The 144,179-nt window shown below is 45.3% G+C and overlaps 1 pseudogene; it reads left to right on the top strand.

Moving 5' to 3' along the window:
• The first annotated feature begins 63,123 nt into the window (after window positions 1-63,123).
• Window positions 63,124-132,236, top strand: LOC140204659 (uncharacterized; annotated as a pseudogene).
• Window positions 132,237-144,179: the final 11,943 nt, after the last annotated feature.

Genomic DNA, 144,179 nt, shown 5'->3' with positions numbered 1-144,179 from the left:
AGGAAAATTAAAGTGGATAAATCCCCGGGACCTGACAGGGTGTTCCCTCGGACCTTGAAGGAGACTAGTGTTGAAATTGCGGGGGCCCTGGCAGAAATATTTAAAATGTCGCTGCCTATAGGTGTGGTGCCAGAGGATTGGAGAGTGGCTCATGTTGTTCCGTTGTTTCAAAAAGGAGCGAAAAGTAATGCGGGAAATTATAGGCCAGTAAGTGAGGCGAGGCTAGAGTCTGCAGACTGGAGACTTGAGGCGAGGCTGGAGTCTGGAGGCTGGAGGCGAGGCTGGAGACTGGAAACTTGAGGCGAGGCTGGAGGCTGGGGACTTGAGGCGAGGCCGGAGGCTGGAGACTAGGCGAGGCTGCAGGATGGAGACTTGAGGCGAGGCTGGAGTCTGGAGGCTGGAGGCGAGGCTGGAGACTGGAGACTTGAGGCGAGGATGGAGACTTGAGACTTTAGGCGAGGCTGGAGGTTGGAGACTTGAAGGGAGGCTGCAGACTGGACGCTTGAGGCGAGGCCGGAGGCTGGAGACTTGAGGCAAGACTGGAGGCTGGAGATTTGAGGCGAGGCCGGAGGCTGGAGATTTGAGGCGAGGCTGCAGGATGGAGACTTGAGACGAGGCGAGGCTGGAGGCTGCAGACTGGACGCTTGAGGCGAGGCCGGAGGCTGGAGACTTGAGGCAAGGCTGGAGGCAGGAGACTTGAGGCGAGGCTGGAGGCAGGAGACTTGAGGCGAGGCTGGAGACTGGAGACTTGAGGTGAGTCTGGAGGCTGAAGGCTTCACACTTGAAACTTGAGACTTCAGGCGAGTCTGGAGACTGGAGGCTTGAGACATGAGACTTGACGCGAAGCTGGTGTCTGGAGACTTGAGGCGAGGCTGGAGGCAGGAGGCTGGAGACTTGAGACTTGAGACCTGAAGCAAGGCTGGAGGCTGAGAGGCGAGAGGCTAGAGGCTAGAGGCTGGAGGCTGGAGGCGAGAGGCTGGAGGCTGGAGGCTGGAGACTTGAGACTTGAGACCTGAGACCAGACACCTGAGACCTGAGGCCTGAGACGTGAGGCGAGGCTGGAGGCTGGAGACCTGAGGAGGCGAGGCTGGAGGCTGGAAACCTGAGACCTGAGGCTTGAGGTGAGGTTGGAGGGTGGAGACTTGAGACTTGAGGAGAGGCCAGAGGCTGGACGCTGGAGGCTTGAGGCGAGGCTGGACACTGGAGGCTTGAGGCGAGGCTGGAGGCTGGAGACTTGAAGGGAGGCTGGAGACTTGAGACTTGAGGCGAGGCTGGAGGCTGGAGACTTGAGGCGACGCTGGGAGACTGGAGACTTGAGGCGAGGGGGGAGGCTGGAGACTTGAGGCGAGACTGGAGGCTGGAGATGAGGCGAGGCTGCAAGATGGAAACTTGAGACTTGAGGCGAGACTGGAGGCTGGAGACTTGAAGGGAGGCTGGGGACTGGAGGCTGGAGGCGAGACCGGAGGCTGGAGACTTGAGGCAAGGCTGGAGGCTGGATACTTGAGACTTGAGGCGAGTCTGGAGGCTGAAGGCTTCAGACTTGAGACTTGAGGCGAGGCTGGAGGCTGGAGACTTGAGACTTGAGGCGTGGCTGGAGGCTGGAGACGTGAGACGAGGCGAAGCTGGAGACTGGAGGCTTGAGACTTGAGACTTGACGCGAAGCTGGAGGCTGGAGAGTTGAGGCGAGGCTGGAGGCTGGTGGCTGGAGACTTAAGTGGAGGCTGGAGGCTGAAGATTTGAGACCTGAGGCGATGCTGGAGACTTGAGACTTGAGACATGAGGCGAGGCTGCAGGCAGGAGGCTGGAGACTTGAGACTTGAGACCAGAGACCTGAGACCTGAGACCTGAGGCGAGGCTGGAGGCTGGAGATCTGAGACTTGAGACTTGAGGCGAGGCTGGAGGGTGGAGACTTGAGACTTGAGGCGAGGCTGGAGGCTGGACGCTGGAGGCTTGAGGCGAGGCTGGAGGCTGGAGGCTGGAGGCGAGGCTGGAAACTTGAGACTTGAGGCGAGGCTGGAAACTTGAGGTGAGTCTGGAGGCTGGAGCCTGGAGACTTGAGGCGGGGCTGGAGGCTGGAGACAAGGTGAGGCTGGAGGCTGGCGACTTGAGGCGAGGCTGGAGGCTGGAGACTGAAGAATTGAGGCGAGGCTAGAGGCTGCAGACTGGAGACGAGGCGAGGTTGGAGGCTGGAGACTGGAGACATGAGGCGAGGCTGGAGACTTGAGGCGAGGCTGGAGGCTGGAGACTTGAGACAAGAGGCGAGGCTGGAGTCAGGAGGCTGGAGGCTGGAGACTTGAGACTTGAGACCAGAGACTTGAGACCTCAGACCTGAGGCGAGGCTGGAGGCTGAGAGGCTGGAGGGTGGAGACTGGAGGCTGGAGTCTTGAGACTTGAGACTTGAGACCTGAGACCTGAGACCTGAGACTTGAGACCTGAGACCTGAGGCGAGGCTGGAGGCTTGAGACCTGAGGCGAGGCTGGATGCTGAACGCTGGAGGTTTGAGGCGAGGCTGGAGGCTGGAGGGGAGGCTGGAGACTTGAGACTTGAGGCGAGGCTGGAGGCTGGCGACTTGAAGCGAGGCTGGTCTGCAGACTTGAGGCGAGGCTGGAGGCTGGAGACTGGAGAATTGAGGCGAGGCTAGAGGCTGCAGACTGGAGACTTGAGGCGAGGTTGGAGGCTGGAGACTGGAGACTTGAGGCGAGGCTGGAGGCTGGAGGCAAGGCTGGAGACTGGAGACTTGAGACTTGAGACCAGAGACCTGAGACCTGAGGAGAGGCTGGAGGCTGAGAGGCTGGAAGCTGGAGGCTAGAGGCTGGAGGCTGGAGACTTGAGACTAGAGACCTGAGACTTGAGACCTGAGACCTGAGACCTGAGACTTGAGACCTGAGACCTGAGACCTGAGGTGAGGCTGGAGGCTAGAGACCTGAGATCTGAGACTTAAGGCGAGGCTGGAGGCTGGAGACCTGAGACCTGAGACTTGAGGCAAGGTTGGAGGCTGGACGCTGGAGGCTTGAGGCGAGGCTGGACGCTGGATGCTGGAGGCTTGAGTCGAGGCTGGAGGCTGGAGGCGACGTTGGGAGACTGGAGACTTGAGGCGAGGGGGGAGGTTGGAGACTTGAGGCGAGGCTGGAGGCTGGAGACTTGATGGGAGGCTGGAGACTGGAGGCTTGGGGCGAGGCCGGAGGCTGGAGACTTGAGGCAAGGCTGGTGGCTGGAGACTTGAGGCGAGGCTGGAGGCTGGAGACGAGGCCGGAGGCTGGAGACTTGAGGCAAGGCTGGAGGCTGGAGTCTTGAGGCGAGGCTGGAGGCTGGAGATGAGGCGAGGCTGCAGGATGGAGACTTGAGACTTGAGGCGAGGCTGGAGGCTGGAGACTTGAAGGGAGGCTGGAGGCTGCAGACTTGAGGCGAGGCTGGAGGCTGGAGACTTGAGGCGACGCTGGGAGACTGGAAACTTGAGGCGAGGGGGGAGGCTGGAGACTTGAGGCGAGACTGGAGGCTGGAGACTTGAGGCGAGACTGGAGGCTGGAGACTTGAGGGGAGGCTGGAGACTGGAGGCTTGAGGCGAGGCCGGAGGCCGGAGACTTGAGGCGAGTCTGGAGGCTGGAGATGAGGCGAGGCTGCAAGATGGAAACTTGAGACTTGAGGCGAGACTGGAGGCTGGAGACTTGAAGGGAGGCTGGGGACTGGAGGCTGGAGGCGAGACCGGAGGCTGGAGACTTGAGGCAAGGCTGGAGGCTGGATACTTGAGACTTGAGGCGAGTCTGGAGGCTGAAGGCTTCAGACTTGAGACTTGAGGCGAGGCTGGAGGCTGGAGACTTGAGACTTGAGGCGTGGCTGGAGGCTGGAGACGTGAGACGAGGCGAAGCTGGAGACTGGAGGCTTGAGACTTGAGACTTGACGCGAAGCTGGAGGCTGGAGAGTTGAGGCGAGGCTGGAGGCTGGTGGCTGGAGACTTAAGTCGAGGCTGGAGGCTGAAGATTTGAGACGAGACGATGCTGGAGACTTGAGACTTGAGACATGAGGCGAGGCTGCAGGCAGGAGGCTGGAGGCTGGAGACTTGAGACTTGACGCGAAGCTGGAGGCTGGAGAGTTGAGGCGAGGCTGGAGGCTGGTGGCTGGAGACTTAAGTCGAGGCTGGAGGCTGAAGATTTGAGACGAGGCGATGCTGGAGACTTGAGACTTGAGACATGAGGCGAGGCTGCAGGCAGGAGGCTGGAGGCTGGAGACTTGAGACTTGAGACCAGAGACCTGAGACCTGAGGCAAGGCTGGAGGCTGGAGACCTGAGACTTGAGGCGAGGCTGGAGGCTGGAGGCGAGGCTGGAAACTTGAGACTTGAGGCGAGGCTGGAAACTTGAGGTGAGTCTGGAGGCTGGAGCCTGGAGACTTGAGGCGAGGCTGGAGGCTGGAGACAAGGTGAGGCTGGAGGCTGGCGACTTGAGGCGAGGCTGGAGGCTGGAGACTGAAGAATTGAGGCGAGGCTAGAGGCTGCAGACTGGAGACGAGGCGAGGTTGGAGGCTGGAGACTGGAGACATGAGGCGAGGCTGGAGACTTGAGGCGAGGCTGGAGGCTGGAGACTTGAGACAAGAGGCGAGGCTGGAGTCAGGAGGCTGGAGGCTGGAGACTTGAGACTTGAGACCAGAGACTTGAGACCTCAGACCTGAGGCGAGGCTGGAGGCTGAGAGGCTGGAGGGTGGAGACTGGAGGCTGGAGTCTTGAGACTTGAGACTTGAGACCTGAGACCTGAGACCTGAGACTTGAGACCTGAGACCTGAGGCGAGGCTGGAGGCTTGAGACCTGAGATCTGAGGCGAGGCTGGATGCTGAACGCTGGAGGCTTGAGGCGAGGCTGGAGGCTGGAGGGGAGGCTGGAGACTTGAGATTTGAGGCGAGGCTGGAGGCTGGCGACTTGAAGCGAGGCTGGTCTGCAGACTTGAGGCGAGGCTGGAGGCTGCAGACTGGAGACTTGAGGCGAGGCCGGAGGCTGGAGACTTGAGGCAAGGCTGGAGGCAGGAGACTTGAGGCGAGGCTGGAGGCAAGAGACTTGAGGCGAGGCTGGAGACTTGAGACTTGAGGTGAGTCTGGAGGCTGAAGGCTTCACACTTGAAACTTGAGACTTGAGGCGAGTCTGGAGACTGGAGGCTTGAGACATGAGACTTGACGCGAAGCTGGTGTCTGGAGACTTGAGGCGAGGCTGGAGACTTGAGACTTGAGACATGAGGCGAAGCTGAAGGCAGGAGGCTGGAGGCTGGAGACTTGAGACTTGAGACCAGAGACCTGAGACCTGAGACCTGAAGCAAGGCTGGAGGCTGAGAGGCGAGAGGCTAGAGGCTGGAGGCGAGAGGCTGGAGGCTGGAGGCTGGAGACTTGAGACTTGAGACCTGAGACCAGACACCTGAGACCTGAGGCCTGAGACGTGAGGCGAGGCTGGAGGCTGGAGACCTGAGGAGGCGAGGCTGGAGGCTGGAGACCTGAGACCTGAGGCTTGAGGTGAGGCTGGAGGGTGGAGACTTGAGACTTGAGGAGAGGCCAGAGGCTGGACGCTGGAGGCTTGAGGCGAGGCTGGACGCTGGAGGCTTGAGGCGAGGCTGGAGGCTGGGGGCTGGAGGCGAGGCTGGAGACTTGAGACTTGAGGCGAGGCTGGAGTCTGGAGACTTGAGGCGACGCTGGGAGACTGGAGACTTGAGGCGAGGGGGGAGGCTGGAGACGAGGCGAGACTGGAGGCTGGAGACTTGAGGGAAGGCTGGAGACTGGAGGCTTGAGGCGAGGGGGGAGGCTGGAGACTTGAGGCGACGCTGGGAGACTGGAGACTTGAGGCGAGGGGGGAGGCTGGAGACTTGAGGCGAGACTGGAGGCTGGAGACTTGAGGGGAGGCTGGAGACTGGAGGCTTGAGGCGAGGCCGGAGGCCGGAGACTTGAGGCGAGTCTGGAGGCTGGAGATGAGGCGAGGCTGCAAGATGGAAACTTGAGACTTGAGGCGAGACTGGAGGCTGGAGACTTGAAGGGAGGCTGGGGACTGGAGGCTGGAGGCGAGACCAGAGGCTGGAGACTTGAGGCAAGGCTGGAGGCTGGATACTTGAGACTTGAGGCGAGTCTGGAGGCTGAAGGCTTCAGACTTGAGACTTGAGGCGAGACTGGAGGCTGGAGACTTGAAGGGAGGCTGGGGACTGGAGGCTGGAGGCGAGACCGGAGGCTGGAGACTTGAGGCAAGGCTGGAGGCTGGATACTTGAGACTTGAGGCGAGTCTGGAGGCTGAAGGCTTCAGACTTGAGACTTGAGGCGAGGCTGGAGGCTGGAGACTTGAGACTTGAGGCGTGGCTGGAGGCTGGAGACGTGAGACGAGGCGAAGCTGGAGACTGGAGGCTTGAGACTTGAGACTTGACGCGAAGCTGGAGGCTGGAGAGTTGAGGCGAGGCTGGAGGCTGGTGGCTGGAGACTTAAGTCGAGGCTGGAGGCTGAAGATTTGAGACTTGAGGCGATGCTGGAGACTTGAGACTTGAGACATGAGGCGAGGCTGCAGGCAGGAGGCTGGAGGCTGGAGACTTGAGACTTGAGACCAGAGACCTGAGACCTGAGACCTGAGGCGAGGCTGGAGGCTGGAGATCTGAGACTTGAGACTTGAGGCGAGGCTGGAGGGTGGAGACTTGAGACTTGAGGCGAGGCTGGACGCTGGAGGCTTGAGGCGAGGCTGGAGGCTGGAGGCTGGAGGCGAGGCTGGAAACTTGAGACTTGAGGCGAGGCTGGAAACTTGAGGTGAGTCTGGAGGCTGGAGCCTGGAGACTTGAGGCGAGGCTGGAGGCTGGAGACAAGGTGAGGCTGGAGGCTGGCGACTTGAGGCGAGGCTGGAGGCTGGAGACTGAAGAATTGAGGCGAGGCTAGAGGCTGCAGACTGGAGACGAGGCGAGGTTGGAGGCTGGAGACTGGAGACATGAGGCGAGGCTGGAGACTTGAGGCGAGGCTGGAGGCTGGAGACTTGAGACAAGAGGCGAGGCTGGAGTCAGGAGGCTGGAGGCTGGAGACTTGAGACTTGAGACCAGAGACTTGAGACCTCAGACCTGAGGCGAGGCTGGAGGCTGAGAGGCTGGAGGGTGGAGACTGGAGGCTGGAGTCTTGAGACTTGAGACTTGAGACCTGAGACCTGAGACCTGAGACCTGAGACTTGAGACCTGAGACCTGAGGCGAGGCTGGAGGCTTGAGACCTGAGATCTGAGGCGAGGCTGGATGCTGAACGTTGGAGGCTTGAGGCGAGGCTGGAGGCTGGAGGGGAGGCTGGAGACTTGAGACTTGAGGCGAGGCTGGAGGCTGGCGACTTGAAGCGAGGCTGGTCTGCAGACTTGAGGCGAGGCTGGAGGCTGGAGACTGGAGAATTGAGGCGAGGCTAGAGGCTGCAGACTGGAGACTTGAGGCGAGGCCGGAGGCTGGAGACTTGAGGCAAGGCTGGAGGCAGGAGACTTGAGGCGAGGCTGGAGGCAGGAGACTTGAGGCGAGGCTGCAGACTTGAGACTTGAGGTGAGTCTGGAGGCTGAAGGCTTCACACTTGAAACTTGAGACTTGAGGCGAGTCTGGAGACTGGAGGCTTGAGACATGAGACTTGACGCGAAGCTGGTGTCTGGAGACTTGAGGCGAGGCTGGAGACTTGAGACTTGAGACATGAGGCGAAGCTGAAGGCAGGAGGCTGGAGGCTGGAGACTTGAGACCAGAGACCTGAGACCTGAAGCAAGGCTGGAGGCTGAGAGGCGAGAGGCTAGAGGCTGGAGGCGAGAGGCTGGAGGCTGGAGACTTGAGACTTGAGACCTGAGACCAGACACCTGAGACCTGAGGCCTGAGACGTGAGGCGAGGCTGGAGGCTGGAGACCTGAGGAGGAGTCAAGGTGAGGCTGGAGGCTGGAGACTTGAGACGAGTCGAGGCTGGAGGCTGGAGGCTCGAGGCGAGGCTGGGGGCTGGCGGTGGGGCAATTGAGCCGAGGCTGGGGGCTGGCGGCGGGTGACTTGAGCCGAGGCTGGGTGCTGGTGGTGGGTGACTTGAGCCGAGGCTGGGGGCTAGCGGTGGGATACTTGAGGCGAGGCTGGGGGCTGGCAGTGGGGGACTTGAGGTGAGGCTGGGGACTGGCGGCGTGGGACTTGAGGCAAGGCTGGGGCATGGTGGCTGGAGACTTGAGGCGAGGCTGGAGACTGGAGACTGGAGGTAAGGCTGGAGACTTGAGACTTGAGGTGAGGCTAGAGACTTGAGACTTGAGGTGAGGCTGGAGGCTGGAGGCTGGAGACTTGAGGCGAGGCTGGAGGCTTGAGACTTGAGACTGGAGGAGAGGTTGGAGACTTCAGACTTGAGGCGAGGATAGAGGCTGGAGACTTGAGACTCGAGGCGAGGCTGGAGGTTTGAGACTTGAGACTTGAGGTGAGGCTGGAGGCTTGAGACTTGAGGTGAGGCTGGAGACTTGAGACTTGAGACGAGGATAGCGGCTGGAGACTTGAGACTTAAGAATTGAGGTGAGGCTGGAGGCTGGAGATTTGAGACTTGAGACTTCAGGCGAGGATGGAGGCTGGAGACTTGAGACTCAAGGCGAGGCTGGAGGTTTGAGACTTGAGACTCAAGGTGAGGCTGGAGGCTTGAGACTTGAGACGAGGTGAGGCTGGAGACTTGAGACTTGAGGTAAGGATGGAGGCTGGAGGCTTGAGACTCAGGGCGAAGCTGGAGGCTGGAGTCTGGAGACTCGAGACTCGATTCGAGGCTGTAGGCTTTAGACTCGAGACTCGAGGCTCGAGGCAAGGCTGGAGGCTGGAGTCTTGAGGCGAGGCTGGAGTCTTGAGACTGGAGGCTCAAGGCGAGGCTGGGGGCTGACAGCGGGGGACTCGAGGAAAGGCTGGGGGCTGGCGGCAGGGGACTCGAGGCGAGGCTGGGGGCTGGTGGCGGGGAACTCGAGGCGAGGCTGGGGACTGGCAGCGGGGCTGGGGGCTGGTGGCGGGGGGCTCGAGGCAAGGCTGGGAGCTGGCAGTGGGTGACTCGAGGCAAGGCGGGGCTGGCGGCAGGAGGCTTCAGGCGAGGCGGGGCTTGGCAGGCTCCTCCTGAGCAGGGCGCGGATCACCTGGGCAGGGCGCGGTACTCCTGGGCAGGGTGCGGATCACCACCCAACAGAGGCAAGGGACAGGAAGGGACTGAACCAACCCCAGGTAACGGCAAGACGGCCTGGCTTACCTAGGTGGAGGCAAGGGACAGGAAGGGACAGAACCAACCCCAGGTAATGGCAAGACGGCCTGTCTTACCTGGGCGGAGGCAAGGGACAGGAAAGGAGCTAGGTATAGGGTGGCTCCAGGACCAGACAGCAAGACAAGGCAAGGCTACTGGCAAAGCAAGGCAAGACGAGAACTTCAGGTGAGGCGAGAGTTACTGGCAACACAAGGCAGGGCTTCAGGCAAAGCAATGCGAGATAGAACTTCAGGCGAGGCGAGAGTTACCGGCAAGGCAAGGCAGGGCTTCAGGCTAGGAAACAGAAGGCAGAGGACGGGATCCAAGGAGTAAGGACAAGAACAATCCAGTAACCACGCCCTGGTCTCTGGAGGTATTTATGCAGCCAGCCCCAATTAGCATCAGCTGCCTCAATTAGTGCTCAAAAAGGACAGAAACAGGGTAGAAAGGAAAACCTGGAGCAAGGGTCAATGGACCAGACCGTGAACCGGAATATGGACTTCACAGACTGGACTATGACAAAGAGCTGCTGTTAACCCGGTCAGCTCTTTCATGAGTACTCACCTTTCTAGCATCCGGAACATCTGGATGCCTCAGAAAGGTGGTGCCCATTATTAAGGACCCCCTTCACCCAAGTCATGCTCTCTTCTCATTGCTACCATCAGGAAGGAGGTACAGAAGCCTGAACGATTGAGGGACAGCTTTATCCCTTCTGCAGCCTGATTTCTGAGTGGTCATTGAACCCATGAACACTACCTTTTCAGTCTGTCCTGGGCCCTGCCGCAGTGATAGGCGCTGGGCACATAACCTGCTGTCCAGCCCAAGGCCAGTCTCGACCTTTCCCAAACAGCACGGCACTTCAATCGAACCAAACTTGCTCCTGGTTTGGATGGATGGGTTCCAATATTCTTCCACACCGACTTCTCTCCTATTCATTCACTCCAAGTCCACCTCCATTCTGAATATGCCTCGACCTTCCTCTGAACGCCTCTCCTCAAACACACCATGCTCTGACTTTGCATCGCATCTGCCTGCCCCGACCCTCGAGTCAGCCTTACCTTGTCTCTTCATTGCATGCAGTGACAGTTCACCACTATTTACCACAGAAAAGTGTTGTTGTAGAGTTAGGTAACTGGGAGAAACGTACATAATTGTCAACCACCAATATTCAGTTGGAGTTTCGCTGTAAGAGGCTGGCCTGACAAGATGATGTTGTGACTTAAGGATTTTTAGCGTGCTTTTGTCATGTAAGTTTTGGAGTTCAGTAAAATGTGTTATGGGTTTAGTTCAACATAAAATGCCTTATGCCTTTTAATTTGTATAAGCCTGCATTGGTGACCTCGATCCTCTAGGATTATTCTGGAGTTATTGAACATGTCAGCCAACATAGTCACTTTGAAACTGCTAGAGTTTTGGGAGCAAAATGCTATCACATGGTTCATACCAGCTGAGGCCCAGTTCGCTCTGCAAGAAATCCCTGTGGATGACACCACCAAATTCTACCACATGGTAGCGTCACTTGGCAATTTCACGGTAGTGAGTCTGCTTGAACACCTGCCTGAACATGATAAATATAGCTGTCTGAAAGTTCACCTTTTACAGTCCTTTTGGACTATTGGCGTTTGAGCATACCAAACAGTTGCTCTCCATACAAGATCTCGGCGATGGTAAGCCTTCGGAGCTAATGGACCACATACTGCCTCTCCTGGGAAATCACCTTTTTTATTTTTAAAGAACTCTTCATGCAGCAAATGCCTGATCCACTTCACATATCTCTCGTAAATGCACCTGTGAATGACAATAGGGACCTTGAGTGACACGGGTGCTCAAGTGAGTGTGCTCTCAGCATTGCCTCTTTATGAGAAGGCAAAGAGCGGTGAAACCTCACTGGATGCAGCTAACGGTAGCAAGATCCAGACTTGTGGGACATGACAGGCGATGCTCTGCTTCAGTAGGTGACGTAACACATGGGACTTGGTCCTGCCTAGAGTGGCTAGACCTGCTCAGTGCAGATTTCCTGTGTGCCCAAGGGCTATTAGTCGATCTTAAGAACTGCCGGCTTGTTGATGTCAAGGATTTTGGGTCGTTACCCTGCACCCCCAGCAAGGTGCCCACAACGACTCTGTCAAACACATGCCCCACCACATGTGAGTGCACTCGACTGCTGAGTGAATTCCCAAACCTCACCAAGCCCATATTTTCGACTACATTTGGAAGACATGGGGTCGAAGATCACATTCCCACACCTGGCCCGCCAGTCCATGCCCGCACAAGTAGACTGGACCCAGAAAAGCTGGCAACCGCAAAGGCTATTTGCCAACGTGGAAAGACTCGGAATTGTATGCTGGTCGAATAGCCTCTGAACTTCACCCTATGGTTGCTAAGTCTGATTGTGGTTGCCACCTGTATGGTGATTACCAACGCCTTAACAAGGTCACCACCCCCGATCGTTACCCGGTCCCACACATTCAAGACTTTCCAGCACGTTTAGACGGAAAATTAATCTTTTTCCAAAGTCAATTTAGTTAGTGCTCAGAGGACATTCCCAAAAACAACTGTGATAACCACTTTTTGAGTTTCTACACATGCCATTTGGACTGAAAAATGCAGCACAATTTCGAACTGCTGATGGACTCCATATTAAGAGATTTATGTTTTCTCTGTTTACCTGGAGGACATATTTGTCACCAGTGCATCCAAATCCAAACACAAATCTCATCTCAGCACACCTTGAGCACTTAGGCCTACATGGGTTGATTATTAACCCTGCTAAATTCCACTTTGGGTTATCAACCATTGACTCTCTCGGCCATCACATCTCTGTAGAAAGTACGAAACCTCTCCCATTAAAAGTAGCTACTATTATGGATTTTCCACCGTCCCGCATTGCTAAAATACTACAGGAGTTGTTAGGCATGGTGAATTTCTATCATTGCCTCATTCCGTGAGCTGCTGAAATTATGCTCCCCCTGTATAGTGCACTTATAGACAATACCCCTAGTCAAGTGCTTAACTGGTCAGCGGACATGACCAGGGCTTTTGATGATACCAAATGAGTCCTTTCCTACGTGACCCTACTGGCACATCTGCTCCCCAATGTATCCATGGCTACTACAACTGATGCCTCAGATTGTGCTGTGCACGAACAGCTGGTCAGAAGCGTGTGGCAGCCACTCGCCTTCTTCAGTCAGCAGCTCCGTCCCTCTGAAAGGAATTATAGCACATTTGACTGTGAGATTCTTGGTCTCCATCTGGCTGCCTGCTGTTTTCGTTTTGTTTGAGGGTCACCGTTTCACAGCGTTCATTGACCACAAACCTTTCATGCACATGATGGCCAAAGTATCAGACTCTTGGTCTGCAAGGTAGCAATGTCACCTGGCCTATATATAAGCTGGCAATGGTGGTGGAGGCGGATACGATAGGGTCTTTTAAGAGACTTAGGGACTTAAGGATAGGTACATGGAGCTTAGTAAAATAGAGGGCTATGGGTGACCCTAGTAATTTCTAAGGTAGGGACCTGTTCGGCACAACTTTGTGGGCCGAAGGGCCTGTATTGTGCTGTAGGTTTTCTATGTTTCTATGTTTCTACATCAAGGGGAAAAATAATGCGGTGGCTGATTGCCTGTCACGCTCAGCCGTTGAGGCCAATTAATGCGGTAGCTGATTGCCTGTCATGGCCAGCCGTTGAGGCCATACACATCGGGGTTAACCATGCCAGCACAGCAGCCGACCAAGTTACTGACTCAGAGGTCCAGCCTTACCAAACAGCGGTCACAGGCCTGTGACTGGCTGACATTAAATCTTGGAAAGCTGCGGTTTCTCTCCCCTGCAACATCACAAGCGATTGCCCTTGCCCCATCATGCCAGCAAACTGGAGACAGACTGTTTTCGTCTCCATACATGGCCTCTTGCAACTGGGTCAGAAGTCCTCACAGAAACTGGTTGGACTCAGATTTGTTTGGTACAGTCTCAGAAAGAACGTGCGTGATTGAACTGCAGCCTGTGTGGAGTGCCAGTGGGCAAAAAGTAACCGTCATGTTCAGATGCCATTGGTAACTTTTATACATCCAGCACAGATCTCCTGCTCCTCTATATCTTTTTCCTTGATAAATACTGAAGCAAAGTACTCAATAAGTAGCTCACTCACATTCTCTGCATCCAAGCAAATGTTCTCCCCCCCCATTATCCTTGAGTGGCCCACCCTCTTCCCGGTTATCCTCTTTCTCTTGCTATGTGTATAGATTGCCTTGGGATTCACCTTAATCCTACTTGCCAAAGACTTTTTATGGCCTTCCTGGCTTTCCTAATTCCCTTCTTTAGTTCTTTTCTGGCTTCTTTATACTCCTCATGTGCTTCCTTTGATCTGAACTTCCAAAGCTTGATATACTTTTCCTCTTTCTTGACTAAATTCACCACCTCTCTGGGCATCCAAGGATCTCTTATCTGTCCATGCTCATCCTTCCTTTTAACAGGAACATACTTTTCCTATGCAAACACGAGGAATTCTGCAGATGCTGGAAATTCAAGCAACACTCATCAAAGTTGCTGGTGAACGCAGCAGGCCAGGCAGCATCTTTAGGAAGAGATACAGTCAACATTTCAGGCCGAGACCCTTCATCAGGACTAACTGAAGAAAGAGCTAGTAAGAGATTTAAAAGTGGGAGGGGGAGGGGGAGATCCAAAATGATAGGAGAAAACAGGAGGGGGAAGGATGGAGCCAAGCACTGGACAGGTAATTGGCAAAAGGGGTATGAGAGGATCATGGGACAGGAGGCCCAGGGAGAAGAAAAAGGGGGAGGTGGGGGAAAGTCCAGAGGATGGGCAAGGGGTATAGTCAGAGGGACAGAGGGAGAAAAAGGAGAGAGAGAGAGTGTGTATATAAATAACGGATGGGGTCCAAGTTCGAGTCCCGACTCCGTGTCCAGGTCCCCGTCACGGCTCCATGTCCGAGTCCGAGTCCGAGTCCCAGCTCCATGTCCGAGTCCGAGTCCAGGCTCCGTGTCCAGGTCCAAGTCCCGCTTCCGTGTCCGAGTCTGAGTCCAGGCTCCGTGTCTGGGTCCGAGTCCAGACTCCGTGTCCAGGTCCAAGTCCCGGTTCCGTGTCCAAGTCCAAGTCCAGGCTCCATGTCCAAGTCCAGGCTTCATGTCCAAGTCCAGGCTCCTCTGGTTTGTTGTTTAATGTTTACATCCGTGTAAGCATCTAATCCTCGCTCTCTGGCTTTCCTTGCAACTATTAATAAACACACTTCTGTTAATGCTACCTACGTGTCAGTGTCCTTGCACTTGGATCCGCTCTCCAATGCTTGTGCAACAGCAAGGGCCATACCTATCTTTATCTATAGCTATCCTGAAAGTTAAGGAGTGGTGGTCATTGCTTCCATAATAAGCATGTGCACCGGAATAACATAACACCCATAATAAAATATGCACACTTCAAACTATCAGATTCATCAAACCTGTTATTTCAATTTTGCCTTTCAATAATATACCTTCTGGTCTGATCCTTCCCTAACAGAAGTACCAGTATTGTCTTGGCAATCCAAGGCTGCATAAACAGCCAATAAGATCGCATCTACTGTAGACTTATCGTGGCAATAGGCAAATTGCAGTGGATCCAGTTCCTTGCTGAGACAGGAGTTGATTCTAGCCATAACCAACATCTCAGAGCATTTCATTACCGGTGATATAAGTGTTACTGGACAATAGTCATTAAGGCAGCTTATCCTGCTCTTCTTGGGCACTAGTGAGGTGAGACTTGATATTGGACCACTGAAAAATGATGCTGGTGAGCTACTAATGGGGGACAAAGAAATGGCAGATGAACTTAATGGGTACTTTGCATCTGTCTTCACTGTGGAAGACACTAGCAGTGTGCCAGAGGTCTGTAAGTGTCAGGTAGCAGGAGTGAGTGCCATTGCTATTACAAAGGAAAAAGTGCCTGTTAAAAATCAAAGGTCTTAAGATGGATAAGTCACCTGGACCAGATGGACTACATCCCAGAGTCCTGAGAGACATTACTGAAGAGATAACGGATGCATTAGTCTTGCTCTTTAAGAATCACTTGATTCTGGCATGGTCTCAGAGGACTGGAAGATTGCAAATTTCACTCCACCCTTTAAGAAGGGAGGAAGGCAAAAGAAAAGAAATTATAAACCAGTTGGCCTAACCTCAGTGATTGGAAAAGTGTCTGTTGGATAAGGTTTTGGGTACTTTGAGACTAATGATAAAATAAGTCAAAATTAGCATGGTTTCTGTGAAGGGCAATCTTGCCTGACAACTCTGTTAGGGTTCTTTGAGGAAGTAACCAGCAAGGTAGACAAAGGGGAGGTAGTGGATGTCATTTACTTGGATATTCAGAAGGCATTTGATAAGGTGTTACACATGAGGCTGCTTAAAAAGGCAAAATACTATGGCATTACAGGCAAGATACAAAGATATCTGTTTAGAACCAGGGATGAGGAGGAATCTCTCATCTCTGAGATGGATGGAGGAATAGATGACAGGTAGGAGGCAGTGAGCGGGATTAAAAGGAGTCTTTTCTGCTTGGTTGCCAGTGACTCATGGTGTTCCTAAGAGGTCAGTATTGGGACTGCTACTTTTTACATTTTTGTCATTGATTTAGATAATGGAATTGATGGCTTTGTGGCAAAGTTTGTGGATGATACGAAGATAGATGGAGGGGTAGGTAGTGCTGAGGAAGCAATGCAATTGTAGCAGAACTTAGACAGATTGGAAGAATGGGTAAAAAGGTGGCAGATGGAATACAGTGTTGGAAAATCTATGATAATGAATTTTGGTAAAAAGGAACAATAGTGCAGATTATTGTTCAAATGGGGAGAAGTTTCTAACATCCGAGGTGCAGAGGGACTTAGAAGTCCTCGAGCAAGACTCCCAGAAGGTTAACTTGCAGGTCAAGTCTATGATAAAGAAGGCAAATGCAATGTTGGCATTTATTGCAAGGGATCAGAATATAAAAGTAAGGAAATAATGCTGAGCCTTTATAAGACACTAGTCAGGTTGCACTTGGAGTATTGTCAACAGTTTTGGACACCATGTCTCAAAAAGGATGTGTTTTCATTGCAGAGAGTCCAGAGGAGGTTGACAAGGATGATTCTGGGAATGAAGGGGTTAACATATGAGGAGTGTTTGGTAGTTTGGGCCTGTATTCACTGGAATTTGGAAGAATGCGTGGGGATCTCATTAAAACCTACCAAATGCTGAAAGGTCTAGATATGGTGGATGTGGAGAGGATGTTTCCTGTGTTGGAGATATCCAGAACTAGAGGGTATAGCCTCAAAATTGAGGGTTGACCTTTTAGAACAGAGGGAAGGAGGAATTTTTTTTTTTTTTTTTTGGCTAGAGAGTAGTGAATCTGTGGAATGCTCTGCCATAGATAGCGGTGGAGGCTGTCTGTAGGTATAGTTAAGGCAGAGGTTGTTCATTTCCTGATCCATCAGGGCATCAAAGGATATGGCGAGAAGGCAGGTGTATGGGGTTGAGTGGGATCTGGGATCATCCATGATAGAATGGTGGAGCAGACTTGATGGACTGAACAGCCTAATTCTACTCCTATATCTTTTGAAGCAGGTCAGAACCTCCTACTGTAGTAATAAGAGATTGAAAATGTCTTTGAATGCCCCCTCTGCCCCCCCATATAGGTTTTCAGAACCCTACTAGGTACTGCATTGGAACCTGTCATGTTGTAAGGGTTCACCCACTTGGAAGACAGTCTACTGTCAGCTTCTGTGGGTTTTTCTGGGTATTGAGGCAGACATGAGTGATACTTTTATCATTTTCTCCAGAAATCCATTGGGTGTGTTTGGAAGCTCAGATGGAGGGAGTGGGAATGCATGGATCTGTCACACTGCCAAGCTCCAGCTATCTAAATCCAAGAACTGGAGGCTTGGAACAAAAATATATTTGTGAGTTAATCTCGGATGAGGAGTCTACCTTCCAGTGAATGAAAATATCAACTAATGTTGCATGGGGGAGAAAAAAACCAAAACCTTCCATCAGATTTAGTTCTCGAGGAAAATCACCTTTGTTTTATCACTTTCTCTAGACCTTTCTCCCAGTAAGAACATGTTTTGTATAATTCTCTCTGGGTACATATTGATATCAAGCACCTTTCTCCTGGGTAATAGGTGATCTGTAGCTTTCACATCACAAAAGTGCCACACTGCAAACGAAAATTCTTCTGCCCTCTCCCTCATATTCATTAGCATTATCATTGATGAGTTCACCACCATCAATCACCTCGTGGGTGGGGGGGGGGGTGGTCATATAATTAGAAAGTCTCCAGGATCAGCCACGTAATATCATGTGCTCTTTGTAGCGCTGTGGGACATGACCAGAATTTGAAATAACACAAGTGGAGAGAGACAAACTGAGGCACGTTACAGATTGAAGACGAGCAGGAGCTTACAATTTTACAGGTTAGAAATGACAAAGAATTTGTGTGTAGGAATCTCAAACATAGTTCAGTTCTAAAGTCTTTATACAGATATTTAAGGAGTGACCTGCTATTTCCTTTGTAACATCAATATATCTGTTGTCGTTCCTAGGAGATGAAGAAATATCTCAGTGAAATCCACTGTTCTGTCTGCGGGAAGCGATTCATTCTGTCATCCAAGCTGATGATACGATAGAAAATTCATGGCAGTGAAAGGCCATTCACTTGATCCATCTGTTTTTTGCTCTGTATGTAGGAAGAGATTCAGTTGACCCGCAGAGACACCAGTGAGTTGACAAGGAAAGGGACTGTTCAACAGAGATTCCAGAGATTTACTCGGTAATCTGATCTGCTGACATGAGTGAGTTCTCACTGTGGAGAGGCTGTTCATCTGTTCAGACTGGAAAGTGATTCACTGTCATCCCATCTACAGACACACCAGTGAGTACACATGAGAGATGCCATTCACCTGCACAGACTGTGGGAAGAGATTCAATCAATCATCTGACTGATTGGGATACCAGTCAATTCAAATTTAGTAGATGCTGTTCACCTGCCCAGAATGTGGGAAGGGATTACTCAGTCATCCCAACTGAAGGTACATCAGTGAGTTCACGCTGGGGGGAGGCCGTTCACCTGCTCAGACTGTGGGAAGGGGTTCAATCAATCATCTAACCTATTGGCACACTGGTCAGTTCACACTGTGGAAAGGCCATTCATCTGCTCAGACTGTGGGAAGGGATTCATTCGATCATCTCAATTGAAGGTACATCAGCGAGTTCACACTGGGGAGAGGCCATTTACCTGCTCAGATTGTGGGAAGGGATTCTCTATATCATCTGACCTATTGGCTCACCAGTCAGTTCACATTGGGGAGAAAACGTTTATCTGCTCAGACTGTGGGCAGGCATTCTCACAGTCATCCAGCCTACTGAGACACCAGTGAGTTCACACTGGGGAGAGGCTGTTCACTGTTCAGACTGTAAGAAGGGTTTCACTCAGTTATCAAACCTACTAGCATATCTGCTAGTTCACACTGGGGAAAACCACTCATGTGCTCAGAATGTGGGAAGGGATTCACTCAGTCATCTCAAATGAAGGTACATCAACAAGTTCACCTTGGGGGGAGACCATTCACCTGCTCACATTGTGGGAAGGGGTTCCGTCATTCACCTCACCTGAAGGAACATCAGCAAGTTCACACTGGAGAGAGACCATTCACCTGCTCAATCTGCGGAAAGGGATTCATTCAATCATCTTATCTGAAGCAATATCTGCGAGTTCACTCTGAAGAGAAGCTGTTCACCTGCTCTGAATGTGGGAAGCCATTCAGTCACTCATCTCACCTGAAGGAACACCAGTGAGTTCACACCAGGGAGAGGCCATTCACCTGTTCTGAATGTGGGAAGAGATTGACTCGATCTTCTCACCTGAAGCAGCATCTGCAAATTCACACTGGGGAGAGGTCGTCACCTACTCCGAACATGGGAAGGGATTTAATCAATCATCCAATCTGCAGAAGCACCTCAGAGTTCACATTGGGGGAAGAGTTTAAATAAGCTGCATGCTATATATTTAACCATCACAGTTAATAAATCCAGAGGCAAGTTCACAAGTGACTGTTGGTGTCAAACTCTGTAATTATTGCTGTTGTTCATCACACCCAGTTCTGCACCCTAAGCTTGGGAAGAGTTTCTTCTGATGTTCACATTCAGTGGGACTGTAGTTTAATATTCTGGATCTGTGACAAATCAGTTCTATTCTAAACTCTGTCTCAGATACTTAGTGAATCTACAACACACCCAGGTACATTAGGGAGTCAATTCAGCTCAGCTGGTCCCTGCCAGTGGTTTTGTTCCATGACAGTCCTTTTAAGTCCTTCCCTGCTGTTCAAATCCCGCTCTCCCTGTGGTGACGGGTTTCAAACAGTTACCACTTAGCGGGTGAAGAGATTTCCCTTGAATTTCCTGCATGACTTTGGGCAGACTGAAGAAGGCGGCAAGCTGAGTGTCTGACATGTTTTTGGTTCCCCAAATCTCTGAGCCGAAGAGGAATGACATTGTTATTTAACCACCTTATTCCCTGCCCGTTTCAACGTTATGGGTCATTTTCACTTCCAAAGGGCAGTGTCCCACACCGCGGGGCTGTTAGAACAGCACTGTACTCTAAAGTCTGGAAGCAGCATGGAGAACCATAAGTTGGATGTTCAATAGAGCAGGGTGAGAAGCCAGAGACTGAGGCTCAGCACAGGGCGGAGTTTTGTTTTCTGCACAAAGGTGGCGGTAAGAGTAGGGAAACAGAGCTGAGGGGTGCGGTGCATAGCCACGAATGACAGAGTAGCAATGTTTGGAAGCTAATAGTGAAAACAGGTTTACTTTTACTGTTCACATGCACACTCACAATGCCTGTTGACTTGGAAGCTTGCTGCATTACACTGGCAACTGAGTTCTCATAAAAATATTGACTGGATTGGTATCTTTTGGCAGGGGGATGACGATGCTTGTAAATGCTTTCCACGGCACTGTTCTTACCCATAAATCTCAGAGATTAAGAATATGCAATCATTGTGAATTGAGTGCACATGTGCTAACAGTCTAAAGTTGTGCCGATAGGAGAAAAATCTCCAGAAATGGGTGCATTGGACCTCCAGGTACAGCTGAGATCTTGCTATCTAAAGATATGTATTTGGGACATGGACAAAAATTATATTTCCAAAGTTTGTTCGCATTGTGAAGGGACCCTGAATTATCCCTATGAAATGTGCTTGATGACCCCTATTAACTGTGCTTTTGAAAAGAGAGAGAGAGAGTTATTTAACATCGATAGCTTGTTTGTAAAAGAGAGAGAGAGATGAAAACTAACGGTTGGACTGTCACTTTAAGGCACTGGAAGTAACTTTGGATTTCTACTGAGTTGGAGTTGGAGACAGCACCGAGCAGCTTCTAAGTTGCTATGGTGACCGAGGGCGGTGTTATTTAAAGGACACTCGATGTTATGATTTTCGACAGGTCGTTGATACTTCAAGGACTTTTTGCCTGCTTGCATTTCTTCACAGAGAGAGGAAGGAGGAGTTATTTGAGTGACAGTTGATGCTCAGTACGGGAAGATAGAATAGGAGGTCAGGTGGTAGACCTCAGACACATGTTTGGACACTGAACGAGCATTGTTGTGCCTGCAGGAAAAGTGGGTTTTGGAGGATCAATCAGGCGGATCGATCCATCACTCTTGCAGTGGAAAGGTAAAAGGGTTGACTGGTGGGGAATTGTCCATGTGTCCACCCTCGCCTGGGGGATAGCTCCACCACAGAAAACCGGTCCCCTTTGTTAAAGTCACAGTCAGTGACTTTTGAAGGATTTCGAAAGACAACGAGAAGATCGATGGCGTCAACTCACCTGAAGACTCAAGTCTCTCCCTCTCTCTCTCTCCATCACTATTCAACTCAATACCACGAACTGAACTGAACTGAACTTTACTCATCATCGTAAGACTGTATCTTTTTACCCCTAGACTTAAAGAAGCTTGGTTTTTCATACATATATTTCCACACTTACTGATATACTTATTTATATATATAATCATTGCTAACTTGTTTGATTCATCTACAATTATATTACTGTATTGCATAGTTACTAATAAATATTATTGGTTTGTAGCAATACTGGACTCCAAAATGTTTTCCATCTCTGCTGGTTCTTTATTCCCGTCACGGGGTTCGTGACATAAATTGGGGCCTGCGTTCACCATATGAACAAATTGGACGGGAAGCTGGTTTGAATTGATTGGGGAAATTCCCTTTTGATTTGATGGTGTCGAAAAACAGCAGAAATGGATATTAGAGACTTTCTGAAATCACCAGACCCAGTGACTTTGAAGTTAACTAAAAAGGATGATGTGTGGGACATTGCTAAAGAATTGAGAATTGAAGTAGATAAGGGAACATTTGATGGGGAGGCGTTAGTCATAGTCATAGTCATAGTCATAGTCATACTTGATTGATCCCGGGGGAAATTGGTTTTCATTACAGTTGCACCATAAATAATTAAATTGTAATAAAACCATAAATAATTAAATAGTAACATGTAAATTATGCTAGGAAATAAGGCCAGGACCAGCCTATTGGCTCAGGGCGTCTGACCCTCCAAGGGAGAAGTTGTAAAGTTTGATGGCCACAGGCAGGAATGACTTCCTATGACGCTTTGTGTTGCATCTCGGTGGGATGAGTCTCTGGCTGAATGTACTCCTTTGCCCAACCAGTACATTATAGAAACATAGAAACATAGAAAATAGGTGCAGGAGTAGGCCATTCGGCCTTTCGAGCCTGCACCGCCATTTATTATGATCATGGCTGATCATCCAACTCAGAACCCCGCCCCAGCCTTCCCTCCATACCCCCTGATCCCCATAGCCACAAGGGCCATATCTAACTCCCTCTTAAATATAGCCAATGAACTGGCCTCAACTGTTTCCTGTGGCAGAGAATTCCACAGATTCACCACTCTCTGTGTGAAGAAGTTTTTCCTAATCTCGGTCCTAAAAGGCTTCCCCTTTATCCTCAAACTGTGACCCCTTGTTCTGGACTTCCCCAACATCGGGAACAATCTTCCTGCATCTAGCCTGTCCAATCCCTTTAGAATTTTATACATTTCAATCAGATCCCCCCTCAATCTTCTAAATTCCAACGAGTACAAGCCCAGTTCATCCAGTCTTTCTTCATATGAAAGTCCTGCCATCCCAGGAATCAATCTGGTGAACCTTCTTTGTACTCCCTCTATGGCAAGGATGTCTTTCCTCAGACTAGGGGACCAAAACTGCACACAATACTCCAGGTGTGGTCTCACCAAGGCCTTGTACAACTGCAGTAGTACCTCCCTGCTCCTGTACTCGAATCCTCTCGCTATAAATGCCAGCATACCATTCGCCTTTTTCACCGCCTGCTGTACCTGCATGCCCACTTTCAATGATTGGTGTATAATGACACCCAGGTCTCGTTGCACCTCCCCTTTTCCTAATCGGCCACCATTCAGATAATAATCTGTTTTCCAATTTTTGCCACCAAAGTGGATAACTTCACATTTATCCACATTAAATTGTATCTGCCATGAATTTGCCCACTCACCCAACCTATCCAAGTCACTCTGCATCCTCTTAGCATCCTCCTCACAGCTAACACTGCCACCCAGCTTCATGTCATCCGCAAACTTGGAGATGCTGCATTTAATTCCCTCATCCAAGTCATTAATATATATTGTAAACAACTGGGGTCCCAGCACTGAGCCTTGCGGTACCCCACTAGTCACCGCCTGCCATTCTGAAAAGGCCCGTTTATTCCCACTCTTTGCTTCCTGTCTGCTAACCAATTCTCCATCCACATCAATACCTTACCCCCAATACCGTGTGCTTTAAGTTTGCACACTAATCTCCTGTGTGGGACCTTGTCAAAAGCCTTTTGAAAATCCAAATATACCACATCCACTGGTTCTCCCCTATCCACTCTACTAGTTACATCCTCAAAAAATTCTATGAGATTCGTCAGACATGATTTTCCTTTCACAAATCCACAATTACATAGTGGATGGGAGACATTGTCCAAGATTTAGAGTTGTAGAGTTGTTTGTTGGAAGGAAACCTTCTGAGGATGAGGTTCAGTTGAAATTGCAATTGAAATTAAAACAGCTCAAGGCTGTTGAATCGGAAAAGAGGAGGGTCCATGAGGCTAGAAAGGCAGCAAAACAGAGACAAGAGGCAGAAAGACAGAGACAGCTCGAGGGAGAAATGGCAACGTGAAGATCACGTGGCAGAAAGACAGAGACAGTTTAAAAGGGAGAGGTTGCAGCAAAGAGGTTTAGTGTCGGACCCTGATGATTTTTGTATCTCGGAAGAGATTGTTTTGTGTGATGAATTTAAAAGTTGTGTTCCTGATAATGTAAGGGCATACCCAGATGCAGAGGACGTGGCTACCCTGTAGGGGTTTGATAAGAAAGCAGATGAAGAAGTTTTAACCCGAGGTTGAGTTTACTCCAGAAAAGAGTTTGCCAGTGAATAGCTGGGAGGTTCGGGGTGACCATGAATTTGAAACTGGGACAAGTGATGACAGCCCAGAAGAGGCAACTGCCTGGATTGAATGTGTTCAGGTTGTGGAAGTACCTGTGAGTTCACAGGATTTTGAATCTTATGTTGAGGCTCAGTTGAAGTCTGAGGTGCCTGGCTTGGTTGGAAAGGAATGCAGTTTTTGTGTGTCAAAACCTGTGTGTCCGACAGAGTGATCAGCAGCACTGGGGCTCCACAGGGGACTTTCTCTTCACCATTTACACCTCGGACTTCAACTACTGCACAGAATCTTGTCATCTTCAGAAGTTTTCTGATGACTCTGCCATAGTTGGATGCATCAGCAAGGGAGATGAGGCTGAGTACAGGGTTACGGTAGGAAACTTTGTCACATGGTGTGAGCAGAATTATCTGCAGCTTAATGTGAAAAAGACTAAGGAGCTGGTGGTAGACCTGAGGAGAACTAAGGTACCAGTGACCCCTGTTTCCATCCAGGGGATCAGTGTGGACATGGTGGAGGATTACAAATACCTGAGGATACGAATTGACAATAATCTGGACTGGTTAAAGAACACTGAGGCTGTCTACAAGAAGGGTCAGAGCCATCTCTATTTCCTGAGGAGACTGAGGTCCTTTAACATCTGCTGGACGATGCTGAGGATGTTCTACGAGTCTGTGGTGGCCAGTGCAATCATGTTTGCTGTTGTGTGCTGGGGCAGCAGGCTGAGGGTAGCAGACACCAACAGAATCAACAAACTCATTCGTAAGGCCAGTGATGTTGTGGGGATGGAACTGGACACTCCGACGGTGGTATCTGAAAAGAGGATGCTGTCCAAGTTGCGTGCCATCTTGGATAATGTCTCCCATCCACTACATAATGTACTGGTTGGGCACAGGAGTACTTTCAACCAGAGACTCATTCCACCGAGATTCAACATAGAGCATCATAGGAAGTCATTCCTTCCTGTGGCCATCAAACTTTACAACTCCTCTCTTGGAGGGTCAGACACCCTGAGCCAATAGGCTGGTCCTGGACTTATTTCCTGGCATAATTTACATATTACTATTTAATTATTTATGTTTTTTTAACTATTTAATTATTTATGGTGCAACTGTAATGAAAACCAATTTCCCCGGGGTCAATAAACTATAACTATGACTATGACTATGATCTTGGTTCAGTGAATAAGGGGTTAACCTTGGTAAACATAGAAACATAGAAAATAGGTGCAGGACTAGGCCATTCGGCCTTTCGAGCCTGCACCGCCATTTATTATGATCATGGCTGATCATCCAACTCAGAACCCTGCACCAGCCTTCCCTCCATACCCCCTGATCCCCGTAGCCACAAGGGCCATATCTAACTCCCTCTTAAATATAGCCAATGAACATGCCTCAACTGTTTCCTGTGGCAGAGAGTTCCACAGATTCACCACTCTCTGTGTGAAGAAGTTTTTCCTAATCTCGGTCCTAAAAGGCTTCCCCTTTATCCTCAAACTGTGACCCCTCATTCTGGTCTTCCTGAACATCGGGAGCAATCTTCCTGCATCTAGCCCGTCCAATCCCTTTAGGATTTTATACGTTTCAATCAGATCCCCCCTCAATCTTCTAAATTCCAACGAGTACAAGCCCAGTTCATCCAGTCTTTCTTCATATGAAAGTCCTGCCATCCCAGGAATCAATCTGGTGAACCTTCTCTGTACTCCCTCTATGGCAAGGATGTCTTTCCTCAGATTAGGGGACCAAAACTGCACACAATACTCCAGGTGTGGTCTCACCAAGGCCTTGTACAACTGCAGTAGTACCTCCCTGCTCCTGTACTCGAATCCTCTCGCTATAAATGCCAGCATACCATTTGCCTTTTTCACCGCCTGCTGTACCTGCATGCCCACTTTCAATGACTGGTGTATAATGACACCCAGGTCTCGTTGCACCTCCCCTTTTCCTAACCGGCCACCATTCAGATAATAATCTGTTGCATCTGCCATGAATTTGCCCACTCACCCAACCTATCCAAGTCACCCTGCATCCTCTTAGCATCCTCCTCACAGCTAACACTGCCGCCCAGCTTCGTGTCATCCGCAAACTTGGAGATGCTGCATTTAATTCCCTCATCCAAGTCATTAATATATATTGTAAACAACTGGGGTCCCAGCACTGAGCCTTGCGGTACCCCACTAGTCACTGCCTGCCATTCTGAAAAGGTCCCGTTTATTCCCACTCTTTGCTTCCTGTCTGCTAACCAATTCTCTATCCACATCAATACCTTACCCCCAATACCGTGTGCTTTAAGTTCGCACACTAATCTCCTGTGTGGGACCTTGTCAAAAGCCTTTTGAAAATCCAAATATACCACATCCACTCGTTCTCCCCTATCCACTCTACTAGTTACATCCTCAAAAAATTCTATGAGATTCGTCAGACATGATTTTCCTTTCACAAATCCATGCTGACTTTGTCCGATGATTTCACCGCTTTCCAAATGTGCTGTTATCACATCTTTGATAACTGACTCCAGCAGTTTCCCCACCACTGACGTTAGGCTAACCGGTCTATAATTCCCCGGTTTCTCTCTCCCTCCTTTTTTAAAAAGTGGGGTTACATTAGCCACCCTCCAATCCTCAGGAACTAGTCCAGAATCTAACGAGTTTTGAAAAATTATCACTAATGCATCCACTATTTCTTGGGCTACTTCCTTAAGCACTCTGGGATGCAGACCATCTGGCCCTGGGGATTTATCTGCCTTCAATCCCTTCAATTTACCTAACACCACTTCCCTACTAACATGTATTTCGCTCAGTTCCTCCATCTCACTGGACCCTCTGTCCCCTACTATTTCTGGAAGATTATTTATGTCCTCCTTAGTGAAGACAGAGCCAAAGTAATTATTCAATTGGTCTGCCATGTCCTTGCTCCCCATAATCAATTCACCTGTTTCTGTCTGTAGGGGACCTACATTTGTCTTTACCAGTCTTTTCCTTTTTACATATCTATAAAAGCTTTTACAGTCCGTTTTTATGTTCCCTGCCAGTTTTCTCTCATAATCTTTTTTCCCCTTCCTAATTAAGCCCTTTGTCCTCCTCTGCTGAACTCTGAATTTCTCCCAGTCCTCAGGTGAGCCACTTTTTCTGGCTAATTTGTATGCTCCTTCTTTGGAATTGATACTATCCCTAATTTCTCTTGTCAGCCACAGGTGCACTACCTTCCATGATTTATTCTTTTGCCAAACTGGGATGAACAATTGTTGTAGTTCATCCATGCAATCCTTAAATGCTTGCCATTGCATATCCACCGTCAATCCTTTAAGTGTCATTTGCCAGTCTATCTTAGCTAATTCACTTCTCATACCTTCAAAGTTACCCCTCTTTAAGTTCAGAACCTTTGTTTCTGAGTTAACTATGTCACTCTCCATCTTAATGAAGAATTCCAACATATTATGGTCACTCTTACCCAAGGGGCCTCTCACGACAAGATTGCTAATTAACCCTTCCTCATTGCTCAAAACCCAGTCTAGAATAGCCTGCTCTCTAGTTGGTTCCTCGACATGTTGGTTCAAAAAACCATCCCGCATACATTCCAAGAAATCCTCTTCCTCAGCACCCTTACCAATTTGGTTCACCCAATCTACATGTAGATTGAAGTCACCCATTATAACTGCTGTTCCTTTATTGCACGCATTTCTAATTTCCTGTTTAATACCATCTCCGACCTCACTACTACTGTTAAGTGGCCTGTACACAAATCCCACCAGCGTTTTCTGCCCCTTAGTGTTATGCAGCTCTACCCATATCGATTCCATATCTTCCCGGCTTATGTCCTTCTTTTCTATTGTGTTAATCTCATCTTTAACCAGCAACGCCACCCCACCTCCTTTTCTTTCATGTCTATCCCACCTGAATATTGAATATCCCTGAACGTTGAGCTCCCATCCTTGGTCACCCTGGAGCCATGTCTCTGTGATCCCAACTATATCATAATCATTAATATCAATCTGCACTTTCAATTCATCCACCTTGTTACGAATGCTCCTTGCATTGACACACAAAGCCTTCAGACGCTCTTTTACAACTCCCTTAGCCCTTATACAATTATGTTGAAAAGTGGCCCTTTTTGATGCTTGCCCTGGATTTGTCGGCCTGCCACTTTTACTTTTCTCCTTACTACTTTTTGCTTCTACCCTCACTTTACACCCCTCTGTCTCTCTGCACTGGTTCCCATCCCCCTGTTGTGAACTAATCTCCTCTCGCCTAGCCTCTTTAATTTGATTCCCACCCCCCAACCATTCTAGTTTAAAGTCACCTCAGTAGCCCTCTCTAATCTCCCCGCCAGGATATTGGTCCCCCTAGGATTCAAGTGTAACCCGTCCTTTTTGTACAGGTCACGCCTGCACCAAAAGAGGTCCCAATGATCCAAAAACTTGAATCCCTGCCTCCTGCTCCAATCCCTCAGCCACACATTTATCCTCCACCTCATCGCATTCCTACTCTCACTGTCGCGTGGCACAGGCAGTAATCCCGAGATTACTACCTTTGCAGTCCTTTTTCTCAACTCCCTTCCTAGCTCCCTATATTCTCCTTTCAGGACCTCTTCCCTTTTCCTACCTATGTCATTGGTACCTATATGCACCACAACCTCTGGCTCCTCACCCTCCCACTTCAGGATATCTTGAACACGATCAGAAATATCCTGTACCCTGGCACCAGGGAGGCAAACTCCCATCCGGGTCTCTAACTGCATCCACAGAATCACCTATCTGACCCCCTTACTATCGAGTCCCCTATCACAACTGCCCTCCTCTTCCTTTCCCTACCCTTCTGAGCTACAGGGCCAGACTCTGTGCCGGAGGCACGGCCACTGTCGCTTCCCCCGGGTAAGCTGTCCCCCCCAACAGCACTCAAACAGGAGTACCTATTGTTAAGGGGCACAGCCACCGGGGTACTCTCTATTACCTGACTCTTCCCCTTCCCCCTCCTAACCGTGACCCACTTGTCTGCCTCCCGTGGCCCCGGTGTAACCTGCCTGTAACTCCTCTCTGTCAACTCCTCACTCTCCCTGACCAGACGAAGGTCATCGAGCTGCAGCTCCAGTTCCGTAACGCGGTCCCTTAGGAGCTGCATCTCGATGCACTTGGCGCAGATGTAGACGTCCGGGAGGCTTGGAGACTCCAGGGCCTCCCACATCCAACACCGAGAACAACAAACTGCCCTCACACTCATACTGCCCCTCTCCTCAAATAACAACAGAAAATGAATGCCAAACCTTCCTCGCCTCGCCCATTTCTGCCTAAGCCCGTTGAGCCGAAGCCCTTAAGCCTTCACTCTGCTCCCGGCTCACTCCGCATCCCGCAAACTACGCTGCCTGCTGTATGAGGCTCTGTTCCTTTTAAATCTGCTGCGCTGCACCAGTGGAATGTGAGGATTCTCAGTCACTTGTATTAGACTGTGTTTTAAAAGTTGGTCATGAGGTGGAAATTGTTGGTCAGTGTTGCTGGAAATAATGGAAAAAGTGCCGTTCCTGGACTTTTGGATAAAGTGCTGGAAAAAGTTAGATTGGTTGTGCGACCTTTGACCCTGCTTGCAGGACAAAGGCCTGCTGAGAAAGTATGTGCTACTCTGTTGAATTTTGTTTGGACATTTGAAAGCAAGCACCTGCAAGGTCATGCTGTTATTCAGGGTGATGCTTTGGAAGCAAGTTGTAGTGAAGGTCAGAGAAAGTCGATAAAGAGATTGTTTGGTCTCTTCCATAATGTATACATAATTCTCATCAGCCTGGTGATGGTACTGAGTTTTGTAAACAATGGAGGAATGTTGACACCTCTCCAAGATAAGAGTGTTTCAGCAATTCAGCTGATAAACAAAGCTGCTGTTGAGGCCTATGATGGCAAAACCAGAGGTTTAAATTATGATGATGTGTCACAGACTTTTCTACCTTCCAGGTTTCAGCAGGACTTAGAGGGTAGTAAGGCTGAGGAGAGCAAGGAGGAAAGGAAAGGTCTGTCTTTATTGAGGAAGGAATTTACAGAGGAACAGAAGCCAGATTCAGAAATGGTGGCTTTAAAGGAGATGGCTCTCACAGGAGAAGAGGTTCAGAGAGAGTCAGTGGGACATTACCTTAAAGATGGGATGTTGATGAGGAAATGGAGATCAGCCACGGTGCCTGCAAGTTATGTGGTGGTTCTGAAAGTTTACAGGGCTGAAATTTTAAACATGGCTTACAGTTTGTCTTTAGGTGGACATCATGGAGTGAGAGAGGCAGTGAATAGGATTGTGAAGGAATTTTACTGGCCTAGTTTAAGGAAGGATGTAGTGAATTGTGTGGGCCCATTGTGAAAGACTGCAACGGGTTATCAGAATGTGTTAGCAATTGTGTGTGCTGTGTCTAGGTTCCCTGAAGCAGTGTCCTTTGAAAACATTGAGGCCAAGACTGTGGTAACAGCATTCAGTAAGTTTTACACACTGGTAGGTCTGCCCAAAGAAATTCAGTCTGACCAGGGTAGTAACTTTACTTCGAGAACATTCCAGGGGATAGTTAGAGAATTGGAATCTAAGCACATGATGTCATCTACATATCACACAGAGTCCAAGGGAGCCTTGGAACAGTTCAACTCAACTCTTAAGACCATGATTAAAGCATATGATGTGAGAAATGGGAAAAATTGGGATGAGGGGGTTCCCCACCTCTTGTTTCTTGTTGGAGATTCAATTCAGAAGGCAGAGAAGGGTAGTTTGTTGGAACCTGTGTTCAGTTACAGGCCAAAAGGACCTTTGACCCTACTTAGAGAACTATGATCTGATTTAGAAAATTTTGTCAGTGTATTTAAGTATGTTTTAAAATTCTGGAAGGGATTCAGTAAGCTTTGTGTCCTTGCAAAGGAAAGTTTACAAAATGGTTGAATCAAAATAAGACACTTGTTTGCTAGGATTGCAGCTGGGAGAATTGTTATGGAACAAAATGAAGTCGTGGAATCTGATAATGGAGTGGAAAAACATGTTTACCCACTGAATCTAATCTCACCAAAATGTCAGAATTCCATTGTTTTGGAAAATATTACTGATAAGGTCCATAGGTTGGATCCTAAACCACAAAAACAAGTGAAAAGACTAACTGGCATTTTGAAATGGTGAGCAGGTGCAGTGCATCACATTATTATAAATTCAGCCCAGCCTATGAAACAGAGTGAACTTTGAGGAAAGTAAAATGGTTGAAGAAGGAATTAGAAACAAGAAAGAACAAGGAAAGAGAGTGAATGGCTGTATTGATAGAGTGGGGAAAGCTAAATACCTTATTAAGATTGACTTGTTAAAAGGATACTGAGGTGTTCCTTTAACAGAGAGGGTTAGGGAGATGTTAGCATTTGTGACACCATCTAGACTGCATGAATACAATGTTTTATACTTCCGGATGAAAAATACTCTAGAAGCATTTCAAAGAATAATCAATTCTATGATTGGAGAGTTAGAAAGCACAGGAGTTCATATCAATGATTTAGTGGTCTGGAATGACATGTGGGAAGAGCATATTGCAGCTGTAGAGAAACTGTCTGACAGACTTTCCAAGGTCAATCTTACTGTGAACCTCGCTAAGAGTGAATTTGACCATGCCACAGTTACATATCTGGGTTATGTGGTGAGCCAGGGCCAACTGGCTCCTGAAAAAGCCAAGATTCAAGCTATTGCTGAAGTTCCTGTTCTGACCGACAAGAAAGCTTTGAGAAGGGTTTTAGGAATGGTTGGGTATTATCATAAGTTATGTAAGAACTTTACTGACATCGCTCTCCTCCTAACAGAACTCCTAGGGAAGAGTGAAAAATCTGTATGGAATGACCTTTGCCAGGAGGCATTTGAACATCTGAAAACCATCCTGTGTTATCATCCTGTGCTCAAGGCACCTGATTTTTCCAAGCCATTTTCTATAGCCACAGACGCCAGTGACAAAGCTGCTGGAGCAGTACTGTTACAGGAAGGAGTGAATGACATTGAATATCCAGTAGCTTATTTCTCAAAGAACTTTCATGTACACCAGAAAAATTATTCAACTGTTGAAAAGGAATTACTAGCACCCATTCTGGCCTTACAACATTTTGAGGTCTATGTTAAAAAAAAAGAGACCTCAAAATCTTTCTGTTGCTCAGAGACCACTTGTGGTTTGCATAGATTATAATCCATTGGTGCTTCTAACTAAGATGAAGGATAAGAATAGAAGGTTGTTAAATTGGAGTCTGATATTGCAGGAATGTGCCTTAAAAATCAGACATGTGAAAGGTACTGACAATATTATAGCTGATTAGTTAACTAGATATTAAGTTGGAAATTGTACACATTTTTGCTCTGTCATCTGATTGTTTTACCTGTATTGTTTCAAACTCTGTAATTTACATTTAGGCAAAAAAATTTTTTTCATCAATTTTTTTTTCTCTGAGGAAGGGGAGTGTGTCGGGACCCTGAATTACCGCTATGACCCCTATTATCTGTGCTTGATGACCCCTATTATCTGTGCTTTTGAAAAGAGAGACAGAGAGTTATTTAACATCGATAGCTTGTTTGAAAAAGAGAGAGAGAGATGAAAACTAACTGTTGGACTGTCACTTTAAGGCACTGGAAGTAACTTCGGATTTCTACTGAGTTGGAGTTGGAGACAGTAACGAGCAGCTCGTAAGTTGCTATGGTGACCGAAGGCGGTGTTATTTAATGGACATTCGATGTTATGATTTTCGACAGGTTGTTGATACTTCTTCAAGGACTTTTTGCCTGCTTGCATTTCTTCACAGAGAGAGGAAGGAGGAGTTATTTGAGTGACAGTTGATGCTCAGTACGGGAAGATAAAATAGGAGGTCAGGTGGTAGACCTCAGACACATGTTTGGACACTGAATGAGCATTGTTGTGCCTGCAGGAAAAGTGGGTTTTGGAGGATCAATCAGGCGGATCGATCCATCGCTCTTGCAGTGAAAAGGTAAAAGGGTTGACTGGTGGGGAGTTGTCCATGTGTCCACCCTCGCCTGGGGGATAGCTCCACCACAGAAAACCGGTCCCCTTTGTTAAAGTCACAGTGACTTTTGAAGGATTTCGAAAGACAACGAGAAGATCGATGGCGTCAGCTCACCTGAAGACTCAAATCTCTCCCTCTCTCTCTCTCCATCGCTATTCAACTCAATACCACGAACTGAACTGAACTGAAATTTACTCATCATCATAAGACTGTACCTTTTTACCCCTAGACTTAAAGAAGCTTGGTTCTTCATACATATATTTCCACACTTACTGATATACTTATTTATATATATAATCATCACTAACCTGTTTGATTTATCTACATTATATTCATATATTACTGTATTGCGTAGTTACTAATAAATATCAAAGTTGCTGGTGAACGCAGCAGGCCAGGCAGCATCTCTAGGAAGAGGTACAGTCGACGTTTCAGGCCGAGACCCTTCGTCAGGACTTGAATTGAATTGTGTTGTTTCAATTTCCAGCACCTGCAGAATTTCTGTTGTTTACTAATAAATATTATTGGTTTATAGCAATACTGGACTCCAAAGTGTTTTCCATCTCTGCTGGTTCTTTATTCCTGTCACAGGGTTCGTGACAGCATGATGAAATTATGTTGTATCTTTCAGACAAGTAAGAAGCAATTTTGCTACCAATTGAAGACGATTGCTGGGCCTTCAACCCCAATTTCAGCTCAACTTTCCAGGCACGAATTGCACTCTTTGGGGGGTAGGTGTCTTTAAATTCCTGGTGGTTGGTGTTGCGGTGCCGCTCCAGATTCCCTCTTTTAGTCAGTGCTTGTGTTTGGTGGCACAACATACATACACACTTGCCTTTCATCAAGGTAAACAGAAATTCCTCTTCCCATTCTGGATGGAATTTGTATGTTTTCACCTTCTTTCGTGGAGCCTCCGCTATGCTATCAGGATATCACAAGCGATTGCCGACTGCGTCACCTCTGATTTGAGCCGAAATTTACGTACTAGGCGGCACCTAATTAATTAGCTTGTTTATTTTGGCTTTTTTTCTTAAAGATGTGCTGTGTGCATCCCGACTACTGCTGCACCACTGCATGCTTCGCGGCCTGGGGGTTGGGGACCATTGCTGTATATTGATGTTTGCGACAGTCTGTACTCTTATCTAATCTGATTGGTCTCCTTACCTTCCTCTTGTGCTCCTCCCACTTTCCTTTCTCCCATTGCCTTCTATCTTCTCCTGTTAGATTCCTCCTCCTGCAGCCCTTTATTTCTTTCACCAATCAACTTTCCAGCTCTTTACTTCATCCACAAAATATGCTGCTCAAAATAAGGCTGCTATTGAAGCATCATTTCGTGTAAGTCACCTTTTGGCTGAACACAAGAAGCCTTTTACAGATGGCGATTTATTCAAGGAAGCAATGGTCATTACCGCAGAGGCTGTTTTTAATGACTTTAAAAACAAAAACAGCATCACAACCGCAATACGTAATATACTGCTTGGCCCTGCAACAGTGACAAGGAGGGTAGAGTCACCGTCAGAGGACGTGAATATTTTTCACTACAGTTCGATTAACCCCTGGATGTAATGCAAACAGCTCAGCTTCTTGTTTTTGTCAGAATGGCTTTCCAGGATTTTACAACAAAGGAGGACTTCCTCACTCTTTTGCAATTAAAGGAAAGAACGAGAGGTGAGGATATTTACAATGAGTTTTAAAAAATATGTCCGTGAAAATGACATCCCCATTCATAAACTGGTGGCAATTACTACTGATGGGGCCGAGCAATGCACGGTGTGCGCGTTGGCTTTATACCACTAAAAGTCAGTGCCTACTTCGGGTCAACTTATCTACGTGAAATTGCATTTTCACAGATGAAAATTATTAAATCTAAGTACAGGAGCTGACTTACTGACAGACACCTCACTAGGGTTGCCAACTTTCTCACTCCCAAATAACGGACAAAAGTAGCAGTCAAATCCCGGGACATTTGTGTTTACCCCAAGAAAGACTACCATGACTATGAAGTCTTGCGCAGGCACCTGTGTGGGCATGCGCATACATGCTGATTTTTTTTACCTCATGAATTGGTCTTGGCTTAATTTTCATTATTTCTACTTTATATAGGCTGTGTATTTATCATATCATTCCTGCTTTTACTATATGTTAGTGTTATTTTAGGTTTTATGTATTATTTGGTATGACTCGGTAGATTATTTTTTTGGGTCTGGGAACGCTCAAAATTTTTTTCCATATAAATTAATGGTAATTGCTTCTTCGGCGTAAAGCATTTCGGCAGGAAAGGTTTCATAGGAATGTTCTACCTTAGCAGGGGGAATACGGGACAGTTGGCAACCCTACACCTCACAGACTGTCTCAGACTGGCTGTATGTAGTTATGAGCCAAATTTCAGGAAACTAGCAGAAAGTATTCAGCCCCAGTCATCACACTGAGTGCAACAGGCAATTTTTATTCATTTATTTTTCATGTTGAAATAATATTAAATAATGAAACTTAGAATTAAAGGTGTGAAGTATTGTAATATTCTTAAAGGAAGACAGCTATTGCCTGTTTGATATACTAGTTAGTGTTTTCTTGTTTGAATTAATTTGAAAGTTTGACAAAAGTATTTTGTGTAATTCAAATACAATTCGCCCAAATAAAAGGCCTCAAATTGGAAGTACAATCTGAGTTGTTGTTTCTCTAAACGATTTAGTAGATAGATCTTGCCTTTCACTGAGGTCGAGGTAGGGGATCTTGGGCTTAAAAAGGTTGGTGACCACTAGTCTAGGGGCTACAACAGCAAAGGTGCAGTCACCCCTGAATTTAAATTTAGATCGCGGGACAACCAGAAGCCCCAAGTCAGCCGATCTGAGGGGATCTAGACATAGAATAAGTGGTGAGAAAGTCTGCGATATAGGAGGGGGGCCAGCCCATTTAGGGCTTTATAAACAGACAGGAGAACCTTAAAATCAATTCTAAACCGTACTGGTAGCCAGTGGAGAGGCCGGGATAGAAGTAATATGGTCCCTCTTCCGGGTGCCTGTCAGGAGCCTGGCTGCGGCGTTCTGGACCAGTTGCAGGCAGGACGGGGACGACTGACTAATCCCAGTATACAGGGAGTTGGAGTAGTCCAAGTGGGAGGATATAAGGGCGTGGATGACTTTCTCGAGATCTTTGAAAGAGAGAAACAACTTGAGCCACATGTGTTTCAATTGCCATTTCCCCCATACCTTCCCCTTCCTCTACGTTGGCCCCTTTCCTCTTTCCGGACACTCACCTTCCCCCACCACGGATTCTGTGTCTCCCTTGTTTCCACTCAATCACAACTCTGCGCCTTTATTCACCCTTCCCTCCCACCTGTTGGTCACACCTTTCCCCTCATCATTTGGATCTCCCTCAACCCTTATCTGCTCATTCCACCCACTTCACCTGATCACCTGATTAGGTGTTCACCTGATCTAATTCCTGCTTCCTCCATCTCTGGATCACCTCCTTACCCCTTCCCTCCTCTCTAGATCTACCTCCCCATTCCCATTTATTGGATTCCTTCTCTCCCCTTCCCTCCTCTCTCAATCCACTGCTCTTCCTATTCGGATCTCCAATTTCCCCTTTCCCTCATCTCTGGATCTCTTCCTTCCCCATTCCATCATCTCTGGATCTCCTCTTTCTGAATTACTCATCTTTGATCTCCTTCCCGCTTCCCTCATCTCTGAGTCATCCTTCCTCATTCTCTGGATCTCCTCTTTCCCTTTCCTCTCATCTCTGAGACTCCTCCTTCTCCCTGTTTCTGGGTCTTTCCTCTTACTGGTCTTTGGGTTTTCCCTTCCCATTTCCCTTTGTTTCTAAGTCTCCCCTGTTCCCACTTGCCCATCTCTGTGTCAGTCTCTCTGCCACATCTCTCTGGGAAGCAATCCTTTACCTCTTCAATTCGATGTCCTGTCTCCCCTTCTCCCATCTCGGGGAGACCTGCTTTCCTCCATCTCAGTGTTGCCTCTTTTCTACAACTGCACCCCTCTGTGCTTCCCCCACCACATTCGATCTCTGGAACACCCTTCTTCCCGGAGCATCTCTGTGATGCCTACTCCACCACTACAGGGCACCTCTGTGATACCTATTCCTCCCCTCCAGGGCATCTTTGTGATGCCTACTCCACCCCTCCAGAGCCACCCCCTTTTCCCCACACCATCCCCACCCGTTTCTGGGATCCTTTTCACTCCCCTAAGATCTCTGGGACATCACCTTACCGCATATCCCACGTCTGGTACACTTACCCCCTTCCCCACCCCCGTCTTTGAGACACTCGCTTCCCCCTCCACCTCTCCATATCTGGGACACCCCTTCTGCCTGGACTCTGGGACACACCATTTTCTTCCTCTAAACTCACCCATTTCTGGAGAGCTCATGCTCCCTGACTCCCCATCTTCATCCCCCACATTCCTATCTCCCCCTCCTCCACACATCTGATACTCCTCGTACACCCTCCTCGTTTCTGGGGCAAAATGGGATGCACGCTCCCTCTTCTGATAAACTCCAACTCCAGTTCTGGACACCCTCCCCCTTCTGTCTCAGGGACGACCACTTCTCAACACTCCACACCTCCTGCTTCAGGGACTTTCCATTTCTCCCCATCCCCCACCATCCCTCGGCACATCTTGGGAATAACCCTACACCGGCCTCTGGGATGCACCCTTCCCTCCTTGCCCTCCTGCCCTTCAGACGCACAATCCTCCTCATGCACCCACATCAGTGACTCCTCATTCCTCTCAACCCATCTGTGTGTCATGCATTTCACCCAGCCATCCATGATCACCAACCTCCATTCTGAACACACCCCTTCTTGGCCCGAGACACCTATTTTCCCCAACTGCCCCCCACCAATCTGAGTCTCTGAGGTATTCCCTTCCCCACCACACCCAACTCTCCCAACTGAGATGACTGTACCCACTTAACACCCCCAACTCAGGGATGCCATCTCTCCCACCCACCCCCATCTCTTGGACACACATTCTCCTCCCCCACTTCCCCTGGGACACACTATTGCCCAATCCACATTTTTGGGACAGAACCTTCCTCTTCTCTCCTCTTTGAAATGCCCCTTTTCCTCCACCACCACCATACAGTCTCCAGGATGACCCTTCCCTGTTTCCAGGAGTCCTTGTCGTACCTTGTCTCCAACTGCCTACTTCCCACTTTCCATCAAATCTGGGTCTCCCACCTTATGCTCCCCATCTCTGGGCTTCTCATTCGCCCTCTGGGTTGCACCAAATCCCCTCACCCACTCTCTGTGCATCACCTTCAATTTCTCTCTTCAGACGTCCCTCCGCCTCCATCCCTGGAATGCCCCCTTCCCACTTTATCAATTCCCTGGAATGTGCCCCCCATCTCCCCGGACTCTGGGACGCCTTCTCCATTCCTAACTCTGGTTCTGGGATGGCCTGTTTTGAACTCTGGTGACTGAAATGCTACTCCATCCTTGCCTTGGACTCACCCTTCCCCCTCTTCCTTTTCTGCCTTCCCACCGCCCCACCAATCTGGGACCCCCCCCCTTCCCCATTCCCTTTGCGGGTTCAATGATATGCTCATTCTACCACACCCATATTCTCCTTCGAGTATCTGGGATAACCCCATTTTCCCTTTGTTTCCAGGTCACCCCTTCAACCCCATCACTATAACACACTATTCCTTCCCACACAAACTCATCTCCATGACACCAAATTCCTCCCCAATCCTCCCTATCTGTTTCACAACCCTCTCATCCCATTCCCAGTGACCAGGGTGCAGAAGCCAGTGTGATGCAGCAGCAGCAATAATTGCAGAGTTTGATACCAAGAGTCCCTTGTGAACTTGTCTCTGGATTCAGTAACTGTGATGGTTACATATCCAGTATGCAGCTTATTTCAACTTTTTCCCCAGTTTGATCACGGTAGTGTGTCACTTGGTGAGGTGACTGAGAAAATCTCTTCAAAGTTCAAACTAAAACTTATTATCAGAGTATTTGCATGTCACTGCGTACAACCCTGAGATTCTATTTCTGTGTGCATACTTAGAAAGATGTATAGAATCGTAACTGTAAACAGTACCTGTAAATAGTAAACATCAGTAACTGTAAACTGTGCAAATACAGATATAAATAAGTAGCAATAAATAATGAACATGTAATAACAAGATGAAAGAGTCCTTAAATGAGTCTAGTTATCCCCTTGATGGGATGAGCCTGATGGTTGAGGGGTAGTAACTGTTGCTGAACCTGATGGTGTGAGTCCTGAGGCAGCAGAAAGAAAAGAGCATGGCCTGGGTGGTGAAGATCTTTGAAGATGGATGCTGCTTTTCTACAACAACATCTCATGTAGATGTTCTCAATGGTTGGGAGGGTTTTACCCGTGATATATTGGGCTGAATCTACTACCTCCTGTAGGATTTTACACTTAACAGCATTGGAGTTCCCAGACCAGACTGTGATGCAGCCAGTCAGCACACTTTCCACCACACACTTATAGTTTTTCTGAGGTTTTTGTTTGCATGTCTAACCCCCGCAGACTCCTGAGGAAGTAAAGGCACTGCCGTGATTTCTTTGCAGTTATATTTATAGGATGTGTTCAGGACAGGTCCTCTGAGATAGTGACACTCTTCACCTCTGATCCTCCAATAATTACTGGCTCCTGGACCGTGGATCATGTAGACTCCCTCTCTTGAAGTCTTCAATCAGTTCCTTGGTCTTACTGACATTGTGTGAGAGGTTGTTGTTATGACAAATTTTCATTCTTCCTCCTGTATACTGATTCATCACCACCTTTGATACGGCGCACAACCCTGGTGTTATCAGCGAACCTATATATGGTGTTGGAGCTATATTTAGCCACACAGTTATGGGTGTAAAGGGAGTAGAGCAGAGGGCTAAATGGAGAATGTAGAGGAGATGTTTTTGTAAATTGAACTGACTAGGGTCTACGTGAGGAAATCCAGGATCCGATTGCAAAAGAGGGTATTGTAGCCCAGGTCTTGGAGATAACTGATTTCTTTAGAGGGGATGATGGTGCTAAATGCTGAGCTGTAATTGATAAAGAGCATCTTGATGTATGCATCATTGCTATCCGGATGTTCTAGGGTTGTGTGAGGAGTCGAGAAAGCATCCGCTGTAGACCTGTTGCTTTCATAGGTGAATTGGGGCAGATCCAAGTTGCCAGTCAGACGGGAGCTGATTTGCTTCAACACCAGCCTCTCAAAACACTTAATCACAGTGGATGTAAGTGCCACTGGACAATAGTCATTCAGACAGGTTACCACACTCTTCTTGGGCACCGGTATAATTGAAGCCTACTTGAAGCAGGTGAGTACCACAAATTGCCAGAATGAGATGTTGGAAGACATCTGTGAACAGGTCTTCAGTGCTCAGCCAGGTACTCCATCTGGACCTGATGCTTTCCTTGGATTCACTCTCTGAAGGCAGCCTGCATGTTATCTTCAGATACTGAGACCAAAGGATCATGGGGAAACATGGGAGTGCATGATGGTTCCTCCCTGTTCTGGTGATCAAAGCGAGCATAGAAGGCATTAAGTTCATCCGGAAGTGAAGACCTGCTGTTTCCAATGTCACAACATTCACATTTGGTTCAAGCCCTGCCACAGCTGTCGAGCATCCTTCGTTGATTCCTGCCTAGTCTGGAATCTCCACTTCGACTGACAGATAGCTTTCCGGGGATCACACCTGCACCTCTTGTAGCATTCTTGATCTCCAGACTTGAATGTCTCTGATTTGGCCCTCAGCAGATCCTGGATTTCATTGTTTATCCAAAGCTTCTGATTGGGAAACCCTGAATGATTTCATGGAGACATCCTCATCCACAACTGTTATGACATTGGTATAGTCACTCAGGTTCTCAGGTGAGTTCTTGAACATGACCCAGTCCACTGACTCAGTTCCTCCACCTCTTGCAACCAACTCTTAGTTGCCTTGACCTCTGGAGCCTTGTTCTTTAGGCTCTGTCTGTATGCAGGTAGCAGGAGTACGGCCAAATGATCCAACTTGCCCTCAGGAAGTAACGATAGGCATTCCCACCTTGGGAGCAGATGAACGGCCTCACCCCAGTGTGAAGTTGCTGATATAACTTCAGCTGAGATGACTTAGTGAATTCCTTCACACATTCTGAGTAGGTGAACAGTCTTTCCCTACTATGGACTGACTAATGTGCCAATAAGTCAGATGATTGAGTGAATGCCTTCCCACAGTCTGAGCAGATGAATAGCATTTCTCCAGTGTTAAGTGACTGTTGCTCCCAGAGGTGGTGTGTCTGCGGGTCGGCTGAATGAGAGAACCCCTTCCCACACTGAAAGAAGGACAATGCTTTCTCTCTGCTATCAATTCTCTGGCAATTCATTGTCATAGATCAGACAGAGTGAATCCCTCACACGGTCAACATTCATGCGAGGAAAATATGCACTGTGTGTTTAATATTAAATTCATTAGATAAACTCCTTTAGAAATGAAATTGAGTGTATTAGCCACTTACAAGTGACTTATAGTTGACTTATCACCTATATTCCGGTCGTGTTTAACACCCCCTCCTCACCGGGGTCGGCCGGTCCGCAAGAATATTGTCAATATTAAACTGGTCCGCGGTGCAAAAAAGGTTGGTGACCCCTGATTTAAACTAGCTGGCTAGCTGCCAAGGAGCTACACTATTGATGCCCTACGTGATGAGGCCAAACTCCCTGTAGAATTGCTTAAAATTGTAATAGAAAGGTAAAGGAGGAGGCGAAGATGGCGGCGAGACGGCAGCGCGTGCGGCCACTTCGGTGGTGATGTCTGTTATCTGTCAAGCAGGGAACCGTGTACAATTCTGATTTGATGGAGACAGACGTGAGAGTATGGAGGAACATCCGGAAAACTTCTAAAATGCCTGCTTCGCTGCCACTGCTACTGTGTGGTAACCGGAATCTCCGGAGCAGAAGGCCCCGAAATCCTCGGCTTTGCTTGTTTCAGTGGCCGGGGCGAGGTCGAAGGCGCTCGGCAGAGGATGGCGCTCGGGAGGCTGTATTGGAGGGGCTGGTCAGAGGCTCGAAGTTTTCAGAGGGATGGACTCAGTGTCGGCTGTGGTCGGCTGCTTCTAAGGCATCGGCAAGTTGACGGTGCCTGGAAGCTTATGGCAGGGAGTTTCTTCCTTTGCCACCACTATCGGAGACTCGGAGTCTATCGACTCGGGGACTTTGAGACTATTTTTACCGTGCCCATGGTTTGTTCTTCATCAAATTATGGTATTGTTTTGCACTGCTGTAACTATATGTTATAATTATGTGGTTCTGTCAGTGTTAGTCTTTGGTTTGTCCTGTTTTCTGTGAGCTCACTCCGGAGAAACATTGTATCATTTCTTGATGCATGTATGCATTTCTAAATGACAATAAAACAGGACTGAGTGTTCTCATAATCTGAAAAAAAAATAAACATGATAATATAATATAAGTACATATTTTAATGTCACATTTGCTGCATATACCCAACTTGGTTTACAAATTAGACAAAATCACTAAACAAAGTATTACATACACCCTTGGAGGTCGACGGGGGGGGAGGGTGGAAAATATGGGGTTGTGGGGGGTGGGGGTGCTACCTCCCTGAAATGGTGGTACTACCTCCCTGAAAAGGGTTTTTGCAGGGTGCGATGTCTGCAATGCAGTTGAAGAACTGATCTCCAGGGAACAAATGCTGGTGTGTTTTCGGCACCCCGGTTCCAATGGATTTCACTGAGCTACAACAGAAAACTTAATTTCAGACACAAAGCACGTTCTCAACTAGGATGAGATACTTCTTCATTTCAAAGGCTCAACAACAGATATTCCTGGACAGAGAAGGCAAAATCGACATGCTTGCGATTCATGTACATCAATTTGTTAACATTTTCAGCCTGTAAAAAAGATTTACAAAAGGATGGCATTTCAGTTGAGATCATTTTTGTCTGATGTCACACTGTTACAGCGAGGTTCAACCCCAGTTGGAGGAACAACTTCTGAGAGAAACATAGAAACATAGAAAATAGGTGCAGGAGTAGGCCATTCGGACTTTCGAGCCTGCACCGCCATTTATTATGATCATGGCTGATCATCCAACTCAGAACCCCGCCCCAGCCTTCCCTCTGTACCCCCTGACCCCCGTAGCCACAAGGGCCATATCTAACTCCCTCTTAAATATAGCCAATGAACTGGCCTCAACTGTTTCCTGTGGCAGAGAATTCCACAGATTCACCACTCTCTGTGTGAAGAAGTTTTTCCTAATCTCGGTCCTAAAAGGCTTCCCCTCTATCCTCAAACTGTGGCCCCTCGTTCTGGACTTCCCCAACATCGGGAACAATCTTCCTGCATCTAGCCTGTCCAATCCCTTTAGGATCTTATACGTTTCAATCAGATCCCCCCTCAATCTTCTAAATTCCAATGAGTACAAGCCCAGTTCATCCAGTCTTTCTTCATATGAAAGTCCTGCCATCCCAGGAATCAATCTGGTGAACCTTCTTTGTACTCCCTCTATGGCAAGGATGTCTTTCCTCAGATTAGGGGACCAAAACTGCATACAATACTCCAGGTGTGGTCTCACCAAGGCCTTGTACAACTGCAGTAGTACCTCCCTGCTCCTGTACTCGAATCCTCTCGCTATAAATGCCAGCATACCATTTGCCTTTTTCACCGACTGCTGTACCTGCATGCCCACTTTCAATGACTGGTGTATAATGACACCCAGGTCTCGTTGCACCTCCCCTTTTCCTAATCGGCCACCATTCAGATAATAATCTGTTTTCCTATTTTTGCCACCAAAGTGGATAACTTCACATTTATCCACATTAAATTGCATCTGCCATGAATTTGCCCACTCACCCAACCTATCCAAGTCACCCTGCATCCTCTTAGCATCCTCCTCACAGCTAACACTGCCACCCAGCTTCGTGTCATCCGCAAACTTGGAGATGCTGCATTTAATTCCCTCATCCAAGTCATTAATATATATTGTAAACAACTGGGGTCCCAGCACTGAGCCTTGCGGTACCCCACTAGTCACCGCCTGCCATTCTGAAAAGGTCCCGTTTATTCCCACTCTTTGCTTCCTGTCTGCTAACCAACTCTCCACCCACACCAATACCTTACCCCCAATACCGTGTGCTTTAAGTTTGCACACTAATCTCCTGTGTGGGACCTTGTCAAAAGCCTTCTGAAAATCCAAATATACCACATCCACTGATTCTCCCTTATCCACTCTACTAGTTACATCCTCAAAAAATTCTATGGGATTCGTCAGACATGATTTTCCTTTCACAAATCCATGCTGACTTTGTCCGATGATTTCACCGCTTTCCAAATGTGCTGTTATCACATCCTTGATAACTGACTCCAGCAGTTTCCCCACCACCAACGTTAGGCTAACCGGTCTATAATTCCCCAGTTTCTCTCTCCCTCCTTTTTTAAAAAGTGGAGTTACATTAGCCACCCTCCAATCCTCAGGAACTAGCCAGAATCTAACAAGTTTTGAAAAATTATCACTAATGCATCCACTATTTCTTGGGCTACTTCCTTAAGCACTCTGGGATGCAGACCATCTGGCCCTGGGGATTTATCTGCCTTCAATCCCTTCAATTTACCCAACACCACTTCCCTACTAACATGTATTTCGCTCAGTTCCTCCGTCTCACTGGACCCTCTGTCCCCTACTATTTCTGGAAGATTATTTATGTCCTCCTTAGTGAAGACAGAACCAAAGTAATTATTCAATTGGTCTGCCATGTCCTTGCTCCCCATAATCAATTCACCTGTTTCTGTCTGCAGGGGACCTACATTTGTCTTTACCAGTCTTTTCCTTTTTACATATCTATAAAAGCTTTTACAGTCCATTTTTATGTTCCCTGCCAGTTTTCTCTCATAATCTTTTTTCCCCTTCCTAATTAAGCCCTTTGTCCTCCTCTGCTGAACTCTGAATTTCTCCCAGTCCTCAGGTGAGCCACTTTCTCTGGCTAATTTGTATGCTTCTTCTTTGGAATTGATACTATCCCTAATTTCTCTTGTCAGCCATGGGTGCCCTACCTTTCTTGATTTATTCTTTTGCCAAACTGGGATGAACAATTGTTGTAGTTCATCCATGCAACTTCTAACTGAGCTTGGATCAGGCACGCAGACTGACCATTCAGTTCTCTGACTGTATCAGAATGGGCCATTTCTGCCTGTCTTCAATCTGTGACGTGATTCAGCTTGTCTCTCTCCATTTGTAATATTTCAAGGACTAAACTGAAATCAGTGAAGGATGCTCAAGAGCTGTGTCAGGGCTTAAATACTCTGCCCTCTTACAAAAGTGAAATAAAGAGACGTAGGTGACAACAGAGCTTCACTTCCAGAGTGTCTATGTTTGCTTTGACCATCAAAACTTGGAGGAAATTTCATGGTCTCACAGACCCTGATGACCCTGTGATTTCAGTCTCTGTGGTTGACGTGGGAACATCCTTCAGGAGGGTGAACTCATGGAAAACATCCAGCCCAGATGCAGCAGCTGGACTAGTACTGAAGACATGTGCTGATCAACTGGCTGGAGTGTTCACCAATATCTTCAACACCTCACTTCAGCAGTCTGACGTACCCACCTGCTTCAAGCAGGCCTCAATTATACCGATGCCTAAGAAGAACGTGGTAACTTGGCTCAATGACTATCGTCCAGTAGCACTTACGTCCACCGTGATGAAGTGTATTGAGAGGATAGTGATGAAACTCTGCCTGGAAGCTACTTTGATCACATCCAGTTTGCCTACAGGCACAACAGGTCTACAGTAGGTGCCATTTCATTGGCTCTTCACTCAACCCTGGAACATCTGGGTAGCAGTGATGCATACATCAGGGTGCTCTTTATCAACTACAGGTCAGCATTGAATACTATCATCCCCTCACAACTAATCAATAAGCTTCAAGGCATTGACTTCAATACTCCTTTCTGTAAATGGATCCTCGATTTCCTCACTTTTGGACCCAAGTCAGTTCACATTGGTAACAATATTTCCTCCACGATCTCCATCAGCATGGGTGCACCACAGGGCTGTGTGCTTAGCTTCCTGCTCTACTTGTTTTACACTGAAACTGTGTGGCTAAGCACAGCTCCAATTTCATATTTAGGTTTGCTGATGACACCACTGTCATTGTCAGAATCAAAGGTGATGACAAATCAGCTGAGAGGAGAGAGATTGAAAATCTGGCTGAGTGGTGTCACAACAGTAATATTTTACTCAATTTCAGCAAGACCAAGCAGCTGATTATTGACTTCAGAAGGAGGAGAATGGAGGTCCATAAACCAGTCTTCATTGGGTGGAGAGCATCAGCATCTTCAAATTCCCTGGTGTTATCATTTCTGAGGATCTGTTCTAGGCCCATTCTCCTGTCTTCTCCCCATAACTTTTCACACCCTGTCTAATCAAGAACCTATCTTCTTCCACCTCAGATGCACCCAATGACCTGGTCTTTGCAGCCTCCTGCTGTAACAAATTCCATCACTTTACCACATTCTAGCTAAAGAAATTCCCCCTCATCTCCATTCAAAATGTATGTCCTTCTATTCTGAGGCTGTGCCCTCTGGTCCTAGACTCCCCAACCACAGGAAACATCCTGTCCAAATCCACTCCATCTAGTCCTTTCAAAATTCGATATATTTCAAGTAGATTGTCCCCTCATTCTTCTCATTTCTAGTGAGTCATCAATTGCTCCTCATGCACTAACTCTTTTATCCGAGAATCCTCAGGGAGTGGTGTATCAAAAAGGTGGCGTCCATTATTTAAGGACTTCCAGAACCCAGGACATACCCTTTTCTCATTGTTACCATCAGGTAGGAGGTACAGAGGCCTGAAGGCACACACTTAGCGACTCAGGAACAGCTTCTTCCCCTCTGCCATCTGATTCCTAAGTGGACATTGAATCTTTGGATACTACCTCACTTTTTTTCATAATACACAGTATTTCTGTTTTTGCACTTTTTTTTAATCTGTTCTATATACATAATTGATTTACTTGTTTATTATTACAATTATTTTTCTTTTTTTTCTCTGCTAAATTATGTATTGCATTGAAATGCTGTTGCTAAGTTAACAAATTTCACGTCACATGCTGTTGATACCTGATTCTGAATCATTCTTGTGAACCATCGGCAAGAGCTTGCAGACAGCTTCAAAACTAATGGATACTCTTCTTCTAAATATACTTTTCCTCTTCTTCTGAACTGGGATCGATTGCAACCTGTATTTTCCATATGCATTTTTGGGCTGACTGAACAATCTAGGTCTTATCTCCTGGGGGATTCGGTGTGGAGAGCAGCTATGGCTGTCACTAGGGGTGTATGCTGCATCGATTCCTAATGACGAAATATGAACCTGAGGTCAGCACCATCACTCTGCACTGATTAAAGCATCAAGCAAGATGAAAGTTAATGAGGATGAGAGTGGGAAATGAATGGGTTTTCCACTGTCTGCATTTGACTGGTCTCCTTCTCGCTGCTGCCAATGGAAAGTACAGGACTCTTGGGTCTGAAGGTTCGATTGTCTTGGTAGCTTATGGATCATGGCTGTGGACTCACTTTGATATTTTATGTCCTCATTGCTGCAGTGCCTTACTATTTTCACAATTTGGTCAAGACGCTTCAGCACAGTACTACACCTATGGCTATGATCTGAGGCCATCGACACAGCACTGAACTGACTCGGTGGCTGTGGCCACGGCCATCGTCTTCTGGACTGCTTTACTCATCTTAGCAACTCGTGGCTGTGAGTTCATTTCTGGGGACTCTATGATTTGGTGTTTAATATTTTGTGTGTTATTTGTTCACCCTTTGCTGTTTGTGCGATTTGTTCTTATTTATGAAGATTTGTTGGTTTTGTTGTGTGGGGGTTTTCTTGATGAAGGGTCTCAGCTTGAAACATCAACTGTTTACTCTTTGGCGTTGCTGCTGCCTGGCCTGTTGAGTTCCTCCAGCATTTCGTGTGTGTTACTTTGGACTTACAGCATCTGCAGATTTTCCCGCGTTTGCAAGAAGACGAATCTGAAGGTTGTAAACGGTATACATACTTTGATAACAAATGTATGTTGAACTTTGAACATAATGGCCCTAGTCCTAAACTCGATGCCCTGGCTTATGAAGGCCAGCGTGCTAAAAGTCGCTTTCACCACACTGTCACCTTGTGCAGCCATTTTCAGTGAACTATGTACTTGTATTCCCAGCTCCCCCATCCCACAACTCTCATCAGTGCCTTGCCATTCACTGTATAGGTCTTGCCCTGGTTTGAATATCTAAAATGCACCACCTCATAATGATCTAAATTGAAAACCATTTGGAATTCCTCAGCCCATCTCCTTGACTGATCAAGATGTGTTTGTATTTCTTTACCAACTAGACCCCCAAATTTGGTATCAGCAGCAACGTTGCTGTTGTTGTCAAATACAATCACATCCAAACACAGAAAATGAATAGCAGAGGTCTGTCCCAGTACCCACCAGGCATAGTACCATAATCCGTTGGTAACCTGTACCAGAATGAATCACATAATCCAGTGGTAACTGAATTGCATTTAATCCGAAGTTCAAAGTAAATTTTATTATTGACCATATGCAACCCTGAAATTAATTTTCCTGTGGGTGTACTCAACAAATCCATATAATTGTAACTATGAAAGATCAATGAAAAATCAACCAGATTGCAGAAGACAACAAACTGTGCAAATGTAAATATAAATAACTAGTGATAAATAACAATAGCATGAAATAACAAGATAAAGAGTCTTTTAAGTGAGATCATTGGTTGTGGGAACATCTCAATAGATTAGTGTAGTTATCCCCTTTTGTTCAAGAAGCTGTGGGGTAATAACTGTTCTTGATCCTGGTGGTGCAGTTCCTGAGCCTCTTGTACCTTCGAACTGATGACAGCAGCGAGAAAAGAGCATGACCTGGGTGGTGAGGATCTCTGATGATGGATGCTGCTTTCCTACAACAGTGTTTCATGTAGATGTGCTCAATGGTTGGGAGGACTTTATCCGTGATGTACTGGGTGGAATTCACTACCTTTTGTAGGATTTTCTGTTTAAATGCATTGGTGTTTCCATACCAGGCCATGTTGCAACCAGTCAGCACACTCTCCACTACACAACTATAGAAGTTTGTCAAAGTTTTAAATGCCATGCCAAATCTCTTCAGTTTCATATGGAAGTTGAGGCCATGCTTTTGTCGCAATTGCACTTAAGTGCTGAATCCATGACAGATCCTCAAATAGTAACACATGGGAATTTAAAGTTGCTAATCCCCTCCACCTCTGATCTTCTGATGATTACTGACTCGTAGACCTCTGGTTTCCCTCTCCCTGAAGTCTACTATCAATCCCCTGGTCTTATTGACATTGAGTGAGAGGTTGTTGTTATTACACCACTCAGCCAAATTTTCAGTCTCCCTCCTGTATGCTGATTCATCACCATCGGCTCACAACAATGGTGTCATCACCAAACTTGAAAATGACATTGGAGCAGTGCTAAGCCACACAGTCATAGGTGTAAAGTGAGTAGGGCGGGGGGCTAAACACATATCCCTGTGGTGCACCTGTGCTAATGGAGGTCATGGAGGAGATGTTGTTGCCAATCTGAAATGACTGGGGTCTACAAGTGAGGAAATCCAGGATCCAATTGCACAAAGGTTATTGAGACCAAGGTCTTGGAGTGTATTAATTAGATTTGAGGCAATGATAGTATTGAGTGCTGAGCTGTAGTCGATAAAGAGCATCCTGATGTATGCATCTTTGCTGTCCAGATGTTCCAGGGTTGAATGAAGAATGAATGAAATGGCATCTGCTGTGGACCTGTTGTGCCAGTAGGCAAATGGAAGCGGATCCAAGTCACCTCTGAGGCAGGAACTGAGATCATCACCAGCCTCTCAAACTCATTACTGTGGGTGAAAGTGCAACTGGGTGATAATCATTGAGGCTGGTCACCACACTCTTGTTGGCCACCGGTAATAATTGAAGCCTGCTGGAGGCAAGTGGGTACCACCAAAGTGAGAGGTTAAAGATCTCAGCCCGTTGGTCAGCACAGATCTTTAGTACGTGGCCAGGTACCCCGACTGGCCTGGATGCTTTCCTTGGATTCACCCTCCTGAAGGCAACCTGCACATCAGCTTCAGATACTGAGATCAAATGATCTTTGGGAATTGTGGGCTATGTTCCCTCTAAACTGTGCACGTGTGTGCGTGCACACACGTTTTTCAACCAGCGCAAAAAGGAAATTGATGTGCTCACAAAAGGTTAGTTACCTAAAATAATGTAGTAATTAATAATTATACTTACTGACAATAATCTTTTAGTTAAATGTTTCTGTTAACTATTTAGTCGTTTTTTCAAATACCACAATTCACGTCACTAATTTACGTCACCTCACCTTTCCTGGTCCGGTTTGTACAGCTGCATCACGGCGGCAGCCATCTTTGGTGGACAGTGTTCATATTGTAAAGTTTACAAAGATCTGTTTCAAATCCTGTAGATAGTTTACTATGTTTTTATTGAAAAAGATCAGTCAAATGACCCTGTGGTACTGATACTGTCACAAGAAATGGATAAACATCACATACAAAGTAGCTTTGCAGGTTTTAAGGGATGTCTTTGATGAACTGGCTGCACTATGCAAGATTCTGCAAAAGAGTGGCCTGACACCGATTGATTCACTTCATTTTGCGCGAGGCAAAATTAACAAGATAAGAAAGCTGTATCTGGGAGACAATGTTTTGTGGAGTGACAAAGTTAAAGTTTTGCTAAGCCAACAAGATGAAGAAAACATCACAGCAGATGCAAGTTTGCTGTTGACTTTTATAAATAGTCTTTGTGTTCATTTAGAAGAAAGGTTTCCTGAAGATGAGGTACAAGAATGGTCAGCTTTTGATTTCTCCGCAACTGCAGATTGTGACTTCACATTTGGCGATGAACAAGTTAATGCCTTATGTCTAAAATATCATGATTTTCCAGCTGACAATACTGTAATAGTTAGACAGTTTAATGATTTCAAATTTTCTGTGCAAGAAAAAAATTAATCCAAACTGATTTCAAACTTTGCTCAAATGGTGGCATTTGTACTTCAAGATGAACAGTTTTGCGACCTTGCACAGTTGATGGACATTGGGGCAACCTTTCTTGCGTCTAGTGTGGACTGTGAGCGAGGTTTTAGCCTACTGAATCAACTCAAAAACAAGCTGAGAAACCGTTTAGGTGAATGTCATTTGGATATATATGTTAATGAGAATCAAAAGCTATCAATTGGATGGAAGTTCTTTTAGTCTAGATAGAGTTTACAAAGAGTGGGTAAACGCCAAAGACAGGAGAGAGAAAAAATAACTGAGCGACTTAAATATGTACGTTATTTTGTTGTTATTCTGTGCAGTTTTATGTCAAATACTTTGTAAACCTACATAAACTGTGCCATGTGTGCATTCAGTCTGCACATATTTTTGTCACAAGAAAAAATTTGCACAACGTAAGATTTTTGCGCACACTGACTACTAAAAATTAGGGGGAACATTGGTTGTGGGGGTTCATTATGGTTTCTCCATGTTCTGACAGTCAAAGCAAGTATAGAAGGTTTTGATGTCACCTGGAAGCAAAGTCCTGCTGCCTCCCATATTACTTGATTAAATTTTGTAAATTAAGGTGATGGCATTCAAGCCCTGCCATAGCTGTCGAGCATCCTTTGTTGTTTCAAATTTGGTCCAGAATCTCCACTTTGCCTGTGAGATGGCTTTCCAGAGATCACACCTGCACCACTTGTAGCTTTTTTGTCTCCAGACTTGAATGCCTCTGATCATCGTCACTGAGGAGGACGATCGAAGGGCCTTCCTGAAGATAAATCCAAGGAAGGCGACGGGCCCAGATGGCATCCCAGGACGGGTTCTCCGGGCCTGTGCAAGTGAGCTAGCTGGAGTGTTTGCTGACATCTTCAGCTGCTCCTTGCTTCAATCTAAGATCCCCTCGTGTTTTAAGAAGGCAACGATAATCCCAGTGCTGGAGAAGAGCAAGGTGGCATGCCTGAATGACTATCGACCTGTGGCTCTGACATCAATTACTATGAAATGCTTCGAGAGATTGGTTATGGCACACATCAACCACAGCCTACCAGTCAACCTCGACGCTTTGCAATTCGCCTACTGGAGCAACAGCTCAACGGCAGATGCCATCTCCCTGACCCTACATTCCTCCTTAGAACATCTGGAGAATAAAGATGCATACGTAAGGCTCCTTTTCATTGACTACAGCTCTGCCTTTAATACCATCATGCCAAGTAAACTGATTCCTAAGCTCCAGAACCTCGGCCTTGGCACTCAGATCTGCAGCTGGATCTTCAACTTCCTCACAGACAGGACCCAGGATGTAAAAAGAGGGGACAAGCTGTCCTCTACAATCACTCTGAGCACCGGTGCCCCACGAGGCTGTGTACTCAGCCCCCTGCTGTACTCACTGTACACCCATGATTGTGTAGCCAAGTTTCCATCAAACTCAATATATAAGTTTGCTGATGACACAACAATTGTAGGCCGTGTATCGGATAATGATGAGTTTGAGTACAGAGAGGAAATTAAGAACCTGGTGGCATGGTGCGAAGACAATAACCTATCCCTCAATGTCAGCAAGACAAAGGAATTGGTTGTTGACTTCAGAAGGAGTAGCGGACCGCACAACCCAATTTACATCGGTCGTGCACAAGTGGAACAGGTCAAAAGCTTTAAGTTCCTTGGGGTCAATAGCACAAATGACCTGACTTGCTCCAACCGAGCAGAGTTCACTGCCAAGAAGGCCCACCAGCGCCTTTACTTCCTGAGAAAACTAAAGAAATTTGGCCTGTCCCCTAAAACCCTCACTAATTTTTATAGATGCACCATAGAAAGCATTCTTCTAGGGTGCATCACAACCTGGTATGGAAGCTGTCCTGTCCAAGACTGAAAGAAGCTGCAGAAGATCGTGAACACGGCTCAGCACATCACACAAACCAATCTTCCGTCCTTGGACTCACTTTACACCGCACGCTGTCGGAGCAGTGCTGCCAGGATAATCAAGGACACGACCCACCCAGCCACACACTTTTCGCCCCTCTTTCCTCTGGAAGAAGGTTCAGGAGCTTGAAGATTCGTACAGCCAGATTTGGGAACAGCTGCTTTCCAACTGTGATAAGACTGCTGAACCTGGATCTGGGCCGTACCCTCCAAATATCCGGACCTGCCTCCCGGTTTTTTTGCACTACCTTACTTCCCATTTTTCTATTTTCTATTTATGATTCATCATTAAAATTTTTAATATTTGCTAAATTTAACTATTTTTAATATTAATATTTGTAATCCAGGGAGTGTGAAGCACAGAATCAAATATCGCAGTGATGATTGTACATTCTAATACCAATTGTTTGGCGACAATAAAGTATAAAGTATAATAAAGTATACAGTATCTGGCCCTCAGCAAATTTTGGATCTCACGGTTCATCCAAGGCTTCTGATTGAGGAAGTCCCTGGATGGCTTAGTGGGGTCACACTTACCTACAGCTTTTTCATAAAGTCTATTACAACCATAGTGTATTCAATCACATCTCCAGATGAGTACTTGAACTTGCCAGTCTACTGATTTAAAACAGTCCTGTAATTATTCCTCTGACTCCTGCGACTAGTTCTTCATTGTTCTAGTGCCTGGAGTCTTGATTTTTATCCTCTGCTATAGCTGAGAAGCAGGACCTCAATCTTGGGATTGCTGCCTGTGCAACATGACAGTGAGTATAGAAATAGAATGAGGTAGTGGATGAATGTGTGTATGAAGGATTGGAGCAAGGGGCAGGGATTCAGATTTCTGGATAATTGGGACCTCTTCTGAGGCAGGTGTGAGCATGGGTTACACTTGAATCCAAGGAGGACCAATATCCTGGTGGGGAGGTTTGCTAATGCTATTGGGGAGGGTTTAAACTAGATTTGCAAGGGTATCGGGAACCAAATTGAATAGGAAGAAGATGGTGGTTGGCGCACAAGTAGAGACAGCTTGTCAAGTGTTTATGAGGAAGGATAATGTTGATGTTAATGTTAATGTTAACCCCCCCCCCCAGTTTCACCTGTCACCTTGTGTTTCTTACTCCCTTACCCTACCTTCTAATTCTGACTTCTCATCTTTTTTTTTCCAGTGCTGAAAAAGGGTCTCAGCCTGAAACATCGACTATATTTTTTTCCATAGATGCTGATTGGCCTGTTGAGTTCCTCCAGCATTTTGCGTGCATAACCTACCAACTGATATGTCTTTGGACTGTGGGAGGAAACTGGAGCACCAGGAGGAAACCCATGTCAGAACGTAGAAACTCCTTACAGGCATGATAGGAATTTAACCCTGGCTGTTGATACTATGCAGCATCGTGCAAACCAGCACACTGCCATGCCGCCCCTGACTTTAAGACCATAGAACATAGGAGCAGAATTAGGCCATTTAGCCTATCGAGTCTGCTCCACCATTCCTTCACAGCTGATCTTGGATTTCACCCAACCTGCCTTGTCACCATATCCTTTGATGTCCTGACCCAACAGGAACTAAACAACTTCCACCTTAAATATACACAGACTTGGCCTCTACCACAGTCTGTGGCAGAGCATTCCACAGATTCACTACTCTCCGGGTAGAAAAATTCCTTCTTCACTCTGTTCTAAAGGGTTGCCTCTCATTGTTGAGACTGTTCCCTCTAGTTCTGGATTCCCCACCAGAGGAAACATCTTCTCCACATCCACCCTAGCTGGTCCTTTCAACGTTCAGTAGTTTTTAATGAGATACCCCCACATTCTTCTAAATTTCGATGAGTTCAGGCCCAAAGCTGCCAAACGCTCCTCATATGTTAACCCCTTCATTCCCGGAATTATCCTCGTGAACCTCCTCTGGACTCTCTCCAATGACAACACATCGTTTCTGAGATATGGGGGGGGGGCACAACTTTTGACAGCTATCACACCGCCTGCCTCTTGCCATTAAGTATATTGTTTGTGGGTGCTTGCTGCGTTAAAGTAGGTCCTGAGTTTTTAGCATGAAAACACTGATTGCGATTGTTTTTGAGACGTGGCGGCCAACCTCCCTTGCCCACACTTGCTCCGGCGCCTTGGATACCCAGAAATCTCCGCGACCTGCCGTCGGTGACACAGCGCAGGCGCAGGGGGACACGGTTTTCCCGAACACTGCGCATGCGACTAATGTACGACAACGTGTAGAGGATCGGCAGCAGGTAGGAGCTGGGCTCCGTGTCTGCACCGCCACTGCGGGACAATTGTTATGAGCTCTGGAATCACCGTTGCCTTGCATCCTGGGATATTCCCTGTTCCTTCCCTTTGTCTCCCCCCCACGATACGTACCCGGGCCCGGGAGAGCTGTCTGCTGATGGGGGTGGGGTCATTTCTGTGGTGCATGCGCATCGCCGTGACCGTGATGGACGGTTCTCGTTCAGAATCACAATCGGGTTTAATATCACCGGCATACGTCGTGAAATGTGTTACTTCTGCAGTAGCAGTATAATGTAATACTGTAATTCAGTTTTTATCACTGTGTAAGTACGTATATTTTTGCATCTGTATTTACTCAGGCATACAGGATACAGAGTCTATAGAAGTGAGGCAAAGAGACATTAACTTCACGGACCTTGTACGGATAGCAGAGGAGATGTTTGCTGCAAATCATTGTGGATAAATCGCAAGGGCCTGGCAAGGTGTTCCCTCAGGCACTACGAGAGGAAAGTTTAGAAATTGCCTGGGTCCCCGCAGAGATATTAGCAACCGGAGAGATACCAGAGGATTGGAGGATAGCCAATGTACTGCTGTTTGAAAAAGGCTCTAAACAGAAATCAGGAAATTATAGACCAGTGAGTCTGACATCAGTTGTGGGAAAGTTATTGGAAGGTACTCTATGTGACTGGATATAGATGTATTTCAGTAGATGGACTGATTAAGGATAGGCAGCATAACTTGGTGTGTGGTAGGTGACGGGTAACTAATTTTGACAGAGTTTTTCAAGGACGTTACCAGGAAAGTGGATGACGGCAAGGCAGTAGATGTTGTCCACATGGACTTTGGCAAGGCCTTAATTTACAAGGTCCTGCTTTGTGGAAGAAGCCAGAGAGTGGTACTAGAGGGTTGCCTCTGTAATTGGAGTCCTGTGACTAGTGGTATTCTGCAGAGATCGGTGCTGGTTCCTTTGTTGTTTGTCATCCATATCAATGATAATGTGGTTAACTGGATCAGCAAATTTGCAGATGACTCCAAGACTGGAAGTGAGGAAGGCTGTTGTGGCCTGCGGAGGGATCTACATCAGCTGGAAAAATGGCAGATGGAATTTAATGCAGACAAGTGTGAGGTTTTGTACTTTGGCAGGACCAACCAGGTCCTATATAGTCTTATACAGTGACTGGTAGGGCACTGAGGGGTGTGGCAGAACAAAGGGATCTGGGAATATAGGTCCATAATTCGTTGGGAGTGGCGTCACGGGTAGACACACAGGTAGTCGTAAAGAAAGCTTTCGCCACACTGACCTTCATAAATCAATGTTTTGAGTATAGGAGATGGGATGTTATGCTGAAGTTGTAAAAGAAGTTGGTGAGCTCTAATTTGGAACTGTGTGCATTTCTGGTCACCTACCTACAGGAAAGATGTCAATAAGGTTGAAAGAGTGCAGTGAAAGTTTACAAGGATGTTGTTGGGTCTTGAGTTTCTAAGGAAGGATCGAATAGGTTATGACTGTAATCTTTTAGGATTAGGACACATAGAGGGGTAATTACAGCCAAGGTGCAGGACACAGGAAACAGGGTGACAGGCAGGAAAGGGAAAGGCGTGAAGGACCCCTTTGGACATCCCCCTCAACAACACTTTGGATACTGTCGTGGGGGTTGACCTAACAGAGGAAAGTCACAGTGGTTGGGTCTCTGATACCTAGTCTGCCTCTGTGACTCAGAAGGGAAGGGGGAAGATGAGAAACGCTTGGTGATGGGGGATTTGTGAGTTACGGGAACGGACAGGAGGTTCTGTGGGCAACAACAAGATTCCTGGGTGGTACGTTGCCAGGGTCTGAGATATCTCAGATCGAGTCCTCAGCATTCCTAAGTGAGAGGCTGAACAGCCAGAAGTCGTGGTCCATGTAGGTACCAATGACATAGGTAGGATGAGTGATGAGGTTCTGCATAGGGAGTTAGGTGCTAAATTAAAGGGCAGGGCCTCTAGGGTTGTAATCTCAGGATTGCTACCCATGCCATGTGCTAGTGAGGCCAGAACTATGGAGATTATACAGTTTAACATGTGGCTAAAGAGTTGGTGTAGGATAGTGGACAAAGATTTTTGGATCTTTGGGCTCTCTTCCAGGTAAATTGGGACTTATAAAGAAGGGATGACTTGCACCTGAACTGAAGGGAGACTAATATCCTTGTAAATGCTGCAGGGTGGGGTTTAAACTAGAGTTACAGGGGGATGGGAACCGGAGTGCCAGAACAGTTCGTGGAGAGATTGTGGAGGCAGATGTTGCTAAGACCTCAGACAAAGTTAGGAATGAAAAGATTGAGCATGGTTCAGCTAGTGTCTTGATGCGTTTATTTCAATGCATTGTATTGTAGGAAAGGCGGATGATAGTGCTGAAGGTGAGGTAGCTGGTTCACAAACAGGCAATGTGTAGTGAGTAGAGGCTGTTGATAGGGCAAAATTGCAGTCAACAGAACAAGTTGCAACATACCAGGTGGACAAAATCAAAGGGTGAAGGTGTTGTATTTGAATGTGCACAGTATATGGAATAAGGTAAATGAACTTGTAGCACAGTTGCAAATTGCAGGTATGATGTCGTAGGCATCATTGAATCGTGGCTGAAAGAAGATTATAGTTGGGAGATTTATGTCCAAGGATACCAATTGTATCAAAAGGATAGGCAAGAAGACAGAGGGGGTGGCATGGCTCTGTTGGTTTAAAAAAATGAAATCAAATTACAGTATTAGAAAGAGGTGACATTGGGTTGAAAGGTGTTAAATTATTGTAGATAGAGCTAAGGAACTGCAAAGGTAAAAAGATTCTGATGGGAGCAGTATACAGACCCCCAAACAGTAGTAAGGATGTGGCCTACAAATTACAATGCAAGATAGAAAATGCATGCCAAAAGGGGAATTTTTACAATCGTCATGGAGGACTTCAATATGCAAACAGATTGGGAAAATCAGATTAGTGCTGGATTTCAGGAGGGGAAGTTTCTGGCGTACCTGTGAGATGACTTTTTAGAGCAGCTTGTGGTTAAGCTCACTAGGGGATGAGCTATTCTGGACTGGGTTTAAAAATGCAAACACGAGGAATTTGCAGATGCTGGAAATTCAAGCAACCCACATCAAAGTTGCTGGTGAATGCAGCAGGCCAGGCAGCATCTCTAGGAAGAGGTACAGTTGACGTTTTGGGCCGAGACTCTTCATCAGGATGAACTGAAAGAAGAACTAGTAAGAGATTTGAAAGTGAGGGGGGAGAGGTAGATCCAAAATGATAGGAGAAGACAGGAGGGGGAGGGAGAAAGAAAAAGGGAGGTGGGGAAAAACCCAGAGGATGGGCAAGGGGTATAGTGAGAGGGACAGAGGGAGAAAAAGGAGAGAGAGAAGAAGAATGTGTATATAAATAAATAACGGATGGGGTACGAGGGGGACGTGGGGCATTAATGGAAGTTTGAGAAGTCAGTGTTCATGCCATCAGGTTGGAGGCTACCCAGACGGAATATAAGGTGTTGTTCCTCCAACCTGTTGTACAATGAACCAGAACTGATCAGAGAGCTTAAGGTAAAAGAACACTTGGTGATCATAATATGATCGATTTCACCCTGAAATCTGAGAAAGAGAGACTAAAGTCAGATGTATCAGTATTACAGTGGAGTAAAGAATTAGAGACGTGAGAGGAGTTGGCTAGAATTGATTAGAAAAGAACACTGGCAGGGATGACGACAGAGCAGCAATGGTTGGAATTTCTGGAAGCAATTTGGAAGGCACAGGATATATACATCACAAAGAGGAAGAAGTATTCTTGAGGAAAGAAGCATGGCTAATGAGAAGTCAAAGCCAAAGAGAGGGCATATAATAGAACAATATTAGTGGGAAGTTAGAGGATTGGGAAGCTTTTAAAGCCAACGGAAGGCAACTAAAATGTTGTTAGGAAGGAAAAGACGTAATAAGAAAGTAAGCTGGACAATAATATTAAGGAGGATACCAAAAGTTTCTTCAGATGCATAAAGTGTAAAAGAGAGGCAAGAGTGGATTTCAGACTGCTGGAAAATGATGTTGGAGAGGTAGTAATGGGGGACAATGAAATAGCGGGCAAACTGAATAAGTATTTTGCTTTAGTATTCACTATGCAGGACACTAGCAGTATGGTGGAAGTTCCAGGTTTCAGGGGTCATGAAGTGTATGAAGTTACCATATACCCCAGGATTCTGAAAGAGGTGGCTGAAGAGATAGAGGAGGCATTGGTAACGATGTTTCAAGAATCACTAGATTCTAGAATGGTTCTGAAAACTGGAAAATTGCAAATGTCATTTTATTCTTTAAGAAAGGAGAGAGGCAAATGAAAGGAAACTAGGCCAGTTAGTCTGACCTCAGTGGGAAGGAAGATGTTGGAGTCGAATATTAAGGATGACGTCTCGGTACTTGAAGGCACATGATAAAATAGGCTGTAGTCATCATAGATTTCTCAGAGGAAAATCTTGTCTGACAAGTCTGAAGAAATAACAAGCAAGATTGACAAAGGAGAATTGGTTGATATTGTGTATTTGGATTTTCAGAGGGCCTTTGACGAGGTGCCACACATGCAGCTGCTTAACAAGCTAAGAGCCCATGGTATTACAGGAAAGATTCAGGTGTGGATAAAGCAGTGGCAGACTGGCAGGAGGCAAACAGTGGGAGCAAAGGGAGCCTTTTCTGGTTGGCTGCCGGTGACTACTGGTATTCCATAGGGGTCTGTTTTGGGGTTGATTCTTTTTACGTTATATGTCAATGATTCTAATGATGGAATTGATTGGTTTGTTGCAAAGTTTACAGACGAGATTAAGATGGTTGGAGGGGCAGGTAGTTTTGAGGAAGTAGGCTACAGAAGGACTTGGACAGTTAGGAGAATGTGCAAAAAAATGGCAGCTGGAATACAGTGTCGGGAAGTGTATGGTCATGCACTTTGGTAGAAGAAATGAAAAAGGGTTTACTATTTTCCAAAAGGAGAGAAAATACAAGAAAGTGAGGTGCAAATAAACTTGGGAGTCCTTGTGCAGGATTCCCTAAAGGGAGTCTGTGGTGAGGAGGCAAATGCTATGTTAGCATTCATTTTGAGACTTTATAAAGCACTGGTGAGGCCTCACTTGGAGTGTTCTGGGCAGTATAGAGCCCCTTATCTGAAAAAGGATGTGCTGAAACTGGAGAGGGTTTAAAGAAGGTTCAAGAAAATGATTCCAGGATTCAACAGCTTGTCACATGAAGAGAGTTTGATGGCTCTGGGCCTGTATCTCTAGAATTCAGAAGAATGAGGGGTGACCTCTTTGAAACACATCGGATGGTGAAAGGCCTCATAGAGTGGATGTGGACAGATATTGCCTGTGGTGGGAGAGTCTAAGACCAGAGGACACAGCCTCAGAATAGAGGGTTGTCCTTTTAGAATGGAGATGAGGAGGAATTTCTTTAGCTGGAGAGCAGTGAACCTGTGGAATTCGTTGCCACCATCAGCTGTGGAGGCCAAGTCTTTATGTATATTTAAGGCAGAGGTTGATATATTCTTGATTGGCCAAGGCATGAAAGGATATGGGGAGAAGGCAGGAGATTGGGGCTGAGAGGAAAATTGGATCAGCCATGATGAAATGGTGGAGGAGACTCTGGGTTGTGCTGTGCTATGACTCTATAAATAAGTAGTGCAAAAATAGTAGTGAGCTCACGTTCATAGGTTCAGTGTTAATTCAGAAATCGGATGGCAAAGGGGGAAAAACCTGTTTCTGAATCGTTGAGTGTGTGCCTTCAGGCTTCTGTACTTCCTTCCTGATGGTAACAATGAGAAGAGGACATATCCTCAGTGATGGGGGTCCTTAAGGATGAATGCCACATTTTTGAAGCATCACTCCTTGAAGATGTCCTCGATGCTAGGGAGGCCAGTGCCCATGACGTAGCTGAGTAAGTTTACAACTTTCTGCAGCTCTGTCAATCCTGTGCGGTAGCCCCCCCACCACCCCCATACCAGATGGTGATGCAGCCAGTTTGAATGCTTTCCACTGCACATTTGTAGAAATTTTCATATGTCTTTGCTGACAACCAAATCTTCTCAAACTCCTCCTGAAATATATTCGTATTGGTCTTGAATCACTCAAGGCCATGTGAAGAGCCAATGGGATGGCATCTGCTGTAGATCTCTTGTGGCGAAAGGCAAGTTGCAAGTGGGTCCTGGTCCTTGCTGAGACAGGAGTTAATTATAGCCATTATCAACCTCTCAAAGCATTCCATCACTGTAGATGTGAGTGCTACTGGACGATAATCATTAAGGCAGTTTATCCTGCTCTTTTTGGGCACCAGTGTGATTATTGTCCTTTTGAAGCAGATGGGAACTTTTGACTATAACGATGAGCAATTGAAAATATCTTTGAACACACCTGCCATTTGGTTGGTACAGGTTTTCAGAGCCCTGCCAGGTACTCCATTGGGGCCTCTGTCCTTGCTAGGGTTCACCCTCCTGAAAGACAGTCTGCTGTCAGCCTCCGTGGGGATTTTTGGGTATAGTGACAATTCTAGTGCTTTCCCCAGCAGTCTGTAGAATGTGTTTGGAAGCGCAAGTGTAGGGAATGGAAGCGGATGGACTGTCTGTCAGACAGTGCCAAGCACCAGATATCTAAATCCAATGTTTAGGAACTCGGAACAAAAATATACTTCCGAGTTCATTTCAGATGAAGAGTCTACCTTCCAGTCAAGGAAAATGTCAGTTAGTGCTGAATGGAAAAACAGAACAAAATTCTTCCATGACATTTAGTTCTTGAGAAAATCACCTGTTTTAACTCTTTCTCTGGGCCTTTCTACCCATTAGAACATGTTTTGTCCCATTCTCTCTGAGTACATATTGATATAAACACCTTTCTCCTGGGTAAGAAAAGTGGCACACTCCAAATCAAAATATGACTGTGCTCCCCTCCATGTTGTGATGTTAGCATTCATTTTGAGAGGTCTAGAATATAAAAGCTGAGGCTCTATAAAGCAGTGGTGAGGCCTCACTTGAAGTATTGTGAGCAGTTTTGGATCTTTACAAAGGAAATGCTGATGTTAGAGAGGATTCAAAGAAGGTTCATGAAAATGATTCTAGGACTGAATGATTTGTCATGTGAAAAGAGTTTGATATTCTGCACTCACTGGAATTCAGAAGAATGAGAATGGATCTCATTGAAACAGATCTAATGTTGAACAGCCTTGATAGAGTGCACGTGTGGAGGATATTCTCTGTGGTGGGAGAGACAACGACCAGAAGGCATAGCCTCAAAATAGCAAGGTGTCTTGGAGATATGGAGATGAGGAAGAATTTCTTTAGGCAGACAGTGTTGAATTTATGGAATTCGTTGCTACAGGCAGCTGTGGAAGGCAAGTCAAGGGACAGAGGTTGTTGATTCTTCACTAGTCAAAGCATGAAAGGATACGGGGAGAAGGCAGGAGATTGGGGCTGAGAGGGAAATGGATCAGTCATGATGAAATGGCAGAGTAAACTCAGTGGGCCAAATGGCTTAATTCTGCTCCCATATCTTATGATCTTATCTTCATTGGCATTACCATCAATGAGTTCACCACTGTCAATCACCTTGGGTGGTGGGAGAGAGGGTCAGAGTAATCAGAAAGCCTCCAGGATAAGTCATGTAATATCATGTGCTCTTTGTAGCGCTGTGGGATATGACCAGAACTTGAAATAACACAAGTAGAGAGAGACAAATTGAGCCACATCACAGAATCCTTTTACAGGTGCGAAGCAGCAAAGAATTTGTGTACAGGAATCTCAAACACAACAATACATCAGGTTTAATGTCTCTGTCCAGGTATTTAAGGAGTGACCAGATATTTCCTTTGTAACACCAATATATCTGTTGTTGATCCTAGGAGATGAAGAAGTGTCTCATCCCAGCTGGAAACATGCTTAGTGTCTGAAATGGAGTTTTCTCTTTGAACTCAGTGAGTCCACTGGAACCGGGGTGTTGAGAACACACCAGCATTTGCTGATCTGTTCTGCCTGTGGGAAGCAATTCATTCTGTCATCCAAGCTGGTTGTACAACAGAAAATTTACAGCAGTGAGAAGCTGTTCACTTGATCCATCTGTAGGAAGAAATTCACTCAGAGCTGACAGGCAGACACACCAGTGAGTTCACAAGCGACAGAGACTGTTCAATTGTTCCCTGTGTGGGAACAGATTCACTCAATAATCTGATCTGCTGATGCATGTGTGAGCTGTCACTGTGAAGAGGCTGTTCATCTGTTCAGACTGTGAGAAGTGATTCACTCAGTCATCCCATCCACAGACACACCAGTGAGTGCACAGAAGAGAGAGGCTGTTCACCAGCTCGGTCTGTGGGATTCAGTCAGTCATCCCACCCACAAACATACCAGTCATTTCATACTGGGGAGATGCTGTTTACCTGCTCTGACTGTGGGAAGGAATTCAATCGATCATCTGACCTACTGGCACACCAGTCAGTCCACACTGGGGAAAGGCCGTTCACCTGTTTAGACTGTGGGAAGGGATACACTCAGTCATCTCAACTGAAGGTACATCAGCGAGTTCACACTGGGGACAGGCCATTTACCTGCGTAGACTGTGGGAAGAGATTCACTCGATCAACAGATGTACTGGTACACCAGCGAGTTCACACTGGGGAGAGGCCGTTCACCTGCTCAGACTGTGGGAAGAGATTCACTCAGTCATCCCAACTGAAGGTACATCAACGAGTTCATTCTGGGGAGAAACCGTTCACCTGCTCAGAGTGTGGGAAGGGATTCACTCAATTATCTCACTTACTGGTACACCAGTCAGTTCACACTGGGGAAAAACCATTCACCTGCTCACACTGTGGAAAGGGATTCACTCGATCATCTCACCTACAGGCACACCAGTCGATTCATACTGGGGAGAGACCATTCACCTGCTCTGACTGTGGGAAGGGATTCACTCAATCATCTGACCTACAGGCACACCAGTCAGTTCACACGGGGGAATGGCCATACACCTGTTCATACTGTGGGAAGGGTTTCACTAAGCCATCAAAACTGAAAGTACATCAGCAAGTTCACACTGGAGAGAGGCCATTCACCTGCTCAGTCTGTGGGAAGGGATTCACTCAGTCATCTTCCCTACTAGCACACCAGCGAGTTCACACTGGGGAGAGGCCGTTCATCTGCTCGGACTGTGGGAAGGGATTCACTCAGTCATCTTCCCTACTGGCACATCAGCGAATTCACACTGGGAAGAGGCCATTTACCTGCTGAGGATGTAGGAGGGGATTCACTCAGTCATCTTAACTGAAGCTACATTGACGAGTACACACTGGAGAGATGCCATTCATCTGCTCAGACTGTGGGAAGGAATTCAAAGGTTCATTTCATTATCAGTGTATGTATCCAGTATACAGCTCCAGAGATTCATCTTGCCTACAAGACAAAAGAAAAACCATGGAAATCGTTGAAAGAGAAACATCGACCCCACCCCCCAACACAAAAAACCCCAACCCTTCCCTCACACAAAAACTAACAGATTGCCCATACTGAAAAACGGACACTAGAACGTCAAACTCCCAATCCCCTGCCTCTACATGGAAGGTTGAAATACAGGCTAACCACATGAAAAGACAGGTTTCAGCCTTACAGGATTTGCCTTCCCAGGTGGAGTCTCGGAAGTTGGTGCCCAAGTTCATTGGACCCTTCAAGGTTCTCAAGAAAGTGAACCTGGTGGCTTACACCTTGCAGCTCCCTAAGACCCTCAAGATCAATCCCACATTCGCATTTCCAAATTAAAACCTGTAAACACTAATCCTTTAGCCCCCACTACCGTCAGTCCTGCTGCCACCAGGTTTGTCACTGAAGAACGGTTCCTCACTGGAAAAAGAATTCTGGATTCACGAACTGTTTGGAGTGTTCAGCAGCTCCTCATGGACTGGGACCGGAGGAGTGGTGCTGAGTTCCTGAGAGAGACAGCTTGGCTCCAGCTGTCATCGATGGCGATCAGCATAATCTCTAAGTAACCAAGGCCGTCAGGAGTTGGCCATAGGGGAGGGGTTCCTGTAACGACATGCAACCAACTGCGCCAGCCTGCAGGGTTTAGATGCTCTAACTCTCAGAATGTGGATAACTGGCCCCTCCTGCTAATTGCTGGCCATGTTTTAGAAACATAGAAAACCTACAGCACAATACAGGCCCTTAGGCCCACAATGCTGTGCCGAACATGTACTTTCGAAATTACCTAGGGTTACCCATAGCCCTTTATTTTTCTAAGCTCCATGTACCTAGGTTTTGGTGCCAGGATTTTCAAATTTAAAGCATGAAGACATTGAGCTTATTGTTCATCCAGGCAACTCATACCAGCAGTCTCGACCTTTAAACACTCCTATACCTATGGCTCCATGGCATTGGCCAACCAAACCCTGGAGACATTTACATGTAGACTACGCAGGCCTGCTGGATCGTCACTGAATGTGCTTTCTAATTGGATCAAGGCCAAAGCTCTGAAGATGTTGACCAGCCAGATGATGATAAACATTTTACGCACCCTATTTTGTGTGCATGGAACCCCCAGTTCTGTGATAATAGTTCCATGTTTCCAAATGAGGAGTTCAAAGTATTTTTACAAGACAGTGGAGTTTGATTGCAACATTCACCCCTTATTACCCATCATCAAATGGTATGGGTGAAAGAGCTGTTCAGATTGTGAAGCAGGGATTACAAAGGTTTAATGGGGACATACACAGCAGGATCAACTGGTTTTTCTTCGCGTACCGAATAACCCCTCAAACTACCACAGCTTTCTCTCCATCTGAGCTACTGATGCACTGCAGGTTGCATTCCCATTTAAATTTGTTGCACCTGGAAGTGGGAGACAGAGTAAGAGACAGATGAAAGACAATGAAAGTACAGGACAATTCAAATAAGGAACATCAGTGGGAGATCCCATTTATCTTGACCCGAACCCTGAAAGCTGAAGGTGGATGAACGGAGTAATTGTGGTGAAAGAGGGACAACAAGTTACTTCAACACTTCAGGATGGTAGTGTATACCATCAACATCTAAATCCCATCAGGAGACGACCAAATGAATCCCTCATTCTAGGATGAGCAAGTGAACAAGACAGGTTAGCACTGCAACCAACTGAAGCAGGATCCCCAGTTAAAAGCACTAGATCTGAACCAACACTCATTCCTGGGGCTTCTGGATTGTGCTGATCAGAACGGATCAGAAAACTGATGGAATATTATCAAGCAGGTTTCGCCTGAAAAACTAACAGGTGGAGAGATGTCCAATCCACCCAGTGACTGTTACCAGTCTGTCATATGATATAACAGGATCAGTCGATATTGTAGGCTTGTCCATCTAACAGTTGATGTTTGACCTACTAATTCTGTGCGTGTTAGCGTGCTCATTGTTTCTGAGTGACAATGAGTCAAGCAGACCTATTTGGCTGCACTGGACATGAAACACGTTCTGTTCCAACCTCCAGGTTGTTCCTTACTTGTAACAGTACTAAGCAGAATATTTATAGAAGGCATCATACCTATTGTCAATCAGCTGGATGAGTGAGGAGTTCTTGTTAAGACCTGTCCAGAAGGTGAATGGCACTTGGAGTCCAACGGTAGATTACAGGATCACTGAGTGGAGTGTATTGACAAGTTAACCCCTCTGGTGGCAGATTCATCAATGATCAACACCTCAACCCACCACACATGTTATCGATATGGCCAGTGGTTTCTGGTCGGTACCACTGGTGCCTGAATGTCAATCATAATTGGCTTTTATAGTTGTTGGTCAACCACAGGGACTTCACAGCAGTCCTACTGTCTACCACGGCCTTGAGACAACACCTAAGGGGCTTTCCAGGCACTGATTAAACTATCATACAACATGTGGATGATATCCTGATTGCGTCTGAGACCGCAGATCGGCATGAACGTGATGTACTCTACCTACTCAATTTATCTGGCCTTCAAGGGACACAAAGCAAGTTTGGACAAGGCACATCTACAACAAGAAGAAGTGACTTACTTGGAGGGAAGATTTCCCAAAGCAAACAGGAAGTCACTGAGGATCATGCAAAGGCTGTCATATCAGCAAAACCAATTGCAATACATCAGTCCAGCAACTTTGATCATTTCTGCGTTTATACAACTACAACAGAGCATGGGTTGATTCGGATACTGAACTTAGCCAACCCCTTACTAGTCTGCTGAAATGTAACAAGCAATCTGACAAGTGTGGATTGGAGCAGCAGTTTTCTGTCAAAGGTGTAATTGATAAGAGGGAGGCCTTTAAAAGTGAAATTTTGAGAGTACAAAGCTTGTATCTGTCTGGCTGACAACCACATCTGCACCAGGTTTTCAAAAGATATTGAGGCCCTGGTTAGGGAAAAAAAAAGAGGAGCATAATAGGTATGGACAGGTGAAACAAATGAGTTACTTATGGAGTATAAGAAATGCAAGAGAACATTTCAGAAAGAGATCAGTAGGGCTTAAAAAATTAAGGCATGAGGTTGCCATAGCAGACAAGGTGATGGAGAATCCTAAGAGATTCATTCTGTAGATATGTTAAGAGCAAAAGGATTGCAAGGGACAAAGTTAGTCCTCTGGAAGATCAGAATGGTAATCAATGCATGGAACCAAATGAGATGGGGGGAGATTTAAATGGATTTTTTGCATCTGTATTTATTCAGGAGATGGGTACAGAGTCTACAGAAGTGAGGCAAAGTGGCATCGAGGTCATGGACCCTACGGAGGTTACAAAGGAGGAGGTGTTTGCTTTCTTGAGGCAAATTAGGGTGGATAATTCACCAGGGCATGTGAAAGTGTTCCCAAGGACCCTATGGAAGGCAAGTGCAGAAATTGCAGGGGCCCTAGCAGAGATATTGAAATCATCAGGTGTGGTACTGGAGGATTGGAGGATAGCTAATGTTGTTCCGCTGTTTAATAAAAGCTCTAAAAATAAACCGGGAAATTATAGGCCAGTAAGCCTGACATTAATAGTAGGAAAGTTATTGGAAGATATTCTAAAGGATCCAATCTTTGAGTATTTGCATAGATAGGGACTGATTTTAGAGCTTTAAAAATCTGTGCTTCGTAGTCGTATTTTCAGAGCATGACAAAGGAGTTCAGAATTCATTAGCAAAGTCAAATAAAAATAAGGCAGGGACAAGCGAAGCTGCCATTATTGGAGTGCAGCAGTGTTGGAGTGGAGAGACTTTTGGCTTTGGCTCATCAGGCATGGGCGACGTAAGTATCTGGTCAGCTTTTTCTTGTTCATTCTTCATCTGTAAATGTATCGTTAGGGCAGTAAGAATGGCTCCAGGGGCTGAGTTATGTTCTTTGTGTGAGATATGGGAATTCTCGGAGGTCTGGGAATAACCACATCTGCACCAGGTGGACCAAGCTGCAGCTCCTCAGAGAATGCATTAAAGAACTGGAGCTGCACCTCGATGACCTTGGGTCATACAGGAGACTGCAGAGGTGATATATAGGATCTACAGTGAGGAAGTCACTCCGAGGTTACAGGAGGCAGGTGAATAGGTGACTGTCAGAAGAGGAAAGGGAAATAGGCAGCCCATACAGAGTGCCTCGCTTGCGCTTTTCTCAATAACTAGAATACAGTATTAGATACTGTTAGGAACAACCTACCAGTGGGGAGCCGCAGAGATTTTGGTGCTGTAGCTCAGAAGGGAATGAGGCAAAGGGGGAGTGTAGTGAAAATGGGAAATTCCATAGTTAGAGGAGTAGATAGGAGAGTCTGTGGATGCGATAGAGGGACCCAGATGGTGTGTTGCCTCCCAGGTGCCAGGGTCAGGGTTTGTGTACATGATATTCTAAAGGGGGAGAATGAGCAGCCAGACAACTTGGTACATTTTGGTACTAATGGCATAGGAATGAAAAGAGAAGGGGCCCTAAAGAGGGAATTTAGAGAACTAGATAGAAAACTGAAAAGCAGAACCTCCAGGTAACAATCTCTGGATTGTCTATGCCATGCGCAATGATGACAAGAAAAGGATGATTCGGCAGATGAATGAGTGGCTGAGGGACTGGTGCATGGGGTAGTGTTTCTGATTTATGGATCATTTGCATCTCTTCTGGGGAAGGTTTCACCTGTACAAACGTGTTGAGTTACACCCGAACCCAAAGGATTCCAGGCAGATTTGCCAGAGCAGTTGTGGAGGGGTTAAACTAATTTATCAGGGGGTGGGGAATTGGAGTGATCGGGCTGAAGAGGTAGTGTGTAGTGAGGCTGTCAGGAAGGACGGGCAGATGATGGGGCAAAATTGAAGAGTCATGAAATACTACAGCACAGAAACAGGCCTTTCTGCTTACTTGTACCATATCCCCCCCCAACACCACTCCCATCCATGTACCATATCCCCCCAATACCACTTCCACCCATGTACCTCCCCCTAATACCACTCCCATCCATGTACCTCCCCCTCAATACCACTCCCATCCATGTACCATAACCCCCCAATAACACTCCCATCCATGTACCATATCCCCCAATACCACTCACATCCATGTACCTCCCCCCAATACCACTCCCATCCATGTACCTCCCCCTCGATACCACTCCCATCCATGTATCTCCCCCTCAATACCACTCCCATCCATGTACCTCCCCCTCAATGCCACTCCCATCCATGTACCTCCCCCTCAATACCACTCCCATCCATGTACCTCCCCCCCCAATACCACTCCCATCCATGTACCTCTCCCCAATACCACTCCCATCCATGTACTTATCCAAACTTCTCTGAAGCATTCAAATCACATACATCACTTCCGCTGGCAACTCATTCCAGACTCCACCATCTGAGTGAAGAAGTTTCCCTGCATGTTCCCCCTTAAATATTTCACCTTTCACTCTTAAAGGTCATGGGTTTCTGCTTAACCCATTACCTCTAGTTGTAGTCTCACCCAACCTCCGTGGAAAAAGCCTGCTTGCATTTACCCAATCTATACCCCATCCACATAATTTTGTATACCTCTATAAAATATCCCCTCCAGTCTTCTAGGTTCAGGTGAAAAATACATCTTTCTCCTCATTAGATCATACAATGTTCCACTTCTAATCTTGTTTCTTGATTTACATTTGATCAAATTCTTAAGACTGAACCCACGTTCGCTGTCAGCACTGGAAGCTTGAAAAGTTCCAGTGATGTCAATAAGATTAGTCAGTTATCCAATTCTTCGTTTCTAAGCAGTAGTTTAACATATCAATGAATGTCGTAATTAATCCAGTCTTAACTTTCCCAGGAGTGAAAATTGGAAATCACAGTATTGCTGCGATATTTTTGAAATAACACTTACTTTGTAGTTTGTAATATTAGCTCAGTTTTTTTTTGACAGTTGTACAGCATTCTGTTTCACAAATTGAAAATTGGTAGTGTTTGCAATAGTAACAGGGTCAAAAGCTTGACTTCTGTTAGCTCATCAGGAAATTTATTATCCAACTGGTTACACACTCATGGAGTGAACTGAATAATAGGCGCAGCCGCGACGTAAGAACTTATGGGTGAAAGTAGATATTTCACATTGTCACTCCAATAAAGGGTATCATCAAGATACTGTGACTGTAACTTGTTAATTTTTGCTTTTGCAAACTGCAGTGTTTCAATTGTATTCAAACAGGTTTTCTAAAAGAATTTACAGATGCAAAAATATTATTAAGGACAGTTAATGCTAATAGTTTCAAAATTATGTTAACATTAGATGAAAGAAAATTCCAGCTGCATAGTAACAAAGGCCATGTGCACGGGAGAATTTCAGTTACTCTGCTCTCGTGCACCCATGCAGCTTGGTACCGTCTGCCTTCTTGATGTAGAATCGTCAGCAGATTTCCTTCCACTGTTTCTGTGACATCAGCAGACTTGGACATCGCACATCTTGGCCCCTCCTCATGCTCATTATCCGGTGAACAGCTGTGCCCAAGAACCAGTTACGTGGGTACTCCAAAAGTTACCTCCTTCCAGTCTGAAAATGACCCACTTATTCCAGCTACACACAAAACACCGGAGGATTCGATGGTTGAGGTAGCATCTGTGGAGAGGAATAGATAATTGATAAAATCATTGTGTTACCTTTGTTCATTGAGGAAATCACCTTTCTTCAACATTCTGTAGTTCTGACTCTCTGCCACTGAGACTATGTTTTTCTTCTATGTTCTCTGGGTACACAATAATGCACTGGGTAACAAGTGACTAGTATCATTCATACCATAAAAATGCCACAGTGACAATTTGCAATAAGAAAGCCTAATTGCCTACTCTCGAGATTCAATGGCATTGCTGACTCTGAGTCAAATGCCAGAAGCAGCCGTGTACATACTGTGGGCTCTTAGTAGGTCTGTGGGACATGATCAGAACGTGAAGTTATACTAATGCAAAGAGATAAACTGGGCCAGTCACAGCTTGATGAAAGGCAGAAATGACCCATTCTGATACAGAGATCAAGACAGATAATTTGATGTTGTGTCCGGATGCCTGATCTGTGTCCAGTTGGCACTGAGATGTTCTTCCTCCAAAGTGTGTTCAGTCTTGCTGTAACAGTGCGATGTCAGAGATCACCATAAGGAATAAAATTATCTTAGCTGAAATTTTGTCTTTCACCCATTGGCCTTCCTTCCAAGCTTTTTAGACCATAAGACGAAGGAGCAGAAGTCGGCCATTTGCTCAGCCATTTTATCATGAGCTGATCCATTCTCCCATTTAGTCCCACTCCTCCGCCTTCTCACCATCACCTTTGATGCCCTGGCTGCTCAGATAACTATCAATCTCTGCCTTAAATACACCCAATGTCTTGGCCTCCACTGCTGCCCGTGGCAACAAATTCCATAGATTCACCACCCTCTGGCTAAAAAAATTTCTTCGCATTTCTGTTCTGAATGGGTGCCCTTCAATCCTTAATTCATGCGTTCTTGTACTAGACTCCCCCATCATGGGAAACAACTTTGCCACATCCACTCTATCCATGCATTTCAACATTTGAAATGTTCCTATGAGGCCTCCCCTCATTCTTCTAAACTCCAAGAAATACAGTCCAAGAGCGGGGTAGAAAAGGCAAAGAATTTCTGTTTGGGAATCTAAGACATAATGCACGTCAGTTCTGCTGTGTCTGTCAGCTCAACAGCACTTGAATGTGAAGGAGGAGATGGTTGAGAAGACAGCACATTAGTTGTAACATGTGGACATGCCCAATGTCTGACCTGATCAATGGCCGTAGAGTTGATCTTACTGAGCTGCCATTCACTGCTCATTTTGGAAGGGATTCACCTGGCCTCTGCACCTGTAGACACACCAGCAAGTTCACACTGGAGAGTTGCCATTCATCTGCTCCGTGTGTGGGATAGAATTCATTCAGTCACATGAGCTATTGAAGCATCAGCCATTTCACTCAGGTGAGCAGCTATACTTGGCTCATTTTGTCTCTTTCTATTAGTATAGTACCAAGTGTGGGAAAAGATTCATTTAGTTAATTCACTTTGCAAGGATCCACAATATGTAGGTCAGCAAGGAAATTTACTCAGTCATCCCAGCTGCTGAAACACCAGCAACTTCACATCAGGAAGTTCAGATAAGGTTTGAGAGTATCATAGTGGCTGAATCCAGCTGGAAATTCCTGGCGGACTATTAATGTCAGATTCTGCAGATATTGCAGCAGCTCATCACACCCAGGGGAGAGTCCTGGTCACTGAGCATTGGAGGGGTTTCTTCTGCTGATCTTAGACTTAAAACAGACTGGTGTTTAATATTGTGGATCTGTGACAATAAATCAGTTCTATTTCAAATCCTGTGGCTCAGCTGCAACATTGGTCTCTGTCAGGCCAATGTACAGTTGGAGAGACCACTCAGTTCAGATGGTACCTGCTTCTGCAGTGCTTTTAAATCCATCTCTGCTGTTCACCTCTCACTCACCCTATAATGTCTGGTTGCAACTGGTCACCAGTCTGTGGGTGAAGAGGTTTACCTTCAATTTCCTCTGTGACACTGCAAACTGCAGAAGAAGATGAGCTTACTGGGGATTTGTCCTAAATATTCCTCGTTCCTCAGGTCTCTAAACCAAGAATGAATGTCATGGGCAGTTAAACTCTTTCTGCCCAGGTCTATTCAATATTTTGGGTAATTTTCACTGATTTCCAAGAGCTGTGCCTCACACAGCTGGGCTTTTGCAGTACAACACTCTCTGAAGTATGGTGGGTAAATTTTCGATGGAATAGGGTCAGAAACAAAAGCGGTCAGCATAAATCAAGGCTTTGGGGCTCCAGGTCTGGCGGGGGCTAGAGTTTACGGGGAATAGGAGGAGGAAATCAGGAAGATGAGGCTACAGTTGAAAGATCAGAAACATTTGGAAACTGAGTGAAAAGAGGTTTATGTTTGAAAAATGCTGGATGAACTCAGTGACTCAGGCAGCATCTGCAGAGGGGAATAAAGAGTTGACATTCACGCCTAGACTGTATTCCTCTGCTTAGATGCTGCCTGACGAGTCCCTGCAGCATTTTGTGTGCGTTGCTCCAGTTTCTTTGCATCTCCAGACTATCTTGTTGTATTTATATCTGGATTTGTGAGTTAAACTTGTTAACATGAGTTATATTCTTTGTGGGAGCCTGCTACGTTAAAGTAGTTCAGTTTTCTACATAAAAACATTGACTGCCTTTCAGGAATGTTGCTTTTAAGTGCTTGCCTTTAATGTCACCTTGCTTACCCCAAATCCCTGTGCTAGTTGCCGCCGGTGATACAGTGCATGCGTAAGAGACAAAGTGCGTTCCCGTAAATGGTGCATGCGCTGATTGGCAACAGACTGAAAAAGATCGGTACAGTAATAGGTAGGAATGTAAGTCCTTAGATAAAAAAGTAAAAAGCTTGTATCAAAAAAACAAAGAAAATGGTTAAACTAGCAATGTGAGCAACTAGAAAGAATCCCTATTACTGATCCAAAAAGCGTACATCAACAAATCAAGAATATCACTGGTAAAAAGCTCCTCTGTTCTTCAGGTGGATGTTTAAAAGCAAAGGATGGTACCATTATCATGGAAAAAGATGAGATTATGAACAGATGGACTGAGTATATTCAGGAATTGTTTGAAGACGATCGTGGCGAAAAACCAGAAATTAAGAACAACATTGAAGATCCAAGTATTTTAAAATCTGAAGTTCGTAATGCAATAAATAAGATGAAAGACACCAGGTCCTGATGAATTAGTAATAGAACAAATTATCACCCATGATAATTTACATAGGACCATAAATTTAATGAGTCTTATCACTAAGATACTTCTAAGAATTTTGATGACGAGCTAAAAGTAAGATACAAGCTGAAATAGGTAAAGAACAATGTGGTTTTGTGAAAGACAAAGGTACAAGAAACGCGATATTGATGTTAAGGATACTATCAGAACGAACTTTTCAAGTGCAAAAGGGTTTGCTTGTTTTATCGACTACACAAAAGCATTTGATAAAGTGAAGCACAATAAGTTATTTGATATATTACAGGAAAATCTAGATTCAACAGACCTCCGCCTAATCAGAAATCTGTACTGGGAACAAACTGCCGCTGTAAGAATAGATGGAGAAGTGAGTCAGTTTACGAAAATCAAGAGAGGCGTTAGACAAGGGTGTGTTTTCTCCCCTGATTTGTTTAATGTGTACAAAAAATAAAAGACATCTTGGGAATCAAAATTGGCGGTGAAAATATCAATAATTTCAGATATGCGGATGGCACTGATAATTGCAAGTACGGAGGAAAAACTACAAAACTTAATTGATATAGTTGTTGAAGAAAGTGCAAAAATGGGTCTATCTATCAATCGCAAAAAGACAGAATGTATGGTGATATCCAAAAAGAAGGAGAATCCTATCTGCAGGCTGAAAATAAACGGGAAAGACATAAAACAAGTACAGAACTTTTGCTGCTTAGGAAGCTGGGTGACATCAGATGGCAGGTGCGACTTGGACATGTTACGTACCCCGTAACTGGGTTGCCAAACCAACAGAAATGGACCACGTGTTGGAGTCTGGTTTAACAGAAACTAATAAAGTTTTATTAAAGAAATAAGTAACACAGTACTCTAATCGTAATGATATAAATGCAACAGGTTAGCAATGATAAAACACACATGTACACAGAACTAGGGTGATAGGAATCAACCAAGCTCTATCGCAGTCTAGGGGTAAAATGATCAGTCTCAAGTGACGCAGAGTTCAGTTCAGTTTAGTACAGTTTGCAGTAATCGCTGTTGTGCCGTTGGAGGGAGGGAGAGAATGCAAATTTTGATTCAAACAGACCTTTGATGTTCTTCGCAGTTAGCTTTCGGGCGAACCCTTTTATGTCTTCTTTGGTCACCAACTGTGACCCCTCCGTTCCGGATACGACCGTTCTTCCGCGGTGAACCCGGCACTCAGGCAAGGGCGGACACACACACCAGGTTCCCGCCGATCGTCCCTTTTCACCCTATCAGTCTATGGTCGGTTCCCTCGAACCAGACCTCCAACTCCCACCAACTTGTGGGGGCACACCGCTCTTCCAGGGTCTCGTTATCTCTTGATCTCGTGGTGTGTGTCGTGCCTTAGCGAACCTGTTCTTTTTATCCCCCTGCTGGGGTATGCCTGTCCATCAAACATCAAACAGTTCAGGTTCAAAGCAACCGGTCTGTCAATATTCTGAACTGTTTCTTTTCCATTATCTCTCTCTTCTCTCTCATTAACATTTTGAACGTTCCTCCATTGTCTCCCTTATCTCCTTCTCATTAGCATCAATCTTTTGATAACTTGGTTTGTCGTCACAGACATCAAAAGAAGAATAGGGATGGCAAAAGACACCTTTACGAGAATGAAGAGTATAATGACCAGTACTAAACTAAGCATGATAACCCACCTCAGAGTACTGAAATTTTACATTTATCCAGTTATGTTATATGGATCAGAATGTTGGACAATATCTAGTAACATGAGGAAACGAACTGAAGCAGCAGAGATGTGGTTTTTGAGGAGGATGCAAAGAATATCATGGACGAAACGATTATCTAACGAGGATATCATGAACAGACCAAACACAAAAAGAGAAATAATGTATGAGATCAAAGGCAATGTAACTGCATTAGACGTGTGATTAGGAAAGAGGAGTGAGAAAGTACGGTAATTATGGGAAAGATTGAAGGGAAGAAAGCAAGAGGAAGGCAAAGACAAATGATGATGGGGACAGCAGCCAGAGAACTGGAAATGAATACCAATGAATTGATACACTTGACCCAAAGCAGGAGTGTGTGGGCCATGGCAGTCAAAGCTCAAACTGGGGACGGCACCTGATGATATGATGAATAGGTAGGAGCGGAGTTCCGCGCGGGGATTTTATCAGCACCGGCGTCCACACCGCGACTGAGGAGCATTTGTTGCGAGCTCCGGACACACTGTGACTCCGCATCCCGGGACATTCCCGGTCCCTTCCCTCTCTCGCAGCCCCACGATCCGTTCGTGGGCCCCGGGCGCTTTCTGCTAACGGGGGAAGGGGCGGAGTCATTTCTCTGGCGCATGTGCATCGCCGGGGCCCTGACGGACAGAATCGGGTTTCAGTCACCGACCGATGTGAAATTTGTCTTTGCGGCAGCAGTACTTAAAAAAACGAATTACAGTATCTAGACTAAATAAAATAATAGTACAGAGTGTAGTGAGGCAGTTTGCAAACATCCTGTTTAAGATGGTGCTGAAGTTTGGCGACAGCTGACAGGCGGTTAAATGGCACTTTCCTGTGCGAACCTGTCACCGCGAGCGCGGGCGCGGCTCAGTCGAGGGACGAGTTGCAGAGCCCGTCCACCTAAATCCGGCGCAAAGTTGCATCGACCGAAGCGCCGAGCTGATTGAGAAAGGTCGAGAACGCCGCTAGGGTACAACCAGCGTATCGCTGACGGGGACCCGGGTCCTAGTGCGGGGGGCGACCCAGTGTTCGGACGATTTGAACGTCGGCCCAGAGGCGGGGTGTTGGCACCGGAGGCGAGGCGGAATGCTGCTGCTTGCTTTTACTGTTTGCATGATTTGTGTTTTTTCCCCTCTTTGTATATTGGGTCTTGGCCTTTTTTGATTGGGTTCTGTCCAGTTTCTTGCTTTGTGGCTGCCTGTAAACAACGAATCTCAAGGTTGTATAATTTATACATTCTTTGATAATAAATGTACTTTCAATCCTTTGAGGTCATATTCATGGTTCACTTTCCATTCAGAAATCCTCTGTTTCTGAATCTTTGAGTGTGTGCCTTCAGGCCCCTGTTACTCCTTCCTGATGGTAGCAATGAGAAGAGGGCATGTTCTGCGTGATTTAGTCTTAAGGACTAAAGATGGACGCTGCCTTTTTGACACATTGCTTCTTGAAGATGTACTGGATGCTGGGGAGGCTAGTGCCCATGATGGAGCTGAGTGAGTTTACAACTTTCTTCAGCTTCTTTCAATTCAGTGTAGTAGCACCCGCCCCCCCACTCCCCCCAACCAGCCAGTAAGAATGGTCTCCACAGTACATCTGTAGAAATTTGCAAGTGTCTTTGGTGACATACCAAATCTCCTCTAGCTCCTAATGAAATAAAACCACTGTCCTGCCTTCTTTGTAGCTGCATCAATATATTGGGCCCAGGGTAGATCCTCAGACAAATTGACACTCTGGAACTTGAAATTGATTACTCGTTCCAGTCTGATCCCTTTATGATGACTGGTGTGTGTTTCCTCGCCTTACCCTTTCTGAAGTCCACAATCAGTTATTTGGGCTTACTGGTGTTGAGTGCAAGTTGTTGCTGCAATACCAGTCAACCAACTGATATATCTTGTTCCTGTACGTCTTCTTGGCACTATCTGAAATGCTGTCAAAAATAGATGCATTGACAGCAAATTTAGAGCTGGCATTTAAGTTGTACCAAGCCACACAATCATCGGTGTACAGAGGGTAGAGCAATGGGCTAAGCATACAGCCTGGCAGTGTGTCAGTGTTGATTGTCAGCAAGCTGGAGAAGTATTACTGATCTGCACAGATTGTGGTCTTCTGAGAGGAAGCTGAGGATCCAGTTACAGAAGGACATACAAACACCTAGCTGTTGGGGCTTTTCAGTCAGAACTTTAGGAACGATTGTGTTAAATACTGAGCTGTAAATAGCATCCTGACATAAGTCCAAGTGATCCACAGTCACATGAAGAGCCAATGAGATCACATCTGCTGCAGACTTATTGTGGCAACTGCCAAATTGCAATGAGTCCAGGTCCTTACTGAGACAGGAGTTGATTGAGCCATGACCAACACTTCATCACTGTAGTGTTGATAGTGTTTAAGGCAGCACACTCTGCTCTTCTTGGTACTGGTATGATCGTTGTCCTTTTGAAGCAATGAGAGATTGAATCACGAACGAGAAAATCTACAGATGCCGGAAATCAAAGTAATACACACAAAATGCTGGAGGAACTTAGGCCAGGTAGCATCTATGGACGAGTAGGTATTCAATGAAAAGTTTGCCTGGCCTGCTGAGTTCCTCCAGAATTTTGTGTGTATTACAATGAGAGATTGAAAATGTGTCTGAACACCCCCACTAGTTGGTTGGCATAGGTTTTCAGAACCCTACCAGATAGTCCATCAATGTTGTGGAGGGTTCACCCTCTTGAAAGACAGTCTGCTGTTGGTCCCTGTAAGGTTTTTCTGGGTACAGAGGAAGCCATGGGTGATAATTCTAGCATTTTCCCCAGCATTCCATAGGGTGTGTTTGGAGGCAGAGGGAATGGGAATGTGCGGATCTGCCAGACTGCGAAGTCCTGGCTCTCTAAACCCAAGCTTTAGGAACTCAGAACAAAGGTATAGTTCCGAGTTAATCTCAGGTGAAGAGGCCACCTTCCAGTGAATGAAAATATCAGTTAGTGCTGAAGGGAAAAATGAAAAAAATCCTTCCATCAGATTTCACCGTTGTTTTACCTTTTTCTCTGGATAATGATATCAAACACCTTTCTCCTGGGTAACAAGTGACCTGTAGCTTTCATATCACGAAGGTGCCACAATCCAATGGGAAAGACAACTGCCCTCCCCTTCATGTTCATTGTCATTACCATTGATGAGTTCACCTCTGTCACTCCTGGGGGGGTGGAGATCACAGTAATTAGAAAGTTTCAGCTGTTTTAATATCATGTGCTCTTTGTAGCGCTGTTGGACTTGACCAGAACTTGAAATAATATTAATGGAGAGAGACAAACTGAGCCATTTCACAAATTGAGGTCAGGCACGAATGGTCCATCCTGATACAGGCAGTGAAACAGAGAACTGGATGGTCAGTCCGGTCCTTGATCTGTACACAGTTAGAAGATCAGGAATTGTTCCTCCTAGTTGGGTTGAATCTCGCTGTAACAATGTGATGTCAGACATCATCATCGAGACAAAAATGATCTCATCCGAAATGCTGTCCTTCACCCATTGATGTAATTTGTAAATCTTTTTACAGGTTGGAAATGACAAAGAATCTGTGTACAGGAATCTCAAACACAACAACAGGTCAGTTCCAATGTCTCTGTCAGGTACTTAAGGAGTGACCAGATACTTCCTTTGTAACACCGATATATCTTTTGTTGATCATAGGAAATGAAGAAGTATCTCATCCCAATTGGAAACATGCTTTGTGTCTGAAATTAAGTTTTCTGTTTTAACTCAGTGAGTCCACCGGAACTGGGGTGCTGAGAACTCACCAGCATTTGTTGATCTGTTCTGTCTGCGGGAAGCAATGTACCCCTTCATTGGGATGATTGAGTGAATCCACTCCCACAGTCTGAGCAGATAAACGGTCTCTCCCCAGTGTGATTTCGCAGATGTGCCTTCAACTGAGATGACCGAGTGAATCCCTTCCCACATGCAGTGAAAAAAGCTAATGGCATGCTGACCTTCATAACAAGGGGAATTGAGTATAAGAGCAAAGAGGTCCTTCTGCAGCTGTACAGGGCCCTGGTGAGCCCACACCTGGAGTACTGTGTGCAGTTTTGGTCTCCAAATTTGAGGAAGGACATTCTTGCTATTGAGGGAGCGCAGCATTGGTTCACAAGGTTAATTCCTGGGATGGCGGGACTGTCATATGTCGAAAGATTGGAGCGACTGGGCTTGTATACACTGGAATTTAGAAGGCTGAGAGGGGATCTTATTGAAACATATAAGATTATTAAGGGATTGGACATGCTGCAGGCAGGAAGCATGTTCCTGCTGATGGGTGACTCCAGAACCAAAGGCCACAGTTTAAGAATTAGGGGTAGGCCATTTAGAACGGAGTTGAGGAAAAACTTTTTCACCCAGAGAGTGGTGGATATTTGGAATGCTCTGCCCCAGAAAGCTGTGGAGGCCAAGTCTCTGGATGCTTTCAAAAAAGAGATGGATAGAGCTCTTAAAGATAGTGGAATCAAAGGTTATGGGGATAGGGCAGGAACTGGATACTGATAGTGGATGATCAGCCATGATCACAGTGAATGGCGGTGCTGGCTCGAAGGGCCGAATGTCCTACTCCTGCACCTATTGCCTATTCTGAGCAGTTGAACGGCCTCTCCCCAGTATGAACTGACTGGTGTGCCAATAAGTCAGATGATTGATTGAATCCTTTCCCACAGTCTGCACAGGTGAACAGCATCCCCCCCCACCCCCACTGTGAATTGATTGGTGTGCCAGTCGGTCAGATGATCGAGTGAATCCCTTCCCACACTCTGCGCAGGTGAATGACCTCTCTCCAGTGTGAACTGACTGGAGTATCTGTAGGTGGAATGACTAAGTGAATGCCACAGACTGACCTGGTGAGTAGCCTCTCTCGTGTGTGCTCACTGGTGTGTCTGCAGATGGGATGACAGACTGAATCACTTCCCACAGCCTGAACAAGTGGACAGCCTTTCCACTGTGAGAGCTTGTTCATCTGTCAGCAGATCAGATTACTGAGTGAATCTCTTTCCACACATGGAACTAGTGAACAGTCTCTCTTCCCGTAAACTCACTGGTGTGTCTGCGGATTGGCTGAGTGAGTGAATCCCTTACAAAGCAGACAGAGTAAGTGAATGACTTCTCACTGCTGTGAAATTTCTGTCGTATTATCAGCTTGGATGACAGGATGAAATGCTTCCCACAGACAGAACAGATCAACAAATGCTGGTGAGTTCTTAGCACCCCAATTCCAGTGGACTCACTGAGTTAAAACAGAAAACTTAATTTCACCTGGGGAGAAACCATTCACCTGCTCAGATTGTGGGAAGAGATTCTGTCGAACATCTGACGTGAAGCAGCATCTGCGAACTCACACTGGAGAGAGGCCGTTCACCTGCTCAGAATGTGGGAAAGGATTTTCTCAGTCAAGCAACCTTGTGGCGCACTACCGAATTCACAATGGGGAGAGGCTGTTCACCTGCTCAGACTGTGGGAAGAGATTCAATCATTCAGTCGACCTTCAGAAGCACTATGGAGTTCACACTAGGGAAAAAGTTTAAATTAGTTGCATGCTTGATATTTAACCATCACAGTTACCAAATCCAGAGACAAATTCAAAAATGACTGTTGGTGTCAAACTCTGAAATTCTCTGCTGCTGTTCATCACACCCAGTTCTGCACCCTGGTCACTGGGACTGGGAGGAGTTCCTTCTGCTATTGTTCACATTTAATGGGACTGGAGTTTAATATTCTGAATCTGTGACAAATAAGTCAGTTCTATTTTCAACTGTCTCAGGTACTTAGTGAAACTACAACACACCCAGTGTACATTAGAGAGTCAACTCCACCCAGCTGGTCTCTGCCAGCCTTTCTGTTCCATGACAGTCCTTCTAAATCCTTCCCTGCTGTTCACCTTTCACTTTCCCTGTAGTGATGGCTTCCAAACAGTCACCACTCTGTGGGTGAGGAGGTTTCCCTTGAATTTCCTGCATGACTTTCTGCAGACTGAAGAAGATGTGCTGACCGCAGTTATGTCTGACATGTTGTTTGGGCCGAGGAAGAATGACATTGTTAGTTACCCACCTTATTCCCTGTCCATTTCAACGTTATGGGTTATTTTCACTTCTAAAGGGCAGTGTCCCACACATTGGGGTTGTTGGAGTACACCAGCGTGCTCTAAAGTCAAAAGCAGAACATGGAACATTAGCTATGGGCACCCATATGGGTCCCAGCTATGCCTGCCTTTTTGTTGGCTTTGTGGAACAATCTATGTTCCGTGCCTATTCTGGTATCTGTCCCCCACTTTTCCTTCGCTACATGCAGAGCTTGTTGACTTTATTAACTTTGCCTCCAACTTTCACCCTGCCCTCAAGTTTACCTGGTCCATTTCGGTCACCTACCTCCCCTTTCTAGATCTTTCTGTCTCTGTCTCTGGAGACAGCTTATCCACTGATGTCTACTATAAGCCTACTGACTCTCACAGCTATCTGGACTATTCCTCTTCTCACCCTGTCTCTTGCAAAAACGCCATCCCCTTCTTGCAATTCCTCCGTCTCCGCCGCATCTGCTCTCAGGATGAGGCTTTTCATTCTAGGACGAGGGAGATGTCTTCCTTTTTTAAAGAAAGGGGCTTCCCTTCCTCCACTATCAACTCTGCTCTTAAACGCATCTCCCCTATTTCACGTACATCTGCTCTCACTCCATCCTCCCGCCACCCCACTAGGAATAGGGTTCGTCTGGTCCTCACCTACCACCCCACCAGCCTCCGGGTCCAACATATTATTCTCTGTAACTTCCGCCACCTCCAACGGGATCCCACCACTAAGCACATCTTTCCCTCCCCCCACCCGCATTCCGCAGGGATCGCTCCCTACGCAACTCCCTTGTCCATTCGTCCCCCCCCATCCCTCCCCACTGATCTCCCTCCTGGCACTTATCCATGTAAGCCGAACAAGTGCTACACATGCCCTTACACTTCCTCCCTTACCACCATTCAGGGCCCCAAACAGTCCTTCCAGGTGAGGCAACACTTCACCTGTGAGTCGGCTGGGGTGATATACTGCGTCCGGTGCTCCCGATGTGGCCTTTTATATATTGGGGAGACCCGACGCAGACTGGGAGACCACTTTACTGAACACCTACGCTCTGTACGCCAGAGAAAGCAGGATCTCCCAGTGGCCACACATTTTAATTCCACATCCCATTCCCATTCTGACATGTCTATCCACGGCCTCCTCTACTGTAAAGATGAAGCCACACTCAGGTTGGAGGAACAACACCTTATATTCCGTCTGGGTAGCCTCCAACCTGATGGCATGAACATCGACTTCTCTAACTTCCGCTAACGCCCCACCTCCCCCTCGTACCCCATCCGTTATTTATTTTTATACACACATTCTTTCTCTCACCCTCCTTTTTCTCCCTCTGTCCCTCTGAATATACCCCTTGCCCATCCTCTGGGTCCCCCCCCCCTTGTCTTTCTTCCTGGACCTCCTGTCCCATGATCCTCTCGTATCCCTTTTGCCTATCACCTGTCCAGCTCTTGGCTCCATCCCTCCCCCTCCTGTCTTCTCCTATCATTTTGGATCTCCCCCTCCCCCTTCAACTTTCAAATCCCTTACTCAATCTTCCTTCAGTTAGACCTGACGAAGGGTCTCGGCCTGAAACGTCGACTGCACCTCTTCCTAGAGATGCTGCCTGGCCTGCTGCATTCACCAGCAACTTTTATGTGTGTTACATGGAACATTAAGTTGGATGTTCAATGCAGCAGGGTCAGACACCAGAGATGGATCAACACACAGCAGAGTTTCAGTCTCTGGACAGTGGGAGGTGTAAGAGTTAATGACGAGCAGGGGAACAGAGGGGGTGGCAACAAATGACAGAGTAGCAGCATTTGGAAACTGACAGAAAAAAATTATGCAAACACGAGGAAATCTGCAGATGCTGGAATTTCAAGCAACACACATAAAAGTTGCTGGTGAACGCAGCAGGCCAGGCAGCATCTCTAGGAAGAGGTACATTAGACGTTTTGGGGTGAGATCCTTCGTCCCCCTCCCCCTCCCACTTTCAAATCTCTTGCTAGCTCTTCTTTCAGTTAGTCCTGACGAAAGGCCTCGGCCCGAAACGTCGACTGTACCTCTTCCCAGAAATGCTGCCTGGACTGCTGCATTTACCAGCAACTTTATTTGAGAAAAAAATTAGGTTGATTTTTACTGCTGACACTCCCAATGCCTGTTGACATGGAGTATATTGCTTGTGGAAACTTGCTGTGTTAAACTGGCAGCTGAATTCTCATAAAAATATTGACTTTGTTGGTGCAATTTGGCAGCGGGGGAGGCAATACTTGTAAGTGCTTTCAATGGCACTGTTCTTACCCAGAAATCTGAGAGTTTCCTTATCTCTGAACTTCCACACTGCTAAAAATCCTGTCATTAACTCAGTATTCTGACTTCAAATTCATACTGTTACTGCACTTTCTGATTGCAGAAGCTTATGTGAACAGCAGGGGGTGTAATGTTACCATAACAGAAACCTATGTAAACATTACACTGTGATTTACAAATCCCTCTGGCCTCTTCTCTCTCACCTCGCCAAAGATCCCCCTTCCTCCCTTTCTCCTATGGTCTACTCTCCTCTCCTATCACATTCTTCCCTCCCCAGCCTTTTATTTTTCTCACTCACCTGACTTCACCACCTATCACCTTCTAGCTATCCTCCTTCCCCTCCATCTCTTTATTTGGGTGTCCTCCCATTTCCTTTCAGCCCTGAAGAGTCTCAGCCTGAAAAACCAACTGTTTATTCATTTCCATAGATGACTGCTGAGTTCCTACAGCATTTTGTGTGTGAAACATTTGCCCCTCTCACCTTATCTCCTTACCTCAGGTGCTCCCCCCCCTTTCCTTTCTTCCATGAAATCCACTGAGATCAAGTTGCTGAGAACACATCCAGTGTACATCAACTGTACCCAGCTGATCCCTGCCATTCTTTCATGGCACGAATGACAGATTAGCAATGTTTGTAAGTTGATTGACAGTGAAAAATAAATTAGGTTTACTTTGACTGCTGACATACAATGTCTGTCGACATAGTGTGTATTGCTTGTGGAAGCTTGCTGTATTAAACAAGCAGCCATGTTCTCATAAAATCTTGATTGGATTGGTGCAATTTGGCAATGGGATGATAATGTTTGTAAATGCTTTCAATAGCACTGTTCTTACCCAGAAAATCTTCTGAGGTGTATATATTTCAATGCTAGGAGTATTGCAGGGAAGGCAGATGAGTTGAGGGCGTGGATTGACACGTGGAATTATGACGTTGTAGCAATTAGTGAAACTTGGCTACAGGAGGGGCAGGACTGGCAGCTTAATATCCCAGGGTTCCGATGTTTCAGATGTGATCAAGGCAGAGGAATGAAAGGTGGGGGAGTGGCATTGCTTGTTAGGGAAAATATTACAGCAGTGCTCAGGCAGGACAGATTAGAGGGCTTGTCTACTGAGTCCTTGTGGGTGGAGCTGAGAAACAGGAAAGGTATGGCCACATTAGTGGGATGGTATTACAGACCACCCAATAGTCAAAGAGAATTGGAAGTGCAAATCTGCAGAGAGATAGCAGGCAACTGCAGGAAATATAAAGTTGTGGTGGTAGGGGATTTTAATTTTCCATATATTGATTGGGTCTCCCATACTGTTAGGGGGCTAGATGGTTTAGAGTTTGTAAAATGTGTTCAGGAAAGTTTTCCAAATCAATATATAGAGGGACCAACTAGAGGGGATGCAATATTGGATCTCCTGTTAGGAAACGAGTTAGGACAAGTGACAGAAGTCTGTGTAGGGGAACACTTTGGTTCCAGTGATCATAACACCATTAGTTTCAACTTGATCATGGACAAGGATAGATCTGGTCCTAGGGTTGAGGTTCTCAACTGGAAGAAGGCCAAATTTGAAGAAATGAGAAAGGATCTAAAAAGCGTGGATTGGGACAGGTTGTTCTCTGGCATGGATGTGATCGGCAGGTGGGAAGCCTTCGAAGCAGAAATTTTGAGAGTGCAGAATTTGTATGTTCCTGTCAGGATTAAAGGCGAGGTGAATAGGAATAAGGAACCTTGGTTCTCAAGGGATATTGCAACTCTGATAAAGAAGAAGAGAGAGTTGTATGACGTGTATAGGAAGCAGGGAGTAAATAAGGTGCTTGAGGAGTATAAGAAGTGCAAGAAAATACTTAAGAAAGAAATCAAGAGGGCTAAAAGAAGACATGAGGTTGCCTTGGCAGTCAAAGTGAAGGATAATCCAAAGAGCTTTTACAAGTATATTAAGAGCAAAAGGATTGTAAGGGATAAAATTGGTCCTCTTGAAGATCAGAGTGGTCGGCTATGTGTGGAACCAAAGGAAATGGGGGAGATCTTAAATAGGTTTTTTGCGTCTGTGTTTACTAAGGAAACTGGCATGAAGTCTATGGAATTAAGGGAAACGATTAGTGAGATCATGGAAACTGTACAGATCGAAAAGGAAGAGGTCCTTGCTGTCTTGAGGAAAATTAAAGTGGATAAATCCCCGGGACCTGACAGGGTGTTCCCTCGGACCTTGAAGGAGACTAGTGTTGAAATTGCAGGGGCCCTGGCTGAAATATTTAAAATGTCGCTGTCTACAGGTGAGGTGCCGGAGAATTGGAGAGTGGCTCATGTTGTTCCGTTGTTTAAAAAAGGATCGAAAAGTAACCCGAGAAATTATAGGCCAGTAAGTTTAACGTCGGTAGTAGGTAAGTTATTGCAGGGAGTACTAAGAGACAGAATCTACAAGCATTTGGATAGACTGGGACTTATTAGGGAGAGTCAACATGGCTTTGTGCGTGGTAGGTCATGTTTGACCAATCTATTGGAGTTTTTCGAGGAGGTTAGCAGGAAAGTGGATGAAGGGAAGGCAGTGGATATTGTCTACATGGACTTCAGTAAGGCCTTTGACAAGGTCCCGCATGGGAGGTTAGTTAGGAAAATTCAGTCGCTAGGTATACATGGAGAGGTGGTAAACTGGATTAGACATTGGCTCGATGGAAGAAGCCAGAGAGTGGTGGTAGAGAATTGCTTCTCTGAGTGGAGGCCTGTGACTAGTGGTGTGCCACAGGGATCAGTGCTGGGTCCATTGTTATTTGTCATCTATATCAATGATCTGGATGATAATGTGGTAAATTGGATCAGCGAATTTGCTGATGATACAAAGATTGGAGGTGTAGTAGACAGTGAGGAAGGTTTTCAGAGCCTGCAGAGGGACTTGGACCAGCTGGAAAAATGGGCTAAAAAATGGCAGATGGAGTTTAATACTGACAAGTGTGAGGTATTGCACGTTGGAAGGACAAACCAACGTAGAACATACAGGGTTAATGGTAAGGCACTGAGGAGTGCAGTGGAACAGAGGGATCTGGGAATACAGATACAAAATTCCCTAAAAGTGGCGTCACAGGTAGATAAGGGTCGTAAAGAGAGCTTTTGGTACATTGGCCTTTATTAATCAAAGTATTGAGTATAAGATCTGGAATGTTATGATGAGGTTGTATAAGGCATTGGTGAGGCCGAATCTGGAGTATTGTGTTCAGTTTTGGTCACCAAATTACAGGAAGGATATAAATAAGGTTGAAAGAGTGCAGAGAAGGTTTACAAGGATGTTGCCGGGACTTGAGAAACTCAGTTACAGAGAAAGGTTGAATAGGTTGGGACTTTATTCCCTGGAGCGTAGAAGAATGAGGGGAGATTTGATAGAGGTATATAAAATTATGATGGGTATAGATAGAGTGAATGCAAGCAGGCTTTTTCCACTGAGGCAAGGGGAGAAAAAAACCAGAGGACATGGGTTTAGGGTGAGGGGGGAAAAGTTTAAAGGGAACATTAGTGGGGGCTTCTTCACACAGAGAGTGGTGGGAGTGTGGAATGAGCTGCCAGATGAGGTGGTAAATGCAGGTTCTTTTTTAACATTTAAGAATAAATTGGACAGGTACATGGATGGGAGGTGTATGGAGGGATATGGTCTGTGTGCAGGTCAGTGGGGCTAGGCAGAAAATGGTTTGGCACAGCCAAGAAGGGCCAAAAGGCCTGTTTCTGTGCTGTAGTTTCTATGGTTTCTAAATCTCTGAGCTTAAGAATGTACTATCACTGTGAACCAAGTACACAGGTGCAAAGAGTACTAAGTTGTGCCAAAAGACACAGTTGTGGTCAGTGGAGAAAAAGCTCTGGAAATGGGTGCACTGGATCACCCAGGCACAGCTGAGATCTTGCTATCTAAAGCTAAGGATTTGGGACTTGGATGAAAAATATAGTAAATATAGTTCCAAATTTGTCTCACATGAAGAAATTACAATGTATCTTTCAGACGAGTAAATAAGCAATTTTCTACCAATTGAAGTGGAGCATTGAGATCAGGGCTGGTGTCCACATCAGATATCCATACCTCAGTATCTAATGAGAGTAGTTCTGACTGAGGCCTCAAAGAAAGAATTGGGTCCAATTCCCAGTGAATTAAAATGTCAATTTGAGCTCCACAAGATAAATAAACTGCTTGTGTCACTTCTGATTCTTTAGCAGATCACCTTGCGAGACCATTGTTTCTTCTGTTCAATTAAGGTATACAATGATAATGAACACCTATCTTGCATAACAAGAGACCTGTTGCAGTCAGACCACAAAAGCTCCACACACTAACAGACTTCCACGAGAACGCCCAATCGTCTACTTTTGACATTCATTGGTATTGTCATTGCTGAGTTCACCTCCATCAGTCACTTCAAGGTCACAGTGACCAGCCGTATAAAAACTGTGACGATTTTTGTAAACTTTTTACATGGTAGAAATGACAAAGGTTTTGAGTATGGCAAACTCAAACACAATTCATCAGTCCTACTCTGAATGTCAGTTGTCCAGCACCTGAAGAACCTGGAACCTACCAGCCTTCTCCTTCCCACCCTCCCCCCACCTTCTTTATAGGGCCTCTGCCCCTTCCCCCTACAGTCCTGACGAAGGGTTCCGGCCCGAAACGTCAACCGACCTTTTCCACGGATGCTGCCCGACCTGCTGAGTTCCTCCAGCGTGTTGTGAGCGTTGGAGATACTAGAATGTATCTAGATAGATACCACACCAGACATACAATGAGAACCTGTACACATGTCAGTGTAGAGTGAGATTTGGATGAAGCAACCTGGAGATAGATTGTCTTTAAGTTATTGAAGAAGTGAGCAAATATTTCCTGTGTAACACCGTCATATCAGTTGTTGATCCTTCAAAAACAAGGCAGCTTGAAATGTGCATCTGCTTTGTGTCTGAAACTAAGTTTTCTGTTTTAACTTCTCATTGAAGCACTCCAGCATATCTTCACTGGAGATCGGATGCTCAACTGCTTGAAGTGAGGGAGGGATTCATTATGTCATCTGTCATGATGATACACTAGAGAACTCGTAGGGAAAAATCATTCATCTGTTCTGAGTGTGGGAAGGGATTCAGACATTAATCCGGCTTGCAAAACACGCCAGTGACTGCACAGTAGAGAAAAGGTTATTGACCTACTCTGTTTGTAGGAAGGGATATATTTAATGTCCCAACATATGCTGTGAGCAGGAAAGAGGCAGCAGAGAAGTTCGTCCTCAGGTAGAGATAAATTGCCTTCCACTTATTGAAGGAGTGAACAGGTATTTATTTCATAATACATCATATTAATTGTCGATCATTCAAAAACGAGGTATTATCTTGTCAAAGGCCTTCTGAAAACAACAGCTACATAACAGCCACCAATTCTTCTTTGCCTATCCTTGTTATTTCTTCAAAGAATTCGAACAGATTTGTCAAGCAAGATTTTCCCTTGAGAATTCCATGCTGACTATGGCCTATTTTATCATGTCCCTCCATATATCTCAAAATCACATCATTACAAATCATCTCCAATATCTTCTCAACCACTGAGGTCAGACTCACTGGCCTATAATTTCCTTTCTTCTGCGTGTATACCTTCTAGAAGTATTGAGTAACATTTGCAATTTTTCAGTCCTCAATTACTAGTGCCTGCACAATCTTTTCAGCCACCTCTTTCAGAACCCTGGTGTGTACACCATCTGGTTCAGGTAACTTATCTACCTTCAGACCTTTCAGTCTCCTGAGCAAGATGATCCAATATATCCCTTCCCACAGTCTGAGTAAGTGAACTCACTAAAGTACCTTCAGTTGAGATAACTGAGTGAATGCCTTCCCACGGTCTGAGCAAGTGAGTGGTCTCTCCCCACAGTGAATTGACTGGTGTGATAATATGTAAGATGATCAAGTGAATTCTTTCCCCCAGTCTGAGCAGCTGAATGCCTCTTCCCAGTGTGAACTCACTGATGTGCCTTCTGTTGAGATAACTGAGTGAATTCTTTCCCACAGTCTGAGTAGGTGAATGCAGTTTAAATTTCCTTATGTGGCTTCAGTAGAGATGACCGACTGAATCTCTTCCCACACACAGAACAGGTGAACAGCTTCTTCCCAATGTGAACGTGGCATGCCGGTAGATTAGGTAACTGAGTGAGTCTGTTCCCACAATCTGAGCAAGTGAACAGCTTCTCCCAAATGGGAACTCACTGGGGTTTCTGTTGATGGTATGAATCTTCCCACAACCTGATCAGGTGATTGACTACTCACCCATGTGAACTAACTGGTGTGTCCGTAGGTGGGATAAGTGAGTGAATCCTTCCCACAGTCTGAGCAGGTGAAGGACTCAGTGGTGTATCTTTGAACTCACTGGTGTATCTTTGGGTCAGCTGAGTGAGTGAACTCCTTCCCACACTGAGAGAAGGAGAATGATGTCTCCCTGCTATCAATTCTCTGGAAATTCATCATGTCAGATGTCAGACAGAGTGAGTCCCTCGCACAGTCAATGCAGTTGAAGAACTGATCTCCAGTGAACAAATGCTGGTGTGTTCTCAGCACCCTGGTCCCAGTGGATTTCACTGAGCTACAACAGAAAGCTTAATTTCAGATACAAAGCATGTTTCCAGCTGAGATGAGATACTTCTTTATCTCCTGGGATCAACAACAGACATATACCTCTTACAAAGGAAATATCTGGACAGAGACCTTAGAACTGGTGTGTTGTTAATTTGTACACAATTTCTTTGTAATTTCTAACCTGTAAAATGATTTACAGCAGACATCAATGGGTGCAGGAGAGCATTTCAGATGCAGCTCCTGATCTTCTAACTACACATGGATCAAGGGTCCAGACTGACCATCCAGTTCTCGGACTGTTTTTCTGTCTATATCAGAATGGGCCAGGATTTCCAGCAACTGCAGATTTTTTCACATTTCTGCCTGCCTTCGATCTGTGACGCGGCTCAGTTTGTCTCTCCATCAGTATTATTTCAAGTTCTGGTCATGGTCCACAGTGCTACAAAGGACATATGATATTATATGGCTGATCCTGGAGACTTTCTAATTATTCTGTCCTCTTGACATAGACTCCCCCACAATAAGAAACATCCTCTCCACAACCATTTTATCAAGTCCTTCCAACATTAAATTGGTTTCAATGAGGTCCACCCTCATTCTTCTGAATTTCAGTGAGTACAGGCTTAGAGCCATCAAATGCTCCTCACACGATAAGTCTTTCAATCCCAGAATCATCTTCATGAACCTCTTCTAAATCCTCTCCAATGTCAGCACATCCTTCATAGAAAAACCATAGAAACCATAGAAAAACTGTGGCACAGAAACAGGCCTTTTGGCCCTTCTTGGCTGTGCCGAACCATTTTCTGCCTAGTCCCACTGACCTGCACACGGACCATATCCCTCCATGTATCTGTCCAATTTATTCTTAAATGTTAAAAAAGAACCCGCATTTACCACCTCATCTGGCAGCTCATTCCATACTCCCACCACTCTCTGTGTGAAGAAGCCCCCCACTAATGTTCCTTTTAAACTTTCCCCCCCCTCATCCTTAACCCATGTCCTCTGTTTTTTTCTCCCCTTGCCTCAGTGGAAAAAGCCTGCTTGCATTCACTCTATCTATACCCATCATAATTTTATATACCTCTATCAAATCTCCCCTCATTCTTCTACGCTCCAGGGAATAAAGTCCTAACCTATTCAACCTTCCTCTGTAACTGAGTTTCTCAAGTCCCGGCAACATCCTTGTAAACCTTCTCTGCACTCTTTCAACCTTATTTATATCCTTCCTGTAATTTGGTGACCAAAACTGAACACAATACTCCAGATTCGGCCTCACCAATGCCTTATACAACCTCATCATAACATTCCAGCTCTTATACTCAATACTTTGATTAATAAAGGCCAATGTACCAAAAGCTCTCTTTACGACCCTATCTACCTGTGACGCCACTTTTAGGGAATTTTGTATCTGTATTCCCAGATCCCTCTGTTCTACTGCACTCCTCAGTGCCTTACCATTAACCCTGTATGTTCTACCTTGTTTTGTCCTTCCAACGTGCAATACCTCACACTTGTCTGTATTAAACTCCATCTGCCATTTTTCAGCCCATTTTTCGAGCTGGTCCAAGTCCCTCTGCGGGCTCTGAAAACCTTCCTCACTGTCTACTACACCTCCAGTCTTTGTATCATCAGCAAATTCGCTGATCCAATTTACCACATTATCATCCAGATCATTGATATAGATGACAAATAACAATGGCCCCAGCACTGATCCCTGTGGCACACCACTAGTCACCAGTCAGCCATTCTTCCTTAGATAAAATGCATAAAACTGCTCACAATACTCCAAGTGAAGCTTCCCTGTGCTTTGTAAAGCCTGAACATTGCATTCTTGCTTTTATATTCTAGTCCTTTCAAAATGAATGTTAGCCTTTGCATTCCTCATCACAAACTCAACCTGAAAATTAACCTTTAAGGAATTTTGCACAAAGACCTTTTGCACCTCAGATTATTGAATTTTCACTCCACTACAAAATCCACTTTTACTTCTGTTACTAAAGTGGATGGCCATACACTTTCTGACACTATATTCCATCTACCACTTTGCCCATTCTCCTAATCTGTCTAAGTCCTTCTGTTGCCTCTCTGATTCCTCAACATTACCTGCCCCTCCACCTGACTTCACAATGTCTACAAACTTGGCCATAAAACCATCAATTCTGTCATCCAAATCATTGGCATTTAACGTAAAAAGCTGACCCAACACAAACCGCTGTGGAAGATCACTACTCACTGACAGACAACCAGAAAAGGCTCTCTTTATTCCCACGCTTTGCCTCCTGCCAGTCAGCCACTGCTTTATCTATGCGAATATCTTTCCTGTAATACCATGGGCTCTTAGCCTGGTAAGCAGCCTACATTCAGGCACCTTGTCAAGTGCCTTCTGTAGATCTATTTACACAACATCCACTAATTACCTTTTGTCCACTCTGCTTGTTGTTTCTTCAAAGAATTCCTACAGATCAGGCAAGATTTTCCTTTAAGGAAACCATGTTGACATTGGTTTATTTTATCACGTGCCTCCAAGCACTTCAAAACCACATCTGTAATAATTTACTCCCAATATCTTCTCAACCACTGAGGTCAAACTAACAGACCAGTAATTTCCTTTCTTCCACCTCTCTCACTTCTTGGTGGATTGGCACTTGCCATTTTCCAATCCTCTGGAACCATAATACCATAAGACCATAAGACAAAGGAGCAGAAGTCAGCCATTCGGCCCATCGAGTCTGCTCCGCCATTTTATCATGAGCTGATCCATTCTCCCATTTAGTCCCACTCCCCCACCTTCTCACCATAACCTTTGATGCCCTGGCTACTCAGATACCTATCAATCTCTGCCTTAAATACACCCAATGACTTGGCCTGCACTGCTGCCCATGGCAACAAATTCCATAGATTCACCACACTCTGACTAAAAACCATGCCAGAATCTATTGATTGTGGGAAGATCATTACTAATGCCTGCAAAACCTCTTTCAGAACCTGGGATGTAGACCATTGGTCCAGGTGACTTATCTATCTTCAGACCATACAGTTTTCTGAGCACCTTCTCCCTAGTAATGGCAACATTACTCACTCTTGCCACCTGACACTCTTGAATTTTTGGCATACTGCTAGTGTCTACCCCAGTGAAAACTGATGCAAAATACTTACTCAGTTCATCCACCATCTACTTGATTCACGTTACTACATCTCCAGCATCATTTTCCAGCAGGTCCAATATCTACTCTTGACTGTCTTTTACATTTTATATATCTGAAGAAACTCTTGGTCTTTTTAATATTATTGGCTAGCTTACCTTCTTTTCCTCATTATGACGTTTTTGTTGCCCTTCTGTGGTTTTTTTTTAAAAGCTTCCCAATCCACTATTTTCCCTCCAAGTTTTGCTTTATTACATACCCTTTCTTTGGCTTTTATGTTGGTTTTGACTTCCCTTGTCAACCACATTGCTGCATCCTGCCTTTAAAACACTACTTCTTTGGAATCCTGTGCCTTCAGAATTGCTCCAAAAATAGCTAGCCATTGTTTCTTTGCCATCATCCTTGATAGTGTTCCCTTCAAATCAGTTTTTGCCAGCTCCTCTCTCATGCCTCTGTAATTCCCTTTAGTCCATTGTAATACTGACACATCTGATTCTTCTCAAATTTCAGGGTGAATTCTATCATATTATGATCACTGGCCCAAAAGGTTCCTTTGCCTTTAAGATCTCTGATCAATCTTGGTTCATTACACAACACCCAATCCAGAATAGCTGATCCCCAAGTGGGCTCCACATGAGCTGCTCTAATAAGCCATCTTGTAGGCATTCTACAAATCCCTCTAGGAATTCCCCCTCCTGGAATCCAGCACCAACCTGACTTTCCCGATCTGCCTTCATATTGAAATTGCCCATGACTATCACAACATTACCCCTCCCCTCCTTGGCATTCATTTTCTGTTTCCCATTGTAATTTGTAAAACACATCCTTGCTACTGTTTGGGGTCTGTATATAATTCCCATCAGGGTCCTTTTTTTTTAACCTTTGCATCTCTTAGCTCGACCCACAACGGTTCTATACCTTCTGATTCTATGTCACTTCTTTTTAATGATTTGATGAGAATCAAGCTCTACCCATCTTTTCAATATAATGTGTATCCTTAAACATAAGCTCCAAGTTATAATCTTCTTAAATCAAAGATTCACAATAAAGACTCACAATGTTATACATGACTATCTGGTATAAGTTTATCTACCATAAAAAGCCATCTTGTCAGCATTTTAGAAACTCCCCCTCTTGAGCTCAACACCAACCTGGTTTTTCCAAAGTACCTGCATATTGGTATCCCCATAAGTATCATTACATTGCTGTTTTGACATACATGTTCTATCTTCCATTATAATTTGTAGACCATATCTTTGCTTCTGTCCAGAGGTTTGTGTATAGCTCCCATCAGGGTCTTTTTACCCTTGTAGTTTCTTAGCTCTACCCACAATGATTCCACACTACCAGCTCCTGTGTCACCTCTTTCTAATGATCTGATTTCATCTTTTACCAACAGAGCTACCCTACCCCCTCTACCTAGCTGCCTTTCCTTTCGATACGTTAAGCTCTTAGGAGCAAGAGAGTATGGACAAAGAAGGGACAGGAGCACTTACAGGACTGTTTTAAGTTGGTGGACTAGACTGTATTCAAGGATTCATCTTACAGACTGAATGAGTATGTCACAGTTGTCACTGACTTTATTAAAACCTGTATGGATGATTGTATGCCTATGAGAATATATTCTATGCACCCAAATCAAAAGTTGTGGATGAACCAGGAGGTTCATAGTCAGCTAAGGGCTAGATCTGTAGTATTCAAGTCTGGTGATCCAGGACTATACAAGAAGGCCAGGACTTATGGAGGGCTAACTCAAGAGCAAAGGAACAATTCTGTATGAGGTTAGAGGCAGAAGTGGATTCACGTTAACTCTGGCAGGGTTTGCAGACCATTGCTTTCCACAGAGCAAAACCTAACATCATGAATGCCAGTGATGCTTCACTCCCAGATGAGCTCAAGTCCTTTCATGTGTATTTTAAAAGAAGAATAAAGCTACATCTGTAAGGATACCTGTAGCATGCAGTGACCTGTGATCTCTGTCTTAGAGGCCAACGTCACATTGTCTTTCAAGAGGATGAACCCTCACAAGGTGACAGGCACAACAAGCGGGATAGACAAAGGGGAATCGGTTGTTGTTGTGTACTTGTATTTTCAGAAGGCCTTTGACAAGGTGCCACACATGCGACTGCCTAGCAAGCCACGAGCCCATGGTATTAACAGGAAAGACTCTAGCTTGGATAAAGCAATGGTTGATTGGCAGGGGGCAAAGAGTGGAAATAAAGGAAGCCTTTTCTAATAGATGCCGGTGACTAGTGGTGTTCCACAGGGGTCTGTGTTGGGACAGATTATGTTATATGTCAGTGATCCGGATGATGGAATCAATGGCTTTGTTGCAAAGTTAGCGGTTAATACAAAGATAGGTGAAGGGGTAGGTAGTTTTGAGGAAATAGAGGGGCTATAAAAAAACTTAGATAAGGAGAATGGGCATATAAATGGATAAAGAATGGCAGATGATGCAGTGCCAGGAAGTGTGCAGTCATGCACTTTTGAAGAAGAAATGAAAGGGATGACTATTTTCTAAATAGAGGGAAAAAGCAACAATCTGAGGCACAAAGGGACTTGGGAGTCCTTGTGCAGGATTCCCTAAAGGTTAATTTGCAGGTTGAGTCCATGGTGAGGAAGGCAAGTGCAATATTGGCATCCATTTCAGGAGGACTAGAATATAAAAGCAAGGATGTAATGTTGAAGTATTGTAAAGCACACGTGAGGCTTCACTTGGAGTATTGTTAGCAGGCTTGGGTTGCTTATCTTAGAGAGGATGTGCTGAAACTGGAGAGAGTTCAAAGGAAATTCATGAAAATAATTCCAGGAATGAATGGCTTATCATATGAAGAGTATTTGATGGCTCTGGGCTTGTATTGACTGGAATTCAGAAGACTGAGGGGTGACCTGTTGAATGGGGTGAGGCCTTGATAGAGTAGATATGGAGATGATATTTCCTGTGGTGGGAGTGTCTAAGACCATCGACACACCCTCAGGATAGAGGGGTGTACTTTTAGAACAGAGATGAGGAGGAATTTCTTTAGCCAGAAAGTGGTGAAGTATGGAGGCTAAGTCTTTATGTACAGTATAGTTAAGACAGAGGTTAATAAATTCGTGATTGATCAGGGTATGAAGGGATACTGGGGGAAGACAAAGAGATTGGGGCTGAGAGGAAACTTGGATCAGCCATGGTGAAATAGTGGAGCAGACTCGATAGGCCAAATGGTCTAATTCTGCTCCTATATCTTATGGTCTAAAATACTGATGAACTCAGTGAATTAGGCAGCATCTATAAAGAAGAATATAACCATATAACAATTACAGCATGCAAACAGACCTTCTAGTCCATGCCGAACTCTTACTCTCACCTAGTCCCACTGACCTGCACTCAGCCCATAACCCTCCATTCCTTTCCTGTCCATATAGCTATAAATAAAGTGTTGACATTTCAGGTCAAACCACTTCACTATGCTTAGACTGTTTACTCCTCTGCTTAGATGCTGCCTGACCTGCTGAGTTCCTGCAGCACTTTGTGGGTGTTGCTCTACTGTTTATTTCCAGGATCTGCAGAATCTCGTGTTTTATATTTGCATTTGTGAGTTGGACCTTGACAATAGTTCCAAAATTGCCTGTTGACCTTAAGTATATTGTATGTGGGAGCTTGCTGCGTTAAAATAGCTTCTGAGTTTTCTACATACAAACATTGGTCTGTTTTTGAGACGTGTAGCGTGGAACCAGTGCTTGTTTTTAAAGACAACCTGGCATGCCCACGCTTCAAAATTGGTTACCAGTTCAAACGCGCATGTGTAGTAGCTGCAGGTCGTTTCCCAAAATCACGCATGCGCTCAGTGGACAACAGACTCTGCAGGATCGGCGGTAGGTCGGAGCAGGGTTTCATCATCACCGGTGTTCACACCACGACTGCAGAACAATTGTTACGAGCTCCGGACAGACCGTGGACCCGCACCCCGGGACATTCCGGTCCTTTCCCTGTTCGACAGCCCCACGATCCCCACAAGGGCTCCAGGGAATTTTCAGCGACTGAGCGAAGACGTGGCACAATTTGCATAGCGCATGCGCACGGCCGGGACCGTGATGCACAGACGTTCTCGTTAAGAATTAATATCACCGGTAATGTCGTGAAATTTGTCTTTGCGGCAGCGGGACAATGCAGTGCATTAATAAAAACAAATTGCGTTAGTATATATTTAATTAAACAAGTAGTGCAAAATTATTGAGGTCGTGTTCATGGGTTCAATGTCCATTCAGAAATCAAATGAGAGAGGGGAAGAAGGTGCTCCAAAATCATTAGTGTGTGCCTTCAGGCTTCTGTACCTCCTGCCTGATGGCAGCAATGAGAACAGAGTCTAATTGATGGGGGCTGCTTGAAGATGTCCTGGATGCTGGTGCCCACGATACAGCTGACTGAATTTACAATTTTTTGCAGCTTCTTTCCATCCTGTGCAGTAGCCCCCACCCCCATACCAGACGATGGTGCGCCAGTTAGAAGGTGCAGCCCGAGTCTGTGCCATCCTGATTAAGACCCAATCATCTTGTGTTGGTGCCTTACAACAGCTGCAAACAGCTAGAAAGCATCCCACTGACTATCCTTTGCCCTGGAAAATCTAACATTTTAAATATGGACACACTTTCAACCTAGGTGAAATATAACTGTAGGTCTGCACTGCACCACTGCACTCTTCCCCACCTCTTAGAGGACCACAACCTTGTCATGGTTTTGAGGCTTGAATGCCTCAATGACCCAGACAGCTATGTTGGCTGGAGTCAGGGCCTTGTGCTTTGGCTCTTGATAGGGTCACCCATGCCAAACAAGTCAAAGGGTAGAGCCCAGACTAACAGCAGTCCACAGATCCTCTAGGTTCGGGGGTTCATCTCAGGGCTAACAAGCTTGACTGGTCAAACAAAACTTACGGAAACAGCAATGAAGAATTCTCTATTTCTGAGTGCAATATCGGTCTCCACCCAGGACTTGCATGAATTACAGTAAACTGAGTGGAAGCTACTGACATGATGAAGGAAGCTGTGTATGCCGTCAGAGATGGAGGACCCCTCCTAAGCACCAGCGGCGTAATGGGCAAAAGAAGAATACCTTTCCCAGAAGAAATTAAAATGATCCATAAATCTGAAACCATACCTCCTGCACCAGTTCCTCAGCCACTCATTCATCTGCCAAATTACCGTATTCTTACCCTCACTGACGTGTGGCACAGGCAGCAATCCAGAGATTGCTACCTGGCAGTTTTGCTTTTCAGCTTTCTACCCAGTTCTCTAAATTCTCTCTTTAGGACCTCTTCTCTTTGCCTTCCTATTTCACTGGTACTAATATGTACCAAGATGTCACCTTCCCCTGTTAGAATGTCATGGATACAATCCAAGATGTCCCTGACCCTGGCACCCAGGAGGCAACAACATATCATCTGGGACCATCTATGGTGTCCTAGACTGTACAGAATTTCCCAACACCACTGCACTCTTCATCTGTCCCCTTCGGTTCTGAGCCACAGAGCCAGCAACTCGTTTACTGTCACATCCCCCTAGGTAGGTCATCCAAAATGGTATACTTGTTATTCAGGGTATCGGCCACAAGGGTACTCTTTACCAACTGCCTGCATCCCTTTCCTCTCCTGACAGTCACCAATTCACCTGCCTCCTGCAATGACAACCTTGCTCCCGGAAGTGAACTTTACTGGGTGTTTTTTATAGACCTCAATACTAACAGGGACATCGAGGAACAGATAGGGAGACAGATTTTGGAACTGTACAGTAATAACAGGGTTGTTGTTATTATGGGAGATTTTAATTTCCCAAACATTTATTGGCATCTCCCTAGAGTGAGGGGTTTAGATGGGGTAGTTTGTTAAGGTGTATTCAGGAAGGTTTTCTGACACAGTATGTAGATAAGCCTACAGGAGGAGAGGCTGTACTTGATCTGGTCTCTCCGTGGGAGAGCATTTTGGAGATAGTGATCACAATTCTATCTCCTTTACCATATCATTGGAGAGGGATAGGAACAGACAAGTTAGGAAAGTGTTTAATTGGAGTAAGGGGAAATATGAAGCTATTAGACAGGAACTTGGAAGCATAAATTGGAAACAGATGTTCTCAGGGAAATGTACGGCAGAAATGTGGCAAATTTTCAGGGGATATTTGTGTGGTGTTCTGCATAGGTATGTTCCAATGAGACAGAGAAAGGATGGTAGGGTACAGGAACCATGTGAACAAAGGCATTTGAAAATCTAATCAAGAAGAAAAGAAAGGTTCAAAAAACTAGGTAATGATAGAGATCTAGAAAATTATAAGGCTAGCAGGAAGGAGCTTAAGAATGAATTTAGAAGAGCCAGAAGAGGCCATGAGAAGGCCCTGGCGAACAAGATTAAAGAAAACCCCAAGGCGTTCTACAAGTATGTGAAGAGTAAGATGACGAGCCATGTGAGAATAAGACCAATCAAGAGCAATAATGGAAATGTATGCATGGAGTCGGAGGAGGTAGCGGAGGTACTTAATGAATACTTTGCTTTAGTATTCACCAGTGAAAAGGACCTTGGCAAATGTAGGGATGACTTGCAGCAGACTGAGAAGCTTGAGCATATAGACATTAATTAAGAGAATTTGCTGGAACTTTTGGAAAACATCAAGTTGGATAAGTCACCAGGACCGGATGAGATATACCCAGGCTACTGTCGGAAGTGAGGGAGGATGACCTTTGCATCATCAATGGGGATGGGAGAGGTTGTAGAGGATTGGAGGGTTGCAGATGTTGTTCCCTTATTCAAGAAATTGCACCATCTCAGATCGCAAGACCCTACAGTGGATAGTGAGGTCAGCTGAGAAGATCATCGGGGTCTCTCTTCCCGCCATCACAGACATTTACACCACATGCTGCATCCGCAAAGCAAACAGCATTATGAAGGACCCCACCCACCCCTCATACAAACTCTTCTCCCTCCTGCCATCTGGAAAAAGGCACCAAAGCATTCAGGCTGTCACGACCAGACAATGTAACAGTTTCTTCCCCCAAGCCATCAGACTCCTCAATACCCAGAGCCTGGACTGACACCAACCTACTGTACCCTCTACTGTGCCTACTGTCTTGTTTATTATTTATTACTATTTATTGTAGTGCCTGCACTGTTTTGTGCACTTTATGCAGTCCTGGATAGGTCTGTAGTTCAGTGTAGTTTTGTATTGTTTCATGTAGCACCATGGTCCTGAAAAACGTTGTCTCGTTTTTACTATGTTCTGTACCAGCAGTTATGGTTGAAATGACAATAAAATGTGACAACTTGACTTGACTTGAAAGGGAGTAGAGATAGCCCAGGAAGTTATAGACCAGTGAGTCTTACTTCAGTGGTTGGTAAGTTGATGGAGAAGATCCTGAGAGGCAGGATTTATGAACATTTGGAGAGGCATAATATGATTAGGAATAGTTAGCATGGCTTTGCCAAAGGCAGGTTGTGCCTTACGAGCCCGATTGAATTTTTTGAGGATGTGACTGAACACATTCATGAAGGTAGAGCAGTAGATGTAGTGTATATGGATTTCAGCGAGGGATTTGATAAGATGTCCCATGCAAGGCTTGTTGAGAAAGTAAGGAGGCATGGGATCCAAGGGGACCTTGCTTTGTGGATCCAGAACTGGCTTTCCTACAGAAGGCAAAGAGTGGTTGTAGACGGGTCATATTCTGCACGGAGGTCGGTGACCAGTGGTGTGCCTCAGAGATCTGTTCTGGGACCCCTTCTCTTCGTGATTTGTATAAATGACCTGGATGAGGAAGTGGAGGGATGCATTAGTAAATTTGCTGATGACACAAGGGTTGGGGGTGTTGTGGATAGTGTGGAGAGCTGACAGTGGTCACAGCAGGATATTGATAGGATGCAAAACTGGGCTGAGAAGTTCCAAGTTTAAATCTCCGTAAGAATTTATAATATATCTTTCAGATAAATACATAAGCAATTTTCTACCAATTGTAGTTGAACACTGAGATCAGGTCATAAGTCTAGAATGATCTGATCTCCAGACCTCAGAAGCTAATGGGAATAGTTGAGAGTGATATCTAAAAGAAAGAACTGGGTCCATCCTCCAGTGAATTAAGATGTTAGAGCTCCATAGGATGAACATCACATGTCCTTGCATCACTCTCAGCAGGCCACCATTGTTTCTTCTATTCAATTTGGGTGTATAATGGGTGTTGGCGGAACGGAATTACGTCTCTACCAAAAGAGGTGTAAGGCACTCCTTCCCTCCACTGGTCTGCAGGTCACCCTTGGGCCCAGTCGGGGGCACAGGAAGCAATGGGAGCAGGGGCTGGATGGTCGATGGTCACACATCACAAGTCCTGGTTATGGGACCACTGACACCAGGCAGACAATTTCTGAAGAGTATTGATAATGGCTGGGGCCACTTGTCTTGTAAAAACACTGTCTACGACGGCAATCTACTTCTGTAGAAAAATTTGCCAAGAACAATCATGGTCACCGATAAGACCACATCATACGACACGGCACATAATTATGATGAATGATAGGGAACACCTCTGATTTGGGTAACAAACGACCCATAGCATTCACACCTGAAAGGTTCCACACATAACAATCTCCAATGATAAAGTCTATTCACCTACTCCTGACATTCGTTGGTATTGCCATTGCTGAGTTTACCAATGTCAATCACTGCAGGGTCACAGTGATCAGAAAGACTCCAGGAGCAAGTCTCCAGAGAGAATGAGGGTCGTCGAGAGACAGATGGGGAGTAAGAGGAAAGTAAACGACCCAGAGAAGGGGCAGTGGAGAAGAGTGTGGAGTGGCACAAAGACTGGTGTGAGACAGGGTGTGGGAAAGTGGGCGACACAGAGTGGTGGGGATTAGCGGAGGTGGTGGGGAATAGGAAGATTCAGAGCGGGTCTTCTGAAAGGGTCTCGGCCCGAAATGCTGACACTTTATTCTCCTTCATAGATGCTGCCTGAGTTCCTCCAACACTGTGTGTGTGTGAATTGTGTGTAGTTTTGTTGGTTATTACTGCCTGCAAGAATGTATCATGATAAGTATTCTATGTATGCAAATAAGGCATTAGAGTTGCACAAGATTTCAATTGTCAATATCCATATAAAATTGACAACTCTGAGCAGAAGTTTTAGAGCAGTTCAGTGACAGGGACTGGACCATTGCCCTTGTGCACAAGTAAATAAAGTCTGAAGCAAGTTGTCAGAGACCAGTTGATCAGTGAAGCTGCTTCTTCACCCAGAGTGGTGACCATTCGGAACCCGTCACTACAGGGGCAACTGAAGGTGAGCAGCAGAGATAGGTTTAAGGGGAAATGGAATGAACAGAGATAGACAAAAGAACATTGCTTCAGGGCAATAGGATGAGGAATGTGCCTCTCTGCAACGGGAACAGAAACACTGCCAACAATCAGAACGGCCTCTACCAACTCTACTAGCATGCTGCAGAGTCAGTAAGTGCCTGACTAGTAATGCCACCCCTCCTCCTTTAATCCCTCCCAGTCTTTCACATCTAAAAATGACAGAACCCCAAATATTGAGCTGCCAGTCCTGCCCTCCTGCAACCAAGACTCATTAATGACTACAATATCATAATTCCATGTGTTGATTCATGTCCTGACCTCATCCACCTTTCCTACAATAATTCTTATTGAAACATACGCAGCTCAGGACACTAGTTGCACCATGCTTAACCTTTTGATTCCTGACTTTTTCCTGAGGTCTTACCAACATTTGTCTCCACAACCTCTGTATTAACTGTTCTGGCACTCTGGTTCCCATCCCCCTGCAACTCTAGTTTAAATCCCACAGTGCAGCACTAGCAAAGCTTCCTGCTGGGATATTAGTTGACCCATTCTCCCACTCAAACTTGGACCCTCCCCTCTCCATCCCCTGTATCTTTAAATCTCACACTTTCCCCAATCCCACTACTTCCATCACTGGGTCACCCTACGCCTTTTTAAAATCCCATTCACCTCAGTCTTTGGGTCACCCCTTCCCATTCCTGGGTCACTCTTTCTCCCCTCAACCCTATCTTTGGGCCACCAACTTCCCCACACCCCCACTCAAGGTCAATTTCTTACCCCCATCTCCTATCCCACCTCTGGGTCACCATTTTCCCCCACTCCTGAAGTTTCTGGGTCACCCCACCCACCTGTGTTCGGATTGCCACTTTCCCCATATCCACCCTCTCCTCAGTGTGCGTCCCATTCCTTGTTCTAGAGGCTCTGGGTCACTCCTTCACACTTCCCCTGCTGTCTCCTCTTCCCCTTTTCACATCTCTGGGTCTCCTGTAGCCCTTGGTTGCCCCCTTTGCCTCATCTCTGGATCCCCTCCATCCCCCTTCTCTCGACTCTGGATCTCCTCCTTCATTCATCCCTCATGTCTGGCTTTCCTCATTCCTCCTTCCTTAATCTCTGGATCTCCTCTATCCCTCTTCCCTAGTCTGTGGATCTCCTCCTTCATTTCCCTTTCCTTCGTCCCTGGATCTCTTCCTTCCCCCATCTCAGGTTCTTCTTGTCCCCCCTCCAGTCATCACTGAATCCTATCCTTCCCCCTTCTCTTGTACTAGATCTCTTCCCTCCCTGTTCCCCTTCTTTGGATCTCCTTCCTCCCCTTCCCTCTGCTCTGGATCCCCTCTTTCCACCTTTTCCCTAGTCTGTGGATCTCAAACATCCCCCTTCCCTCATTTCTGGATCTCTTCCCTCCCCCTTTCATTGTCATATAAAGTCAGAGAGTCAAAGAAATTTACAGCATGGAAAAGGCCATTCAGCCCATCTAGTTTAAAGCTAACCATTTGGACTGCCTACTCTTGTTGACCGCTCCAAGGAATAAAGACTTAACCAATTCAATCTTTACTTATAACTCAGGTCCCCCAGTCCCATCAACAAACTAGTGTATTTTCTCTGTACTCTTTCTACCTTGATTACATTTTTCCTGTAGGTAGGTGATGAAAACTGCACACAATTTTCATCACCAACATCTTGTATAACTTCAACATAATATCCTATCTCCTGTACTCAATACTTTGATCAACCTGTGATGCCATTTTTAATGAATTCTGCCACAAAACCAGTATCTAATCTGACTTACTACCTCACCTTGAATGCCGAGCAAGTGAACCTTCTTGACCAATCTCTCATGCGGGTATTTGTCAAATGCCTTGCAAAAGGCCATGTAGACAACATCCCTGACTTGCTTTCATCCACTTTCCTGGTAACTTCCTTGAAAAATTCTATAAGATTGGTTAGACATGACTTATCACATATGATGCCTTCCTGAATCAGTCCAAGTTTATCCAACTATTAGTATATTAGAATACCTTCCAATAACTTTGTCAGGCTCACCAGCCTATAATTTCCTGATTTTATTGTTGGAAACTTTCTCAAACAACGGAACAACATCAGCTATCCTCCAATCCTTTAACCAGGCCAACCTCAGAAAGGCGCTGAGAAAGTTATACCAACGTGTCTCCTGCCCCACTAGAGGCCCGAATATACTTGACCACTGCTACATAGCAGTCAAGGATGCCTACCGTTCCGTCCCATGACCTCACTTCGGAAAATCGGACCATCAGGCCGTACTCCTTCCCCTGGCTTACAAACAGAAACTGAAGTGGGAGGTCACGGTGTGAAAAGTAGTGTCGCGTTGGACGGAGGAAACGGATGAGGTCCTCCATGACTGCTTTGAATCGGTGAACTGGTTAGTATTCAAGGACTCGGCAGCTAACCGCAATGAGTATGCCTCAGCTGTCACGGACTTTATCTGGAAATGCATGGAGGACTGTGTGTCTCTCAAGACGATCCGGGTATTCCCTAACCGGAAACCTTGGATGAATTATGAGGTCAAGTCCCTTTTGAAGGCTGGAGCTGCAGCTTTTATGTCCGAGGATACCAGTCGCTACACGGAATCCAGGCGTGAACTCCGGAAAGCCATTAAGGGCGCCAAGAGGCAATATTGAGCCAAGCTGGAAGCCCAGGCTAACCAGAGAGATGCCAGTCGACTATGGCAGGGTCTAAATGAGATCACTGGGCTCAAAGAAAAGGCTGGGAATATCAATAACCGTGGCGCTCTTCTTCCTGACGAACTTAGCGTATTCTACGCAAGATTCGAACAGAAGAGGAGCGTCCCGCTCCCTCCGGATGAACCGGACCTGGTGGCATCGAGATTTATCGTCACCAAGGAGGACGTTAGAAGGGCCTTCCTGAAGATAAATCCAAGGAAGGCGACGGGCCCAGATGGCATCCCGGGATGGGTTCTCTGGGCCTGTGCGAGCAAGCTAGTTGGAGTGTTTGCTGACATCTTCAACTGCTCCTTGCTTCAGTCTAAGATCCCCTCGTGATTCAAGAAGGCAACGATAATCCCAGTGCCGAAGAAGGGCAAGGTGGCATGCCTGAATGACTATCGACCTGTGGCTCTGACATCAATTGCTATGAAGTGCTTCGAGCGATTGGTTATGGCACACATCAACCACAGCCTACCGGTCAACCTCGACACTTTGCAATTCGCCTACTGGAGCAACAGGTCAATGGCAGATGCCATCTCTCTGGCCCTACGTTCCTCCTTAGAACACCTGGAGAATAAAGATGCATATGCAAGGCTCCTTTTCATCGACTACAGCTCTGCCTTTAATACCATCATTCCAAATAAACTGATTCCTAAGCTCCGGAATCTGGGCCTTAGCACTCAGATCTGTAGCTGGATCTTCAACTTCCTCACAGACACGACCCAGGCTGTAAAAATAGGGGAGAAGCTGTCCTCTACAATCACTCTGAGCACCGGTGCCCCACAAGGCTGTGTACTCAGCCCCCTGCTGTACTCACTGTACACCCATGATTGTGTAGCCAAGTTTCCATCGAACTCAATATATAAGTTTGCTGATGACACAACAATTGTAGGCCGTATCTCGGGTAATGATGAGTTTGAGTACAGAGAGGAAATTAAGAACCTGGTGGCATGGTGCGAAGACAATAACCTATCCCTCAACGTCAGCAAGACGAAGGAATTGGTTGTTGACCTCAGAAGGAGTAGCGGACCGCACGACCCAATCTACATCAGTGGTGCGCAAGTGGAACAGGTCAAAAGCTTTATGTTCCTCGGGGTCAATATCACAAATGACCTGACTTGGTCCAATCAAGCAGAGTTTACTTCCTGAGAAAACTGAAGAAATTTGGCCTGTCCCCTAAAACCCTCACTAATTTTTATAGATGCACCGTAGAAAGCATTCTTCTAGGGTGCATCACAACCTGGTATGGAAGTTGTCCTGTCCAAGACCGGAAGAAGCTGCAGAAGATCATGGCAGCACATCACACAAACCAATCTTCTATCCTTGGACTCACTTTACACCCCATGCTGTCGGAGCAGTGCTGCCAGGATAATCAAGGACACAACCCACCCAGCCAACACACTTTTCATCCCTCTTCCCTCCGGGAGAAGGCTCAGGAGGTTGAAGACTTGTGCGGCCAGATTTGGGAACAGCTTTTTCCAACTGTGATAAGACTGACCCGGATCTGGGCCGAACCCTCTGAATATCTGGACCTGCATCTTGTTTTTTTGTACTATCTTACTTTCCATTTTTCTAATTTTTCTATTTATGATTTATAATTTAAATTTTTAATATTTACTATCGATTTTTATTCCAGGGAGCTGGAAGCGCAGAATCAAATTGTTTGCCGACAATGAAGTATAAAGTATAAAAGTATCCTCTGGTAGCTCACCTGTTTCTAAGGATGATTTAAATATCTCTGCTTGGGCCCTGGCAATGTCTGCAACTTGCTCCCGCAGGGTCCAAGGGAACATCTTGTCAGGCCCTGGGGATTTATCCACCATAATTTCCCTCAGTTCAGCAAACATTTCCTCCTCTGTAGTCTGTATAGAGACCATGAAGTTGATACTAATTTGCCTCACTTCAATGGCCTCTGCGTCCATTTCCTGAGCAAACACAGATGCAAAACATTTATTTAAGATGTCCCTCATCTCTTTTGGCTCCATAAATGGATTACCATTCTGATCTTCTGAAGGACCAATTTGTCTCTTGCAATACTTTTGCTTTTAACATATCTGTAGAATCCCTTCAGATTCTTCTACACTCTGTCTGCTAGGGCAACCTCTTGCCTTCTTTAGCCCTCTTGATTCCTTTCATAGGTGTTCTCTTTCATTTCTTATATTCGGTAAGCACCTCATTTGTTCCAAAACAGTCATAATGAAATGGCAGAGCAGACTCAATGGGCCAAATGGCCTACTTCTGCTCCTATTTCTTATGGGTTCATGGCTATTCAACACAATTGTGGCAGATCTCTGCTGATCCCACCTCCTGTGCCCATTTCCTCCACCCTTCAGTTCCTCACTTACATAAATATTTATCTATTTCCACTTCAAATCAACCAGCTGGTGGGAGTATTCAAGGAAATTTTCAGCCTCTCACTGCCAAAGGTGGAAGTTCCCACTTGCTTCTAAAAGGCAACAATTATACCACGTACCTAAGAAGAATAATGTGAGCTCCCTTAATGACTATCACCCAGTAGCACTCACATCTACAGTGATGAAATGCTTTGAGGGCAACACACATCAAAGTTGCTGGTGAACGCAGCAGGCCAGGCAGCATCTCTAGGAAGAGGTACAGTCGACGTTTCGGGCCGAGACCCTTCATCAGGACTAATGCTTTGAGAGGTTGGTCATGACTAGACTGAACTCCTGCCTCAGCAAGGACCTTGACCCATTGCAATTTGCCTTTCGCCACAACAGGTCAACAGCAGATGCAGTCTCAATGGCTCTTCACACGGCTTTAGACCACCTGGCCAACACAAACACCTATGTCAGGATGCTGTTCAACAATTGTAGCTCAGCATTTAATACCATCATTCCCACAATCCTGATTGAGAAGTTACAGAACCTGGGCCTCTGTACCTCCCTCTGCAATTGGATCCTCGACTTCCTAACTGGAAGACCACAATCTGTGTAGATTGGTGATAACATCTCTTCCTCACTGATGATTAACACTGGTGCACATCAGGGGTGTGTGCTTAGCCCACTGCTCTACTTCCTATATACACATGACTGTGCGGCTAGGAACAGCTCAAATACCATCTATAAATTTGCTGATAATAGAACTATTGTTGGTAGAAACTCAAATGGTAATGAGAGGCATACAGGAGTGAGATATGCCAACTAGTGGAGTGGTGTCGCAGCAACAACCTGGCACTCAATGTCAGTAAGACAAAAGACCTGATTGTTGACTTCAGAAAGGTCAAGATGAAGGAACACATACGAATCCTCATAGAGGGAACAGAAGTGGAGAGAGTGAGCAGTTTTAAGTTCCTGGGTGTCATGATCTCTGAGAATCTAACCTGGTCCCAACATATCGATGCAGTTAGAAAGAAGGCAAGACAGTGGCTATACTTCATTAGAAGTTTGAAGAGATTTGGTATGTCAACAAATACACTCAAAAACTTCTATAGATGTACCGTGGAGAGCATTCTGACAGGCTGCATGACTGTCTGGTTTGGGAGGGTTTGCTACTACATAGGACTGTAAGAAGCTGCAGAGGGTTGTAAATTTAGTCAGCACCATCTTGGGTACTAGCCTACAAAGTACCCAGGACATCTTCAAAGTGTGGTGTCTCAGAAAGGCTGCGTCTATTATTAAGGACCTCCAGCACCCAGGGCATGCCCTTTTCTCACTGTTACCATCAGGTAGGAGGTACAGAAGCCTGAAGGCGCACACTCAGTGATTCAGGAATAGCTTCTTCCCCTCTGCCATCCGATTCCTAAATGGACATCGAACCCTTGGACACTACCTTACTTTTCTTTTCAATATTTTTATTAGTTTCTACATAAAAGAATACAGAATACAGGTATATATAAAGGTCAAAAAAAACAACTACCAATTACATTGTATCTATTCATAATAACAATCTCATTACCCTTAGTCAAAGTTATATTGAAATATACTAACTTATTACAAAGAACATCTAACCCCCTACCAAGACTGAAGCTGTTAAGGAGGTAAAAAAGGTAAAATACCTTCTCGTATAATAAAAATAAATAATAGCCAACATCTAAATTTAAACAATGAATTGAGGGTTTTTAAAGTTTTGAAAATAATTCAGAAAGGGTCCCCACAATGTTTGAAAGTCTTGACGAGATTCAGAAATTGAACAACAAATCTTCTCTAAATCTAAGCATGACATGTAGATTGGGTGAACCAAATTGGTAAAGGTGCTGAGGAAGAGGATTTCTTGGAATGTATGCGGGATGGTTTTTTGAACCAACATGTCGAGGAACCAACTAGAGAGCAGGCTATTCTAGACTGGGTTTTGAGCAATGAGGAAGGGTTAATTAGCAATCTTGTCGTGAGAGGCCCCTTGGGTAAGAGTGACCATAATATGGTGGAATTCTTCATTAAGATGGAGAGTGACATAGTTAATTCAGAAACAAAGGTTCTGAACTTAAAGAGGGGTAACTTTGAAGGTATGAGACGTGAATTAGCTAAGATAGACTGGCAAATGACACTTAAAGGATTGACGGTGGATATGCAATGGCAAGCATTTAAAGATTGCATGGATGAACTACAACAATTGTTCATCCCAGTTTGGCAAAAGAATAAATCAAGGAAGGTAGTGCACCCATGGCTGACAAGAGAAATTAGGGATAGTATCAATTCCAAAGAAGAAGCATACAAATTAGCCAGAAAAAGTGGCTCACCTGAGGACTGGGAGAAATTGAAAGTTCAGCAGAGGAGGACAAAGGGCTTAATTAGGAAGGGGAAAAAAGATTATGAGAGAAAACTGGCAAGGAACATAAAAACGGACTGTAAAAGCTTTTATAGAAATGTAAAAAGGAAAAGACTGGTAAAGACAAATGTAGATCCCCTACAGACAGAAACAGGTGAATTGATTATGGGGAGCAAGGACATGGCAGACCAATTGAATAATTACTTTGGTTCTGTCTTCGCTAAGGAGGACATAAATAATCTTCCAGAAATAGTAGGGGACAGAGGGTCCAGTGAGATGGAGGAACTGAGTGAAATACATGTTAGTAGGGAAGTGGTGTTAGGTAAATTGAAGGGATTGAAGGCAGATAAATCCCCAGGGCCAGATGGTCTGCATCCCAGAGTGCTTAAGGAAGTAGCCCAAGAAATAGTGGATGCATTAGTGATAATTTTTCAAAACTCGTTAGATTCTGGACTAGTTCCTGAGGATTGGAGGGTGGCTAATGTAACCCCACTTTTTAAAAAAGGAGGGAGAGAGAAACCGGGGAATTATAGACCGGTTAGCCTAACGTCGGTGGTGGGGAAACTGCTGGAGTCAGTTATCAAAGATGTGATAACAGCACATTTGGAAAGCGGTGAAATGATCGGACAAAGTCAGCATGGATTTGTGAAAGGAAAATCATGTCTGACGAATCTCATAGAATTTTTTGAGGATGTAACTAGTAGAGTGGATAGGGGAGAACCAGTGGATGTGGTATATTTGGATTTTGAAAAAGGCTTTTGACAAGGTCCCACACAGGAAATTAGTGTGCGAACTTAAAGCACATGGTATTGGGGGTAAGGTATTGGATAGAGAATTGGTTAGCAGACAGGAAGCAAAGAGTGGGAATAAACGGGACCTTTTCAGAATGGCAGGCAGTGACTAGTGGGGTACCGCAAGGCTCAGTGCTGGGACCCCAGTTGTTTACAATATATATTAATGACTTGGATGAGGGAATTAAATGCAGCATCTCCAAGTTTGCGGATGAAACGAAGCTGGGCGGCAGTGTTAGCTGTGAGGAGGATGCTAAGAGAATGCAGGGTGACTTGGATAGGTTGGGTGAGTGGGCAAATTCATGGCAGATGCAACTTAATGTGGATAAATGTGAAGTTATCCACTTTGGTGGCAAAAATAGGAAAACAGATTATTATGTGAATGGTGGCCGATTAGGAAAAGGGGAGGTGCAACGAGACCTGGGTGTCATTATACACCAGTCATTGAAAGTGGGCATGCAGGTACAGCAGGCGGTGAAAAAGGCAAATGGTATGCTGGCATTTATAGCAAGAGGATTCGAGTACAGGAGCAGGGAGGTACTACTGCAGTTGTACAAGGCCTTGGTGAGACCACACCTGGAGTATTGTGTGCAGTTTTGGTCCCCTAATCTGAGGAAAGACATCCGTGCCATAGAGGGAGTACAAAGAAGGTTCACCAGATTGACTCCTGGGATGGCAGGACTTTCGTATGAAGAAAGACTGGATGAACTGGGCTTGTACTCGTTGGAATTTAGAAGATTGAGGGGGGATCTGATTGAAACGTATAAAATCCTAAAGGGATTGGACAGGCTAGATGCAGGAAGATTGTTCCCGATGTTGGGGAAGTCCAGAATGAGGGGTCTCAGTTTGAGGATAAAGAGGAAGCCTTTTAGGACCGAGATTAGGAAAAACTTCTCCACACAGAGAGTGGTGAATCTGTGGAATTCTCTGCCACAGGAAACAGTTGAGGCCAGTTCATTGGCTATATTTAAGAGGGAGTTAGATATGGCCCTTGTGGCTACGGGGATCAGGGGGTATGGAGAGAAGGCTGGTGCAGGGTTCTGAGTTGGATGATCAGCCATGATCATAATAAATGGCGGTGCAGGCTCGAAGGGCTGAATGGCCTACTCCTGCACCTACTTTTCTATGTTTCTATAACGTCACATAACCATTGAGCATGAGTAGGAGGAGAAACATCTTTCCTTTTAAACAAAAGTGCCCTCCTAGCTATAAGAGAGCTAAAAGCCAAAATATGTAAATCTGATGTCTTCAACTTGATATCTTGTCCAGCAACAATACCGAATAGGGCCGACAGAGGATTAGGCTTAAAATTGACTTTGAAAAGTAAAGAAAAAGTTTGAAAAACTTCCTTCCAATATTTTTCAAGACATGGACAAGTCCAAAACATATGAATTAATGAAGCTTCTCCATTATTGCATCTGTCACAATAGGGAGATATATCCGAATAAAAACAAGATAGTTTATCTTTAGTCATATGGACTCAATGTACCACCTTAAATTGTATGAAGGAATGGCGAGCACATAGCGATGACGTATTAACCAGTTTTAAAAATTTCATTCCAAGTTTCCTCAGATATTGATGTCTGTAAGTCTTATTCCCAGAGATTCTTAATTTTGTCTAAAGGAACATTCCTCATCTCCAGTAACAGACCATAAATATTACGAACATTGAACCATTATAAAAAGGTGTCAAATTAAAAATTACATCTAGTAAGTTCTTATCTGAGCTTATAGGAAATGTACATAAATTGAGATCTTAGAAAATCTCTAGTTAGTAGATATCTAAAAAAGTGAGTTTTGGGTAGGCTATATTTAGCTGACAATCGCTCAAATGAAAAAAGATTTCCTCCAACAAACAGATCCCAAAAACATTTAATACCCAACCTGTCCCATTCTTTAAAAACTAAATTAGTCATGGAGGGTTTTTAAAAAAATTAGAATAAATGGGACTAGAAAGGGAAAATCTCAATAAACCAAAATGTTTTCTAAATTACATCCAGATCCTCAGAGTATGTTTAACTATTAAATTATCAGTTAGTTTACTTACAAATAAAGGAAGTGAGGATCCAAGAAGAGAAATAATAGAAAATTTATGAACAGAATGAGCTTCTAAAGAAACCCAATCTACACGATTAATATAATATATCCAAAACATAAGATATCATATATTAAAAGGCATCCGTTGCGAGACCATGGATCTGTGCCTGGAAAGTCTTCACTCTGCAGGGCGCAGGCCTGGGCAAGGTTGTATGGAAGACCAGCAGTTGCCCATGCTGCAAGTCTCCCCTCTCCACGACACCAATGTTGTCCAAGGGAAGGGCATCAGGACCCATACAGCTTGGAATCAGTGTCAGCGCAGAGTAATGTGTGACTAAGTACCTTGCTCAAGGACACAACAGGTTCCCTCGGCTGGGGCTCGAACTCACGACCTGAAGGTCGCTAGTCCAATGCCTTAACCACTTGGCCACGTGCCCACTATGATATATTAACTGCCCTGTAATAAAACCTAAAATTAGGTAAGATTAAACCTCCAGAATTTTTAGGTTTTTGAACATGAACTTTATTTAAACGAGGACGTTTAATTTTCCATATATAGGAGGATAAAATAGATTCAAGAGTCAAAGAAGTATTTTGGAATTAAAACAGGAAAAGCCTGAAAAAGATATAGAAATTTAAGTAAAATATTCATTTTAACAGAATTAATTCATTCAATCAACAATACTGAAAGAGGTGACCAATTTAATAATATCTTTTTTACATGGTTCAATAAAGTGAAGAAGTTTTCTTTAAACAGGTATTTGTAATTCTTAGTGATTGTTACACCCAAATAAGTAAATTGATTCCTTACAATTTTAAAAGGAAGATTAGTATTTTGATACCGAATTATTTAAAGGAAATAATTCACTTTTATGAAGATTCATTTATATCCTGAAAACTGGCTAAAACGGGTAAGTACACAAGGTAACGAAATTTCAACATTAGAGATAAAAAGCAATAGATCATCAGCGTAAAGCGATATTTTGTGGGTGATACCTCTCCTTAAAATACCACAGATATCATTAGATTCTAAAAAAGCAATAGCAAGGGGTTCTAAAGCTACATCAAAAAGCAAAGGACTCAATGGACAACCTTGTCTAGTTCCGTGATGAGGTTTAAATGGTTTGGAATTTTGAAAATTAGTAAGAACTCGAGCAGAAGGAGATAAATAAAGTAATTTAATCCATTGAATAAAATCTGGTCCAAAATTAAAATTCTCTAAGGTTTTAAATAAATAATTCCATTCAACCCGATCGAAGGCCTTCTCAGCACCTAAGGATATCACACATTCCGATATCTCCTGAGAAGGAAAGTAAATAAAACTTAATACATGGCGTATATAAAAATGGGAATGTCAGTTTTTAATAAATCCAGTCTGATCATCAGAAATAATAGAAGGTAAAATATTTTCAATCCTATGAGCCAGAACTTTAGAAAGAATTTTAGTATCTACATTAAGTAATGAAATTGGCCTATATGAAGAGCATTCAGTTGGATCCTTGTTCTTTTTCCCAATTTGAAAGAATCCAAAAAGACTAAGTGTAACTGCGGTATAGTTAATGAAGAAAAAGCCTTATAAAATTCTCCAGAAAATCCATCTGGTCCCAGAGCCTTCCCCAAGTGAAATGAACCTATAGCCTCGGCTACTTCCTCATAAGAAATGGGTTGATCCATCTGTTTGCAGTTATCTGCAGAATATTTAATTGATCTAAAACATTGTTCATTACAGTATTATCTTTAGGGGAGTCAGAACTATGAAGTTTAAAATCGAATTCTCTTAAAGTATCCTTTATTTCAGAATAATCATTTGTCCTATCACCATTAGTTTTGCAAATTTCTTTAATTTGTCATTTAACTACAGAAGTTTTTAAATTGGTTGGCTAATACTTTTCCTGATTTATCTCCATGAATGTAAAATTGAATTTTATCTTTAAGAAGTTGAGTTTCAATTGGATATGTTAACAGAAGAACATATTTAGTTTTAACTTCAACACGTCTTTTATATAAAACAGGATCTGGAGCTATAGCATATTTTTGATCTAATTGTTTTAATTGATTGGCTAATTCAATACCTTCATTATTAGCTTTATTCTTAACACTCGCAATATAAGAAATAATTTATCCTCTAATATAGACCTTGAAAGTATCCCATACAATAAGATTAGAAATCTCTTCCTTTTTATTCTCTTCAAAAAACAAAATAATGTGCTTCTCTAGAAATTTTTAAAAATCCTTATCAGATAACAAAATTGTATTAAAATGCTGTTGGTTTGAAGAAGACCAGGGAGTTTTAAAGATAAAAAATATAGGAGCGGCAATCTGTTTATATTCACAGGAACGAACTGATGAGATAATTTGACTATCGATAAAAAAAATCAATCCTGGAATATATGTGATGAACATGGGAAAAAAAACAAATATTCCCTACCTAAGGGATGTAAGAAACTCCAACCATCAACTATACTACACTTCAATAAAAAGAATTGAATAAACAAAGCTGATTTATTAAGAGACACTGGTTTAGAAGATGATCGGTCTAAGATTGGGTCTAGCCAACAGTTAAAATCTCCTGCCATCACCGGAGAATAAAGATTCAGATCTGGTAAAAAAAAAAGAAAAAAAAACGTTCAAAGAATCCTAGGTCATCTACATTTGGGGCATACACATTGGCAATGACTATTAACTTATTATCCAGTTTTCCTGAGATTATAACAAAACGTCCATTAGTATCAGACACTACTTTATGTTGGACAAAGGAAAGTGTATTATCTATATGATTGAAACTCCTCTAGATTTGGCCTGAAAAGAAGAGTGAAAACAAAGGCCATTCCAATGGCTAAAAAACTGTAGATTATCACATTTGCGTATGTGAGTTTCTTGTAAAAAAAAATAGGAATCTTAATAGAACATAGAACACGTTACAGCACGTTACAAGCCCTTCAGCCCACAATACTGTGCCGACCCTCAAACCCTGCCTCCCATATAACCCCCCACCTTAAATTCCTTAATATACCTGTCTAGTAGTCTCTTAAGCTTCACTAGTGTATCCGCCTCCACCACTGATTCAGGCAGTGCATTCCATGCACCAACTACTCTCTGAGTAAAAATCTTTCCTCTAATATCCCCCTTGAACTTCCCACCCCTTACCTTAAAGCCATATCCTCTTGTATTGAGCAGTGGTGCCCTGGGGAAGAGGTGCTGGCTATCCACTCTATCTATTCCTCTTATTATCTTGTACACCTCTATCATGTCTCCTCTCATCCTCCTTCTCTCCAAAGAGTAAAGCCCTAGCTCCCTTAATTTCTGATCATAATCCATACTCTCTAAACCAGGCAGCATCCTGGTAAATCTCCTCTGTACCCTTTCCAATGCTTCCACATCCTTCCTATAGTGAGGCGACCAGAACTGGACACAGTACTCCAAGTGTGGCCTAACCAGAGTTTTATAGAACTGCATCATTACATCGGCACTCTTAAAGTCTATCCCTCAACTTATGAAAGCTAACACTCCATAAGCTTTCTTAACTACCCTATCTACCTGTGAGGCAACTTTCAGGGATCTGTGGACATGTACCCCCAGATCCCTCTGCTCCTCCACACTACCAAGTATCCTGCCATTTACTTTGTACTCTGCCTTGGAGTTTGTCCTTCCAAAGTGTACCACCTCACACTTCTCCGGGTTGAATTCCATCTGCCACTTCTCAGCCCACTTCTGCATCCTATCAATGTCTCTCTGCAATCTTCGACAATCCTCTACACTATCTACAACACCACCAACCTTTGTGTCGTCTGCAAACTTGCCAACCCCCCCTTCTACCCCCACATCCAGGTCGTTAATAAAAATCATGAAAAGTAGAGGTCCCAGAACAGATCCTTGTGGGACATCACTAGTCACAATCCTCCAATCTGAATGTACTCCCTCCACCACAACCCTCTGCCTTGTGCAGGCAAGCCAATTCTGACTCCATCTGGCCAAACTTCCCTGGATCCCATGCCTTCTGACTTTCTGAATAAGCCTACCATGTGGAACCTTGTCAAATGCCTTACTAAAATCCATATAGATCACATCCACTGCACTACCCTCATCTATATGCCTGGTCACCTCCTCAAAGAACTCTATCAGGCTTGTTAGACACGATCTGCCCTTCACAAAGCCATGCTGACTGTCCCTGATCAGACCATGATCCTCTAAATGCCCATAGATCCTATCTCTAAGGATGTCTTCCAACAGCTTTCCCACCACAGACGTAAGGCTCACTGGTCTATAATTACCCGGACTATCCCTACTACCTTTTTTGAACAAGGGGACAACATTCGCCTTCCTCCAATCCTCCAGTACCATTCCCATGGACAACGAGGATAAAAAGATCCTAGACAGAGGCTCAGCTATCTCTTCCCTCGCCTCATGGAGCAGCCTGGGGAATATTCCATCAGGCCCCGGGGACTTATCGATCCTAATGTATTTTAACAACTCCCAACACCTCCTCTCCTTTAATAGCAACATGCTCCAGAACATCAACCTCACTCATATTGTCCTCACCATCATCAAGTTCCCTTTCATTGGTGAATACCGAAGAGAAGTATTCATTAAGGACCTCGCTCACTTCAACAGCCTCCAGGCACATCTTCTCACCTTTATCTCTAATCAGTCCTACCTTCACTCCTGTCATCCTTCTGTTCTTAATATAAGCAAAAATATTATTACGTTTAACAAGGTGATTTAACCCTTTCACATTAAAACTGAGTAAATTAATAGTTTGGTCCATTTTTAATATTATTTAAAGGAAGGGTTAAAATGTAAGTTAAAAACCAAGCTATAAGCCTTGAGAAATGGTAACCGATCAACAAGTTGGCTATAAATTCGAAAACAGCTTCTAGGGAAAAAAAACCATAACCCCGCCCACCTTCCAAAGAAAGAAAACCGACCAATAGAAAGTCGGCATCTACAAACTACTGACAAACCACCAAAAAACCTGGTGATCACTCCAATTGGTTCAAGGATACTTATTCCAACCTAGACTAAACAAAACTCAAACAAGAGATTCAGCCCTCATATATCAAAAATATAGTATTAAAAAATATGAAAGGAAAATTAGTTAGAAAGGTTTACCAAAAGTAAAAGATACAATTATTCATAGATAGACATTGAACATTAATCTTATATCTTCATGGAAAAAAAGACTAAGCAATTAGCCTTCAAATTTTAAAAAATCTTCAAACAAAGCCATTCGAAGGATACATCTTTAATTAGATTCTCAGTCAAACTGGGTAGCCAAGGGATGGGTTAAAAAAAAATTCCAACAGAGCTTGTTTAAACTTAATACACTCCTGCATAACCTCAAGTGAATAACCTTAGAGAATCTTATAACCAGACATGCCCTTCAACGGGATTTGCGAATTAAAAGTTTCTTATTTAATCTTATGTCTTCATGTAAGGGGAAATTAAACTGTTAGCCTTGGGATTTAACCTTTGGATTTTAAAAACTTTTGTGCTTCAATAGTCGAGCGGAACCATTCAGAAGAACCGTTTTTAAGTGTAATTCTGAGTCGGGCTGGGTAGCGAAGGGAAGGCTTGAAACCCATATTAAAAAACTCGGACATAACTTCTTTGAATTTAACGTGTTCCTGCATAACCTCAGGGGAATGATCTTCAACAATTCTAATCTTGTGACCATTATAGTCAATCATGCCTCTTCGACGAGATTCGCGAATTAAGAGCTCCTTTGTTTTAAATTCATGAAAGTAGATCATCACTGATCTTGGTTTCTGAGCATTAGGAGACCTAAACAGAGGAAGTCTGTGAACTCATTCAATCATAGGCACAGACATCAAAATCTCTGGAAATAATTCTTGCAAAAAATTTGCAAAAAACTCCATAGGATGGTTACCTTCGATTAATTCTTTGAGACCTAAAACCCGTAAGTTTTCCTTCTACTTCTATTTTCTAGGTCAATAATCTTCTGTCTTAACTTTTCATTGGACTTTGATTGCTTTTCACAAAGCTTCTGCAATTCATTCACTTCCGTTTCCAGAGCCAACAAATTTTCCTCATTATTCTTGATATGTTTATCGTGTTCATTAAGAGTTTGTTGAACAGAGTCCAATTTACCATCTATTTGTTTAAATTCAGTGCCAAATTGTTGAAACTTCTCAGGGGCTTCTTGTGTATGACTTTGTAGCAATTCCATAATAGAATCCAAAGAGGCAGGAAAACCATCCTTTTTAGTACCTCTGCACTCCTTCCAGCCATAATGAAAGAATATCACACTTTAAAAAGTTTCAAGACAGGTTGGAAATAGTAAGATAATTAAAATTGGAGCAACACAAGATTGCTGTTACTCCATCAGTCACCACCAGGAAACTCACTTTTTAATATATATTATTTCTGGGTTTTTTTCATGAATTAAAATCTATTCAATATCCATATTTTGCAATTGATTTACTTATTATTACTTTTTTCTTCTATATTATGTATTGCATTGAACTGCTACTAAGTTAACAAACTTCATGGTGATAATAAACCTGATTCAGATTATGAAATACACCCTTTAGCTTCTCCTTCTCAAATTGCAAGGTGAATTTTGTCATCTTATGATCACTTGCCTCTAAGGGTTCCTTTAACTTAAGCACTCTAATCATTTCCAGTTCAAAACCAAGGCAAGTTGCCAGTACAGGCCTATAACCAAGATCTGTCTTCTATGAGAGGCATTTTTCTGGAGCAGCTCCTCTGAAAGCTTCATGTTTGTGACTTGACATACAGACTTAATAGAGAATGTTGGTAATGATCAATCTCTACTGGGCTAAGTGCTGTTAACCTCTGGTCTTGCTGACTGCTACATGACTTGACTTGAAGAAGAAAGAAAAAAGATGACATTTACATAAGTGTTAAGAACGTAGAATATAGAATAGTACAGCACGAGAATTGACCATTTGACCCACAATGTTGTGCCGAACCAGCTAAAAAGCAAATTTAAAAAAAAAAACACCCAAACACGAATCCCTCTTACCTACACAATGTCCACATCCCTCCATCTTCCTTACATCCATGTGCCTCTCTAAACATCTCTTAAAAGCCTCTCATAAACACAAAATAATCTGCAGATGCTGGGGTCAAAGCAACACTCACAACCCGCTGGAGGAACTCAGCAGTTTGGGCAGCATCTGTGGAAAAGATCGGTCGACGTTTCGGGCCAGAACCTGACGAAGGGTTCCAGCCCGAAACGTCGACCGATCTTTTCCATGGATGCTGCCTGACCTGCTGAGTTCTTAAAAGCCTCTAATGTATTTGCCTCTATCACCACACCAAGCAGCACATTCCAGGCATCCACAACTCTGAATAAAAAACTATTCCTCACATACTGTTTGAACCTACCCCCTCTCACCATCAATGCATGCCCTCTGGTATTAGATACTTCAACTCTGGGAAACAAATACTCTCTGTCCACTCTATCTGCTGCTGCTAAGTTAACAAATTTCACAACACATGCCGGTGATAATAAACTTGACTCTGATATTTTTCCCGACTAGTAGCACCACCTCATACCTATATCTCTCCTGCTCTGTCACATCTAATACCATGGAATACTGAGCTGCCAATTCTGCCCTACCTGCGTTCAAGTCTCATTAATGGGTACAATATCATAATTCCATGTGTTGATCCATGCTCTGAACTTATCTGCCTTTTCTACAATACTTCATGCATTGAAATACTTCCATCACTGGGTCACCTACCTGCAGCATGAACACACCTTCATGCTAGGGTAATAGTCCCCCTCCAGTTCAGATGTAAAACATTTCTGTACAGGTCCCACCTTCCCTGGAAGAGAGCCCATTGATCCAAAAATATTATGCCCTCCCTCCTACACCAACTCCTCAGTCATGTATTAAACTGTATAATCTTCCCAGTTCTGGCCTCTCTAGCACGTAGCATGGGCAGCAATCCTGCAATCACTACACTAGAGGTCCTGCCCTTTAGCATCTAATTTATTGAATGCCCTATGCAGAACTTCATCACTCTTTCTAACTACATCATCGATACCGACATGGACCATGGCCATTCTCGTTCTCCCAATTAAGAATGCTGAGGACTCGATACAAGATATCCCAGACACAGGCACATCTGGGAGCCTCACTCACCCACAGAATCTCCTTTCTGTTCTCTAACAAATCCCCTATCACCATAGCCCACCTCTTCTCCCTCACTCCCCTTATTAATCATAGTGCCAGAAACACAGTGTCATCCCCCCCCCCCCCCAACAGTATCCCAAGTGGTTGAGGGGGATTGCCATGGGGGTTTCTGCACTGGTGGTTTAATCCCTTTCACCTTCCTGATTGTCACCCAGTTTCTAGTGTCCTACACCTTGGTTATAACTACCTTTCTATATGCCCTATTTATCAACCCCTGCCTTGCCACATCCCACAAGAGGAGCATTCAGCTATCCTGCCTGGCATCCCTACTGTTCTAACTGATCCAAATACAAACAATAACTAAACTGGGAAAAAGCTACCAACAGCTTTTCACTTTCTGAATGAAGCCTCAAAATCCCCACTGTAACACTGTGCACTCGAAGAATGGCTTTTCTGCATTCCACTGCCTTATTTTAATTTGTTCTTGCCAATCAATCCCAACTGCTGAATGGCCGCTGCTCAAAACACCAAACTGTCGCGAGTTGCTGCCCTATGTACCCAAACAGCGAACCTGAGCGAGCTACGTCTTCTCATGTGTCGGATCTACACGACTGGCTGCTGCTCAAAACACCAAAATTACTAGATACTTACCTCGCCCAAGACTGACGAGCCAAAGCCACTCCAACACTGGCCCACTGATAGCAACGTCCAGAACAAGAGGAATAGCGCAAAGCTGATTTTCTCGAGAACTCAATCTGATAGAAGGATTGTTCTTTTATCCCCATGCAAAACTAAATTATATTTTCATTGACTCTTTATCCGAGATTAATCAGCAACTATATCTTTGTTCCGACTTCTTCATCTTTGGATTTAGATAGGTAGAGCTCGGCAGTGTCTGAGAGATCCATCCACTGCCATTCCCTCCGCCTACGCTACCTATCACGCCCATGGCTGCCCCTCTACCCAGAAACACCCATGTAAGAAAGACTCATCTATCCGCCTCGGTCCCAGCTGCGAGAGGGAAAGGACCGGGCATGTCCCGGGGTACGCGGTCATCAAACGTTAGCCTTATCGTTTTCATGAACATCCTTTGGACCCTTACCAATGCCAGTACTGTACATCCTTTCTTAGATAAGGAGCCCCAAGCTGCTCACAAAGTGCAGTCTGACCAATACCTTATAAAGCTTCGGCATTACATCCTTGTTTTTATATTCTAGTCCCCTCGAAACCTCCGCACTTCAGAATTCGCCATTGGATACACGGCGATCAAATACGCACGCGCAGATGGCACGGCTAGGTCCCGGAAATCGCGCATGCGCTTAGTGCACGGCAGGATCTTGAGGGTCGGCAGCAGGTAGGATCGCGGCTCTGGGCGGGTGTCCACACCGCGACTGCGGGACTATTGTTGCGAGTTCCGGATCACTCTGGCCCTGCACTCCAGGACAACCCTTCCCCACGAGCAAAAGAAAAACAAATCGCGTAAACGGCAACAAAGATTGTGCTTCCTGAATACTTTTCTGTGTATGAGTTTTGAACTGCTGATCGGAGATTGACCATGAAATTTCCCTATCACACTCCATTTTTTTTCGAAATTCCCTATATTTGTTATTTAAATTCGTAATTCAAGTCAGTTAAAATGTTACCCACAATGTAAGCTGAAAGCTGCCCAGGCATGTCTGGGCATGCTTAGTCAGGGCTGATGCTGCGTGGCAGGACATGTTTTAGAAAGGCTATAAAGCATCATAATGTTCTGTGCATTGCGTTTACATTATACTGGTTTGCGATCACGTTGATGCGCCGGCTATACGTGCATAGCATATGCAACACATCAAAGTTGCTGGTGAACGCAGCAGGCCAGGCAGCATCTCTAGGAAGAGGTACAGTCGGCGTTTCGGGCCGAGACCCTTGGTCAGGAAGGGTCCTGACGAGGGGTCTCAGCCCGAAACGTCGACTGTACCTCTTCCTAGAGATGCTGCCTGACCTGCTGCGTTCACCAAACTTTGATGTGTGTTCCTTGAATTTCCAGCATCTGCAGAATTCCTTGTGTTTACGTGCATAGCATATTGCGTGTACTCATTATAATAAAGCAATTGTATTTTCAGGAGTATTTATGATATCAAAAGTCTTGCCAATGTTGCAACAGCCGCGATACTTTGTTATATTTGTGGCAGGTATACGCTTAAAGAGAGAGCATGACTCCTCTTCCTGAGAAAGCCTATGAACTCTATTTCGGGTGTAAAATTTGCGACCAAGACAAAGCCTGGGCTCCTCACATTTGTCCTGCAATATGCCCTGTCGATCTTCGAGCTTGGCTCAGAAGTATTGTCCCGATGAATGGCGAGTACAGAAGGGTCATGTGACAGGCTGCTACTTCTGTCTGACCAGTGTGTCTGGTTTCTCTGCTGAAAACAAGAAATCCATTGAATGGCCCCGTCTCCCTTCAGACTTGTGCTGCATGGCGATAGACTTCCAGTACCAAAGCCAGCAGATACATGGAGTCTAGAGGAAGCAGGCGAAGATGTCGTACGCACCAGCCAGGAATGGAAAACGATACTGAAACAGGTTTTAAATCGTTTATGCCGAGTGAGCCTCATCTGATAACTCAAGCTGAGCTAAATGACCTTGTCAGAGATTTGGGTTTGTCAAAGGCAAAAGTAGAATTACTGGGTTCAAGGATGGAATCTGCTGTCACCAGACACAAATATTCCCGTGAAGAATTTTGATATTTGAGACAGATATGTCGTTATTTTCTGATCCTTAGCTGTCTTAATTGTAAGATTCAATTGCCTTTAAAGTACCAACAAACATACAATTATTGAGCAAACTAAATAAAGATCTGAGAAATGATGCAAAAGGGTAAGTTTGGAATTTGCAAGTTTGTTAAAAAGTTCAAATCTTATAAAACGTATGACTTAAAAAAAAGTGGTTTCCAACAGACCCCCTTTTGATTCTATAAGGACCTGGCAGAAACACTTGAAGTATCTATGTTACCACGTTTAAACATACACAAAAATGTAGATTATGACAATAATGTCCAGTAATTATATTCATGCTTGAAGCCTTCCCACAGTACTTGTCTTAATCTGGAGTCACTTTAGCTCACTTGCAGTGGCTGGCGAGTATCCACTTACTTTCACCTTCTACCTTAACTGCTAAATTAATAATTAACAGTACTAGGTAAGGACCTTTTCACCCAGCTCCCAGGGGTTCCTAATGCAGTTTCTTGACAAGAACCTACTCGTCAGGAATCAAGGTGGGTCCTGCTTCCAATGAACCACTCCAAGAGTAGAACCCCACTGAGAAGCAGGTTTAATTTTCATATCCAATTCCAATTCTTCTGTTGGTTATCAGCTGGAGTCCACTGACCCGTCTGTCCCGATCTTACTCGGACGTCAAAATCCCGCTACACTTCTTTAGCAGATTGTACCAGTTCGCTGTAGCAAACAGCGGTTTCACTCGTTTGCTTTTGTCAGCTTCACCATTTTGGCAATACCTTGTTTCAAACCATCCATAAAAGTTGACATGAGTAGGCTATATATAGCATCTTTGATATTACTTTGTTTATTCCTGGTATTCCTGAGGAACTGAGCCAAACATCCTCTGGAGGCTTTAGTTTGCAAATAACTACTTTCTTTCAATCAGTCTGGTTTGGGGCTTGTCTGTCCAACTGTGTCTTAATTGCTACCTAATCAGCTGGTAAAATTCTGTGTATCCTCTCCTTACTATCATGGCAACTGGTTTATTTGCTGACTTGTTAGCATGATAGCTAAAATTTGAATGCCATCATATGGATGCAATTTGTATATATTCTTGATTTGTTAAAGTTCAACCCAAGTCTTTAAGCTTCTGTTTTTAGGTGTGTAACTTCCCTAGACCATTTGTCATTTTTTTCTGGATCTGGTGGTTGATGACAAACCTCCAGTTTCCTTTCATAGAAACATAGAAACATAGAAAATAGGTGCAGGAGTAGGCCATTTGGCCCTTCGAGCCTGCACCGCTGTTTATTATGATCATGGCTGATCATCCAACTCAGAACCCCGCCCCAGCCTTCCCTCCATACCCCCTGACCCCCGTAGCCACAAGGGCCATATCTAACTCCCTCTTAAATATAGCCAATGAACTGGCCTCAACTGTTTCCTGTGGCAGAGAATTCCACAGATTCACCACTCTCTGTGTGAAGAAGTTTTTCCTAATCTCGGTCCTAAAAGGCTTCCCCTCTATCCTCAAACTGTGGCCCCTCGTTCTGGACTTCCCCAACATCGGAAACAATCTTCCTGCATCTAGCCTGTCCAATCCCTTTAGGATCTTATACGTTTCAATCAGATCCCCCCTCAATCTTCTAAATTCCAACGAGTACAAGCCCAGTTCATCCAGTCTTTCTTCATATGAAAGTCTTGCCATCCCAGGAATCAATCTGGTGAACCTTCTTTGTACTCCCTCTATGGCAAGGATGTCTTTCCTCAGATTAGGGGACCAAAACTGCACACAATACTCCAGGTGTGGTCTCACCAAGGCCTTGTACAATTGCAGTAGTACCTCCCTGCTCCTGTACTCGAATCCTCTCGCTATAAATGCCAGCATACCATTCGCCTTTTTCACTGCCTGCTGTACCTGCATGCCTACTTTCAATGACTGGTGTATAATGACACCCAGGTCTCGTTGCACCTCCCCTTTTCCTAATCGGCCACCATTCAGATAATAATCTGTTTTCCTATTTTTGCCACCAAAGTGGATAACTTCACATTTATCCACATTAAATTGCATCTACCATGAATTTGCCCACTCACCCAACCTATCCAAGTCACCCTGCATCCTCTTAGCATCCTCCTCACAGTTAACACTGCCACCCAGCTTCGTGTCATCCGCAAACTTGGAGATGCTGCATTTGATTCCCTCATCCAAGTCATTAATATATATTGTAAACAACTTCATCATCAGTCTTGTGTGTTTTCGTCCTCTTAAGTTTTACTGGGGCAAGTCTTGCCATGACCGCAAGGCAAATTACTGTCATCATCACTTAAGCCACTATGTCTGTTAAGTATCACTTTGCAGTTCCTTGGAGTTCCCAGGGTGTCGCTGTTTTTGGGGTTGAGAGAGTGTTGGCTGCCTTTCAACATGATTGATATCAATGTAACACCGCCCACTGGGGAGGCGGGGTGTTGGCCGAACCGCACATGAATGCCGCGCGGATTTGTCTTATTTCAGTTTCAAACTCTGAACAAAGCTCTTGACTGTGGACATAGATTGCATGTTGTTGTTTCACCTGCTCCGTGAATGTAGAAATCGTTTTTTTTGCTGATTTATTATATATTTAATACTGCTCTTTTATTATGTTCTGCATTTCCCCCCTTTTACATCCATTTGATTTTCACGTTTTTAAGGACTTGCACGTTCGCAGCTCCATTAAGGTTGCTGGATCTAAACTGTCTTTAGTTCCCGACCACATCTTTTTGATCTTACAACATATTGCTTCAACGTCACTTTTAAGACTCGCTAGACTTAGAGCTTCGATAGCACATTTCTTTGCCAACGGTATCAAGTTTATATGCATTGCTTAAGTAAGCGCCTAAAATTTCAGTTAACTTTTCCCTCGCAGCTGGGAATTCAAGGTCTGTTTCAAAGCTTTAGCCATTGTACTAGTTTCGATCTTAAGGAGTACTCTTCACTTTTAGATGTCAGAAATGTCACAACCCCATTGTGACTATAACATCATATCACAAACCAAACGTTGTCCAATATTTTAAAACTTTCTTTGGCCCCTTGTCTGACAACTCGCAATCCTGTTGTGAATATAATATCAATTTCTGAATTTACGATCATCTGTACCGCCCCCACACAGGTTATCCAACCACGAAAAATTCGCCACAACTTACAGGTTCTACTCATGCTTAGACTCCCTTTACTGAAGAGATTTACTCACGGACTGTTGAGGAACGGAGTAATGTCTTGCCGCCTAGCTGCACAATTAAAATTTCATTTTTTGAATTGAATTGACTTTATTACTTACATCCTTCACATACATGGAGTAAAGATGTTTATGTTACGTCTGATGGCCTGGTGGAAGAAGCTGTCCCGGAGCCTGTTGGCCTTGGCTTTTATGCTACGGTACCATTTTCTGGATGGTAGCAGCTGGAACAGTTTGAGGTTGCGGTGACTCGGGTTCCCAAAGATCCTTCGGGCCTTTTTTACACACCTGTCTTTGTAAATGTCCTGAATCATGGGAAGTTCACATCTACAGATCCGCTGGGATGTCTACACCACTCTCTTCAGAGCCCTGTGATTGAGGGAAGTACAGTTCCCATACCAGGCAGTGATGCAGCCAGTCAGACTGCTCTCGATTTTGCCCCTGTAGAAAGTTCTTAAAGTTTGGGGGCCCATACCAAACATCTTCAACCTTCTGAGGTGAAAGAGGTGCTGTTGTGCTTCTTTCACCACACAGCCGGTATGTATGGACTATGTGAGATCCTTGGTGATGTTTATGCTGTGGAACTTAAAGCTGTTCACCCTTTCAACCCCAGATCCATTGATGTCAATAGGGGTTAGCCCGTCTCCATTCCTCCTGTCGTCCACAACCAGGTTCTTTGTTATTGCGGGAGAGGTTGTTTTCTTGACACCACTGTGTCAGGGTGATGACTTCTTCTCTGTAGGCTGCCTTGCTATTATTTGAGATTAGGCCGATCAATGTAGTATCGTCAGTTTAGTGCATGTTTTTTTTTCTTCAAATAATCGTCCTGTGATTGGGCGCCAAATTGTTTATTTTTTAATCCTTACTGTTCTTACAGAAGTCAAAAATGGCGAGCAGACTGAATTCTAAGATTTCAGTTTATTTTAAAGTAAAACAAACATACAAATACTAAGCAAACTTAATAAAGAGTTAAGAAACGATGCTGAGGGGTACATTAATGGTGAAGACAAAAGAATAAAAAAAAAGAGAAAGATGGTGCCTCTGAAAGATCTATTACTTTTATAGATAAATGTATTTTAGTTATTTAAAGAATAAAAGGGAAGTGAGAGCTGATATTAGACCACTGGAAATGATGCTTGGGGAGGTCGTAATGGAAGACAAAGAAATGGCAGATGAACTTAATGGGCACTTTGCTTCAGTCTACCGAAGTCTACAGTCTACAGCAGAAGTGAGTTCCATTGCTATTACAAAGGAAAAGTGCCAGGCAAACTGAAAGGCCTTAAGATGGATAAGTCACGTGGAGCAGATGAACTAGATCCCAGAGTCCTGAGCGAGGTTGCTGAAGAGATAATGGATGCATTGGTCATGATCTTTCAAGAGTCACTTGATTCTGGCATGGTCCCAGCAGTCTGGAAAATTGCAGATGTCACTCCACTCTTTAAGAAGGGAGGAAGACAAAAGAGAGGAAATTATATGCCAGTTAGCCTAACAGTGGTTGGGAAAATGTTGGAGTTCATTATTAAGGATGAGGTTTCGGAGTGCCTGAGACTAATGATAAAATAAATCAAAGTCAGCATGGTTTCTGTAAAGGGAAAACTTGCCTGAAAAATCTGTTGGAATTGTTCAAAAAAGTAACAAGCAGGATGGACAAAAGAGAGGCGGTGGATGTCACTTACTTAGGTATTCAGAAGGCATTTGATAAGGTGCCTCACATAAGGCTACTTAATGAGATAAAATCCTATGGTGTTACAGGAAAGATACAGACATGGATAGAGGAATGGCTGATGGGCAGGAGGCAGTGGGGATAAAAGGGGCCTTTTCTAGTTGGCTGCCAGTGACAAGTGGTGTTCCTCAGGGTCAGTATTGGGACCACCACTTATCGCATTGTTTGTCAATGATTTAGATAATGGAATTGATGGCTTTGTGGCCACATTTGTAGATGATAGGAAGATAGGTGGTAGGTAGTGCTGAGGAAGCAGTGCAATTGCAGCAGAACACACAAATTGGAAGAATGGGCAGATGGAATACAGTGTTGGGAAAAGTCTGATAATGCATTTTGGTGAAAGGAACAATAGTGCAGAATATCATCGAAATGGTGAGCAGGTTCAAACATCAGAGGTGCAGAGTCCTTGTACAAGACTCCCAGAAAGTTAATTTACAGGTTGAGTCTGTGGTAAAGAAGGCAAGTGCAATGTTGGCATTTATTTCAAGGGGGATAGAATATAAAAGCAAGGAGATAATGCTGAGCCTTTATAAGACAGTAGTAGGCCGCACTTAGAGTGTTGTCAACAGTTTTTGGTCCTATATCAGAAAGGATGTGTTGTCATTACAGAGAGCCCAGAGGAGGTTCACAGGATGATTCTGGGAATGAAGGGGTTAACATATGAGGAGTGTTTGGCAGCTTTGGGTCTGGACTCTCTGGAATTTAGAAGAATGCATGGGGATCTCACTGAAATGTACTGAATGTTGAAAGGAGTAGATAGGGTGGATAGGGAGAGAATCATTCCTCTGGTGGGGGTATCCAGAACTAGAGGGCACAGCCTCAAAATTGAGGTGTGACCTTTTAGAACAGAGGCAAGGAAGAATTTTTTTTTAGCCAGAGGGTAATGAATCTGTGGAATGTTCTGCCACAGACTCCGGTGGAGGCCAAGCCCTTTGGTATATTTGAGGTGGAAGTTGATTGTTTCCTGATCGGTCAGGGCATCAAAGGATATGGGCGAGAAGGCAGGTGTTTGGGGTGGAGTGGGGTACAAGGACAGCCATGATGGAATGGCGGAGTAGGCTCGATGGGCCAAGTGGTCTAAATTCAGCTCCTGTGTCTTATATCAAATACCTTTCTCCCGGGTAACAAGTGACTGTAGCTTTCACATCACAGAAGGGCCACACTCCAAATAGAAATAATACTGCCCTTCTCCCCTTCATGTTCAATCAAATGATTTCACCGCCTGAGGGGGCATCAGAGTAATTAGAAAGTCTCCAGGATCAGCCATGTAATATCATGTGCTCTGTGGGACATGACCAGAACTTGAAATAACACAAGTGGAGAGAGACAAACTGAGGCATATCACAGATTGAAGATGGCCAGGAACGGTCCATTCTAATACAGACAGGAAAACAGAGAACTGGATGGTTTGTCCGGTCCCTGATCTGTACTCAGTTAGAAGATCAGGAGTTGTTCCTCCAACTTGGGTTCAACCTCACTGTAACAGTATGATGTCAGACATCACTATAGAGACTAAATTGATCTCATCTGAAATGCTGTCCTTCACCCATTGATGTCTTTTGTAAATCTTTTTACAGCTTGGAAATGACAAAGAATCTGTGTATAGGAATCTGAAACACAACAACATGTCAGTTCCAGTGTCTCTGTCAGGTATTTAAGGAGTGACCAGATATTTCCTTTGTAACATTGATATATCTGTTGTTGATCTTAGGAGGTGAAGATGTATCTCAGTGAAATCCACTGGAACCGGGGTGCTGAGAACACACCAGCATTTGCTGATCTATTCTGTCTGTGGGAAGCGATTCATTCTGTCATCCAAGCTGATGATACGACAGAAATTTCACTGCAGTGAGAGGCCATTCACTTGCTCTGTGTGTAGGAAGAGATTCACTCACTCAGTCGATCCACAGATACACCAGTGAGTTCACAAGGGAGAGAGACTGTCCAATGTGTGGGAAGAGATTCACTCGGTAATCTGGATCTGCTGACCATTGACTGAGATCACACTGTGGAGAGGTTGCTCATCTGTTCAGACTGTGAGAAGTGATTCACACTGATACTCATCCACAGGCAGATATCGGTGAATACATACAAGAGAGTTCACCAGTTCCTACAGACACAACAGTTGGTTCACAGTGGGGCAATGATGTTCACCTGCTCAGACTGTGGGAAGGGATTCACTCAGTCATCACAACTGAAGGTACATCAGCGAGTTCACACAGGGGAGAGGCCATTCACCTGCTCAGATTGTGGGAAAGGATTCACACACTTATCCAGCCTACTGGCACACCAGCGCGTTCACACAGGGGAGAAACCATTCACCTGCTCAGATTGTGGGAAGGGATTCACTCGATCATCTCTACTGAAGCTGCATCAGCACGTTCACACTGGAGAGAGACCATTCATCTGCTCAGACTGTGGGAAGGGATTCACTCGGTCATCTTACCTACTGACACACCAGTCAGTTCACACCGGAGAGAGGCCATTCACCTGCTCAGACTGTGGGAAGGGATTCATTCAGTCATCTCAACTGAAGGTACATCAGCGAGTTCACATTGGGGAGAAGCCGTTCACCTGCTCAGAATGTGGGAAGGGATTCATTTACCAATCTTACCTGAAACAACATCAGCGAGTTCACACTGGAGAGAGGCCGTTCATCTGTTCTGAATGTGGGAAGGGATTTTCTCAGTCATGCAACCTTTTGACACACTACCGAGTTCACACTGGGGAAAGGCCATTCATCTGCTCTGAATGTGGGAAGGGGTTCAGTCACTCATCCCACCTTCGGAAGCACTGCCGAGTTCACACTGGGGAGAAAGTTTAAGGAAGTTGTATGCTGGATATTTAACCATCACAGTTACCAAATCCAAAGGCAAGTTCACAAGTGACTGTTGGTGTCAAACTCTGCAGTTATTGCTGCTGCGAACCACACCCAGTTCTGCACCCTGGTACTGGGCATGGGAGGAGTTTTTTCTGATGTTCACATTTAATGGGGCTGGAGTTTAATATTCTGGATTTGTGACAAATAAATCAGTTTTATTTTAAACTCTGTCTCAGGTACTCAGTGAACCTACAACATATCCAATATTAGGGAGTCAACTGCCTAGCTGGTCCCTGCCAGTATTTCTGTTCTATGTCAGTCCTTTTAAATCCTTCCCTGTGATTCATCTCTCGCTCTCCCTGTGGTGATGGATTCCAAACAGTCCCATTCTGTAGGTGAAAAGGTTTCCCTTAAATTTCCTGCATGACTTTCTGCAGACTGAAGAAGACAAGCTGACTGCAGTTATATCTGATATGTTCTTTGCCCTTCAGATCTCTGGGCTGAGGATGAATGACATTGTCAGTTACCCACCGTATTCCCTATCCATTTCAATGTAGTGGGTCTGTTATGTACCCCGTAATGGGTTAAAGAACCAGCAGAAATGGAAAACACCTGGAGTCTGGTATTGTTGTGAATAAATGCTATTTTATTAATAACTATGTAATAAAGTAATATGAAAATCAGATAAATCAACCAGGTTAGCAAAGTTCATGCATATATAAGTGTGGAAATATAAAAGCCAAGCTTCTTCAAGCTTAGGAGGTAATTGGATATGTAGCCCCCCGGCCCGCCTCAGGGTCTCTCGGCTCGCTGTCGTCCTCCGCAGTAACATAAAAGACGAAACCCCCTTACAGATACATTCTTACGATGATAGCTAAAGGAAGTCAGTTCAGTTCGTATTACAGGTATTGAGTTGAGTAGTGTTGGAGAGAGAGGTGTGTTGGTTGTCCAAGTACGCCGATGCCGTATCTTCCCGTTGTCCTCCGAAATCCTTTAAAGTCACCGAATGTGACCACATAAAAGGGGACACACTGATAACTTCCCACCAGCCACTCCTTTACACACTGCGAGAGCCACTGATCGATTCTCCCGATCGATCCACAAAACCCACCCTTCTGTGGGCATACAAAGCTCAACCAGTATCCAAATATGTGTGTGTCTGGCTAACAACCAGCTGACCTTGTATTTATCCGAACATGCTGCACACCAGCTGTCCATCACATAACGCCACCCTTGGTCACCATGGTGACCCACAGGCTCTCTCTCTCTCCAAATCAGTTGCACCCTCTCTCTCTTTTTAAAGATACAGTCCATAAGGGATAATTCAGGATACCGTCATAGGTCATTTTCTCTGCTTCCAAGGGCAGTGTCCCACACAGCGGAGTTGTTAGAATACACCACTGTTCTCTAAAGTCTGAAAAGAAAACATGGAACAGTAAATTGGATAGTCAGTGAAACAAGGTGCGAAACCAGAGACAGGCCAGCACAGGGCAGAGTTTCAGTCTCTGGACAGTGGGAAGTGTAAGAGGAAATGACGAGGAGCAGGGAAACAGTGGGGGTGGGGGGAGGGATGGCAACAAATGACAGAGTGGCAGCATTTGAAAGCTGATTGACAGAGAGAAAAAAGTGATTGAATGACTATTGACACACAATACCTGTTGACATTGAGAAGCCTGTTGTGTTAAACTGGCTACTGCGTTCTCATAAAAACATTGACCTGATTGGTGCCATTTGGCAGAGGAAAGGCAATGTTTTAAATGCTTTCAATGGCTCTGTTCTTACCCAGAAATCTAGATAGATATTGCACCAGTCATAGTAAGGAAAACCCTGACCAGTCTTTGGGATGAACCTTGCCCATGTCTCAGGAAAGGATCTTTGGACTCCCCCCATCTCTGAGGCACCCCTACACCCTGTCTCTGTGATTCCCTCTCCGTGTCTCTGGGATGACCCACTACTGTCCACACCCTTGTACCCTCCACACCAACTATCCTCTTAACCCTCTCCCACACTCATCCTTGGGATGACCCTCCCCATCTCTGTGGGTTATCCTTCCACTACTGTACATCCCTGACTCTGAGACGTCCCCTTTCCTCAACACTGCACATCAGTCTTTGGAAGATCACTTTCTCGCCTCCAACACCTGTCAGGGGCACACAATTCCCTCTCCTGAACCTGTGTCTGTGATGACCCAGTCACTACTTCCTTTCCAACCTAGTCAGTGTGTTACCAATTTCATCCAGCTCTATGGGCCCCATTCCACCCAGCCAACACCCCCATCTCCAAATGCACCATTCCCCAAACCCCATCTCCAGGACACAACCTTACCCTACTTCCATATCTCTGGAATGTCTCTGCCAACGCCCTCTCATTCAGTCTCTGGGATGCTCCCTCCTCTATCCATCTGGTGTCAGAGACAAATACTGTCCTCTTCACTGCCCCCCACCTCACTTGGCACGGTATCCTATCCCCTAACCTATCGCTGAGACACTTCCAACACCACTAGCACCCCCCGCCCCATCTCTGTAAAGCTCCCTTTTACACTCCTTAAACCCCTTTCCCCCTCCTGCTACCTGGGATGCCAACTCCACATCCACCTTCCCCTGGGTCCTGCCTGTCTCTATGATGTCCTCCAAGTCTCTGGTATATCCTCACCACACTGTCCTGGGACTTCACTTCCACCCTCCCATTTCTCTGTCCCTCCCTCCTCCCATCTCTGGGTTATCCATTTTCTGGCTCCCCCCCCCAACCCCATCGTCGTTGTGGCTATCCCTGGAGGTCGAGGGAAATGGTCTTCATTCTGAAGAAGTAGCCCACAGAGTGAAGACGCCTGTGCGTGTATTTGTTTAACGTGTACTTGATGTTGCACTCCAAGAAGCACACGATACTTCACAAATCAACCAACTGATTCCAATGGCATGGAAACCACAACGACTGGAGCTGATGGATTTGTTGCAGCCTCCATCCGCCTTCACAGCCGTTGAGCTTGAAGTAACTTGGTTCGCCTGTTCCACCGTTGAGGTCTTGTTTGGATTGTTCTTTGTCAGAGACCTCACCCTCGACCTTACCAGCTTGGGTGACCCTACCAGGACCCTACCACATACTACCTCCACATTGGTATATATATATATATATATACATACACACACACACATACATACATGAGTGCATTCCCCAAATATTGACACTCATTCTTAATCATATTAAACCTGCCACAGATGAACTTGACAACATATACACAGAAACACACACAGACACATGTGTACACTGATGTTCGTGCAACCACGCACAGAATCTCTCTCAAGTCTGAAGGCATTTCTTTGCTCAGGGCCAGGTGACGAAGGAAACTTTTCTGAACACATTTGACAATCTTTATCTCATCCAGCCCAGTTAATTTGAGGGAAGTTATAATCAACAACTATCACAACCTACTTTCCTGGAACTGACTCTTGATAGCTGATTGTTTCCTGCAATTTCAATGCTAATCTATTTCTCCAATGTTGTGAAAGGACCTGCCCTCTGCCATCACCTCAGACAGCATAAGGGAAAAATCTCTTCCTCAAATCCCTCTAAACTACAGATCCCTCTGCTTAAATCTAGGCCCTCAGTCATAGAAACCTCTGTACTAGGTATGTGGTCTACATGGGTTTCAGTAAGGCCTTTGATAGGGCTCAGCATGGTGGGCTGCTGTGGAAAGTCAGATCACATGGGATCCAGGGAGAGGCGGCTAATTGGATGCACAGTTGGCTTGATGGTATGAATCAGAAGATGATGTTGAAACGCTGTTTAGACTCGAGACCCATGACTGATGGTGTTCCCCAGGGGTCAGTGGTAGGCCAATTGCTGGTTGTCTCCTGCATCAATAATTTAGATGAGATTGTACAAGGTTTGTTGGTAAGTTTGCAGCAAGTATGTTGAAACAATTACTTTTGTTTGAAAGGGTGTAAGGATAAACATGACCCCTGCCTTTCCCCGCTCCTCATTCATCCCCACCACCACAACTACCCACTCCATTGGACCTATCCAATCCCTGCTGCAGTGCTCCAGGACTCTAATTTCCGCAGTTTGTGGTTTGCTGCTAATGACTGAACCCAGAGATTTACAGAATGGGTGAAGAGGCTGCCCAGTGACTGTTCCTGTGCTCAAAGCCATTGGGACATCCCATCACTGAGCAGATATTGTCTTCTCATTCTCTTTCGCTCAGTCTGTCACTTAGCAAGTTCATTGCTTACAGGAAATCACAGATCAGAGAAGGTACCCAACAGAGGATTCCCCATTCTGCCTTGATCTGTTGAAGAGGAAAGGCTCCCACTCCCATAGAGTGATGTGGGAATCCTTTATGGAAATGCAGAATGAGTTGGCAAAGTTGGACAAAATTCTGAAAGTTCTGGAATTCAATATGGTAAAAAACCACCCTGAACAGAAAATCACCTTGAAACATGACAGACTTAATAACATCAGTCAGATCTGAGTTAATAGAACATTGAACAGTACAGCACAGTACAGGCCCTTCGGCTTCACAATGTGGTACCGACTTCCGACCTCCGAGATCAATCTAAATGTTCCCTCCCACATTGCCCTTCAAAAGCATTTTTCTAAAAGCATCTGCCTATCTAAGTGTCTTAAATGTCTTTAATATATCAGTCTTGGACTGCACCCCGGCTGTGTATTCCACACATCCATTCCTTTGTGTAACGAGCTTAACTCCGATATTCCCCTCTCCCGCCATACATTTCTCCAATCACCTTAAAATTCTGCCCCCTCCCCCCCTCCATTCATATTACCATTCTGCCCTGGGAAATATCTCTGGCTATCCACTCGATCTATGCCTCTTATCATTTTGTCCACTTCTATCATGTCAGCTCTCATCCTCCTTCACTCCCAAGAGAAAAGCCCTAGCTAGCTCAACCTGTCCTCTAAAACATACTCTCTAATGTAGCCAGGTCCCAGTAATCTCCTCTGCACTCTAATGCTTCCGCATCCTTCCTATAGTATGGTGCTCAGAACTGAACTTAATGCTCCAAACACAGTCCAACTAGGATTTTATAAAACTACATTGTTATGTCACTGCTCTTGAATTCAATTGCTGACTAAATAAAGGCCAACACCCCATGCACTTTCTTAACCACCCTATCAACTTGCGTGGAAACTTCGAGAGATCCATGGATATGGATCCTCATCTATCTCGGTTCCTCCACACTGCTAAAAATCCTGTCATTAATTCTGTATTCTGCCTTCAAATTTGTACTATTTAAGTAAATCACAGCACTTCTTACCATCAGGAAGGAGGTATAGAAGCCTGAAGGCACACACTCAGCGCTTCTTCCCCTCTGCATGGATATTTCTACTTTTTAATTATTCTTTTCCACCACATAGTTTGCTTTAACTATTTAATAGACGCACACGTACTTACTGTAATTCAGTTTTTTTCTCTATATTTATTATTTATCATGCATTTTATTATACTGCTGCAGTAAAGTTAACAAAGTTCACAACATATGCTGGTGATATTAAGCTGATTCTGATTGTCCGAAAGGAGAAGCCTATGTAAACATTGTGATGTGTTTGCACCTCCTGGCCACTTGGGGCGCAGCAGGGGGAGTAATGTTACCATGGCAAAAACCTGTGAAAACATTACACTGTGGTTTACATAGAGGCCCAGTGGCCTCTTACCTCTTCTCACCTGCTGATCACCTTCCCCCGGTGCCCCCCCTTCCCTTTCCCTCGTAGTCCACTCTCCTCTCCTATCATATTCCTTCCTCTGCAGCCCTTTACCTTTCCCACCCACCTGAGTTCACTTATCACCTACGAGCCATCATCCTTCCCCTCCCCCTCTATCTTTTTACTATGACTTCTGTCTTCCTCATTAGACCTAAAGAAGGGTCTCAGCTTGAAACGTCAACTGTTTATTTATTTCCATAGATTCTGCCTGCCCTGCTGAGTTCCTGCATCACGGTGATGGTGACCCAGCGATCAAATACGCATGTGTAAAGTTACAGAGCAGCAATTTCATCAGCACCGTGACTTTATACTTTATACTTTATTGTCGCCAAACAATTAATACTAGAACGTACAATCATCACAGCGATATTTGATTCTGCACTTCCACTCCCTGGATTACAAATATTAAATATTAAAAACAGTAAAAATTAGTAAATATTAAAAATTTAAATTATAAATCATAAGTAGAAAATAGAAAAATGGAAAGTAAGGTAGTGCAAAAAAACCGAGAGGCAGGTCCGGATATTTGGAGGGTACGGCCCAATTCCGGGTCAGGTACCGTTCAGCAGTCTTATCACAGTTGCAAAGAAACTGTTCCCAAATCTGGCCGTATGAGTCTTCAATCTCCTGAGCCTTCTCCCGGAGAGAAGAGGGACGAAAAGTGTGTTGGCTGGGTGGGTTGTGTCCTTGATTATCCTGGCAGCACTGCTCTGACAGCGTGCGGTGTAAAGTGAGTACAAGGACGGAAGATTGGTTTGTGTGATGTGCTGCGCCGTGTTCACGATCTTCTGCAGCTTCTTTCGGTCTTGGACGGGACAACTTCCATACCAGGTTGTGGTGCACCCTAGAAGAATGCTTTCTACGGTGCATCTATAAAAATTAGTGAGTGTTTTAGGGGACAGGCCAAATTTCTTTAGTTTTCTCAGGAAGTAAAGGCACTAGTGGGCCTTGGCAGTGGACTCTGCTTGGTTGGACCAAGTCAGATCATTTGTGATATTGACCCCGAGGAACTTAAAGCTTTTGAACTGTTCCACTTGCGCACCACCGATGTAAATTGGGCCGTGTGGTCCGCTACTCCTTCTGAAGTCAACAACCAATTCCTTCGTCTTGCTGACGTTGAGGGATAGGTTATTGTCTTCGCACCATGCCACCAGGTTCTTAATTTCCTCTCTGTACTCTAACTCATCATTATCCGATACACGGCCTACAATTGTTGTGTCATCAGCAAACTTATATATTGAGTTTGATGGAAACTTGGCTACACAATCATGGGTGTACAGTGCGTACAGCAGGGGTCTGAGTACACAGTCTTGTGGGGCACCGGTGCTCAGAGTGATTGTAGAGGAGAGCTTGTCCCCTATTTTCACAGCCTGGGTCCTGTCTGTGAGGAAGTTGAAGATCCAGCTGCAGATCTGAGTGCTAAGGCCCAGGTTCCGGAGCTTAGGAATCAGTTTATTTGGAATGATGGTATTAACGGGATTAATGGCACTGGGATTATCATTGCCTTCTTAAAACATGAGCGGATTTTAGACTGAAGCAAGGAGCAGTTGAAGATGTCAGAAAACACTCCAGCTAGCTCGCTTGCACAGGCCCGGAGAACCTGACCTGGGACGCCATCTGGGCCTGTCGCCTTCCTTGGATTTATCTTCAGGAAGGCCCTTTTAATGCCCTCCTCGATGACGATGAATCTCGATGCCACCAGGTCCGGTTCATCTGGAGGGAGCAGGACGCTCCTATTCTGTTCGAATCTTGCGTAGAATAGGTTAAGTTCATCAGGAAGAGAAGCGCCACAGTTATTGAAATTCCTAGCCTTTTCTTTGTGCCCAGTGATCTCATTTAGGCCCTGCCATAGTCTACTGGCATCCCTTTGGTTAGCCTGGGCTTCCAACTTGGCTCGATACTGCCTTTTGGCACCCTTAATGGTTTTCTGGAGTTCACGCCTGGATTCCGTGTAGCGACTGGTATCCCCGGACCTAAAAGCTGCTGCTCTAGCCTTTAAAAGGGACTTGACCTCATAATTCATCCAAGGTTTCTGGATAGGGAATACCCGGATCGTCTTGCGAGACACACAGTCCTCCGTACATTTCCAAAGTCCGTGACAGCTGAGGCATACTCATCGAGGTTAGCTGCCGAGTCTTTGAATATTAACCAGTCCACCGATTCAAAGCAGTCACGGAGGACCTAATCCGTTTCCTCCATCCAACGCGACACTACTTTTGACACCGTAGCCTCCTGCTTCAGTTTCTGTTTGTAAGCCGGGAGGAGGAGTACGGCCTGATGGTCCGATTTTCTGAAGTGAGGTCATGGGATGGAACGGTAGGCAACCTTGACTGCTGTAGAGCAATGGTCAACTATATCCGGACCTCCAGTGGGGCAGGAGACATGCTGCTATAACTTTGGCAGCGCCTTTCTGAGGTTGGCCTGGTTAAAGTCCCCGGCTGTAATGAACAAAGCCTCCGGATACCTGGTCTCAAGTTCACTTATGTTGGCATACAGTATGTTCAGAGCACACTGCACGTCTGCCTGGGGGGAGGTGGGGTGGGAATGTAGACCGCTGTCAGTATGACCAAGGTGAATTCCTGTGGCAGATAGTAGGGGCGACATTTCACCGATAGGTGTTCTAGTTCCGGGCTGCAGGAGATTGTTAGTGCCACTGTGTTCGAGCACCACGCAGTGTTGATCAGTAGGCAGACACCACTTCTCCCCGTCTTGCCCAAAGATGCCATGCGGTCCATCCGATCGATCAAAAATCCCTCCGGTCGGATGGCACAGTCAGAGGTGGCAGGAGAGAGCCAGGTCTCGGTGAAACAGAATACACAGCAGTTCTGCATCTCCCTGCAGTAGCTGAGTCTCCCTTTAAGATCATCCACCTTGTTCTCTATGGCTTGCACATTAGCTAATAGGATGGTAGGCATAGCGACCCTGAAGCCCCTCAGCTTCAATCTGACCAGCAGCCCAGCTCTTTTCCCATGCTTCCAGGTTTCCATCGATGCAGTGTGTTGTTGTCAGCTCTTTGAGGTTGGTGGATGCTTCCCGCGGGGGGTCGCGTCGTCGTGCGCTCCAGGTCGGGAGAGTAATGGGGGAGGCTCGGCTGCCACTTCCAGCTGCTGGGGGCCCGGGCTGTTGATCGGGTTGGGCCCCGAAGCCGACACTTAATCCCAGATGGGCGGGCTCCTTTCTGAAACAAGTCCTTAAGCCGAGTCACGGTTGCAGAGGCCTCCGCTCCAGCCAAGCCTTGGGCTCGATTTCCGAGGTCGGCGGCGGAGGTCTCACTTCTGGCAGCTGTGGATGGCCACCAATGGGGCTTTATGGTGTTCGCTCCCGGGAAGCATCTCTCCAAGTGCCAGATGAAGTGGATTTTCCCAGTGGCCACCCATTTCAATCCCACATGTCAGTCCATGGCTCTTTTACTGCCGTGATGAGGCCACACTCAGGCTGGAGGAGCAACACCTTATATTCTGTCTGGGTAGCCTCCAACCTGATTGCATGAACATCAATTTCTCAAAATTCCCTCCCTCTCCCTCACCATTCCCCATTCCCATTTCCTTGTCTCACCTTATCTCCCTTCCTGATCATCACCTCCCTCTGGTTCTTCTCCCCCTTCCCTTTCTTCCATGGCCTTCTGTCCTCTCCTATCAGACTCTCTAGTCCTTCATCTCTTTCACCAGTCAACTTCCCAGCTCTTACTTCAACCCTCCCCCTCCCAGTTTTACCCATCACCTACTACCTTGTATTTCTTCCTCACCCCCCCCACCACCTTCTTACTCTGACTTCTCGTCTTTTTTTCTCCAGTGCAGATGAAGGGTCTCAGTCCAAAACGCCAATTGTTTACACTTTTCCATTGGTGCTGCCTGGTCTGCTGAGTTCTTCCAGCATTTTGTGTGTGTTGGTTAGAACATTAGAAAGTGTTTTGACAAGAGCAGCCCATTCAGCCCAATAAAGCTGCCAAGTTCCTATTCACAGTGTTGAAATAATTATCAGGTTTAGATTTGAAATTCTCTCAACTACACAACCAGGCTGTTTGTTCCATGTATCCACAACTTGCTGTGTAAAGAAATGCTTCCTGATGTTAGTCTGAAATCTCCCTTTAACCCCAGTCTCCACCTATGGCCCCGTGCCCTTGATGATGACTTAATTTTGATGTAGCAGCTGGCATCCATCTTACTTATACCCCTAATGATTTTGAACACTTCTATCATGTTTCTTCTCATTCTGTGTCTTCTTAGTGTTGGCGTGTGGCCAAGTGGTTAAAGCGCTCGTCTAGTGATTTGAAGGTCGCTAGTTCAAGCCTTGGCTGAGGCAGCGTGTGTGTCCTTGAGCAAAGCACTTAACCACACATTGCTCTGCGTTGACACCGGTGCCAAGCTGTATGGGTCCTAATGCTCTTCCCTTGGACAACATCGGTGGTGTGGAGAGGGGAGACTTGCAGCATGGGCAACTGCTGGTCTTCCATACAACCTTGCCCAGGCCTGCGCCCTGGAAACCTTCCAAGGCACAAATCCATGGTCTGATGAGACTAACGGATGCCTATATAACTATAGGCTAAAAAGATTTAGTTCTCAAATCTTCCTTCATAGCTCATATGCTGCTGACCTGGAATGAGTCGAGTCGCGCTTCTCTGGACTCTCTCCAGTGCCTTCACATCCCTCACGCAATATGGGGACCAAAACTGTACACATTACTCAAGGTGTGGCCTCACAAGCACTTTATACACATATACACCTAGACTTGAACTCCACTGAGTGCACGATAGAGCCCAACAATCTATGAGCATTCTTAATCGCTTCTGTGCATTGTCTAGATGTCCGGGGGTCACGAAGAACCACCGGGGGCGTCTGACCTCTTCCCAGCCAGCACCCAGATCTCCTTCCCCGAGTCCTCAGCCACCCCCATCCAGTGCAACGGAGGTCATGCAGATTGATCGTACCCGTCTGTCTCCTTCGGAAAGAAGGAGGAGAGTCAGTACCAACTCCTGTCTGTATTGTGGTCAGGCTGGTCGCTATGTATCTACCTGTCCGGTAAAGGCCAACGCTTGCTCGTAAAGAGGGGACTACGGGTGAGCAGTACTTCCTTCCCCCGGTTCCCTTTCATTCAAACCCTGCTACCTGCTTTTATACTGGCTGAAGGGAGGAGACACACCGTTTCAGTTTTCGTCGACTCTGGGGCTGAGGAAAACTTTATCAGTTCCAGCTTTGCGGCCAATCTCGGGATGCCACTCTCCCGTCTGAAGCAACCCCTGGAGGCCAGCGGCTTAACCAGAGTGAAACTTGCCATGGTTACCCACTCTACAGCTCCGGTGAGTCTCCTCATTTCTGGCAATCACCAGGAGAGCATTGCTTTCCATGTAATAGATTCCCCCAAAGCTGAAGTTGTGTTAGGCCACCCATGGCTAGCTCAGCACAGTCCACACATTGATTGGTCTAATAACAGAGTGTTAAGCTGGAATGCTTTCTGCCTAAGTCATTGTCTGCGTGTCACTCATGCTACTCAAAGTCCGGTTCCTCTGCCTACAGAAGAGTTTCCCGATCTGTCCTCTGTACCCCCTGAATATCTGGACCTAAAGCTGGTATTCAGCAAGACTCGGGCCACCATCTTACCCCCACATTGCCCCTATGACTGCGCTATAGAATTCCTTCCAGGAACCTCACCACCTGTATTCCCTGTCTCCACCTGAAAGGGAAGCGATGGACGAGTATATCCAGGAGGCCTTGGCTGCAGGAATTATCCGTCCCTCTTCCTCCCCAGCAGGCACAGGGTTCTTTGTACCCAAGAAGGATGGGTCCCTGCGTCCTTGCGTGGACTATAGAGGTCTCAATGAGGTCACCATTAAGAACCGCTATCCTCTTCCTCTTATGTCATCAGGGTGCTTCTATCTTCTCCAAGCTAGACCTCCGCAACGCTTACCATCTGGTCCGCAAAAGAGAGGGGGATGAGTGGAAGACCGTGTTCAACACGCTCTCTGGGCACTACGAATATTTGATAATGCCTTTCGGACTCTCTAATGGTCCTGCTGTGTTCCAGTCCCTGGTGAATGACGTCCTCAGAGATATGCTGAATCAATTTGTATTTGTGTACTTAGATGACATTCTGATATTTTCTAGGTCCCTCTCTGAACACATCCAGCACGTCTGTCGGGTGCTCCAACGACTCCTGGAGAATCAGTTATTTGTGAAGGCGGAAAAGTGTGAATTTCACTGGAGTTCAACTTCATTTCTGAGATATGTGATCAGCGCTGGAGGAATCCAGATGGACCCTCAGAAGATCAAGGTGGTAGAGGAGTGGCCACAACCCACCTCTTGACGAGATGTCCAACGCTTTCTTGGGTTTGACAACTTCTATCGCCGATTCATTCAAAATTTCAGCATCTTGGCCGCCCCGCTGACTGCTCTAATCTCCTCCAAGTCGAAGTTCGCCTGGAATCCAGCGGCTGAGAAAGCCTTTTTTGATCTA

The sequence above is a fragment of the Mobula birostris genome, chromosome 11, assembly GCF_030028105.1.
Source record: "Mobula birostris isolate sMobBir1 chromosome 11, sMobBir1.hap1, whole genome shotgun sequence".
Taxonomy (NCBI): Eukaryota; Metazoa; Chordata; class Chondrichthyes; order Myliobatiformes; family Myliobatidae; genus Mobula; species Mobula birostris.
The sequence above is the reverse complement of the archived record's forward strand: the minus strand, read 5'-3'. Positions and strand labels throughout refer to the sequence as shown.